Genomic DNA, 109872 nt, shown 5'->3' with positions numbered 1-109872 from the left:
CTGTAATGTGCTGAGCTCTGACCCCATTTCAGGGTGACAGTGGTCAGCCATGAGACCAAGGAAGGCATGGAGGGAAGGGGCTGGAAGGCTCCGTGGTGAGGGCTGGATGTGTCCTGGCTGGCTGTCCCCGTGCCTGCCATGCTGCCTGCTGTGATGCTGGGAGCAGCTCAGTGGCAGGGACGGGCATCAGCTGGCTTGCTTTGGAGGCACTCGACCACCCCGCAAAGCAGCCTCCCTGCGGCCTGCGCATGCTGATTTCCCTCCAGATGTTCTCCCCAAAGCCTCAGGCACCCACTGCTCTCACCCCCAGCCCCCAAAGCCAGAGCGTTGCCAAGGGAAAGACCAAGAAGGCAGAGCCCTTCCTAACCAGGGAAGGAGGGATGACCTGCAGGGTGGATCCTCAGAGGGGCTCCCCAGAGAGTCCACAGGGCCATCAGGAGGTGGGCGCCACAGCAGGGGCCCGAGGGTGGAGGCCAGCCTGCACCACTGTGGGCAGCTCAGCCTCCCAGCTCCATCAGGGCCATGGAGACTGTCTGGCCAAGGCCCCTCCCACGTCCCCCTCTCGCCCACCCACCACTGAGCTCTTTGGGATGAAGTTGGTGAGATGGGGACTCCCAAGACCAGCACCTGGTGGCTGGAGTTGGGAGCACCAGGAGGAAGAGGAGGGATTTGTGGTACAACAGCAGGGGTGTGAGATTTGAGGGACAAAAGCAGAGGGCAGCCGCTGCTGCTGGGACAGGCACAGGCTTTTTCTCCAGCTCTGGCCTGTGGAGCATCATGCCAGGTCAAGACGCCAGATGGTCATGCTCACCACCATACTGCACGGCTCCACACCACACATGGAGAAACTGAGGCTCAGAGAGGCTGAGAGAAGGGCTGTGTTCATCTATCTAGAAATCAGGGGGCCAGGATGGAGCCCCATTCTGCCGGACTCCAGACCCATATATTCCCACAGCACTGCCTTGGGACAGAGGAGCTGAGCTGTATGGGCACCCCCAGATCTACATCCCCAGGCCCCAAATCTGGACCTCCCCCCCAGTTGTGCACCTGACCTGGAGGAGATGGCGGCAGCTCCACTAGGCCATCCACCCTCAGAGGGCAAGACAGTTCCTGCCCTGTTCATTCCTGCATCCCAGCACCCAGTGCTGAGCCTGCACACAGTAGGTGCTCAATAAATGTGTGAGTCAGTCTGACTTGGCCCCTAGGGTTAAGAGGCTCATGTTCAAATAGATTTAAACAAACAGTTGCAGAGAAACCAGCATTAGAACTTTGATCAACGCATTATATGCTGCCTTTGACCCTCCCGGTCTCCCAGAAGCTGCAACATTTGAGCTGTGCCTTGCAGGGTGTGTAGGAGTTTGTGGGATGGAGACAGATAGGAAGGGCACCTCTGGCAGAGGGACCAGCCTGCTAAAGGCAGTGAGGAGTGAGCATTTGGAAACAGCCAGTCTGGGTATAGCTGGAGTAACAAGCCTGGGGGCGGTTGTGGGGACTCAAACGGTGGCCGCGGGGTGGACGCCATCCTGAGGGTGAAGAGGAGCAGCCAAGGGGCTTGTGCAGGGGAAGGCTGCCCTGGCTGAGGGTGCTCAAGACAAGGGTCGATGCACCGGGGCGGGGAATGGGGAGGGTGCAGAGAGGGAGGCTGGAGGCTAGAGGCCTCCCTCTTCAGCCTAGGGCCTCGTGCCAGGGTCCAAGTGTCCTCAGGGCAGATTGGCTGAGTCGAGCTCTGCCCCTTCTCTAGGGAGCCAGCGGTGCAGGGAAGGAGGCTCTGGGCCAGCGCTCACCACTGAGCTATTCATTATCTCTGCACCCCTGGCCGGTCGCTTGCCTCTGGCTGCCTCAGATTCCCCCTCCGTCCAATCACGATGGCCGGTGGTCTCAGTGTGGGGTTTCCAGAGCAGGGGGAGGCTCTGCTGCCTGCCACCTCTCGTCTGGGTGACTGCCAATCTCGGGCCAGCTGTGTTTGCAAGGGACGCTGCCTCTGGCTCCGCAGAGCGGCAGGCAGACGCTTTCTCACGTGAACATCTTTCATTCATTCAACAAACAGCTGCTGTGACTGGTGCTGGGAGACAGCAGAGAACAAGAGGCACGAAGCCCCTGCCCTTGTGGATGTGCCATTCCAGTGCAGAGAGGCAGGGAATGAGTGACCAAACAGACGAGACTGTGCCCCGCTCCCCTTCCCCAAGTCTGCGGCAGATTGTAACAGGGCCAGGCCCCTCTCCCGTTTCACAGCGGGAGACTAACCCGGCAGCAGGGTTCATCTGCTCCTGCAAAGACCCATAGCTGATGCTCTTTCTGCTTCCCCAAGCCAGCCAGATGAGGAGGGAGGTGGCATCCAGGCCAGGGCAGAAGGGGCCTGGCCTCCTGTGGCTCCCACCGCCCCTGGGTGACACAGCACTGGCCTCATGTCCTCGCTTTGCCACAACCACCTGCTTCTGCTTCCCCACGATTACCCCTGCCATTCTCCTTTCTCTGCTCCCACGCCCTCCTCCTCCTCACCCCCATCCAAATCTGCCATTGTTAGGCAGGCTTTGGGACTGGTGGCTTGGATAGAGTCTGACAGGAGAGCAATGGTTAAGTCCAAGTTTTTATTCTTTGTGCCCAAGAGGAGACTGTGTCTGTGAGGTGAGTCCTTGGGTGGCAGAGCTGCCCCACGGGTGCTCCAGAGACTGTCCTGAGGGGAGGAACTGCTCTGCACGGCTGAAATGAAAGGCTGGCATGTCAGTCTGGCATGACATTTTATTGTCATGTCCTGACGCTGGCCTGTGTCAGTCACCGTGGGTGTTCTCTTTTCATCCTTCTATTAAAATGAACAGCATTCAGCAACCTCTGCAACCCTTGCTAATAGAAGCAGAAAAGTTATGGGAAAATTGCTTCAATATTAGGTTCCCCTAGTCCAGATAGGCAATCTCCGATTTTCATTTCTTATTTTCTAGTGTAATAGACTAAGGGTCACACCCCAGGCATAGGACATGGTCTGGGTGGACTTCGGAGTCAGATGGGTCCTGGCCTCGGGCAGCCTTGGGCAGGTCATTCACTTTCTCTGTCTCGGGTTCTTTACTGTAAATCCGGTAAAATGAATGAATCGTGCCTGTCTCCCAGGGCTGTCAGCACAGTTCAACAGTAATAAGCACAAGACACATGCTAGCTATCAGCCGGGTGGTCCCTGTCCTGCCTCTGCCTGCCTCAGGAGGCCCTGTCCCATCAACCTTTGAAACTCTCACCTCCCTCTGAGCTCATGATGACGAGGACTCTTTCCTCTGTCTCTGCGCCCACAGTATGTGAGGGAATGAATGAACGAATGTAGGCATGGCCTGCATTTATTTGCTCAAGCTGTGAAGAAGTGCTTTGGCTGAGAAAGTAAAACCCAGATTAGGAGTACTCTCTGTTAATGTTTCTCTGGAGTAAAAAATCCCTGCAATGGAGGAAGGCTCTGAAACAATAAATCCTCCATAACTCCTGTCTCACTTCTTCTCACTCTGCAGCAGGATTTGTCAAGATGATCCGTGATTCACAGAGGGAGCCGGGAGAGACCCCTTGACGGGTCCCCGAGCGCCTCTCAGCCCCATCTCCTCCTCATCCATCATCTGCGATGATTCTTAAAGAACGAACACATCAAGCTTGCTGTCACAATGTTTTAAAATGTTGCAGTAATTAAAAACCACCGGTAATTTCTTTTCACACAGATGAGGCTGTCTTTTCAAACCAGGGCAATGGAAACACCCCACACGCTGCACACCTGAGCCCGCGCACGCCTCCCACTCTGTCCGCTGGCACACTCTGCTGCCCGACCCTCTCACCTTCTCTTGCACACTTTGGTACCTCGTCATTCTCCTGGTCCCATCTAAAAGACGTCCAATCTAACAGACCCAGGATGCGAGGCACACTCTGCCTATTCGGCATCACAGAGTAATCACAGTGACTTGCAGTTACCCATCTCTCAATAGTTTCTTTTTAAAAAGTTCATCTCTTCTCTAAATGGGCTTGATCTTGACCTGCACAGATCATCTGGAGTTGAGTGGACACAGGTTCAGTGAAAACGGATCAAAGGGGCTGTTGCTGGGCTCAGTCAATCAACTGCAGAACGTCTTATGGCTGCAGGCTAAGAAGAGGAAACAATTCAACGACCAAACAAAGGTTAATCTAGTAACTGCGGCAAGGCCCAGGTAATTTCCATAAATATGTGGAAACAGCAACCACTTCAATAGTTTGGCCTGGCACCAATATGAGGAGGAGCTTGGAAAACCGGACGTGGACCCCCTTTCAGTGCCCTGAGATCCATCGAGCAGCTGAATGGAGGTCGGTGCTGGGGGCCAGGGGGCACCCACACAGACCAGTGAGCAGCTGCCCCTTCTGGAATCTCACAGACTTCTAACACCGAGGGGTCCCCGGGTGCCAGCTGTGCTGCAAGTGGACAGCCAGCCTCTGCTCAGACATGTCTGGAGATGGCGAGCTCCTCCCTTCCAGAGGGTTCCCAGAAAGGGAATAGGAGAAGCTCTTGGCCATCATTCTCATTACTCTCCACATCCTGGCAGAAACTTTATTCCTCGAGCACTTTGTTCTTTCTGCCTCTGTAGAATGAGACTCAGCCATCAACAGCAGCTGCTCACATCCTTTGTTCCCAAGAACGTCGTTCCCTCCATTCGAGTGTGCAGGGGACTGTGCATGGGGGTGCAGGTGTGATTGGAATGTCAGGGTTTCCCCGCCACCGCTGGTTTTGTTTTTTCCTCTATATCCAGCCAATGAGCACCTCTTGTGCACATATAGATCCTCAGAGAGAAAGAAAGCCTGATGCCTCTTCTTCATGAGGCTGTAAGTCTTTGAGCAATGAGGCTATCCAACTCGACTCCAAGAAACGGATGCGCACAGAGGTCCTGCTTGTATAGTGTCAGGCTGATCTTACGCAAGCCCCATTTGCCCTAAGTGGAAAATGAACCTTTGTAAACTGCCACCCATGAACCAATGTGTTGGGAGGTGTTCAACCAACTTGGCCATCTGTTGAATTTGAGTTATATCCACGAAGCTCTGTTGTGGAATGATGCTGGTGGTGGGGACAGAGTAGCTGCCGTTGGCTGAGGTTGCCACGCGACTAAACAGCTTATTGTAGTGGATGGAGAACCAGTCCGGCGGCAGAATGTCACTCCTCCCACCCCCGGGCCTGTTTTTGGCCAACCTAAAAGAACTGCGTGTAACTAGGATCCTTTTTTTTGCACGCACCAGGAGAACTTGCTATTTAGGGAATCCTGATGATGAATTGTTTTTATAAAGTCAGACCAGAGACTCTTCCTTGTCTTTCTCTCCCCTCACCCATTTTTATTTTCTGAAATTGGTTTTTGCTTAAAATCAGGGCATGCTTTTGCACATAAATAATGAGTTTGGTGGTGACCATCTGGCATTGCGATCCAAATGAAATCTATTCAGTGTAGTCACCTCTTTGCTGGCTGTGTGACCTTGGCCAAGTCACTTCACCCCTTTGTTACCATCTGTAAAGCGAGGGCAATGCAGGCATCTACTGTACATATTGTGGGTAATATTCAGACCTCTTTCAAATAAAATGGGCTCCATTTTAAATAAGGTTTCGTCATCACGGGCATCAGGAACACATCTCTCTCCACAGCATGGGAAAGAAACCAGCATGTCAAGAGGCCAAGAGCTACAGAGTCTGAGCTGGTTCCACAGAGGTTTCCAGCTGCTCAGATCTATAGCTGCAGGATTCTGCAGAGTTTGAGTAAAAAGTCAGCATGGGGAGAAGTGGAAGGGCATTGAGCTGGTTGGTAAAGACAGGGCTTGGCAGTGATGTTGCTTTTAAAATTCTTGGCACACACTTGCAACTCTCAAATAAAAAACAAGTTGCTCAGTTGTCATAATGGAGTTTTTGACTAAAAGTGATGATTTAAAGGATTCCTGTGTCAACTCCTAGGACATCGATTGGCTGGCTGGTTTGTCTCTTCCTCCTGGCTCTCTCTCTTTCTGCCTTTCTCTCTCTCTCCTTATAAGGAATTTCTATCCGTGTTTACCATCCTTCTTTCTAGGTGGGGCTGGTTGGGAAGGATGTAGAAGTTCTAGAAGAAGGGGATTAGGAGCAATGGCTTGGGAATCAGGCCGATCCGCCTCAGGTCTGCTGCTGTTGAGCCTAAAGTTTTCACCTGCAAAGTCAGGGTAATGACAGTATCCATATCTCATCGGATCGCTGAGAAGACTAAATGAGGCAATGCTCGCACTGTGTTTAGCCTTGTGTCTAGCACGCATTAAGCACATAATGAGTGATGTTTATCATGAGACAAGTGCCTGGTGGGAGCAGGTACTACTCGCAGTTAATTAATGAATCAAACACAGCCCCTGGTCCCTTGGGAAATGAAGCAGGTGATGTTTAATTATCCTGCTTGGAAGAGAACAAGATACTCACAGGGGGCAGGGACCAGCTTTTCCCATTAGTTAAGAGGAAGGAGGACTAGCCTGGTTTGCTATAAGAAAACTCTCTATGGTCAAAGTGACCTGATCAGCCTGGAGAAACTCAGCAGGGGCCCTTGCCAGGGGCCCCAGCAGGGGAGGCAGCAGGCTGGACATTTGGAGCATGTCTGTATGGTGTGAACACTCACTCTCTTGTCCATGGGCAAGTTGCTCACCCATCTGTGCTCAGCCCATCTGTAAAAGGGAAATGGACTCCAAGCACTTTACTCTTCTGTTTGTCCTCAGTATTCTCATGTCTAGAATGAAGCAAGGTTATGGTTACTACCAGGATGGAGTTTTTTTATAGAGAACTTAAAGGTTGATCATAATGAAAGCACACATTTAAGGCCAGGCGTGGCAGCTCACACCTGTAATCCCAACACTTTGGGAGGCCGAGGCGGGCAGATCACTTGAGGTCAGGAGTTCGAGACCAGCCTGGCCAACATGACAAAACTCCGTCTCTACTAAAAATACAAAAAGAACAACCTGGGTGTCGTGACGCATGCCTGTAGTCCCAGCTACTCGGGAGGCTGAGGCAGGAGAATCACTTGAACCCAGGAAGTGGAGGTTGCAGTGAGCTGAGATCACGCCACTGCACTCCAGCCCGGGTGACAGAGTGATATGGCTCAAAAAAAAAAAAAAAAAAAAAAAAAAAGCACACATTTATATGGTGCTTTCCCACCAGGCACAGCTCTGAGTGCTGTACATGTTCTAACACAAAAGCCTTCCTAACATTCTTAACACCAGATTTCTCTCCGTTCAGGGTCCCTGCGACCGCAGGCTCAGCTCGAGGACCTGCAGAAACAGGGAAATGCCTCCTGGGGCACTCCTCTCAGGAGTAGGAGCCTTGGGTCAGAAAGGTCTCCCTCGTATCCAGCCCAAATCTGCCTTGCTTTAACGTCTAGCCATTGGTCTTAGCTCTGTGCTTTGGGGTCAGGGAGAAGGGATCTGCTCCCCTTCCCCGTGGATGTGGGAGAGATCCAAAGGCAGCCGCCATGCCCCAAACAGCCACTCACCAGGAGCAGCGTAAGCCTTGCTCCTCCTCTCAGTTGCTCCGGGGTTGCTAACTCAGAGAAGGGAAATAAATAGTAACAAAGGCGAGCATTTATTAAGTACTTATGGTGTGCCGGGCCTCGAAACATCATCGGATTTCATTCTCAGACCAACCCTAAAGGTGCTGGTGTTAACTCCCCATTTTAAAGATAAGAACCAGCCGCTCAACCAGGATAAGGGACTTGCCCTACTGCGGATAAGCAGCAGCTTCGGCCTGACTCCAGATCCCAACGTTGTGGAAGCCGGAACGCCCCGAGAACAGGCGGAGAGCGGAGGGAGCACCGCAGGGCGCCGGCCAGGGTGGGGGCACCCCCAGGCCTCCAGGAGGTCGCGCGTCCCGGGCGAGAGCGGACGAGCCGTCAGCACCAGGGACAGCTCCCCAGGCCGCTCCCGGCATCCCCCGACGACTGCGCGCGCGGGCCGGTGACGCGCGCTCCCCGCCAGGCTCGGGCGCGCGCCCTCCCCGCCAGCGCGCGCCCTGCGCTCGGGACCAGGCTGGAGCCGCGCGTGCAGCTCGCAGGGAGCCAGCCGGGGCGTCCGGAGTCGCGGCCGCAGCGCGGAGCTGGCAGGGGTGCCCGCCTGGGCACGCAGTCGCCTCCCCGGGGGCCTCCCGGGCTTCTCAGCGCCCGCCTCGCCCGCCCAGCCACACCAGGCGCCACCGCCGTGGCCTGGGCATGAGCGGCCGCCGCTAGCTGCGCCCTGCCCGGGTCGGACGCCCGCCCGCCCCGTCACGTGCGCCCAAGTCCTCGCGGCCGGGGCAGCGCGGTTCCCATGCTTCAAGGTAAGGGCCGAGCGGGCCGCGGGTCACGGGGTGTGGGGCAGAAGACGCAGGCTGGAAAGCTCCAGCTAGGTGCCCACTCGTCCAGAGTGCCCACTGCAGCCTGCCCCGGCTGCCTCGCACCAGGTCCCCTGACCCAGCTGGCGTCACCCATCCCCTGGCTTCCACCCTCAAAGCGCATCCCCGAGGAGGAGACTGAGACCCAGGTGGGCACGAGGGCCTAAGGGAGAGGTGGGGGACCCACTTTAGGAAGGGGGGCTTCATTTCCCTCGGAACAGTGGCCTGGGGGCAGGGGGCAGTGGGGAGGGAAAGTTTCCCAGAAGAGCCCTCTGGAAACCTGGCCGCCTTCTCTCCCTGCCAGGAGCTAAGACTTTTTCATTTGCTGAGCTTTGCCTTCTTCCAGAGTCGGTGCTGCATTTTCATCCCATCCCATTCACCCAACACCCACGAGAAAGGGGCATTGGCCCCATTTCACAGATGCAGAAACTGAGTCTCCGAGAGGTTTGGTCTCTTGCCCACGATCACAGAGTGGGGAAGTGGTGGAGATGGCCTCAAACACGCCGGCCTCTGTCACCACCACCTCACACCTTTGTCTGTTAGGAATCTCTGCTTCATTGACAGGTGGGGGGTTGCCTAACTGACACTAGGTTTCCTCAGCCAGAAAAGAAAAGACTCTACACACCAAAAACCCAAGAGATATTCAACATGGGTCCTCAGGGCTCCACTGTCTCACCCCACTCGTGTCCTGTCCTCCCGCAGCCACGGACTGCCTGGGCACAAGTGGTCCTGCCAGTGTGTGTCCCGTAGCAACCCCGATGGCTCTGAGACAAGAAACTCAAGGGTCAAGTTCATGGAACCTTCTGCAGGGTAAGGGGAGTATCCTTGAGGCCTGAGCCCCAGCATTCGTCCTAGCACCTTCCCCAGTAAGCAGGAGCTCAGGAGAGCCAGCGGGCCACCCTGCCAGCCTTCTCCCTTGCATTTCCCTCAGCCCCTGCCAACTCACGCTCTTCAGGGCTTCTGGGGAGAGCAGTAATTACCAACCCCCAAAAAGTTCAGGGTTGCTGGGAAAGCACCTTTGCCCATCTTCCCACCTTCTCCCTCTTATAGAATTGAGAGTGAAGTGGAGGTGACCAGGGCTCTACCCACCTGAGCAGGTGAGAACCAGCACTTCCTGGGCTGGGCAAGGGCTGGTTTTAACTCTTGGTGCACTGACTGCAAGCTTCCTAAACAGCTTAGGTGCTGGCAGCTTGTGAAAAAATCTCACCCTAAGGCTCGGGGGCCCAGGAAATGTGGGGTTTTGTTCATTCGGTCTTGCACTTGCTGGCAGTTTGTTGAGCATCTGCACGATGCTATGAAAAGACCCACAGGGCAGTCTTTGTATCCTGGATCCAGCTGGGTTTTGGTTTCCCTATCAGCTGAGTTTCCAATGGGGCCGGCTTGTCTAGACTCAGCCGGAAAGCTTGGAAATGGCTCCCGAAGGATCTGGGGGTCTGGGAAGGATGCACAGGCTCTCCCAGCCTCAGTGCCCCACTTGCATGGGGAGGGAGTGGGAGCTCCAGGGTGCATTGCTGGACTCTCAGGACGTGCTGACACCACTCAGAATCCTGGCACACAGAGGTGTTGCAGCTTCTCCACCCTCGCCTCTCCAGCAGGTAGGGCAAGGAGCCCCACAGAGCTCCTCCTACCCTTGAGGCTGGAGTCCCCAACACACGTCTGTCATGCCAGTACCATCAGCAAACATGAGCAAGGGCACCTGGGGAAAGGTGGGCACAGATGGAGAAGTCGGGACTCGAGTTCTGTCCACCTTTTTGGGTGACCTTGGGCAAGTCACTTTCCTCTCTAGACCTCAGTCTCCCATGTACAAAATTGTGGGGTGGATCATTTCATGTCCCCCCTCTGAGCCATTACAGCTCTGTTCATCTAAGCCCCGGATGGAGTAGGAAAGCTGGGAGGAGTGCAGTTCCTCCCTTTTTGCCATGGTATTGAGGGAGTGCAGAGCAGTTTTGAAATCTTCGGACTGACCTGAGTCCAAGCCCCCAGTCCGTGCCAACCCTACTCCCTACTCACATGATCACCCCCGTTTTGTATATTTAGGGGCTGGCTCTATATTCCTGACTTTTCTGGTGCTGGTTCTGGGTGAGGCTTCACAGCATGGAGACCCACTCCTGCAGTGAGACCTCTGGCTCCTGCCACGTGGGCCTGCCTCTGCAGCCTCATGGCAGCGGGCTCCAGCGAGGAATAATTACAGCACTCGGGAGGGGAGAGATGTATTACATCTCAGTCAATTACCTCTGACTCTAAACTCTCGGGGCAGGAGGGGAGGCAGAGCAGCAGCCGAGCCCTTGTTCTGTCCTCCACTCCGCTCCTGGCCCTACCGCCACTTCCCTCTTCAGAGTAGCAAGTCCTGATCTGTGTGTTGGTAAAATGGCAATTTGTGTGGCAGAGAGAGTGGTTTCCAGGCCAGACCACGGGTGCATCATTCCGCATCCCCATCTGCAAAAATGAGGGTGCTCCTGCCTTCCCTGCTGGCACATGGGACACCGGGGCAACCGTGAGCCTGGCCAAAAGGCTTTTGGATGCCAAGAGCATGTGGTCCTGGGGACCACCCTACAGAGGCCAGGGTGGGGCTGGGGGGCTTCTCTGCCAGCTGCTGCCACACTTGGCACTGGTACTTCTTGCAGTGTCTCAGTCTTTCTGGATCTGCTCCAGAGGGGATTTGATGAGTTCCGAGGCCTCAGTGTTTGCCAGCTCCCTCCCTCCGTTGCTGAATCCTCCCGCAGGCCTTGGCCCAATCCCCGCTTGCTGGGGGTTGCTGGAGAGGGGAAGGAATCCTGTTGCCCCTGGGGTGAAGTGGGCTGGTGGAGGTAGAGTTGAAAGCCCAGCTTTGCTGCTTTCTGGCTGTGGAACCCTGGGCCTGAAGGTCTTGGGCTGGAAAATGGAGACTGTGCCTCCTCCTTCCCTCGGGCCTCATCAGTGAAGGAGGAGGCTGGAGAGTCAGGTGGGGTCCGGTTCCGCCAGGCTTGTAAGCCCTGCTCAGTGGTTGGGCTTTCCGCCGCAGTCCACAGGAACCAGGCTCTGGGAGCCCGGAGGGACATGGTTCGCTCTGCCCTTTAGGGACCCTCTCTGGCTGCACCATGGGGAATGACTTGGAGAGGGGGCCCTGCAGGCAGGAAGCTGGGGAGGAAGGGAAATGATGGAGGCCTGGACCAGGGTGGTAAGAAGAGGGCAAGTGACAAGCATGTTGAGGGCTGGATGTTTGTGTTGGGGTGATGGGAGACGGCCTGAGACTGCCCAAATGTCACTCCTATACCACTCCCTTAAGTCAGGCTCAGGCAGCGCCGGACGCTCGGGATGGGCCGCACGTAGGCAGTGAGGTTGCGGCCCCGGGGCCCTGGGGGAGGACTGTTGTTTCAGCAGCAGCTCAGTGTCAGAGCCATCATCCCACTGGGCTGGATGTTACCGCCTGTGCTCTGGGCGCTCTCAGCCCTCGGGGAGCCGTCCGTGCCTGTGGGAGTGGGTCCCTGCCGGACCGAGCTAGTCACCTCTGCCCTTGAGCTCAGTTTTCCCAGGTGGCAGAGGTGGAAGAAGGCTGCACCAGCTAGGGAGCTCCGGTGGAGGCTGGGCAGGGACTGGGACAGAGACCCCAAAACAAACCAGGCTCCCAGGGCTGCCACCTCGTCCACCACATTCCCTGGCTACTGAGGGTGGCAGTGTGGCTGAGTGGACAAGAGCACAGCTTCTGTAGCTCAGCAGAGCCGTGTTTCCATCCAAGCTATGCGTCCCTCGTGAGGTTACTCAGCCTCTCTGGGCCCCAGGTTCTTCATTCATAAAATGGCAATCATTACATCCGCCTCTGATGTGCCAGCTTACCTCCCAGCCAGCAGACTGGGAGAAGAGCCCTAGCGAAAACCTCTTCCAGGCCAGCTCCACCCCACGCAGCCCCGACCCGTGCTCACTTCCTGGCTCTGCCGTAAGGTGGCCTCGGGGCCCACAGGCCTCGGTCTGCACCTGGCAAGCAGGCAAACCCCACATCGTGGGGCAGCCTTGGCTCCTGACCTCAGTGTTCACACACAGGCAGGATCATCGCCACCTCCATCTCCGTTCCTCACGAGGAGGTCCACAGTTTCTGTGTGCAACAGGCTGGCCCTGTCTGGGAGCTGGGCCTGCTGGCAGGTCCCGGGTCTCTGGAGAACCGTCCTCTCTCTTTTGAAATCATCCTAATTTGCATTTGCTGTATCTGGCTGCACTACCTTATAGACATCAATCTGAAATCGTGCTACTCCAGATGGGGTTCGGGGACCAGCAGCAGCAGCAGCAGCATCCCTAGGAACCCGTGAGAAATGCAGGTTCCCAGGCCCCCAGACCTGTTGTAACCGGCCCCCAGGTGATTCCTGTGTTCCGTGGAGTTTGAGACTCACCGCCCACCACGGCAGAAAAGAGGTTCTATTTGCATAAAGCAAGGGTGACTGTCTCCTTCATGCTCCTTATATATTTAACTTCATATATTAAAGGGTGTTTGAATAAAAGAAATACATGCTTGCAGTAAGAGAAAAACCAAGCTATTCAGCTTTTGTTGGTTGGTTGGTTGGCTGGTTTTTTACAAAGTAAAAGCCCCCGGTTTCCTGGGTGTGGCCTGCCCCCCAGTGCTCGGCTGTGTCAGTGACGTGTGTGTCAGCCACACTGGGCACCACCGAGAGACCAGTCTGTGTGTGTTGTTCCCTGTCCTTTTGACTTAACAGGTCTTGGTTGTGTCTGCATGTCGACACCCTAGTCTGTCATTGATTTACCTGGACCCATATCAGTAAACAGTCATGTAGGCCATCCACAGGTTTTATTTTTTGTGTGTGTTCATTTTATATACTTGTTCACTCAAGTAATCACTCCAGGGAAGGATTTCATAGTTGGATGAGGGATGTGCAGTGTGAATAGAAATAAATAGGCCAGGCGCAGTGGCCCATGCCTATAATCCCAGCACTTTGGGAGGCTAAGGCAGGCGGATTACTTGAGGTCAGGAGTTTGAGACCAGCCTGGCCAACATGGTGAAACCCCATCTCTAATAAAAATACAAAAAAGAGAGCCGGGCGTGGTGGCATGCGCCTGTAATCCCAGCTACTCGGGAGGCTGAGGCATGAGAATTGCTTGAACCTGGAAGGCGGAGGTTACAGTGAGCCAAGATCACACCACTGCACTACAGCCTGGGTGACAGAGTGAGACTCTGCCCCCTCCCCCAAAAAAAGAAAAGAAAAGAAATAGCAATGCAAAAGCAGCTGTCCATGGATTAGAAGATGGGTGCAAGGTAGCAGGTGCCCCAGATTCAAAGGAATGTACACCCTGGGCTGGAGCAGGCAGGGAAGGCTTCCTGGAGGTGGTGCTTGAGCTAAGCCCTGAAGGATTAGCATGGAGCAGGAAGGAGCTGGTGTGGCACAGACATGCGGGCTCCTATCATCACCAGGAGGCAGGAGGACTAGTCTGTCAACTTTGGCTAATGAGCAGTGGCCCCGCTAAAGATGCCCCTGAATTTCCTCTTCTCCCTTTGCGGGTGGGAGAGAACAGGCTGGGCCACTTCCCTGTCATCTCATTGGCTTTTAGCTTTCCAAGCTGGATTGTGGCTGGGGTTGCTTTTCCCACGTGCTGTAGGCCACCTCTCACCCCCTGGTCTCCACTTGGTTCACCAGCCGTGCAGACCCTCTGCGGTTCCTACCAACACATCCCCCTAGCGTTAGCTCTGATTATTTTGCCAAGAGCGATCTGAGGCCCTGGAGGAAAAGGCCGGCTGCGGTGGGATGCGCTGGGTATGCATTGGACCCACAGCAGTAGGGGAGGAGGCGCCTGGGTGCATCAGTGGTTTCTCTGTAGCATTTGTCAAGGGCCTCACCTTTGTGTTTGAAATGTCATGTTTACATCCTGTTTTCAAGTCCTCCAGTTGGCGTTGGCAATTGCAGTCTCACTTGATTCATTAGGGAACTTTCCTAAGGCAACATAAAGATGTTCATTTTCCCAATCCGAAGGCGAGCACCTGCCCACCCCAGGTGCCCTTTCTCCCTGGGCCAACCTCTTGGGCTGGCCCCCCCTCCGCCCTGGAGTCCAGCAGACTCAGCTGAAAGGAGGGCCCACATTTAGGGCCAGAATCCTATCTCAGGTCTCCCTTCTCAACGGTTCAAAACTAGCCACTGCTTTAAGAGGGCTGATTCTGGGATATAATGATTCGATTCTGGTTCAAAGGAAGGCAGAAAAAAGCGTCCAATATTTTACTAGAAAAATATCAGCTTCTCTGCAACATTGTCGACTGTGAGCTTCTGGTATTTACTTGTGTTTAGAGTTTGTTTGGTTAAAGACTCATTATGCAGAAGCCTCCTGCCTTGGTGTGAACCCATTTACAAAATTAAAAATGTAGTCAACTTTAATTTTACCTTCATGGAACTTCCCACATGAGAGTTCCCTCTAATTACTGAACAGATCTCTATTTAAAAAAAAAAACTGTTTTCCAACACAGAGTCTTGAACAATCACTCGTGTGGTCTTTTCTGTCACCCCTGGGCTGAGCCGTCCTGTTCGCTGCTGGCCCTTCTCTTCCTGGGAGCGCTCATCATTGCCCAGCTGCCAGAAGAGGAGGGGTTAGCATTGGTGGAGGGAAGCAGGGGGAGGGAGGAGCAGGGAGGGACGTCCACAGAACCAGCCAGATGCTCTGAACAGTCGCAAGCGTGGGACCCCACAGCTCAATCCCACCCGGATTCGAACTCTTCCAGCTGGTAAGCGTAGGCACATTACTAAACCTCTCTGTGCCCTAGTTTCCTGGTCTATGAACATGGGCCTGGCTCTTTCCCACTTGCAGGGTGATGAGAACTCATCCGTCGTCATCCACCGGAGATCCCAGACCCAGGTAGAAGTGTGGCAGATGGAACTTGTTGTTATATGGCGGGTCTTGGGCATGGCTGGAGGCAGGGCCTGCCAAGTGGCCCCTGCGGCAATGCTAAAGCTCTGTGTGTGTGTGTTTGGGGGGGCGGGGGGCAGGGTTCAAACCCTGCTTAAAACCATTCCCAGCTGAGGATAGAACCCAGCCCCGGTGCGGCCCGTGGAGCCCCACCCAGGACAGACCCTGCCAGCCCCCAGCTTCCCTGCTGGTCCTCCCTGCAGCACTCCTGTGTGCTGGCTACTGCCTGTTTCTCGAACCCTCAGAGTCCCTTCCTCCCTGAGGCTCCTCCCACCTACCCCCCTCGCTGCCTGAAGGACCTCCTGGCCAGTGCCAGGTCCCAGCTTTAGTCAAGCCTTCTGAGACGCGCCCTGACGCCATGGTGGTCAGATGGCTGGTGGTTTTGTGTGGCTGTGGCTCCCCCAGACCAAGACACCCCATGATTAGGGACAGAGATGGCGTCTGGTTTCCCATCAGGGTCTTCACTCAAAACATTCAAAACCAGCAAAACATCCTCAGGGAAGAAGGGACTTGCAGTGTTCCAGAAATGGGAAGCAAGCCAGCGTGTAGGAGCAGTCCGGGGGGTAGCTGCGTCTGACCCATGTGGCACCCGAAATTCTCCAGTTATGGGGGTTTCAGTAATCGGAAGGGAACTCCAGAGAGAGTGGGTCTCGCCTGGCCAGGCCCCTGTGGTTAATGCTGCTATTTGTATTGACAGCATGACCAGTTTCTAAAAAATCCTCTCACCTGCAAGACAGACCCTTTCAACAGCACACCTCCACTCGTTTAAAAATGGCTGAGCCCAATCTATTTAAAAAGGAGAATTAATGTTAAAAAATTGCTCCAGGCAGGGTCTTTGCTGAAGCCTTGGTCAAAGACTGCTCAGGGCAGCAGAGTTACCTGCACAAGTTATAATAGAATCACTGAGTCGGCTCCAAAGGCGCGCCCTGCCCAGAGAGCTCAGAGGCTCAGGAAGGGGGCCCAGTGGATCTTTGTAACCCCTGTGCCTAGTATGGGGCAGTGGGTGTTCAGGGCTCCAGGAGGAGTGAGTAGAGTGAGGGATGGAAGAAGGGTTGTCAGCTCACAGGCTCTGCTGCCCTCTGAGGCCCTGCTCCCAGAGAGCTTGCAGGCGGGTAGGGCCCTCCCAGGGGTCCTCATGGCTGGTACTTGGGAGAGAACTTGGGCTGATGTCAGGGAAGAGCAAAATGTCTGGAGTTCAGCCAGGAACTCGAGGCAATGAAGCTCCCCCCCTACCCCCTACCAAGGGAGAGTTGAGTTAATGGCCTTGGATGAATTGTTATTTGCGAGGGGAAAGGGGGTTAGGGAGCGTCTGTGATTGTTCACTGAGCTTGCGATTACACTAGTTATCTTCCAAAGTCCCTTCCGAATCGAAGAGGAAAGGAGTCTCAGATTCTGAGCAGCCACTGGTTGCATGTTCTGATTTTTAAGACTCTAAAATGTGGCTTTAAGATTCTGGGAGCCTGCGACTCCAGGAGCTTAGACCAACCTCTCCTCAAGCCCCACGAGTCTTGGGCTTCCACCCATCCTTTTACCCTCTGGTTTTACCCCTGCTCCCACCCCATCCCACTGCAGACCCCATCGAAAGCTCCAGGGAACAAGCTGGGCCCAGCTTTAAATGAACTGCAGGAATCTAGAGGCCCAGCTGCAGGGGCCATCTGGGGCTTCCCTCGTAAGTGCCAGGTGACCTGGGCTCCACTAAACTGAGAGTGGGTGGCACCACAGGGAAACAGGGGTACTGTGGCACACGCCCCTGCCCCGGCTGCCGTGTGGGCCAGCCAGTCTCTTTGGGATGGGCCAGGCTGCTGGACTCTACCTTTGCACCTGCATGCTGCTCTTCATCCACTCTCAGCACTACACACACACACACACACACACACACACACACACACAGACCACACTCACACACATGCACACAGACCACATTCCCCCCCACACACACACACTCACACAGACCACATTCCCACATACACATGCACACAGACTCACACTCATGCACACATACATTCACACACGCACACAGACACACATACACATAGACCACACACATTCAGAGGCACACATGCACACAGACACACACACATGCACACACAAACTCACACACATCCACACAGACCACACATACATGCACACAAATGCACACAGGCCACACACACACATTCGCATATGCACACAGACACACACACATGCACACACGCACACACATATGCACATAGACCACACTCACACACATGCACACAGACCACACCCACACTTGCACATGCATATGCATGCACACAGACACACTAGCACACACATGCACACACACTCGTACACAGACACACATTCATGCACATATACACACATGCACACAGATCACATGCACACACACGCACAGACAAAAACACACTTGTACATGCATACAGACCACACACATGCACACAGACACACATGCACATGCTCACACATGCACAGATACACATGCACACTGACACATATGCACACATATACACAGACACAACTAACACATGCACACTTACACATACATGCATGCAGATACATGCACACACACATTCACACATGCACACGGACACATACATGCATACACAGAAACACATGCACACACTCAACACATGCACACAGACACATACATATGCATGCACACATACACACACCCCTTACACATTGACACACATAGACACAGATACCCACAGACACAGATACACAGACACACACAGATGCAAACACACAGACACAGGCTTCAGCTGCTGTCGGGCTTGCAGTGGGGTCCCGGGACCCAGGTTCCCTTTGTGGCACAATGCAGCACCATGTGCTGGGAAGGGGAGCCCAGAGGAGGCCTGGGCGAGCAGCAAAGCTTCCCTGAAGTCACGTCTGAGCTGAGAGCTGAGCAGCAGCCTGACCTGACCATGCAAGGAGTGGATGGCAGTTCCGAGTCGATGGAGCAGTGTGTGCAAAGGCCAGGAGGCAGAGGCGAACTCTGTGCAGGTGAGGCATTTAAAGGCGAGAATGGCTGGAGCCCAGAGGCAGGACAGGAGGAGGGTGGGAGACAAAGCTGAAAGTGTGGCGCTCAGGCCAGGTGGAAGGTGCCCCCAGGGCAGGGGTGCAAGGGCCACTCACAGGGAAGGGGGGAGGGCCCCTGGGGGAGGGGGTGCTGCCTGCATCCAGCAGGGGCAGGCTGGCATCCTTCCCCTCCATCTGCCCTGGGCTCTCCCTGATGAGGGCAGGGATCTCAGGCCACCTTTGTTCTGAGCAGCCTGAGAGGGGCCACTGAAAGGAGCCCTGGGGGACAGGCACATGAACCAGCAGCTCAGGTGTTCATTTGCCACCTGTTTGCTGGTGCCTCAGGTCCCTGTCCCCAGTGCTCCACCTGTGAAATAAGATGAGGACTCCTGTCTCTAACTCTCAGGCTGCTCTCTCTGGGGAGATATAGACCCAAAAACTCAGCCAAAACTACAGTGTGCCAAGGAGCATGAGTGCGTTATTCTAATTCACCACTGACATCACAGTCCTGGGAAAGCGGTCCCTCTCTCCCTCCCTCCCTCCCTCCCTCTCTCCCACCAGCAGCGGGTGCCTGGCTCCTGGGCCGAAATTATCTAAGTGCCCCAACTGTTGGGTTAAGAAGAGCCCCACCTCCTCACCCCAGCACACGCAGCACACAGCTGTAGCCATGGAAACTGCCTGTAACCTTGTGAACAGCTAAAATAGACATTATATATTTTTTGGTTTGTTGTTTTTTTTTTTTCAAATGCACTTCTCTTTTGTTTCACACTCCTGTGTTGATGGGTAAGGATGCATACGGTTCAGGGTTGGTGTGCAGAACATGCCTCACACCCCACCCTGTGCCTTGTTCCACCCCATGCTCGCTCAGAAGGGCCTGGGCCCAAGGGACTGGGGTCCCCAGGGGGAGAGCCCCTGAGGAGCTGCTGTCTCCTCAACCCTGCCTCTAACAAGACAAGCCCGACTCCACCCAGTCCCCCAGGAGCAAAATACCTCCCGCCGCCTGGCTCCCAGGGAGGCCTCGAAGCTGGGTTTTGTGAGATTGAAGGCTGAGCAGGGAGCCCCAGACTGGCCACTTAGATGTTGTCACCATGGCTCAGGTTGGGACCCAAACCCAGTGAGAAAATCAGAATCCACAGTGGTAGGTCCAGACCTGTGTGTCTGAGAAGGAGCTGAGCTTTGAGCCCTGTCCCCTGGACAAGTCTAGAAGAGGAGACAGTGTAAATGCTGCTCTTCATCTCCCCTTCATTTTGGAAGGGTTTTTTTTCTTTTTCTGGATTGCACGTTCCAGGTTGACGGCCTTCTTTTTTTTTAGCACTCGAAAGGCACCACTCCATTGTCTCCTGGCTCTCATTGTCTCCAGCAAGGAGTCTGCTGTCATTCTTACCTTCGAGCCCTTGTAGGTCATGCAGCCCTTGGCTCTGTGTTTAGATTTTTCCCTTCGTTGCTGGTTTTAAGCAATTTGATTATAATGTTCCCTGGTGTTGTTTTCTTCTTGTTTCTTGTGTTTGTGGTTTGTTGAGCTTTTTGGATCTGTGGGTTTATAATATCATCCAATTTGGAAATTTTTCAGCCAATATTTATTTATTCTAATTGTTTTTTGCACCAGCTCCAACTTCTTTGGAGATTCCAGTTATACGTATATTAGACCCCTTGAACTTCTCCACACCTCACTGAGTTCTGTTTGTTTTTTTCGTTTATTGATGTTTTTCTCTCTATTTCACTTTGGATCCCTTCTATTGCTCTCTGCAAGTTCACTAATGTTTTCTTCTGTAATATCTAGTCTGAGGTTAATTCCATCCACTGCATTTTTCATCTTAGGCATTGTCATGTTTTCATCTCTAGAAGTTCGGTTGGTTCTTTTTCCTATCTTCTATGTCTCTACTTCATATGCTCAAGTTTTCCTCTGGTGTTTTGAACATATAAGCTACAGTTAATAACTATTTTAATACCCTTGTCTCCTAATTCTATCATCTGTGCCACTTCGGGGTTAGTTCCAATGAATTGATTTTCTGTTCACTGTGGTTTGTATTTTTCTGCTTCTTTCCATGCCAGGTAATTTGTTACTGGATGCCAGATATTTTGAATTCCACTTCATTGTTATATTGCAATACATATTTGTGATGTCTGTTCTGGGATGCAGCTCAGTTATTGGGAAATAGTTTGATCCTTTCAGGCCTTGCTTTTAAGCTTTGTTAGGCAAGTCTAGAGCAGCTCTACCCAGTGCTTCATGAATTAGAACCTTCCCTGATTGGTGGGAAGAGGAACTATTTCTGGACCTGTGAGAGCTTCAAATATTGTTCCCTGGAATCCTATCAGCTAGTTCTTTCTCTGGCCTCAGGTAGTTTTGCTCACATTTGAGTCACTGTTCAGCCAGCTACTCATGGGGGACCCTCTGCAGAGCCCTGTGGCTCCACGGTCCCCCACGGAGCAGCAGGCTCCTCCCCAGTTCTGTGTCCTGTGACCTCCGGCTACTTTGGCCTCCTTGGGCTATCATCTCTCTCTGCAACTCAGGGAGAGCAGCGGGCTGCACCTGAGCTCCCTGCACCATAGCCTGGGATTCCAGCTGGAGGGAGCTGGGGCCACCACAGGGCCCTCCTTGTCTCTCCCCCATGGCTTGAGGAGTGCTTTCCTTCATCACTGGTGTCACCTTCAAGCAGGAGGGCAAGCCTGGGCCCCATTACCCCATCTTGGCTGAAACTCTGGCTAATGCTGCTTTGCACGACAAGGGTGAGCCACCCCCGCCCCCGCCCACCAGTTATGGGGAGACTTCTACTGTCATCTCCATTTTATCAAACTGAAACATGGAGGAACGAAGAAACTTAGCCAAGGTGATGCACAGCCCAGATTCAAGTGGCAGCCACCGTGCTGCTCCCAGACAGGAGCATGGCAAACTCGGGGGCTCCCCGCACAGCCGCCCGGGCCAGAAGCCTCTGGTTTCCCAGGACTCCTCCCTGCTCCCCATCAAACCACCAACAAGCCCTATTGGTGCTCCCTCCCACTCATCCCCCCATCCCCTTCTCTCCAGCCCACCACCTCCTCCCTCTTGATGACCATGACAGCCTCTGAACGGCTTCCTCCCACTCTGCCTCCACACCCACCCCACCATGCCTGCCTTGCACCCGCAGCCACAGAGCCACTACCAAAAGCAGAACCAGTCCAGTTACTCTCCTGGCCAGCCCCCTTCTGACCCTTGCCCTGAACACATTCACTTCTCATTCGGCTGAGAGTCACCAGGTGCCCACCATGGGCCCAGGACACCATTCCAGGCACCAGAATAAAGAGACCGAGCCCCTGTCCTCAGCAACTCAAATTCCAGAGGGAAGAAACAGACAGTAAATGAACATATAATATGCCAAGTATGGGGTAAAGGTACAAACCAGGCAGGTTAAGGGGGTGGAGAGCAACCATGGAGCAGGGGATATTTTTGATATGTGGCCTGGAAGCTGTAAAGTGGGGGAAGCCACTGTGGGAAGGGTGGAATGGGAACGGGTGGACATGGGGAAGGAAGGGGAACCTGAGGCCTGACCCTGGGCCCCTTCACACTTAGAGGTCAGGAGAGTAGGAGAAGCCAGCCAAGGAGGGAGGGGGAGATCGGGGAGAGCACAATGCCCCAGAAGCCAAGGGCTACAGCCCCTTGTCCTCAAAGTGTGGTCCGAGGATGCCGCACCAGCAGCACCAGATGCTTGTTAAAAATGCACAGTCCTGGCCGGGTGCAGTGGCTCACGCCTGTAATCCCAGCACTTTGGGAGGCCGAGGCAGGAGGATCATCACTTGAGGTCAAGAGTTGGAGGACAGCCTGGCCAACATGGCAAAACCTCGTCTCTACTAAAACCACAAAAATTAGCCGGGTGTGCTGGCATGCACCTGTAGTCCCAGCTACTTGGCAGGTTGAGGCAGGAGAATCACTTGAACCTGGGAGGCAGAGGTTGCAATGAGCTGAGATCGTGCCATTGCACTCCAGCCTGGGTGACAGAGGGAGACTCCGTCTCAAAAACATAACAAACAAAAACAAATGCACAGTCCTGCAGCCCCGCTCCCCAGGCTACTCGATGCACGTTAAAATGTGAGGAAGACTGACCTGGAAAGTGTTTTGGAGAGGAAGGAGCAGCACCAAGCTGTGACAGGGAAGGCAGGGACAGGGCTCCAGGAAGGCTGGCTCAGGCACCAACGCCCTGCTGCCTGCGGGGTCTCTGCTGACCTCGCCCCTCTTGTCTTGTCCCCCTCCTGCTCTTATACTCCAAGCAAGATGGGCTTCTCCAGGTCCTGCCTTGCCCTGCCTGCCTCTGGGCCTTTGCAAGTGCCATTTCCTGCCCAGGGTGCTCTTTCCCATCTTCTCGCTACTCATCCTCAGGTTTCAGCATCTGGGCCCCTCACTCAGGGTCACTTCTCCTGGCTGCCACCCCTGTTAACACTCCCCATTCTTCCTCTCTGCACTCCCGAAATCACCAGTGCACATTCATGTCCCCCCACAGGACTGAAAACTCCACAAAAGCAGGGACCCAAAGCTGGGCCCAGGATGCAGTAAGAGCTGAAAGAATATTTGCTGCTGAATTATTAATAAACTATAAATGCCAAACATGTGGTGCAGACAGAGGGTGCTACTAGAGCCCAGAAGAGGGAGCCATCTTCAGGGGTGGGAATCAGGAAAGGCTTGCTCCAGGAGCATGGAGACAGATGGCCAGGAATCTCAGTACGCAGAGCTGGAGGGGAGTTCGAGGTCCTGGGAATGACACTAGCAAAGGCCCAGAAGCAAGAAAATGCAAAGTTGGTGGCTGGGAGGCCAGAGGAACAACCTCTTACCCAGACAAGTCTAAAGGGCATTGGGGCAGTGCAGGTGAGGCCAGAAATGTAAATCAGGAGCAACCTTGGAGGACCCAGGACATCAGATGTTCGGGACCTAGATCAGGAGCTGTGTTCCAGAGAGATTCCTTGGATGGACTGATGGGGATGCCTTACGGGAAACAAATGCGCTGTAAAGGAAACCTTGGCACTATTCCGAGAGCACAGCTCTGGACGTGGCCACTGGGATAGGAAACCAAACCTCAGTGTGGTCTACACAAGCTGATCTTGTCTCGTTAAAACATAATTGAAGTCCTACCAGTTGGCACAGTCACAGAAATGTCCCCGCAGCCCCAGAACCTGCTCCACACGGTCCACCCCTGTCATCTCCTCTCACTGAGAGCCAGCCCCATGGATCTGGGGGTGGCAGAGGGGGAGTGGATGTGGCTGAGACGGGCCTGCCCTGGAGCTCCCAGCCCAGACTTAGGAAGGGAAATTCCAAGGAGAGGCCAGTGAGGCGCCATCAAAGCCACTGGCCCTGCCAGCCCCTGGGCAGTGTCTGAGGTTCGGGGCCGGGGTGCGAATCTAGCCTGCCGACAGCCTGTCTCCCTGGGCCAGGATGAGGCAGGGACCCTGGCCCCAGCACCGGGCTGTGCTTGGCACACAGCTGACTCTCAGCAGATGCCATGGAAAGGAGGGAGGAAAGCTGGAGATTGTCATAATTCTCCTGTTTCAGAGACAAGACTGAGGCCATGGTCGCCCTGATGCTAATGGGGAGAGTCTGGATTCCTGCCTAAGCCTTTCTGACTCCCAGGCAGATATGGACACAGCATCAGAGGTGTCCGGGGCTGGGAGGGAGAGGTGATAGCAACAGGTATAAGCACACTGGAGCAGGGGCATGGAGGTGAGGGCCTGGGAGCAGGTGTATGACCTCGGCTGGCAGAGGGGCCAGTGGAGGTGGCCTGGGCTGGGGGTGGCAGAGGGTATGGATGGCAGTGGTGGACAGATGCTGGACTCTGGAGCTACTCAGGGAACTAAATGGGCAGGATTTTCTGGAGATGAGATACAGGAGGAAACAGCCAACTCCAGGCATCACTTTGCTTGGTTGGCTGAGCAAGAAGAGATGCTGACATGGGAGAGTCTGCCTCCTGCTGGCTGCATTGCCTTGGCAAATCAGTTCCCTGATGTTTGCTCATCTGCAGAATGGGCACAGCGATACAGGGGGGGAAACCTTCATCAGGTCCCAGCATGACCCAGGTCCCTGTAAAGACTGATGAGAGGGCGGCTCTGCTTCCTGCTGACCCGCACCGCACAGGCGCACACGGCACTCACACGCGTTCCGTGTTCCTAACTCAGAGGGCCTCGGCCTGGGCTGCACATTGGCACCACCAGCAAAGCTGTGCAAGTATTGGTTCGTGAGCCCACCCCTAGAGCTTGTCCTGTCAGTGGCCTGGGATGCTGCCAGGTCTGGGGCAGGTGTAACTGCCCCAGGTGATTCGAGTGTGCAGCCCGGGGTCAGCCTGTTGCTCTCCAGCAGCATCGGTCAGAATCCTCTCGGGGGCTTGCTGGACCTCACCCCCAGAGTTTCTGACCCCCCCGCCGGCCTGGGTGGGACTTGGAACTCTGCATTTTAACAAGCTCCCAGTTGATGCTGATGGTGCTTTAAGTAAAGAAGTCACTGGCCTGGGGGAGACACAGACTGGTAGTTATCTGCAAGGCTGCAGGACCAGGGTGGTGGCTGAAAGGCAAGGAGAGTGGCTGCGAGTTGGCAGAGGGCAGGCCCTTGGCCGGAGAGGGCAATGTTCACTGGCGCAGCCTCCCCACCCCTTCGCCCTTCTTGTGTGAGCCCCTCAGCACAGCCAGCGTGGGCACCTTCCTGGAAGAGGGAAGGCACTCTTCTATGGCTCCAGGCTGCCAGTCCACCTGACCAGTGGGGTGGACATTAGTGGCTGCTGGACACACCCTCGGCCTCCCTCTCAGGCCGCCCAGGGGCAAGCTCAATTCTGAGCTCAGGTTGACTTTCCCAAAACTTCCCCGATGGCAGAGGGGGATGCATCTCTGCTCCCTGGAGTTGCAGTCGTGATTCCTGTAGACAAGAAATCCCACAGGGGCACGGCACCACCTCAGCCCTCCCAGGGTGCTTGGTTCCCAGGGGCTCCGCCTCAGCCAGTGACTCGGCCCACAGGCATTTATGGAGCACCCACTGTTTACCAGGCCTGTGCATCAAGGTGAGGCTGAGGGCCCACCCTCGTGGAGCTGGACACGAGGTCACAGTGTCCTGGGGAGGCTGGCCAAGGGAGCAGCTCCAGAAAAACAAGGAAAATGAAAACAAGCAGGGTGGGCCAGGCCGCGAGCACTAGGGAGGTCACGCAGGCTTCCTGGAGAAGGCGAGGCCCGGCACCATCTTAAAGGGCCAGAAGGAGCCAGTCACCTGGAAAGGAGAGGACAGCGGGGGTGCCAGGGGTCTCCCAGGCCAAGGGACAACCCCTGAGGCCAGCAGGTGCATCCCCAGAGCGGTCCCCGTCCTGAGGCAGAGGCCACACGGACAGGCCTAGGGTGAGGGTCAGGTTGGTCCCAAGGAGTGAGGACTCACTCAGAGGAGCCCCTGCTGGGCCAGACCTGCTTTGGGGGCCATCCTTCGGGACAGTGGTTCTCCCAGTGTGCTCCCCCAGTGTGCTCCCCGCGCCCGCTGCATCAGCATCCCCTGGGCACTTGGGAGAAAGGCATGTTCTCCGCCCCCCTGAGTCCGAAGCTGCAGGGTAGCGCCCGCAGCCAGGTTTCAGTGCATTCGGGGGATGCTGGTGTAAGCCCAATGTGAGGGACGGGTGCTATGGGGGCACCAGGGAGGACTGGACCAGGGAGGGCTCACATTGGCTGTGGAGAAGGCCAGGCAGGGTCCCCTGCAGGGACACAAGCCAGGAGGAGGGGCAGGATGAGCTTGTGTGTGCACGGCCCCAACAGGAAAATGTGGGTGTCATCTCCGCCACAGTTACCACCCCCACAGGACACCCAGGTGGCCAGTGCCCTGAGGCTGGGCCTGGGTGTCTCCCCCATCCGGAACAGCACCTGGTTCCTGGCCTAAGTAAATACAAAGCCTGCTGTGATGGACCCAGGATGGAGAGGGCTGGGAGACAGGGGCCCAGTGCCAGGGCATAGCAGGTGCCTGCCACTGCGGAAGAGGCTGCCCTGGCCCCAGGAGGCCAGCTGCTTGGCAGAGGGTGGTCATGGCAGTGCAAGGTAGACCCAGAAGGGAGGCAGCTGCTCATGAGTGGGGTGGTCCGGGCTTGGGCCTTGGAAGACAGACCAGGATGCCCCAGTAGCTGGGCCCTGCCCTATCCAGAGCCTGCCTGCCTGCTGAGGGACCCAAGGAGAGAGGCTTTCTGCCAACGCAGGGGGCAGGGCCAGGAGCTTCAGAGCTGGTACCTCTCTCAGGATCCCCAGAAGCTTCCTTCACAAAGGGCAATGGTAGTATCCAGGGTTCTTTCTCAACCTGGCCCCATGTGTCCCATGTCCTGACCGAGAATGCTGTTCTGTCGGCCCCTTGACACCCAGCGGCCCCTCAGGCAGAGGAGACCTTGGTAAGGGCTGGAATTCCTGGCTGGGGGCAGAGTTTCCGGGCCACGCTGCTGGCTGGGGTCTGGGGTGCCTTCCATGTGTCTACTGGCTCTCGGGGCTCTCCTGGGACTCCAGGCGTGTCCCCACTGAGCAGAGAGTCCACCTGCTCCTGTCCGTAAGGCTGAGTCAGCGAGGGCTTTACTGAGCATCCAGGAGTTTTCTCGAACATTATCTCAAGGTGCTGGGCCATTTTGGTGGGTAAAGGCCTGGAAGTGCATCAAGCCTGTGCTTCCTCCCTCTTTGTGCCTCCGTTTCCTCATCTTTGCATGAGGATGCTCAAAGTGCCTGCGCCGGCTGTGCCTATAGGGTTCACTGAAGCACCGGGGAGCCCCCAGCCCAGCACGGGACTAAGTTATTTGTTTACTAAACGAGAGCTCTGGTCGTTCCAGCAAGTCCTGGCCTGGCCCTCCCTCCCGTCCGCCTTCCAGGCCCTGAACTGGGACCAGGAGCTGGGCTCAGTTCGAGGAAGAGAACGAAAAGAAAAGAAAAAAGGAAGGAAGGAGAGAGAGAAGGAAGGAAGGAGAGAGAAGGAAGGAAGGAGAGAGGGAAGGAAAGGAAAGGAAAGAAGGAAAGGAAAGGAAAGAAGGGGAGGGGAAGGGGAGGGGAAGGGGAGGGGAAGGGGAGGGGAAGGGGAGGGGAAGGGGAGGGGAAGGGAAGGGGAAGGGGAAGGGAAGGGGAAGGGGAAGGGAAGGGGAAGGGAAGGGAAGGGAAGGGAAGGGAACTTAAGTCCAGCAGCAGAGAGGGTTTTACGAACCCAACTTCTGCACATTGGTATTTTTAAGGGAGACAAAAAGCCAGCCCCGTCGGCAGCTGAGCTGGGACTTGCCCGGGGTTTTCAGGCCCTACCCTCCCACCCCCCATTTCCTGACCCACGGCTGGGAGATCGGGAAACTGCAGCCCAGAATGTTCTTGGTGCATCTCATCTGCCTTTTCCTGGCGGCCTGAAGCCCTGGCCTGGCCTACAGCTCTGTGCTGCTGTTCCCGCCCCCTGGGAAACACTGGGGATCAGCTAGGTGAGGGTGGGGGTCACGAGGGCAAGACCCCAGCTCACTCAGGGCCTGCGGTGCAAGTGTGGGCCGCGGCCCCCACTGCATTGAAATCAGCACCAATGCCGCCCTACTGTGTGTGTGCGCGCTGTGTCGCCCCCTGGTGGCCGGAGGACTGCAGTGGGAAACCAGGTTCTTGCCTTCATGGGGCTTAGGTCTGATGCAGGGAAGGCGGTGAGTTTACCCCGTCCCTACAGGCAAGCTGAGGGTGGGGGATGGAAGGAAAAGGAGATACATCAGATTTGATGTGGCACACCATGTTCACCCCTGGAGCCCTCACCCCTCACCATGTGACCTTGTGCTTTTCTCTCCCCATGCTAGACTCCTTGGCTCTCTTGTTTCCTTGTCTGTAAAATGGGCATAATAATAATCTTTGCCTTGGCTGTCCCGGCAATTGAAGGAGACATTGGTGAAGGGTGCCATGCCCTCCTGGCACAGAGATAGTGGTGCTTGGCACAGGATCCTGTGCTTATTATTATTAAGAGGTATAGGGAGCCATGCAGGGTGTTTGAGTGAGGCAGGAACCTGTTCAGACTTACGGTTCAGGAACCCCAGTGGGGCAACACAGGATGGCACGGGCAGGAGCCCCAGCTCACGGGATTTCCCAGGGGGTATTTTCCGGGGGTATTGCTGAGCATTCTACTTGTTGAAAAGCAGGTTTCTCTGCTGTATTGAAATCATCAATGTCAACAGTTGTAGGGCCTGACAGAGAGACGGGGCCTGAACCACGAGCTTCTTCAGGGATGTGCATAAATATTTCAGACCACGAGGTGGTCAGAACAGGAGAGCAGGGGTTTCTGGGAGAGGCTGCTGAGCTCAGCATCCAGAAACCCAGTCCTTTTCCCTTCTCCCATCTCCTCTACCAACAACTTGGCGCCCACGACCATTCAGGGTGACTGGCCTGTGTCTCACTCTGCAGCAGATGTGCCCGGTGACCCTGGGCAAGGTCCCCTCTCTGGGGAGCACAGCCACCCAACTGCACAATGAGTGGGTCAGCAGCATGCTAGATCCCTCAGCATGCTAGATCTCTCAGTATGCTAGATCCCTCAGCATGCTAGATCCTTCAACCTGCTAGATCCCTCAACATGCTAGATCCTTCAGCATCCTAGATCCCTCAACATGCTAGATCCCTCAGCATGCTAATCCCTCAACATGCTAGATCCTTCTGTACCATTGAGCCCACCCCCACCCCAGAGTTGGGATCCAACCTCCTTGGGCCATGCAGCCCAGGTGTGCCCTCTTCTGGGCAAGCAGGACCTGGAGCCAAAGGTGGCAACTTCAGGCCTGACAGCAGCGGCCACAACTCAAGCTTTATTTTTGCAAGTTCTTCCCCAAATCTTTCTGTTCAAGGTCCTTAAGTAGCGTGGTAGCCTTCCTGACAGAAGGGCCCCACAGGCCAGGCCTCCCACCAGCATGATCTATCTGAGACCCCCATGGCACTGCCTGCTGCTCTGCCCCAGACAGGGCCAGTGGTTCCCCCATCTCCCACGATCCCCGACTCGGTCTCAGCAGAAAGGGGCTGGGACTGGTCAGTGATTTTTGAACAGGGTCTGCAATTCCCTAGTGCCAAAGCAGGGAGTGCTACTGGCTTCCCCACTGCCCAGCCTCACAGCTCAGGGTGCGGGGACTTCTCACCTTTGCCTCTGTGGCTGCTCCTGGCTTCCTGGGCAGATAGCAGCAGTGAGGTCCTGGTGAGCACTGGGCTCCCACCCTCCCCTCCCCTCCCCTCCCAGGCTCGCCCCCCGTTCGCGCCCCCGTTCGCCCATCACCTTTTTCTCTTTTCTCTGTCCCTTCCCTATCTGCTCCAGGGGCTCCCAGGGAGATCCCAGGAAAGAGCTTCAGGGACCCCAGCCTGAGAAAGTGGGGTCAGTTAGACTGGGCAGAAGGTGAGGTTTGAGGCAGGCCTGACTCTTGGGGTGATGGTCTGAGTGCCCCGCCTCCCTCAGACCACCCAAAGCTCCAGCCTGAGAGTCCCAGCCACACCCGTCGGGGACGCAAGCCACTCATCTCCAGGAGGCCCAGGGAGCAACCAGGCAGCCCTCAGCCGGGGTCCCCTCTCCTCCCACACCCTGCCTGGTGGGGGCTATCTCAGCTCCGCCTGACCCAGCCTCTGACTGCACTGAAGGCTAGACCCTGCCCACTGGGTCAGAGGAAGCAGTGACCCCTGAGGACCAGGGAGCCCCCAGGAGGCTTTGGCACAGCCCCATGATGGAGGCCAGGAGGCCTGATCCTGACACTCCCTGTCCTGCCCTACGGTTCCTGAGGTTGGCAGACAGTGACTTCCTGGTGGGGACCAGGCCAGGGGGGGACAATCACCTAGTCCTTTCAGCTTCGTGCTTCCTGCTTATGGCTCCAGGGCTTCCCAGCCATCCACAGCCTTGGCGTTGGCTCCAGCTCCTCTCCTCCTGGTCCACAACACCCCTCGACTCCCCTTCCCAGCTCTGCACCATGCCAGTAGTGGGCCAGGCAGGGCTCCAGCCCTGGGTCGCCCTGGTCGCCGGTCAGCTGAAACTGGTCTTGAGAGTGGCCTCTGTGGCTTGGACTCCAGACAGGGATGGGCTTTGAGTTTCAGCAAGACTCCTTGAGGAGCAAGGATAGGCATCTGTCCGGTCGGCTTTTCCATTGCTCAGTGGATCATCTCACTCTTCTGGCCTCAGTTTACTCCCTAGAAAATATGGGTCAGTCATCTCCTTGCAGAGATGTGTCAGACCCCCTGCTTCCCCGATGGCCTAGGGAGTGGGCTCTGGACAGTGGCCGAACCACTCTTACCTCAGTTCACGCCACCACCTGGGAAAGCCGCCTACGCTGGGGGGTCCCAGGGTGAGACGAGATGAATGCACAGAGTCCCGCAAAGCCTGGCTGAGGCCATGCTGGTTCTTACAACCCCTGACATGGTTGGGTGGCAGTCCTGAGAAAGGCAGGGACCCACTGCTCCCCATCACACCCCACCCCTGCCTTACTCCTACCCAACTGCCCAGCAGCTCCGGCTGGCCCAACGTGGAAACAGCTTCCATTCTTTAAGAGCACAGAGACCCCTGGGCACCACAATCTGCACTTTTGTGCCAAACACACACTGTGTGCCCTGCTTCTGCTGGGCAGTGAACCACAGACCCTAAGAGCCCCTCCATGGTACTGACCCCAGGGGGCTCTCCAGCTGGGGTCTGGGGGGAGCTTCTAGAAATCTGTGAAACCCCAGAAGTGGCCAGCAAAATGCCATGGTCCCTGTGCTCTTTCTGGGGGCCCCTCAAGGAATCCAGGCAACCACGGGGGCAAACCCTGGGCACGAACGAGTTTTCCAGACACCAGCTCCCCACTCTGTGCCAAGCCCGGCAGCACCAGTCCCCCTGCTGTGGGCATTTTCTGCCTCCTAGACAGACCGCAAGCCCCTCAGAACCCGTGGTGGGCAGGGGCCTGATTCACTGCCCCCTCTTCCCCCCGCAGCTGAGCTGGGGATAGAGCTGGGAAGGCAGACATTCCAGGTGCTGTTGGGAACTGCCCTCCAGGCCCCGCAGACTCCCTTCTGCCAGCCCACCCCCAGCCGGGCTCTGGATAACATCTCGGAGACCAACCGCGGCAGCACAGGGCAGCCGAGCACTTCCTCGTCTGTTTATTACTGAACGCAGGCATCTGGGAGCCCGCGGAGCATGAAATTAGGAACAAATGTGCAGGAGGTCTAGACAGGAACTCTGCGGGCTGCTCTCCTCCGATCGAGGACGCCGGGGCCCTTGGGCTTCCAGGTAATGGGAGCGCCTTTGTAACCAGACAGATGTGTTTGTGGAGAAAAGGCGCTCTGAGTCTCCATAAGCCCTCGACGAGACGCCGGCATGGGGAGGAGTCTGACCGTGAGGCAACAAGCCTGGGTTCCAGGTCCAGCTCTGCCCTGGGCCCCCAGGGTTGGCCCTCTCTGCCCTGGCCTTGGTTTCCCCATCTGGAAGTGGAGGGCGCCCGCCTCACCTGGTTAGAGGGGCCGCTTGTGAAGCCATCAGATTGCAGGGCCCGTGCAGCTGCACTGCCGTCGGGACGTCTGTGTGTTTACCAGGCTCCCCGTCCTGGGGCCCGGTTGGTTTGGAAGGCGCGGGGCTGGATGAGCCAGAGGGCACGGCCAGTGCCGAGGATGTAGGCCTTGGCTTCTCCCTGGCTCCTACCACGAGCGCTGGGCATCTCAGGTGAACGAGGCAGACAGAAGCCTTCATTAAGCGTCGCCTGGGCCCTGTACCATGCAAGGCAGTGGCGGGGGCTGGGGCTGGGGCACAAAATAAATAAGCTCTGGAGGGGTCCGTTCCCGTGGGCTTTACGGCAAGTGAGGGGGATGTGGCAAGAGGGACAGAAAACTAGCAGAGTCTGAAATTCAGCACGGGACGTGTGGCCCAGATGGTGGTTAGCAGGGGGTCTCCTGCCAGGGAAAGGTGGGTGTGGGGAGGGGGCTCCCGGGGGAGGCAGGTGGAGGCCCGTGTCTGGCTCTGCTGCCAGGTGTTTCCTGCCCCACCCCCAGCTCCACGCCATTCATTCCTCGGTGCCGGTGCCGCAGGAGACAACTGAAGCTTGTAAACGCAGCTGGCTCTCCCTGCCGGCTACAGAGACGAGATGGGGCCCTCAGAAGGGGACTGTTGCCCGCCCAGGCCCCCTTGCCACAGACTCTGTGGACTGGGGTGGGGGACGCACAGGGGAGCCCCATCTCACAACCTGTCCCTGTAAAAACCCGGGGTGGGAACAGGGAAGCAAAGCCATTTATAAAGCTTTAAAACCATTTATGGTCCCAGGGGGCAGATAAACAATTCAGCGCTATTCTCGCCAAATTGCCTTGGCTGGCAGTGCGGAGGCTTCAGGGAGCTGGAAGAGGGGTGGGGCTCGAGTCACAAGCAGGCGGCAGAGTAGCCTCTGCCAGGCTGTTGCTGGGCCTGACCCGCATGGCTCTGCCTCCGAGGCTTGGCCTGTGCTGTTCCCAGCACCAACAGGCCCTCTCCTTCTTCTCCCAGCCCATCCTTCACAGCCCGGCTCAGAAGCTTCCTCCTCCAGGAAGTTTCCCTCGGTTCCTCCCCCATCCGTTACCACCCTGAGCAGCCAAGTCCTCCCCTGTTCTCTCAGGCACTCAGCTTTCTCAGAGCACAAGTATCCTTGGGAGCCAAAGTGTCTGTAGCCCTTCCCGTTCTCTGCCTACCCTTGGAGGGTGTCATCTGGCTTTTTCGCCTTATCACTTGATGTTTGTTTACATTTTCATAATCCTGACTTTGTTGGGTGTCTAAATCATCTGGATTCCTGGCAGGACCAATTAAAAATCCAAGTCCCCCAGAGTTGGGAGGAATCAGCGTCTAAACCCTGCCACACCCATTGTACAGATAAGAAAACTGAACCCAGGGAGAGGCCTCTGACCCAAGGTCACCCGCAAGAGTAGAGCAGGACAGAGGCCCCGCAGACTCGTATCACCTGGGCCACAGCTGAGTAGAGTCCTGGGGTCCCCAGGGAGGAGGCTGAAGGTAAGCACTCAGGGAGGGCAGCAGGTGGTCCATATTCTTCCCCCATTAAATGAAGGGGTGGGACCTGGTCCCTCTCAGCTCTGGCGTTTGAAGTTTTGAAGTTCTGTGGTGTGTATTAAAGTTCAGGAAGGCTTCCTGGGAGAGGAGGGCACGTGCTGGGCTTTGATGGCGTGGTAGGTCCGGGGGGGGGATGGGCATCCCAGAGGGTGGGGCACAGCTAGAGCAGAGGGGAGGCAGGAGGGTGGAGGCCCAGGGAGGCCGTGTTTTTGGGAGCTGCTCGGAGTGAACTGTGGTCTGATGTCAGGCTGGGCGCTGGTGGAGCTGCCAGCGGAGTGTGTGTCTGTCGGCCATGCCTGGCCCTGGGACCTGGCGCCGTCTCGGGCGTTGCTGCTCCTCGGCAGGCGTGTATCTGCAGAGCGAGGCTGAGAGGCTCCAGCTGGACCAGCCTGGGTGTTGGAGGGTGGCTGCTGACAGCCCTGGGCACCTGGCCTGAGCCGGCACCCTTCCCGTCACGCCGCCAGGCTGCTCTCCGCTGGAGGAGACCTGGGCCCAGAGGAGCTGCAGCCAGGCGGAGCCAGGGACCGGCTGCATCTCAGACCTGAGAGAGAGCTTTGCGGCGAGCGGGGCCAGCTCCCTCAGGGACCCGATGAAGGACTCAGACCCAGGGAGGGACACGGTCCTAACATCAGCACAGCACTGAGCATGGTGCAGCTGCTGTCCCACAGAACCCCTGGGGTTCTCCCATTTTATAGAGGAGGGAACTGAGGCAGAGGAATGGAGGCACTGAAGGCCCATTCTTGCAGCTAACCAGAGGCAAAGCCAGGCTGGCACTTGGGGGTTTAGCCTGGGTGTCCTGTATGGCTCCCCAGTACCTGTCCCTGAGGGAGCACCTCAGCCCAGCCATGGCCACCTACAGTCTCCATCCTCCCTGCAGTCTCAGCCTGACAGCAGTGGGAGCCCCTCCACCCAGGCCCATGCTTCCCTATGGGAAAGCAGTGGCCCCCATTGCTATCAGTAAGCCCTAGCAGTGGGCCCTCAGCCATGGCCCGTAGTGGAGGGTGGTGCTGAATTTTAATCCCTGCATGACCACAGACAACACTCGGGCACGAGCCTCCACCTCCCTCAACCCCTCCCAAGCTGTGTGAGTGCCCTCATTGATGAAGTGGGGCCATAATTACCTGGGTGCAAATAGCAAAAATGCCCTCCAGGTGACATACACACAGTAGGTGACATACACACAGCAGGAGTCACTCTGCAGGTGTCGGGGAGGGATCGGCACCTGAGTCAGGACCACAACAGCAATCTCTCCGGCAGCTGTGGCCTTCCTCGCTCCCTCCGGGGACCAGCGCCTTCTGACTCTCCAACATGTGGCTGAAAACCCCACCCGTGGCTACAGCCTGGCCACAGCCTGAGCACTCATGTCTCTACCCAAGGTCAAGCGACCAGCAGGGACCGGCCAGTGTCTCAGGCCTTAATTCCATTTCCCAGGAGAGAGGCCGGCTGGCCCAGCCTGGGGTGCACGTCCATCCCAAACCCAATAAACTGTGGCCGAAAGGACAGCAGCAGAGGGCTCAGAAGTGGCCACCAGCCTCTTGGCTCAGGGCACAAAGAAGAGGGCCATGGCTGGGCCAGCACCCCCAAACCTGCTATCAGCACAGTGTGTGCTTCCCCAAAGGAGCTGTGGCATTCAAGGCATTCACGTGGAGGAGACATGGGGTTCAGCAGTCGGGGTAGGGTGGCAGGGGCCCCAAGGTGGATGGTAGCAGCGGATCCAGCCCTGACCTGACCCAGATCCCTCATCTTACTGGTGCTGGGGCCTGGGCGGGTCATTTCTCTCCAGGCCTCGGTTTGCTCCCTAGTGGGATCATTTGAACATCAAAAAGAATCATGACTGCAGTGGACTGAAACGCATCAAATATATTTTCAAAAATCAGTGAGATTGCACTGGGCAAGTTTCCACGTAGAAAGGCAAGCTGGGGCAGACAACAGGCTGGGACCAGTAGGCACGCGGGGCCTGCAAAGGGGGCAGGGTCACTTTTGGTTCACTGAGAGGTGTGGATCTGGGCTGGCCTGTTCTCCGTCCTCTCGGCACACACACAGCCACAAACCTCAGGGCACCAGCTCATTCTGATCCCTGATAAAGGGAGGAATGGAACCTCTGAGCCTTCCCTCTGCAGGCCGCATGCTAGGGTAACCACACAGATGATAAAGGCATGTGCTTTAGAGCTTTTTCAAGAAGAACTGGAGCTCATAAACGTGGAAAGAAGGATAACATTTGGAAAGTCACTACTTTGTAACTCCTAGTGAAGTAACAGATCCAGGTCACGCACAGGATGCTGCAGCAATGGGCTGGGAGACCCCCCGGAATCTGGCAATGGAAGAACTGGCCGAGAGCAGCTGCAGTCATTAGCTGATTGTGACGTCAAGATGAGGGGGACAGCAGACACCAGGCCCCTGGGAGTGATGCAACAGGAAGCCAGTTTAGAGGAGAAACACTGATAAAGGAGCATGTTCAATGCCATGCGAGGAATCCCGGCCAGCTCCAGTGCCTGGAAAATTCTGTCAGATAAACAACCCAGTTTCTCCAATAAACAACATGGGGGTGCGGGGCGTGAATGGGTTTTGAGCTGTTCTAGAGCAAAAGGAGCCAAAAGCAAGTACATCCTGATTTGAACTAACCAACCGTAAAAAAGGCATTTCAGAGACGACAGGAGAAAGCTAAACGTAGGCTGGGTAATTTTTTTAAAATCCTCCTCCGTCAGATGCTGCACTGGAGTATTTATGGGTAAAGTGATATGCTCTGTGATTTCCTTTAAAATACTCCAATCTCTTCCTCCACCCCATACCCCAGCAAGAAAAAAAAATAAAAATGAGGCTTGGGAAATTGAGGAAGGGAAGTGGCGCCAGCTCCCACTGCTCTGTGAGAGGTGATTGTGAAGAATTTAGGAATTTTGTAAGCCGCTTGTCAAACCTTGCTTGAACTGAAACTGGCCATGGTAAGAAAATCTACACCACAAAAATCAGCAAATGCTCCCAGCCGGGTGCTTTGAGAGCTGGTTTATCAGCACAGCCCAGGACAGGGATGAGCTGAATGCAGCAGCCACTGACAGCATCACTCCAGCCTCCCTGCGTTGTGTTTGATGGACATTTTCCACAAGAAGGAGTTTGCAAAGGGCATGTCCCTAGGCCTGGAAATCCCACTTCTAAGAATGTATCCTGAAAGCCACTGAAGCAGGTTCAGGTGGTTCCCATTACTTAGCTACAAAGACGCTTATTAAAACATTGCTAAAAATATTTCTTTAATGTAAGAAGCCCAAACGTCAGGCAGGAATTGGTTTTCAGTTTTGCAAGATGAAAAATTCTGGAGATTAGTTGCCCAACAGTGTGAAATATAATTCATGCTACTAAGCCGCACACGTACAAATGGTGAAGATGGTACATTTTATGTGTGCTTTACCACAATTAAGCATTTTAAAGAAAAGGAGTCAGTTACATGAAACAATGGAATCGGGTTAGAGACTATGTTGCAGAAGAAAATTTAAGGATATGGCAGAATAATGGTGACTGTGTGAGATGAAAATGCAGGGAAGCAGGTTACAAAACCATATGTTCGGCCTGACTGCATTTGGGTAAATTTAAAAACGTGCAAGCTTGTAGAGCCAGGCTGGAAGGGCGCCATTCATTGACAGCATGCTACACTAAGCATGGAGAGACACGCTTGTAAAAGTGTCACAAAACCCTGTGCTATTAGCATCCACCTTCTACGGATGTGGAAGCTGAGGCTGGGAGAGGGGCAGGGACAGAGGCCAGCTGAGGCAGAGCAGGACCTGGGCTCCTGCTGCACCCCGTCCCCGGCAGAGCCCCTGCCTCTCACAGGCACATCCTGGGGTGCTTTTTTCCCCTCAGCTTGTCTTCTCAGTTCTCTAGAATAGCACGAGTGACTTTTGTGGTGAGGAAGCGTGATGCTCTAAAGCTGGCGGCGTGTGTTGCAGGCTGTTGATGGAGAAGGGGGCGGATGACAGCCGGGACCGTGGTCATCACCGGGGGCATCTTGGCGACTGTGATTTTGCTCTGCATCATCGCTGTTCTGTGCTACTGCCGGCTCCAGGTATTCCCGGGCGGCGGGGAAGGGGACAGGGCAGGGAGGCCCAGAGGGTGCCCCTACCTCGGGAGGGAGCCCCGCCTGAAGGTCACAAGGGTCACGGCCCGGGAAGTGGGGAAGAGCCCTGTGGCAGAGAAGACACACAGCAGAAGGCAGCAGGACCCTACCATGGGGCTCAGTAAGATGCGCCTGACTCCCCTCACCCAGAGCTTATAAAGAGGCTCAGAGACGGGAAGGGACTTAGCCAAGGGCACCAGCTGCCCAAAAGGAGTGTCACAGTGAGCAATCCTTCCCACCTGCACTCCAGGGCCATCCAGAGTCTCCATGTCTCCCTGAGAGATGAGGGGGAGCCATCGGGGCAGGGCGAGGCAACACAGCTGCCAGTGCCTGTGACCCCCGGCTCTGCTGATGTGGGGCTGCGAACCCCTCCACGCCTCAGTCTCCCCACCTGCAAAATGGAGATAACAGTCACACCTGCACGTTGCTGGGCGGAAGAGATGAGTGGATCGTTGTGAAGTGCTCAGCACTGCGCCTGGCCTGAGTGAGACCCATAGCACTGGTTAAACAGCTGAGGTGTCAGGCCTGGGCTTGGGCCACCCCACTCCCACCGTGCCTATCTCCCCTCCCCAGTCAGGGGTAGCCTTTCCCACATGTCGGTTCTGGGGTGGGAGCGGGCGGCCGCATGGTCACCGTCCCTCTGCCCGCAGTACTACTGCTGCAAGAAGGACGAGTCGGAGGAGGACGAGGAGGAACCAGACTTCGCCGTTCACTCGCACCTGCCCCCGCTGCACTCCAACCGCAACCTGGTGCTGACCAACGGGCCGGCGCTCTACCCCACCGCCTCCACCTCCTTCAGCCAGAAGTCCCCGCAGGCCCGCGCCCTCTGCCGCAGCTGCTCCCACTGCGAGCCCCCCACCTTCTTCCTGCAGGAGCCGCCGGAGGAGGAAGAGGACGTGCTGAACGGCGGGGAGCGCGTGCTCTACAAGAGCGTGAGCCAGGAGGACGTGGAGCTGCCCCCGGGGGGCTTCGGGGGCCTGCAGGCGCTCAACCCCAACCGCCTCTCAGCCATGCGGGAGGCCTTCGCCAGGAGCCGCAGCATCAGCACCGACGTGTGACCTGGGCCCGCCCCCGGGATCCTGGCCTTGAAGGTCCTGAGACAATGGGGGGATTCCTTTGGCACACCCACCTGGCCCCAGGCCCCAAGTGGGGCTTGGCTGAGCCCTCCTGGAATCCCTGTCCTCAGGGGAGGCCCAGGCTTGGGGAGCCCCCAGGCTCGTGGCAGGGATAAGGCTCATTGAACACAAATGTGTCCTGGGGGGAGGCACAGCTGGGGCCTGGGGCTAGAAGGACCAGGTGACCATACAGCCGGCTGGGCATGCACCAGGGCTCTCAGGCACAGAGGCCACCGTTACTCCTGATGATTCTGTCTCAGACCCAACAACCTGGCCTTCCCAGGAGGTCTCCATGTGTCACCCCCTCCCTGGGTCTCACCCTTCTCACCTGCTCAAGGAAGGGATGACCTCAGTGAGGCCCAGGGCCCTGCAGCAAGGCCCTCCCTGGCAATTGCAGACCAAGGATTCTGCTCCTCCACCTTGAACTCCAGCCTCTTTCTCTCCATTTTTCCCTCTCTCTCCCCTACCCGTCTCTCCCTCTCTCTCACACACACACTCTTCCGGGTTCAAGGGCCAAGTGTCTGCCTAGGCTGAGACACGTGCTGAGCTCCCTGAAGATGGACCAGCTGCCCCCTAGAAGGGAGACTTTCAGGGGCATCAGGGCCCTTGGGATGCTCCGCCCTGACCAGCTTTTTGGTGGCAGAGGGAGGCACGGGGAGAGGGAGAGGCCATGTCGCAGTCCCCCTGCCGTGGGAGAGGCAACGTGGAAATGTATAGACCCAGTGCTCAGCCAGAAACAGGGCCAGCAAGCGGCAGTGAACGGAGGCAGCCCGGGGCTCGTCAGGGGCAGAGCCATGGCCCAGGGGTTGAAAACCCCCGAGTTCCCCGTGAGACTTGGCTGGCCCTTCCCACCCCTGGGCCTCAGTCTCCCCATCTTGTGTGATGAGGAGAGACCCTGAGGACAGAGGTCTTCAGGCTGTGGGTCTCAACAGGAACTGAGATCCCCAAGGGAGACAGAGTTGCAGGTCACCTCCCCTACCTGCTTCTCAGCAGGACCTAGGAGGCCTGGCCCAGCTCCTGGTGGACCCCAAGCAGCCAGAGCCTACTGCTGCCATCTGAAGACCTCATCTGAGCCCACTTTCCACCAAGCGCCCACCCAGGCTGAGGTCTCCTGGGAATTCTCACCCGCTCTCCTGCTGCTAAGGAAATGACGTCAATGGCTACCCCAGAGAAATGCCCCACATCCCAGGACACCAGCCATCAGGAAGGCAGCTCTTCCTCACCCAGAAAGAGGCAATTATTTCCTCTCAGCAGCCTGGCCCCAGGAGCCCCCTTCCCTCTCTGGGGCTCTGCCTCTCCTTTTGTGCCCTGCCATGGAGCCCCAGGGCCGGGGCAGCCCCTCTCTGCCCAGGGAAGGCACCGCCCTCAAAGACAAGGCTTGGCCGGGCAGTGACCTTCCCTGAGCGGAGGGGTGGCTTGAGCAGGACACTTCTTGCCCTTACTCAAAAACGAAATGGCCAGTTTCCAGAGGCGTCGGGGGAACGGCTGACGAAGTCACAATCGTTATGTTCTCAATTGTTTTCCTCCTCTTACTTTCTCTCCTGCCTCGTTTGGACAGGCCAGTGGCATTCGCCCTTGAGGTCCCTCGCAGCCCCGGCCCCCCGGGCCCGCCCACACCTCTGGCTTCCTCTGTGCATCCTGTGAAGTCTGTTTCTGATGCGTTGGCGTGGGGGGTGGGCTGGGTGGGGTGGGGATGAGGGCCCAGCCCTCATGATTCCATTTCCCAATTCCTTTCTGGTCTCCATCCTCTCTGTAGATATGTAGATCTCTTTGAAACGAAGTAAGCACCCATCCCTCCCAGCTCACTCGGCTCCACCGTGGGGACCTGCTGGGGGAGCCGCTGGCTCCCTGAGGAAAGTGAAAGCCAATAAAACATCTCCCACACTCTCGTGCAGCGTCTTCCGTCCTCCCGGGTGTCCAGGCCGTCCACACCCACGCTCTTCAACCTTCTGGGAGGGGCTTCCTCCCACCCCGCAGGAGGCAGAGTCAGCTTCTCCTTCCGGATGCAGCCAGTCAGGCCAGGGCTCTGCCCGGCGGGGCCGAGAGCTCCTCTCTGGCTTGGGGGCACAGCAGTGGGCCACGTTTGATTTTGAGTTTCCCGGTGGCTATCCATCTTCCAGCATTGAGAACTACCAGAGTGGACTCTGAACCCCTGGACAGAGGGTTGTGGGGGGGACAGGCTGGGTCCCCTGGGACAAGTGACAGAGCATCTCTGGGCCTCAGTTTTAGCCTCCACACAATGGGGTAATCGCGATGCCTATATCGTGGGGACCTTTGGAAGATAAATCCAGGCAGCACCGAGGAGGTGCTGGGCACAGAACCTGGCATACAGTAAGTGTATAATAAATGTTGGCAGAAAGGAGAAGCCGGGAGGAAACAGTAAGACAGGAAGATGTGGGTTGGGGGACACAGGAGGAGAGAAGAACAGCGAGGTGAGGGCGGGCAAAGGGTGAGGTGGGCAGAGAGGCCTCAGACCCCGGGGTCTCAGGACTCGGTTCTGTCCGGCCCAAGCTGGTGACCTTGAGCAAGTCCATCCCAGGGGCCTCTTAATTCCTGGACTTTAGGGATTGAAAGGACCATCCTGATTGCAGCGCCTCAGTGCACACGCGTGCAGGCACACTCAGAGGCAAGAACACACTGGGGGGGGGGGTGCTGCCTTAGTTTCCCCAGAGCCCCAAGTCCTTCAGAAGCCCCCCTAAAGCTGTGATGGACGCTGCTGTGGCTCCCAGTCTGAGAACAAGCTGGCCTCACATCGAGGAAGCAGCCCGGCAGCCACTCACCTCCCGACTGCCTGCGTGCTCAGAGACACCTCCTGGGGCCTCTCCGGGCGGTACAGCCCCGTCCTTCCTCCCATGCAGCGTCCTCCAGCTGTGTCACTTTTCCTCTCCTGAGTGCTCTTTGCTGCCCTCTTGTCTGGGAAAAGCCACTCCTGCTGCTGGGTCAACCAAGCAGCCCCTCCCCAGAAGCCCCTGCGTTCCTGCACCCACAAGTCCGGGTCAGGAAGCCCTCCATGAGCTCCAGGAGCGGCAGTGACGGTGCTGTTTCCTGAGGCTCAAGGTGGGCCCAGCCCCGCGCCCCCAACACCTGCCTCATCTCCTCTGTTCTTGCCCACGCACTTGGAGGTGGGTGCCCTACACCTTAGCCAAGGTCCCTGCCCCCTGCCCCCACAGGTCCTGTACCAGTTGCTGATGGGCTCGAGATGTCCACTCCTACTCCAGCGCCTGAGTCCCAGTGTCCCCAGACGCCCTCCCTGCACACTCCCCACGCCTCTCGTTGCCTTTTATCTGCGTCTGTCTTTCTCCTCAGAGCAGGTGCTGTGGTCCCCCACGGCCCACCCCTGCCCCTGAGGCCTCAGTGAGCTGGAGGGACCCCACACAGCCAGGCCTGGGCCCTCCAATCCCCAGGCCACCCACTTCTCCAGCCAGAGGCAACTGAGACCCCATGATGCCGCCATAAATAGGACCACTTTATTAACGTAGATGAGCACTGACGCTGACTGCAGGGGCGGGGGCCGAGGTCCATCCCCAAACGTCCCGTGGGCAAGCGCCTCTGCCCGGGGTAGAAAGTGCGGCGGGAAGAGAGCTCCATGGGAGGGGCTCCATAAGAGGGAGCACGCCTGGGCCTCCTTGGCTGCCTGAGCCCCTCTCACCCCATGGCCTCTGAGGGAGGAAGGCCCCCCACCACGTTGGGCTCGCCTGCAAGTTTCCTTCAGAAGGCCCTGCCACCCAGAGAGGGCGTGGGCTACGGGCCCGGAGCAAGACACCTCCACCGCTGGCTGTGGGCCCTGGGCCCCTCGGCTGGGGGCTGCTGGGGGGCTGGGGAGTGGGAGCCACAAACACAGGATCCACGCAGGAACACGGACAGGTTCCCACGGCAGGGGTGGCTCTGTCTGGGGGAGGCCACTGGGTGCCGGAGGCTCTGCCCCAGGAGCACAAAGGTCCACGGGCCGTGGGAAGTCCCCTCTCGACAGCCGAGGCTCAGTGCCACGTCTCTTAGGCCAGCGTGCCCCGCAGGAGGGGGGTCTGTGGAGGCCCCAGAAGCTGCAGCAGCCCCAGGAGGGGCGCTTGGTCTTCATCTGGAAGGGGCTGCAGCTGCCGGGCCTAGGAGTGGGGGGGCCTGCAGGAGCGGCAGCACGCCTTGCTGTAGTACCAGTGCCCGCAGAGGTTCACTTTGATGGCCAGGGCACAGTTGGTGCCTGGCTGGTCCTGGCAGCTGTCATCTGGAGAAGGAACACAGAGCGAAGCAGGGCAGTTTCAGGAGGTGGCCAAGGGGCGAAAACCCCAGGGACCCCCACGTGCCGTTTTCCAGGGGCAGTGGGCCTCCCACCCCGTGGTGGGTCTCCATCTCTAGCTCTCTGCCCCCTCCTTCCTGGCCCATCTCTGTCCCCAAGATGTCGCTGTCCCAGATCATGCCAGGTGATTTGATCTGTGTCCCAAGAGGAGTGATGCCTAAAGGAGCTACAGATGTCACACCCAGAGGCCTAAGCATCCCCAAGGGTTCCACAGGGGCCCCCCGTCCACCACTCAATGTATCCAAAGCATAACTCATCACGTGCCCTGCACCTGGCACCCTGTCCCTCCTCCAGGTGCCCAGGCCCTGCTTCAGCTGCTCCCCTCCCTGCCCCCTGTGTGCCAGCCCCTGGCCGCTCCAGCTGAGTCATCCTGGATTCAGGTCTTGGCCCCACAGTGGCCCTGCCATCTGAAGCTGACCCTTTTCCCAAAGTACAGGTCTCAGCATGGCTCCCTGGGGCCATGGAGCCCCAGTCAGGCCTCCCCCATTCCCCTTCCCTCTCTCCCCTCCCAGTGGGGCTCGGCCATGCCGGGAGGGAGCCCCCACTCCCTGCACAGCTTGGTCTCTCAAGCTGGTTCCCAGGCTCGCCATCAAGGTGAGCAATGTCTGCTCACCCCTCAGGCCCTGACTCTGTCCTCGCCTCCCCTGGGAATTCCCAGAGCCACCCTCGGCCTCCCCGCGCCTCACCTGGGGGCTCCGTGGGGCAGGGCTGCAGATCACAGGCCTGTCTGCCAACGGGCTTCACCAACGGATCGCAACCACGGACGATGTCGGTCCCCTGGTAGCACTTGACGTCTCGCATCCTCACGCCCACCCCGCAGGTCTTGGTGCACTGGTGTGGGAGAGACAGAAGGCATGGGGAAAGCCTCCTGATGGGGCAGGGGCCTGGGCAGGGGGCGGGGAACCTGCACACTCCCCCTTCCCCACCCCACCCTTCCCAGGCGGCCATGAGTCCCAACTGACACAGGACCCGTGGAAGCCCATTTGAAACTAGACCTGCGGCTCCAAGGCTGAGTTGAGATGCCGACAAAAGGGCACTGGCTGGCATTCGGGAGGCTCTGATTGTCTCCCACCCAGGGCTGCCTCAGTCTCCCCAGATCCACAGTGAGGGGTGGTCCCTCCTCTCTCATTTCCCAGGGGGTCCAGGCACTAGCTGGCCGTCAGGAGGATCTGATTCTCTCCCCACGCAGGGCTGCCTCAGTCTCCCCAGATGCACAGTGAGGGGTGGTCCCTCCTCTCCCATCTCCCTGAGGGTCCTCTGGCCCCAGCTTTCCTGGGTCTGTGGTGCAGACTGTTTGTTGTGGGCCGATCAAATGCATCTCGCGAAGTCACCACCCCCTCCAGTGGCTCCCCGTCCAGATGTTCCCCTTGGAAAACCCCGCTGAGCTCCCCAGAACACCAGAGACATCTGCTGGCCCCAGTCACCCTGCTGTCCTCCTGCCAAGATCCCACAGGCGGTGGCTCCCTCACACTCCCCCCAATGTGGGTGACCCCACATCATCCAGGCACGTCTGGGACCTGAGCCCTCTGTCCTCTGAGATGGGTGGGGTGGGAGGCCCTGGCCCTGGGACCCACTCTCCACTTCTGTTTGCAAAGGAGCAAGGAAGACCGATTAAGACTTGGCAGAAAGACTGCTGCCTGCCTGCCTGCTCCGAGCCAGGGGGTGGGGGCTGGCACCGTCTGCAGGCGAGGAGAGGCTGGCTTGGCGCTGACGGCGTGAGGACAATCAGCCTTTGGCAGGGCCCTGAGGAGCCTCTGGACGTGCCTCTGGAGAGCAGCACATTCCCGGCCAGCCCTGGTGCCAGCTCCTCTGCCCCTGGGGAGTGGATGGGACTGGGCAGCTGGGGCAACAAACACTGACTGAGCCGCCGCTATGCACCGGCATCGGGGGGCAGCCACCAGGAAGAAGGAGTCCACGCGCCCACCAGCCGTCTGTGCCAGCTGCACCTCGTCTGGCCCTGCCACCTCCTCATCAGGGCTAGGGGGATGCTCCTCCCCAGCACCCCAGGCTGTCCTTCTGGGGTCCCCGCTTCATCGCTTCATGGCTCCCCCCGTGCCATGGCTCATCACCCAGCAAGGTACCTGCACCTAGTGGGTCCGTGTTTCCTGGCCCCACAGTGGCCCCCCCATCTGAAGCTAGTGCTCTTCCCAAACTACAGACCTGGGCTGGCTCCCTGGGGCCCTGGAACCCCAGTCAGCCTCCCTGCCCCTTCCCACTCTCCCTCCCACCGGGCTTAGCCTTTCCAGAAGGAGGCTTCAGGGCCCGGCACGCCGTGGTCTCTCCAGCTGACTCCCGGCAAAAGCCGGCTCACCCTTCAGGCCCTGGCTCTGCCCAGGCCTCCCCTGGGAAGCCCCAGGCCCACCCTCAGCCTTTCCCCTCCTCACTCGGGGGTCCTTTGGTGGGCAACAGGGAATGAGTGAGTGTGTGTTCTCCCTCCTGAACAAGCATGTGTGCTACAGGGCAGGCAGAGGCCCTGGGGCGGGGTGGGGGGTGGGGGGTGGCGGGGCAGGGTGGAGGCCAGACACCACCAAGCGTGCACGAGGAGCCTGGGACCTGGCAAGGGCCCGGGGCCTGGACCCCAATCTCTGAGCAGGGCCGCACTGGGGTCCCCAGCTCGCTCCTCACAGACTCTTGGACTCTCTGCCTTGAACTCATAAGGTTTAGGATCTTGCATCCACCCGCCACAGCAACCAAGACTTGGAGCCCTCGGGCGCCAGGGCCTGATACACACCTGGGCACTTCACCATGAACGTTCCAGGCTCTGAGTTCCGTCTGACACCCCCATTTTGTCGCCTGGGTATTCAGAGTTGGCCCATCAGGAAACTGAGGGCAGAGGTAGCTGGAGACCCCAGGTAAACAGCCTGGCTATGGAAGCACCTGCCCAGTGATTCCCAGATACCCTCTGGACACCCCCAGGTCCCCCTCTCAGAAGCTCATGGCATTGCCAGGTGTGAGGCGGCTGGGTCTGGGGCCAGGGCTGGCGCTGCTGTGAAAGGGGCACGGATGGCTGATGTGTCACAGCTGATGTGAGTTACTCAAGCTGGAGTCTAGACAGGGCTGCCTCCGTGGGGCCCAGAAGGCAGAGGGGCACCCACTGGCACATGGCGAGGCTCTGGAGTCACCCGGAGGCCCCACAGGAAGTGCAGCAGAAGGGGAAAACAGCAGGAGAGGTGAAAGCAACCTGTTTGCTCTGCAAGACAACTGGGGGCGAGGGGGCACCCAGTTTGCCACCCCCTCTGTGAAACCAGGGCTGCCCACCCACCTCGGGGCTCCCTGCCCAGGGCCCCTTGGGATGAGCTGGTTCAGGCCCCCCTTCCCTTGCAGATGCCACACCCCACCTGGGTTTCACTCTAGTGCCATGGACAGGCCTGGCCTCCAATGTCTGCTACAGCCCCCAGTAACTGTGGGACCCCGAGTGGGCCAGAGAGCTCCCTGAACCTCTGAGGAATGGGGAAAAGAACCTCTCCTCATGGCACTATTGGGAGAGAGGAGACCCTTCAGGCAAAGAACTGGGTGAGGGTTGCCACACGTGCCTCAGGGCCTCAGGGTGGGAGGGCTCTCCTCCCCTCTACAAAGAGAACCGCGATCTCAGCATAGTCCTGCCTCACATCCTGACGCTGGGGCATTCTGGGGGCCCAAGAGTCAAAGAATCTCGGAGGGGCCAGACCCGTGCAGGAGACGTACTGCCCTTCCCTCTGGCCCCGCCGGTGTCCTGACATGGGGGTGCATGTCTATTACTGTCTCCCTAAATTCCAAGCGGCTGCCTTGGCTGTGGCTCCCAGAGGGCCAAGCCTGTGTCTGCCTCAGCCCAATCTGCTCCCCCCGCCCACCTGGGGTCTGTCTGTCCCGCGGTGTCCGGCACATGGGCTGCCAAACATGCAACTTAGAGGCCACAATTCGAGGCCGGAGTTCCCGGGCCCAAAAAGGCCCAGGACGAGTGCCGTAGGGATCCCAGGGACAAGATCAGAGAAGGCTTCCTGGAGGTGCTGGCTCTCGCACCAGCTGACGTGGTGGAGTTGAGAAGCTTTCCCGGGAAGGAAAGCCCTCACAGAGGCTGTCAGGGAGGGAGGAGCAGGAAGCACTTAAGGAGGCTTGAGGCGGGAGGGGCGGGATCGACATTCAGGTCTGGCCTCAGGCAACCTCAGAGGGGCCGGCTGGGAGCTCACCTCTGACCAGGGGCTGGTGTACCACTTGAAGCAGGGCCTCTCGAAACACGTGCTCTCCTCGGGAGGCTTCTTGGCGAGCCCGCACTCGGGGCCACTGCGCGTCTGCGGCTTCCCGTTGGCCAGCTCCATGCAGAGCACCAGCCGCTTCTTGACCCCGCGCCCGCAGGTGGTGTTGCACTGAGGCCGGGGCAGAGGGAGCGGGTCAGCGCCAGGGCCCAGCAGGACCCTACACACAGGGCCCACGGCGACTCTGGTGACAACGGGCTGGTCAATAGCAATTGGGTGAGAATGCTCCAGTGCATAACAAACTGGCTGGAAACTCTTTGTTCGATAACCATTTGGCCCCAGATGGATTTGATCAAAAGCAATTTAGCACATAACCATCTGTTTTGAAACAAATTGGCTAATGACAATCTGGCCAGTGATGATTTGGCCAAAATCAATTTAGCAGAAAACAATTTGGCTCGAGATTATCCGGTTTAGTGACCTGCCGGGAGCTGCTGGTTGAAAGCAATTTGTGGAGAGCAACTCGTCTGAAATGGCAAGTTGGTGACGATGACAGGTGGGTGCGGAAGACACACTGGTCACGATCAGAGGTCGCAAAGGCCCCTGGGCCAGGAGCAGGCAGCCAAAACAACCCCTGTCCCTAGCTTTCTGCGTCCCAGGGACTTGGGGGCCCAGGCTGGGGGCAATGCCAATTCTGCACGTACCACTGAGCCATGCAAAATTGAGATTTGGGGACTTGTAAGGTGTTTTCCTACCTTTTAAGCCTTTTGTATTCTAAATTAATTTTTAGGGAATTGTCCCTTCATAATTTGCAATGAATTCCTCTTTTTCACCCATCTGTGGTCCCAGCCATCTGGCTCTCCTCTCTGGCCAAATGCTCTCCAGATACCAGGAGGCCCTTCCGCGGGCTCTGGGGCACTCACCCGCTCCCAGTCCTGGGCCAGCCAGTGGGCGGGACAGTTTTTGTCCCCACAGGGGTGGATGGCCAGAGGCTTGGTCTCCATCTGGCACTGGGACTCAGGTACTACCCGTCCGTCGCTGGTCTTGCAGTACACGTGCCTGATGGTGCGGCCTTGCCCGCAGCTTCCACTGCACTGCAGGGGAGAGGACAGGCAGGGGACATCCAGTGAGAGGCAGCCACACCAGGAGGGGCCCTGGATGTCAGTCCCAAGGGAGAGGAGTGGCTCCCAGGCAGTGTCGAAGCGGTTGCCATGGTAACCACTTTTTAAATAACATTTTCTATTCTAATTACAGAAATAATGCATGCTTGATGAAAAGCACACAGAGAAAAGCACACTTAAAAAGATCATCTGTGCACCCACCACCCAGAGGCGACCCCAGCTAGCATCTGAGCATCTCTCTCGATGAGAGAGACAGAGACAGGGAAAGAGACAAAGACAGACACAGAGAGACAGAGATGGGGAGACAGACAGAGAGACTCGGAGACAAACAGAGACGGGGAGACAGAGACAGACCAACAGAGGAACAGAGACACAGACACACACAGGGAGACAAAGGCAGAGAGAGATACAGAGAGATAAACAGGTGATAGAGGGAAGGTGATGCTGGCCACGTGTTTGGAGAGAAGTTTTGATTCCTATAATAACATGGGAGAAGGCTGGTTGGACATTCTTGACCTCACACCCTTGCCTCGGAAAAAAATGGAAACTGAGGCACATCAAGGCAAAGCTCTGGGTCCCCTCACCAGCCGCACGCCCAGCCACCCCTCAGTGCAGGCCTCACCGGTCCCCAGTCGGAGACGGTCCACTGCCGGTCACAGGGCGGGCCCGTGCAGTTCTTCTCCCCTACAGGCCTGGTGTTGGGGTCACACAGCTTCTCATCCTCCGAGCAGCGGATGTCCCTGGTCACCACACTGCGCTCCCCACACTTGGCAGTGCACTGGGGCGGCAGGGGGAGGGGGCAGGGGGGGTGTGACACAGGTGTAGCCACCTCCATCTCCCAAGCCCAGCTCCCCAGCTCTTCCCGACCCCCGGCTTGCTCCCGCAGGCACTCACCTCGGACCACTCCGACATCTCCCACTGGGGCCCGCAGGCGGGGTTCCGGCAGGTCTTGCGTTCCTCGGGCCGCACGGCCTCGGCTGCCTCGCACAGGTCGCTGTACACGGAGCTGTCGAAGCCGGGCGAGAGCATCTTCCAGCAGCGCACGACGCGGAACTGGTAGCCCTCTCCGCAGGTGCGCGAACACTCGCTCCAGCTGCTCGTCTCCCACCTGCCCCGGGAGCGGATGGCCTTCAATGATCCCCCCCATGGCAGCCGGGACCCCATGCAACCCACACCCCCAGAGACAACGCGGCTCCTCCCTTCCTCCCCTATGTGGTCCAAAACCGCACACAACAAGCTAAGCCAGACAGGAGGGTGTCGAGGCTCAAGGGTGCAGGCTGGGCCATGACGGCCCCGGAGGTCTTCAGGGAGCACCTTAGCAAGGTGGTTGGCGGGTGCCCTGAGCGTGGGCTCGGCCTTCCTGCCCCTTCGTGCCCTGCTGTGTCACACAGGTGGCTGTGCGCCCACAGGATTCTGGCAAGGGTGGAAGTGAGCAGAAGGCACATTTCTGGATCTGTGTCCAGAAAGGGGGCATGGCCAGCGTGCTGGGGAAAGACCTCTCCTTCCCCTTAGCTTGAGCTGGGAGGGGTTATGAGTGAGACCCGGAAGTCTTCCAGGCAGATAGACTTGGAATAAGAGGTCCAAAGCTGATGGGCTCTGAGGGGAAGGACAGGGCCTGCTGGACCCCACCCCCGGGCCAGCCTTAGCAGCATTCTGGGGACCTTGGGCATTCTGCCCTTCCCAGAAAGGAGCAAACGTGCAGGAAGTGGGAGGCCCCAGATGGAGGAGTCCAGAAAAGAAGAGGCAGTGTGGCCGTGTGCGGGGAGCAGGAGGGCTCAGCCTCCGAGGAGTGTGTGATCCTTGTCGGGGGAGGCCGGCACCCTCAGGCTCATCTGGGGACCCCACTTGTCACTAGGTGTAGGATGCACTCAGCTCAGACTGACTGCATCCACAAGGCAGGAGACGAGGCCCAAAGGTCAAGAAAATAGGCCTCCACCCACATCCAAGGGACAGCCAATAGGCATGGAATCTTGGGAATAATCCCTTGAGTTTATAAAAATCCTAGATGTGCCAAGTGGGCCTGGTGGGGCAAAGATACCGCTGTAATATAATGTTGAGAATGGTTTCTAAATCTGCGGTGGCAAGCATTAATTGAGCACCTACTGTCTACGAGGCACAGTGACAGATTAAATTGCAACTCCTGGGAAGACCCAGAAGGTCTCTGAGGGGTGAGGTCTGTATGCCCCTCCTCGAAGAGCCCCCACGGCCCTGCACACGAAGAACCTCTACGGGGCAGGGGGTAAGTCTGACTGCTCCTTTGGGCAGAGCCCCTCACGCCCCCTGCCGACCCCCTGCCCAGGGCCCCTGGTGGCAGGTACCTGGGCTGGCACTCCCTCCCAGCGCAGAACTCGTGGACAGGCTCGGGACGGGTCAGGGCGTCACAGTAGCTGTCATCCACCTCGACGCCATCATAGCGGACACACATGGCGTACGCAGACATGACCCCTGGGTTGGGGACAGGGGTGGGTCTGTGAGCCATGCCGGCACCTTGGAGCCCAGCAGACAGGCCTCAGGACTTGGGGCAAGTCACCTGACCTCTCAGCTCAGCTTTCTGGCTTGGGGATCAGTCACAGCTTGTGCAACTGTGGCATGAGGGCAGCACTGTGGGTCTGAGCTGTGCGGGTCTGAGCTCTTCTCTTTGCACCCCCACCCCGCCCCACCCAACCCAGCTGGGCTCCCAGTTCCCATGTCACGGAGTCCGGGCTTTGAGTCTGCTCCAGCTGGCCCCCGTGGAGGTGCAGAGGCAAACACAGTCAGGTGTCCCCCATCGCCAGGCGTTCAGCAACCACCCATCCCTGGGTGGACAGGCAGGCGGGAGTGACATCTGACGGCTCCAGCCCCGTCAGCCTCCTCAGAGGTCATGGTGGGGGTTCGGGCGCGCCCTGCCCTCTGTGGCATGCCCCAGTCCTTAGCAAGCATCCTCTTGAACTTTCTTTTTTTGAGATGGAGCCTCACTCCGTGGCCCAGGCTGTAGTGCAATGGTGCAATCTCAGCTCACTGCAACCTCCCCCTCCTGGGTTCAAGCAATTCTCCTGCCTCAGCCTCCCGAGTAGCTGGGATTACAGGCATGTGCCACCACACCCGGCTAATTTTTGTATTTTTATGGAAATTGGGTTTCACCATGTTGGCCAGGCTGGTCTTGAACTTCTGACCTCAGGTGATCCGCCCGCCTTGGCCTCCCAAAGTGCTGGGATTACATGCGTGAGCCACCGCGCCAGGCCTGAACTTTCTTTAATCATCACTGTGTGCCTGTCTTTGTTGGTGCCCCGTACTCTGTAATCCCACTGGGGGACAGTGGGTGACAGGCAGCCCTCACCTAGCAGTGCCACTTCCTTGACCACATCTCCACCTTCTGCTTCTTTCGTCCTCGCCCCTGCACCCTTGCCTGGTACCGAACTGCCACACAGGCCCAGCTCCCTGCCCAGGAGCAGGATGATTCTGGGAGAGCCGGCAGCAGTGGGAACGGCCTTGGGGTGGGGTTAGGGTTTGCTGCTTCTGCTGTGGCTGTGTGTGTGTGTGTGTGTGTGTGTGTGTGTGTGTGGCCACGGGAGACAGACCCAGCCTTCCGGGATGACGGGCATCATGGAACGGTCTTGGCTGCAGCTGCCAGTTCCCCCAGAAGGAAATCGGTTTCCCCATATCCAGAGAACCCAGCCGCCCGGCGGCGTGTGTCTGCAGGCCAGCGGCTCCTGCCTCTCCAAGCCCCAGCGCTGGATGGAACGAAACAGCCTGGGAAGCAGCCGACAAGGGGATTTTTTCTTTTTTCCGTAAAGGACGAGCCAGGCTGCAATCACGGTTCCTCTCCCGCCAGAGCTGGGCCGTGCAGCCTTTAGCCTTCTCTGAGGGGGAGGCTGGCTTCCCGGCCAGGTCTGCTTGGAATGTTCCAAGCCTCAGAGACACCCGCTCTGGGGCCCAGGGAGGTGCGGGGCTGGGGACTTGCAGACCATCGCCAAGTGCCTGGTTATTCATTCGCTCCTCGTCACGGAGTGGAAACGCGGCAGGCCTTGGTCAAGAGAGACTGGAATCCAAGTCCCAGCTCAGTGCCTCCCTGGGGTGACGTGACCGTGACCAGACTCCAGGCCTCAGCATGCTCCTTCCCGAAATGGGAACCTTCCAGAGAGCCTGTGAGAATCAAATGCCAGGACGTTTTTTCTGGGCACCCTCTTCATGACACCCATCTCGAAAACGGTGCTTTTCAAACCCCCTGAGCCACGGAGCCCCTCCTTGAAACAAAAGAAAGGGGAGGATGAAGCCTGGGGGCCGCAGGATCCACTGTCCTCACCACGGTGCCCTGGAGCGCCGAAGGGCAGCAGAAACTTCCACCTATGACCTGAGCCGAGGCCAAACTCACGCTCCTCTGTTGCTATGGCTCCAAAAGAGTGTCTTCGAAGAAAAATCTAAAAACAAGCTTCCCCACCGCGGCCAAAGCTCAGGGCAGGCTGATCTGCCCCACTGATAGAACTGCCCTGTGCCTGGGTTCTTGCGAGGCACAGGATGGAGGGTGGGCCAATGACCATCCATGGGACATCCGCACGGACACAACCTATGCAAAGGGTGGACCCTGACTCTGTTATTTCTGCCCAGTGCCATTCAGCACCTCCCACAGTGACAGGGAACTCTCCCTCCCTCCTGCCCTCCCTTTCTCTCTCTCTCTCTCACCCTCTCTCTCTCTCCTTCTCTCTCTCTCCCTCTCCCTCTCTCTCTCCCTCTCCCTCTCTCTCTCCCTCTCTCCCTCTCTCCCTCTCTCTCTCTCTCCCTCTCTCTCTCTCTCTCCCTCTCTCTCCCCCTCTCTCTCTCCTTCTCTCTCCCTCTCCCTCTCTCTCTCCCTCTCCCTCTCTCCCTCTCTGTCTCTCTCTCTCTCCCTCTCCCTCTCTCTCTCCCTCTCTGTCTCCCTCTCTCTCTCCCTCTCTCTCTCTCCCTCTCTCCCTCTCTCTCCCTCTCTCTCTCCCTCTCTCTCTCCCTCTCTCTCTCCCTCTCTCTCTCCCTCTCTCTCTCCCTCTCTCTCCCTCTCTCTCCCTCTCTCTCTCCCTCTCTCTTTCTCTCTCTTTCTCTCTCTCCCTCTCTCTTTCTCTCTCTCTCCCTCTCTCTCCCTCTCTCTCTCCCTCTTTCTCTCTCTCTCCCTCTCTCTCTCCCTCTTTCTCTCTCTCTCTCCCTCTCTCTCCCTCTCCCTCTCTCTCTCTCCCTCTCTCTCTCTCTCCCTCTCTCTCTCTCTCCCTTTCTCTCTGTCTCTCTCCCCCTTTCTCTCTCTCTCTCTCTCTCTCCCCCTTTTTCTCTCTCTCTCTCTCTCCCTCTCTCTCTCTCTCCCTTTCTCTCTGTCTCTCTCCCCCTTTCTCTCTCTCTGTCTCTCTCCCCCTTTCTCTCTCTCTCTCTCTCTCCCTTCTCTCTCTCTCTCCCTCTCTCTCTCTCTCTCCCTCTCTCTCTCCCTCTCTCTCTCTCTCTCTCCCTCTCTCTCTCTCTCTCTCCCTCTCTCTCTCTCCCCTTCTCTCTCTCTCTCCCTCTCTCTCTCTCTCTCTCTCCCTCTCTCTCTCTCTCTCTCCCTCTCTCTCTCTCTCTCTCTCTCTCCCCCTTTCTCTCTCTCTCTCTCTGTCTCTCAGGGTGGCTCATTTCCATTTCTGAACAACCTCCTGTAAAGCAGAGTTTCCTTCTTCCAAAGCCAAAACCTGTCTTTCTGATTTCCTGTTGTCCTTTGCCCCACTGCACCTTGGGCCACGCTGCACAGACCCAGTCCAGCCCCCTCCCTGCCATTCTCTGGGTGTTGGGAGACAGTGCTGTGTCCTCCCTGGGGACATCTTCCACGCAGGGCTGCCCATCAGGCCCCTTGCCAGCGAGGCTGCCTCACCCTGCAGACGTCTCGAGCGACGTCCCCTCTCCAGCCAGCGATGTGTCTGGGAGGAATCACAGATGTTTGCAGACACTTAGTGACAACGCCCACAGGCTTGACACTTACTGACAACGCCCACACGCTTGGAGTCCCCTGGCCAGGAAGAGTGGAGGAACTCAGGGCAGGTCCGCAAAGGACTTGGCAAAGCAGACACCCTGCTGACACCCCACCACCATGCTCAGCTCCGCTAGGGGTCTGCCCGGAAGGCAGGTCACATGGCTCACTTCCAAGGCCAGCTGCTCCTGGGTATGGTGGAAGCCGCACCCTGCATCAGGTGGTGGCAGCCACCCTCAGAACGGCAGCATCCATTGACCTCTGACCATGAGAGGCTATTCCTTGTTTCATGTGGATCCCCACAACCCACCTTTGAGATAAGCAGGCGTCCCAGTTCACCTGTGGAAAACAGTGGCTCGGAAGGCTTTGGCAATTTGCCCAGGGCCCATGGTGTGGTCAACCAGGCGGTGCAAGCCTGGCCAAGCCGGTGCCCACCACGCCGCCCACAGCGGTGCGAGCCTGGCCAAGCCAGGTGCCCACCACGCCGCCCACAGCGGTGCGAGCCTGGCCAAGCCGGTGCCCACCACGCCGCCCACAGCGGTGCAAGCCTGGCCAAGCCGGGTGCCCACCACGCCTCCCACAGCGGTGCGAGCCTGGCCAAGCCGGGTGCCCACCACGCCGCCCACAGCGGTGCGAGCCTGGCCAAGCCGGTGCCCACCACGCCGCCCACAGCGGTGCGAGCCTGGCCAAGCCGGTGCCCACCACGCCGCCCACGGCGGTGCGAGCCTGGCCAAGTCGGGTGCCCACCACGCCGCCCACGGCGGTGCGAGCCTGGCCAAGCCGGTGCCCGCCACGCCGCCCACGGCGGTGCGAACCGGGCCCAGCCGGGTGCCCGCCACGCCGCCCACGGCGGTGCGAGCCGGGCCCAGCAGGGTGCCCGCCACGCCGCCCACGGCGGTGCGAGCCGGGCCCAGCCGGGTGCCCGCCACGCCGCCCACGGCGGTGCGAGCCTGGCCGAGCCGGGTGCCCGCCACGCCGCCCACGGCGGTGCGAGCCTGGCCGAGCCGGGTGCCCGCCACGCCGCCCACAGCACTTGCTTTTTCCCTCCAGGATGCCAGGCGCAGGGGCGAACACAGCATGCCCCATGGCTATGCCCTGTTTGGGGGCTCTTGTAACAGGAGGCAGAGCCCTTTCTTCAGTCCCAGAGAGGCAAGGCCAGTGTGAGCAGAGCCTGCAGGGCCGCCCCAGCCCCTCCCTCTCTCGGGCCCATCTCCTGAGATGCCAGCAGGGCTGCAGAGGGTGCGGCCAAGCTCAGACTGCCCAGCTGTGTGGAATCCTCACTGGCCAGAGACTGCAAGGGCATCAAATGCCCTGGCAAATGGGTGGCACTGGGGCGGGACCAGGAGCATCAAACCTTTTGAGGGCCAGCTGGGTATCCTCTACATCCAAACATGAAGCCCCAAGAATAGATAAAATGTGACCTCACAGCCGGCACTGGGGTCTCCCTGCCATATTTTCTCCCATCAACGGCCCTGTATCCTGATCCTGGGTTTGACATCAGACCTCGCGGCATCCCCCAGGGGAGGGTACTAGAGTGGGCAGCAGAGGCAGCTCCAGCTCTAGCGGCTGTGGCCAGCGTCTCAGGGCGATGGTGGCCGTGCAACCAGACAGCTGTGGGTTCAAATCCCAGCTCAACTCTTACTAACCACACACATCTGTCTGTCCAGGCACCACCGAGGAGGGTCTTTTTTCCCCTCCTAACTTCTCCCCTGCTGATGAGGTCCTAGAATTTGCCTACTTCCCTTCGTCACAGATCACAGGGGCCTATGACTCCCTTCCTATGTTTGCTGGAAGCAAAAGTAAAATCTCTGCTACCTAAGATTTCTTACTTTTAACCCAAAGGATGTTTGCCCTAACAAAACATGGTATCACTGGCAACAGACAAGGGCTACCACCAATGGGTGGTAGCCCGGATGACCCCCAGGGGCCTGGACCTGACCATGGTCTAGCACACTGTGAGAATGAGGGTGGCCTCACCAGACACCCAAACTCCTATCACGCCACACTGCCCCCAAGTCAGGAGGCCACGGACAAGCACCCCGAGGGCAGTTTGGGGGCTGCAAGCTAGTGGGTGGGCCCCACAGCCCCAGCCCATGTCCATGGAAATGGGTTCAGGGCAGTTGCTGCCCCTTGGCACCCGTGACCAGTACCTGTGGTGCAGGTGGCACTGCAGGGCTCGTGGGACGAGAGCTTCCACCGGTACATGTCCGCGGGACTCACGCCTTGCTTGCGCGCCTTGGGCCTGGTCCTGAAAGCGAGACCAAGCAGGGAAGGTGATGAGACGCTCCAGGCCCCACCGGCAGGCTCCGGCTTTTCAGGCGAGGGAGTTTTCTTCGGAGGGTATGTTCGCCTGAAGCACACACCTGTCCTGAGCCCCGGGCCGACCCTCCACCTGCTACGGTCAGAGTTCCCACTGTCTGAAGTGGAACGGATGAGGCGCCCGCAGAGGGGCACATTTTAGGATTGATTGGCATTGTTTTCCATCTCAACTGCATGGGAGCTGCCCGAGCTCCTTCCGGAGGGGAGGGGTGGCCTGAGAATTTGGGGCCCCCAGCACTGTAGTTGCTCCCTGCACACACGCAGGCTTCTCAATATTACCTTCTCACATCAGCTAGTGGGTTCCTTCTTCCCACCGGGGAGGGGACCTCAGAAGGTGTCTTATGTGCTAAGAATGTTCCAGAATTCTCTCCCACCCCCTCCTCCAGCTGGGACTCTGATGGAATGGGGGACACTAGGCATCCAGCCTCCAATTATCAAAATTAAAAAGCTCGGCTGCTGGCAGGGGCCGAGCCTACAGTGCAATTCAGGCAGGCCATGGCTGCACGGACCTGCTGGGGTCGGGGGAGGCACGCTGGGTCCCAGCCAGCCACCAGCTATGATTCTTGGCTGGAGCCTATGCAGCCAAAGCCAACTATTGTTAGGACTGTTTGCTTCTTTGAACCAGTAGGTGTGCCTGGGCCCAACCTCCACATCCAATGTGCAGGCTCATTCTGGACTCGGCAGGGGAGGAGGGAAGCAGAGGCGGCAGCAGCTCCACAGCCCGGGCATCTGCTCTGGGACGCCACCATGGAGTCCCGCCGCCCCTGAGCCAGAGAAGGGGCGATGGCAAGCCGGCGCGGTGGACAGCAGGTCCTTCGAGCCTCGACTTCCTTTTTAAACTGGACAGTGCAGCAGGTGGCATTGCCCAACTCCACTTTCCTCTGGGCCCAGAGGGGCTGGCTAGAGATGACCCCAAGCCGCCATACTTCACTGGGCTGAAACGTGGGCCAGGTCACAGGTCCTTCTTCAGGACCTTCAGTCACCTGGGGGTGGTCAGGCTTAGAGCATTATATTCAGAAAGGCTTTCAGATTGACTCCGTGATACAGACATGGGTTTGGATTGAATGGGGAGTTTACAATGTGTTAGGCAAGCGGGTGAGCATTGCTCTTCTGTTTTGCTTGGACTGGAATGGGAGGATCCCACAGCCAGGCAGTATTTGTGGGGATGAACGCTGCCTTGACCACACATCTGAGGCCCCAGGAATGATCTACCCACAGGAGCTTCAGCAGTGAGTTCACTGGTGTGGCTCCCTAAACTCAGGGAGGGAGAAGAGGAGTGAAGGGAGAAGGCATGGGGACCAAGGCCCAGGAAGGGCTGCGGGCTGGGGGCTGGTCCCACTGTTTCTTCAAAGCCTCCTTCACCTGGGAGCTTCAAGCCAGGAGAGTCTGTCCCATCCTGGGGCTCAAGGGGAAGGGAAGAGTGCCTTCTCCTCCCTCTTTCAGAACTTAGAGGAAGCTTTAAAAATGGGGGTGGGGGCCAGGCGCAGTGACTCTTGCCTGTAATCCCAGCACTTTGGGAGGCCGAGGCGGGTGGATCACGAGGTCAGGAGATCGAGACCATCCTGGCTGACATGGTGAAACCCCGTCTCTACTAAAAATACAAAAAAAAAAAAAAATTCACCGGGTGTGGTGGCGGGCGCCTGTAGTCCCAGCTACTCAGGAGGCTGAGGCAAGAGAATGGCATGAACCTGGGAGGCAGAGCTTGCAGTGAGCCGAGATCACACCACTGCACTCCTGAGCAACAGAGTGACTCCGTCTCAAAAAAAAAAAAAAAATGGGGGTGGGTGGGGGGTTTCCCAAGACCCTGTCATCTCAGAACAAAAGTTCCCTGGAAACCTGGAAAACTGCCCCAATGGGGGCCACTCAGAGCACCCAGATCAGGATAAGTAAGTCCTTTCAGGGAACGGAGAACCCGGAAGACCAGTCCTTAATGTTCGATTCAGAAAACACTAAACTGTGCTGACCAGTTCCCCACCTACTTTCAACAGCTTTAAATTCTCCCCAAGAACAAAAAGAGATGAAAAGATCCAACCCATGCCCCTCCACCCCACCCATGGAGACGCTCCGCCATCTTTATCTAATTACATGCTCTGAGCCAGCAGGCAGCATGACTCATGCCTGACTCAAGAGAGAGCGGGCCCGGTTCAAAATAACCCTTTGGATTTTAAGCACCAAAGGTATTTCTGGAGGGGCTGCCCACACACTCTTCGCAGCAGCACGTGTGGGGCATAGCAGATGCAACTCTTGAACATAACCCTGCATATATTTGCACAACAATGCAACGCCTAGCAGGTTCCGTTCTTGGAAGTAGCACAGGGAAGCGGAACACCAAGGAAATCGCTGAAGCACCAAACCGTCGCTCTCCTCCATCTGGAAGGAAGTCACTGCCCCTCTCAGCTGTGAAAGTCAGAGCTGCTAGACTGGGGCTGGTGACGGCTGTGGAGTCACCACCAGACCACCTGTCACTCCTCAGGGTCCTTCGCCCAGATGCCCGGCCAGACACAGGCTCACGGGCTCCCCAGGCAGGAGAAGCTCTGAAGCCACCGTGTTTGTTTATAAACAAGCCAGAAAGTGCTCTGTTCTTCTCTCCCCCCAAGGCTGCGGAGAGGGACTCCGCGTCTCTGTGTCTCAGAAGCTTGTTCCCAAAGTCGGAGTCTGGTGACAGGGGCCCCTCCCTTGATTGTTTGAAGCTTTTCTGGAAAGATGAAAATAGCCTTTCCTTTCTGGGCTGCCCCTTTGATTTTGCCTTCTCTGAGCAGACACGACTTCCTGTGTTTGGACAACTCGGCCGAGACGTGGCTATTTTGGCCTGGTGGTTTCCCCCGCCGCCTCCCTCTGCCCTTTATCTCTCCACACCATCTTTGGTCCCTGTGCGGCAGCATCCTTTGATGGCAGGCCGGCCGGGGGAGCAGCGGCATCTCAGCAGTCAGGGCCTTTCTGAGTGCTGACAGCCTAGTTGATCGACCCTTGAGGCCCCTGACAGGCCCTGGAAATTCAATATATCCTGGGGCGGGGGGCTAAGAGGGGAGGGTAAGAGTCAACCAAGATGGGGCAGGAGAGACTCTTTACAAAGCGGCTTGAGGATCCGTAAGCTTGTGCCATGACCCTGGCCTAAGGATCACTGAATATTTGACCTGGTGGGCCCAAAGGGCAGCCCCTGACAAGCCCCCCAGTGAGAGATGGGGAAACTGAGGCCCAGAGGAAGACAGAGATGCTCAACTCACACAGTGTCCATGCCTTAAGCCAAATTCCACAGCGAGGCCTCGGTGCCACTCTGATAAACCTATTCTATTTGGAGGGCCGTGACTGCCGGAGAGCTGGCCTCCCTGACCCAGGCAGTGGGTCCTGAAAGGCACCCCCCACTGCTGCCACTTGGAGGCTCAGTTTTCTACTAATAGCTTCTACTTACTGGAGGCCTTACCGTGGGCCTCACACACGGAATACCAGGGAATGCCCCGGACTGCCCTGGGAGGTGAAGAGGGCCCACGCTGAAGACACAGACAGACTGGCAGCCTTGAGTAGTGCCGTTCCCACAGGCAGGCACTGTCTGGGTCCGTCCCTCCTGCCCTTTACCCAGGACCCCCTCTCAGACTCAGACACTATACCCAAAGCAAGGCCCGGCCCTCCCCGCCCGAGTCCTGAGAACCAGCCACAGGCCCCACCTACCCAAGGCTTTGAGCATGCCAAGGTAAAGGGTGAGCAGACAGCCCTGTGCCACCCCTGTGGGAAGAGGGGCAGCCAGAGGAGGCTCCGAGGCCCCACTCTGTCCACATCTGCAAAGTAGGATTCCGCCCAGAGCCTGCCAGAAGTGCTCAGGACATCCTCCCTGCACCCCGCAGCCCCAGGCACCTCGGTGGCCTCAGAAAACAGTTTGAGAAAAGCGGCAGGCATCCCCTGGGGCTCCTGGCTCACCAGGGAGGTTGGCTTTGTTGCTCTGGTCCCAGGGCTGGATGGGTGGGAGGGTGGCCCCAAACCACATCACCTCGAGAGTGAACCCTGAATCTCCCATCAAATTCAGTCCCTGAGCCCCAAGGAAGACCCACTCAGCACTCCCAGCCCAGGCCGGGTTCAGTTCATGCTTGCGTCTAAAGTCAAAGGGCTTGGGTTGGACCTCAGAAAACAAAACCAAACACCAGTGAGCCCGTGCCTGCCTCCAACCCCCACTCACTGCCTGTTTAAAGTAGCCCCCAGGCACATGTGAGTTGCTGGGAGAAACTGTGGGGACCTGCAAGGGTGGCCACCCTCTATCTGGGGGCAGGCGGGGCTTGTCACCACGGACTGTGCTCCAGTAGGGACACGACAGGTCTGGGGTCACCCTGCTCACAGCTGGCCCCTGACACAGGGAAGCTCCCAACCTCAGACTTCCCCAGGTCTAGCTGTGACTGCCCAGGCGTCCCCAGCTGTGACTGTCCAGACAACCCTGGCTGTGACTGCCCAGGTGTCCCCAGACATGGCTGCCCCCAGACATGGCTGCCCATGTAGACCCAGCTGTGGCCTTGGCTCTGGAGGCCTGGCCCCAGGTGGACTCTCTCATGGCCCTTGCCAGCTGCAATGCCAGCCTTGTTCTTCATCCCTGATTTCAGGCTCTTGCCCCTCATGGAGGAATCCACTAGATCCTCTCCAGCCCTTGCTGAGGCTTGGGACTGAGCCACTCTGCACTTGGGGAGCTGCCTGGAGCTCCGCCTCCTCCTACAGGCGTGTGTGCCATGACTGTCCAGGCTTAAAACTAAGGGGTCCCAGGTTCTCAGGCTCTGTGACCTCGAATACACCGCTAGCTCTCTCTGAGCCCACAATAGCAAATAGCAACCCCACCACTAAGGGCGGTTGTGACGATGACATGTTTCCATGCATATAAAATGCTGAGCTCTGTCCCTGGCTCACAAGGCATGCTCAGAGCTGTTAGCTTCCTGCCTCCCTTCCCCCCATCAGCTGCACACATAGGGGCTCAGCCCTGGATCCTAATCCATGGACATAACTTTTGGGGAAAACTCACTGCAGCCCAGGCCTCTGACTTTGTGCTCAGATCCACGGGGCAGCGAGTGGAGAACCCCGGGAAGAAGGGGCCCTCTCTCCTCTACCTCTAGGACCTCAGCCCTTCTGGCCAGACCCCCCCAGTGGGGCCTCACTTTCTACCTGGCCTCGGCCCCATCCTGCCCCCTGAGGGCCCTGGACAGGGCTCAGGAAAGTGCCTCCTACCTGGCCTTGTGAGTCCTGTTCCCGGCCGAGGTGAGCAGGCTGGTGCTAACGTTGGGGAATGGGGCCTCGGAGGAGCTGTTGGCAACCCTGTCGCTGCTCAGCTCCAGGTAGGACCCGTTGAGCAGGTAAGGGCCAGCCCCCTCGTTCTCCTCATAATCCACGAAGAAGCTCTCGGCCAGGGAGCTCCTTGGGGCGCCCTGTGCAAAGATGCTGTTCACAGTCTCATTGAGGGTGAAGTCCTTCAAGTCAGAGCCTGCGCCCAGCAGCTGGTCAGAGATGGCGTTAGCCGAGAAGAACTCCTGGGAGGCGAAGTGGGTGTCAACCTCTTCGTCATCCTTGTCCCCGGTGAGAGGAGTCCCCGTGACGTTGCGGTCTGGAGAGGAGACAGGTGGCTCAACCGTGGGCACATCCGAGCCCTGGGGGCAAGGGCTGCCCTGGGGAGGGGACCTGGACGAGGGGGCCAGAAACACCAAGCTGAACCAAGAAGCTCCCAGAAGGAGGGCTTCTGCCTAACTAGAGGACGTAATTCGGGCAAAACGGAGGCATGAGACCTGCCTGGATCATCTCTTGCTGATGGGAATTCAATCGACTTCTGTAGTGGATTGAATAGCATCCCCCCAAAATTCATGGCCCCCCCCGGAACCTCAGAGTGTGATCTTCTTTGGAAATAGGGTCATTGTAGATATAATTAGTTAAGAATCTTGAGATGAAATTATCGTGGACTGAGAAATATCCTTATCAGAAGGGGACCGACAGAGACACCGGCACAGAGGAGGAGGCCTATGAGGACAAAGGCAGAGGCTGGAGTGACACGGTCACAGCCAAGGGGCGCCTGGGGCCCCCGAAGCTTTTGCTCCCTGTGCTGTCCGAGCTGAGGTGAGACCAGGTGCTCGTTGAGTGAGCGATGGGGTGAGCGAGAGATCAGACCATCCTGCATTTGACTCCCAGCTCCTCCACGGTGGACTGCATGACTTGGCCAAGCCACTTCCTCTTTCTAAGCCTCAGTCTCCCCATCCATCAAATGGGGATAACCACATCTACCTCAAAGAATGCATGGACAGAAGGACCTATCCCAAGTCCTCAACCCTGTGCCTGCCCAGAGGACATCTGCAGGTAGCTGGCAGCTCTTAGGAACCTCCTCTGCAGGTCTGCAAAGGGTCTGAGACCCCTTCCCCAAGGCCCCCTTCCCTGGGCTGCCTCCCGGGCCCCACCCTCATGCCTCCCTCCTCCTGGTTACCTCGGAAGCCCTTGCCCCTGGGGGGCCCCTCGCAGGCCCCGCCGCCGGCCTGCTCGCACACCTCGTTGGTCTCCTGGCCCTGGCTGGGGCCCAGCTCCATGTCCAGGCCCGGGTGGCCGAACAGCCGGTTGTCCAGGCCCAGCCGCTCTGAGGAGGCCTGGCCGTAGAGGGAGCCGTTGTGCGGGACGAAGCCCATCAGCCCGGCCCCGTCCAGGCCCTGGCTCTCAGCGCTCTCGGAGAAGCCATAGTAGATGGGCTGGGGGCGGCTCTCGTGTGGCGGCTGCAGCAGCGTGTACTCGAAGGTGATGGAGGGGCTTTTGCCGTTCTGGTTCCACACCTAGGGAAAGAGAAGTGGGTCCCCAGCCCCTCCTTACTCTGTCCAGCCCCTTCCCCACCAATCCCCTTCCCACAGAGCTGCAGGGTGCGTTCCCTGCTGTGACTGGCAGTTGAGCCCCCTCAGGGAATGACACTGACTAGCCCAGCCCAACGCAGTGCTCCTGCCCCAGGGGCATCCAAGTCAAAGAGCCTGGGAACAGGGCGGGGGCTGGGGATGTGTGGTGGGGGGAGTGGCCCACCCTGGGTACAGGCAACAAGGCGTCACAGTCTTCCAGGCACGCCCAGGTGGGCCCTCGTCTCTGCATGCTGTATGCAGAGAATTTAAGTAATGAAGCCAACAAAACCTGGCCTGCATTTTCTTCTCACCATGTGCCAGAAATTCTAAGTAATCACGGTGTCCCTCTCCCACCACCCTCCAACCCAGAGCCCCACTGCCCAGGCCAGGTGGGAGTACAAAGACCCAGGCTCTGCCTCAATTCGAGACAACAGTGAAGGCTCATCCCCGCTCCAGGGCTCCCTGTGGGATGGGCTGAGGCCCCTGTCAAGACCCTGGGGCAGCCCGGCTTCTCCCTCCACAGACCCCTGCTGCCCCTCTCTCCAGGAGTTGCTTTTTCCAGAGATTCCAACCAAAACCAGCTGGTGTCAGGAGCAGGCAGGCCTAGGATTTTAAAATAGGATGTCGGAGAGGGTCACGGGCTGGCAGAGGCAACGAGGGCCCACGTAGAAATGCCTGGAGCACAGAGACCCCCGGAAGACAGTGAAGCGGTTGTGAAAAGGTTCACCACTAGGGAACTGGGAGAGAATGCCAGCGAAAGGAAATGCACTATTGGTGCAATAGCTCAAGTGTTTGAGAGTTGGCTGGGGCAGGGGTAGGGGTTAAAAACTTGCAGAGGTTTGTGGAAGTAAAGGACCCCAAGAACGGAAGGATGGCATGGAAAGGTGAGGGTGAGGGTCTGCGCAGCCGCAGAGAAAGACACCCTCGTGTCCTGCAGCTGGAAGGCGGGAGAGGCAGAGGCACCTCCAAGGAGCAGAGAGCGTGCTCTTCCCAACTCTGCTAGGCCTGCTATGCCCAGGACAGAGACCAACCAGAAGAGGGGGACCTTGAGACTCGGGGTGTGGGGATCTGCGTCAATACACTTGAAAAACTTCACATCTCAAACGTCCCAAGCCTTCAGGGCCTCAAAAATGGGCCTGTCCCATTTGTCCCTGTTAAAGCCAGCGCCACCCCTGCCTGAAGACGACACAGAGACCTCTGCCTTCACGGCCACGCGGGCCTCCCACAGGAGCTGGCCTGCCCTCCTCTCCCAGCCACCAGACCAATAGCTTAGATTAAGTCACATTCTCGCCCAGTCAGGGCAGTCCTGGGAGAAGGGGCTATACACCAATGGAACGGCAGGACCAGCCCTCAGGAACTGCTGGGTGCATCCTCTCATGACAAAGAAGTTAGCGCCTTGGTAAGAACGTGGGGAGAAATGCTACCAGGCTACTAGGATGGCACTTAGAAGCATAGAGCAGGTAGGGGCTGACCTAAAGGATGCAGATGTAGCCAGCCCATCACATCCCGCATTTAACTCGATAGTTCAGCCCCCACAATAACAAGACAGACCCCAGGGATCTGCCATCCGAGTCTGGATGGGTGCTGCACCCTCCACCAAGTGGTGGCCTCCACTGCCAGGATGTGATCACTGTGGTCTCTCTCCTAGAGCAGATCAGCATGGCCTCAGGTTGATCCTAGGTGGCCACTGATCTGGAAAATATGTTCTTTTCTATCCCTGTCAAGAAGGTGGACCAGAAACTATTTCATTCCCCTGGGGTGGACAACCGTATGTGTTTACAGTCTTGACCCAGGGCTACACTTACGCTCCCGCTCCCAATTACAATACACTATAAAGGCATCTGGACCACTCCAAGCACTTGACCTTTGTCCTCTGCACTGATGGCGCCACACTTATCAGATCAGAGGAGCAGACACTGGTGCCAGAGGTCTTGGTAAAGCACCTGTCTTCCAGAGGAGCAGAGATTCAACCCTGTGAAGATTCGGCAGCCCCTTACATTAGTGGAAATGTCAGGGTTCCGCGGGCTAGGGCGTACCAGACATCTCTTTGAGAGGAAAGAGAAATTGACAGCATCTCATACCCTCCACCACGAAGAGTAATTCTGGAGCCAGCATATTCCACATCCAAGAATATCTGTTCAACTCATCTGCTGGGTGACATTAAAAGCTGCTGCTGGCCAGGTGCGGTGGCTCACGCCTGTAATCCCAGCACTTTGGGAGGCCGAGGCGGGCAAATCATGAGGTCAGTAGTTTGAGACCAGCCTGGCCAACATAGTGAAACCCCATCTCTACTAAAAGTACAAAAATTAGCTGGGTGTGGTGGTGGGCGCCTGTAATCCCAGCTACTCTGGAGGCTGAGGCAGGAGAATCGTTTGAACCTAGGAGGCGGAGGTTGCAGGGAGCTGAGACTGTGCCACTGCACTCCAGCCTGGGCAACAGGGTAAGACTCCATCTCAAAAATAACAAAAAAAAAAAAAAAAAAAAAAAAAAGCTGCTGCTTTGGGTGGGATCCTGAGTGGAAGGGGCCCTGCAGCAGGTCCAGGCTGTGAGGCAAGCAGCCCGCCACATGGGCCGTATGACCTGGCAGATCCTATAGGAATAGAGATATCTGTGGTAGGGAAAGATGTCAGATGGAATTTCTGGAAAGCCTGTAGGGAAAGCATAACATAGCACCCTATGGTTCTGGAGCAAGGCCATCTGCAGTAAATAAATACACATCACTTGCAAAAAACTTCTGGCACACTGCGAGGCCCTACTAGAGATGGAACACTTGGGCTACGGGACATCAGGCGACCCACACAGCCAGAGCTGCCTCCAACACGAGTTCTACCAGCTCCGCCAGCAGCAATCCATTGTAAGGTGGAAGTGTTACACCAGGACTAGGCACACCCAGGGCCAGAGGGTACGACAAAGCTGTGTCAGCAAGGGACCCAAACTCCCCCATCCAAGACTCTTGTACCCACACATCCCCTTTCCAGCTCGCAGCTATGGCTGTGTGTGGGGGGGCCCTTATGATGAAGGGAGAGCAGAGAAAAATGGCCAAACTTGATTCAGAGATGGGTCGGCATGCCCTGAGGGTGCAAGCTGAAAGTGGGATCTACTTCACTAAAGCCCCATCCAGGACTGGCCTGGAAAAAGAGCAGTGAAGGAAAATCTTCCCCATGGGCTTCAGGCAGTGCATGTGATGTAAGCATCGGTGTGATGGGAGGCAGGGCAGCCCGAGATGAGAGTATGAACTGAATCATGGGTGGTGGCAAGTGGCTTGGCTGGCTGGTCAGGAGCCTGGGTGGGAAAGATCAGAAGGTTGGGGACCAGGAGGTCTGGAGGAGGTACCTGTGGCTGGATCTAGGGAGTAGGCATAAAGGATGGAGGTCTTCCTTTCATTTGTTCATTTGTACCAGGAAGTGTCACCATGCGAGAGGCACTAAACACCCCAGTAGAAGACAGAATGGCCTTGCCACTGGACACAGGCTAGTCACAGGCATCATCACCCCACTGCAGGCACAACGGGTGAATGAATCAGCGTGGAGGAAGGGATGGAAGCTACATGTGGCCCCAGCACACGGCTTCTCACTCACCACAGCCACCATAGCTCCTTCCGCTCCTGAACGTCCAGTCTCTGGCCTCAACACTAAGCCTCTAAAGTACCACCTCTAAAGGCCACTCAGCTACTGGGTGACAAGCTGATCACATCAGACCCCTTCCATCCTGGAAGGGGAAGTGCTGAATCTGGTCCTAAATAAAAGTTGCCTTTCCTGCCCACAGAAGCTCAGCCACAGCCCCAACGCCCAAAGGCTCACAGAGTATTTGATTGAATGGGACAGGGTACCGAGAACATGGCATTAAACAAAGGGACCCGCTTTATAGCAGAGGACGTGCCACAATGGGCGCATGACTGTGAGATCCACTGGGCCTGCCGTATCCTCCAACACCCAGAAATGCCAGCCTGATGGAGCAATGGAGCGGGGAGCCACAGTGCCAGCTGAAAGGCAGCACGCCCGTGAGGATGGGGCATCTCCCATGAGGCACCACCCACATAAATCAAAGGATTTTCCTTCACTGCCGTTTTTCCAGGCCAGCCCTGGATGGGGCTTTAGTGAAGTAGATCTTACTTCCAGCTTGCACCCTCAGGGCAAGCCGACCCATCTCTAAATCAAGTTTGGCCATTTTTCTCTGCTCTTCAGGGCACCCCCACACAGCCATAGCTGTGAGCTAGAAAGCGGATGTGGGTGCAAGGGTCTTGGATGGGGGAGCTTGGGTCCCTTGCTGACACAGCTGTCTCATACCCTCTGGCCCTGTGCCTAGTCCTGGTGCTGTGTGCCCAGCACATAGAAGACATGGGTCTGGGATGCAGGAGGGGCAGTAGCAGTAGCGATCATTCCCAGCCACCACTTGGGGACTGTGTGTTCCCCATCCCTGCAGCTCTGGGGTCTGTGGTCTGGAGACCTTGGTTTGCACATGGGGAACGTTTCCACCCAAAGACGAAGCAACAGTTTCATTACACTTTAGGCTGCGGCCACACACGGTCTGTTTGGGCATTTTGTGCCAAGAGACCAGCAGCATGGAAACGAGTGGCCGTCCTGGCTGGGTGATTGAACTTGATCATCAAGAGCAGACAGGCCAAGGCAGGTGGCTCACGCCTATAATCCAAGCACTATGAGAGGCTGAGGCAGGAGGGTTACCTGAGGCCTAGAGTTCGAGACCAGCCTGGACAACATAGCAAGACCCTCTCTCTACTTAAAAAAAAAAAAAAAAAAAAAAGAGTAGGAAAGGCGTTGTTTGACCCTGGGGCCAAAGAATCTATGTGGCACCTGCTGATGCCCTGGGCATCTCTTGGTATCCCCCTGCCCCTTGTGATGATAACTGGACAAAAGCAGCAGCCTCAGGTTGAGATGGTCATGGAGACCAGGGTCACCTCACCAGGTAGCCACCTGGCCCCTCTGAGGTGCTAAGCCAGGCTAAGGGGAAATAGAGGGCGTCGCAGAAGAAGGAAACTGTGGGCCGGGCGCGGTGGCTCACGCCTGTAATCCCAGCACTTTGGGAGGCCGAGGCGGGCGGATCACGAGGTCAGGAGATCGAGACCATCCCGGCTAAAACGGTGAAACCCTGTCTCTACTAAAAATACAAAAAAAAATTAGCCGGGCGTAGTGGCGGACGCCTGTAGTCCCAGCTACTTGGGAGGCTGAGGCAGGAGAATGGCGTGAACCCGGGAGGCGGAGCTTGCAGTGAGCCGAGATCCCGCCACTGCACTCCAGCCTGGGCGACAGAGCGAGACTCCGTCTCAAAAAAAAAAAAAAAAAAAAAAAAAAAGAAGGAAACTGTGAGTGTCAGTTGTAGCCCCTACACCAGCTGCAGTTCAGCCCACTAAACTTCCTCCTGTAAGGCTCCCTGAGAAAGAAACCAATGCAATTCTAGAGGGGCTGTTCCCCTGCCAAGGCAGACTCGTGCAAAGCGCATAGGTCCAAGCTGTGCTGGGGGTGGACCACGGACCCCACCCTTCGGTGAACTGCCTGGGGTGGGTGCGCAACAGTTCACAGCTGTGCCCCACCCCAGGAATTTCCCTCAGCCAGGGGGAGCTGTCTCTCCCCAGGTCATGCCCCCCACAAGGGGCAACTACACCTGGCAGTATGTGATGCCCTCCTGCCCCAACTTGAGATAATGCGACCCCCAGGGGGCTGGCCGAAGCCCGTTGAAACTGCATCACAACTCAGCTGCTCCCTCTGTCTAGTCCCGTGCCCTCCTGCCCACATCAGTGTTCCTGAGACCGCTCCTGACACTGCCCCCCAAGCTCTCTTGCACACAAACCCCCACCTCAGAGTCTATTTTCTGGGGACCCTGACCTACAAAACAGCCCCTGCAGCCAGGAGGCAAAGCCAAGTGGTCAGTCCACCTCCAGACACAGCTCCAGGCAGGACCAGGTAAGCACAGACACAGAGATGCGTGGCCCCCATTTGATTCCGGGGTCACCAGGAAAGCTCTTCAGCCAAAAAGCAGTGTGGGGAGATGGACAAGCACCCCCAGTTAGAGACCCCTCCAGCACAGCAGCTAAACAAAGAACAGGCTCTGGCACCAGGCAGGCCTGGGTTCAAAGCCCAGTCGTGCCACTCACAATTCCATGACTGCAAGTCACTCGCTCTGTGCCCACATTTCATGACCTGCAACATGAGGCAATGAAACCCACCACAGGGAGATCTGGAAACCAAAACAGCCCAGGTTGTGGGGTGGCTCCAACCCTGCTGTATTCCCTCGGCCTCCAGGAAAGTCAGCAGGCCTTGACGGGCACCACAACTGCCCTTCTTGATGTCACCTGACTTCAGTGACATGACAAGTCCTTTACATATTTTCGGTGCTGAGGCACCAAGCCACCAGAGCCTCCATTTCCAGACGCTAGCCATAGAAGAACTTGTGGCAAGTCGGGCATAACAGGCCCACGCTCCCTCCTGCCCACTGCTCGGGCCCTGAGCCCCACCCCAGAACCCCTGAGTATCCTGGGGAGGCCATGTCAGGGGAGGGGCAGGGGCCACGGGAACTACCTTGGGCCCTGGCACTAAGGACCGAGCACCATAGTGCCTGGGGAGGGGGTGGAGCCTGAAGCTAGGTAGGGGCATAAACCCCTCCACCGTGGGGTAGGGAGGGGTCCAGCCTCAACCTTAATGCCCCGAGCTCCCTGTGGACTTCCCAAAGGGCAGGAAATGGGCCAGCACGGAACCCCCGCTGGTCCTCCAGGGAAGCTAGCCACAGTGAATGGATGGAGGAATGAATGATTTCAAGAAGTGGGTGAGAGAATAGGTGGTTGAGTGAGAAGTGAACAGGTAAATGAATTAATGAACTGATGAGTGAATGGGAGACTGGAAATGAACCAAAATCCGAGTGAATGAATGAATGGGGGAGGGAGTTAGTGAAAGAACAAGTGAATGAGTAACAGTGATTGAACGTGAAGCCCCAGCCCACGCAGAGTGGTGAGGCTGCCGGGTGCACGCGCACAGTGGCCCTGGGGGCGTCACGGGCTGGAAGACCTCACCTGTGGCTGGATTCTGGGGAAACAGTGCCCAGGGCCCCTGGGGCCCCCAAGGCCTGCGGCACACGTACCATGACATTCAGGCCCTGGTTGGTGGGCCCCTGTGCCACGATGTACTCGATTCCGGTCTCATAGACATCCATGGGCCGCCTGTACTTGACCACCGTGCCTGCGATGTTGAAGTTCTTGGGGCTGTCCACCTTGTAGTTGCCGTTGAAGAAGTAGTAGCCAGCTTCGTCTGCAAGAGCTGGAAGGGCAAAGCCGCCGGTCACAAAAGGCCAAACTGGCTGGGGGAGGAGCCAGTGTCACCAACTCAGGGAACCACCACCAGCCCTGCCCTCCAGAACCCCGGCTCAAATGCTCCCGAGACAGGAAACTCCCATCATGGAGAGTCTGGCCAGTGAATGCGGAGGAGGGGCAAACGCACGTTCCTCTCAGCCTAAAATCAGCAATGAAGGACTGGTCTAGACATTGAACACGGCTGGCTGGGGACCCATTTGGTCCTGTTCTTGTGGCTACCTGTGAAGAAGCTGAGGGGCTGCAAGGTAATGAGGTCGCACCACAACCAAGGGACCCAGTCTGGAGCAGGAGAGTCTGTGGCCTGTGGAAGGCACACACGAGGCAGCAGGGGTCCTGGGTGCCCCTCCCGTCATCCACACAGAGTGACCCTGCAGCCCTGGCCTGGCTGGCATGGGTGTGCTGACCACCAGGCCTTTCCTGGGGATCGCCCTGAGCTGGCCAGCTCCAACCTCTCCACGGGAGCAGAGACTTCCTGCTGCCCTTGCAGGCAGGGCCATGCTGACCCTTCACCCAGTCAACCCGTGCACCCAGGCCTGGCCGAGGTGCTCAATCAGGCCAGGGCGGCCTGGTCCAATCTCAGTCACCCTCTTCCTGGGTGCCCAATCAGGCCAGGGTGGCCTGGTGCAATCTCAGTTGCCCTCTTCCTGGGGCCGGGTGGGTGGGCACTCCCAGGGCCTAACTCCAGCCTGATGGAAGCTCAGGATGGAAACAAATGGCCCATGAAGCCCTGCAGCCCCCACTCCCCACCACCCCTGCAGACTGGAACAACAGCCCAGAGCTGGTGGGGTTTCAAGGGGAACTGATCCTCCCTGGGGCCATGGAGAGTGAGAAGAGGTGGGGGGCCTCCAGGGCTGGGGACGCAGGGAGGAGGCCGATTCGGCGCTCGGGACACTCTGTCTTCCAAAGGGTGTCCTTAAAGCCAGTTCCAGGAACTGGCCAGTGGGAGAAGAGGAGTTCGGCTTCCAAATTCCTGATGCAATATGAACAGAGGAGCCGGGGCAATTAATTTATTATCAGACAGACGCAACAAGCAGGACATGTCTGCTTGAAAAACCCCCTTCACGTAGAAAAGTCAGAAGATAACGCAAATTAGAGTCCAAGTTCTGCGAGGGGGAGTGTGCTGGGGCCTGGTTGTCTCGGCCCTGTTTCCAGGTATATGCACAGGGTTAAATCCGAGGCTCTCGTCCAAAACCTGTTTCCTGACAGTAATGACCTTCCTTCCTGCGGCTTTCCCAGTGCTCCGAGCCCACCCTTGGTATTTCTACGCGTCTGTTTCAAGAGCAAGAGCTTTGCAGCCAGCTCAGAGAATGTGGAGTTTCCTGGCCTCTCCACTCTCCCAGCAAGCAAGCGACAAAGCAACTGGCCTGGCGAGAGGCCCGGCTCCCCGCTCGGGCCAGGGAGTAGCCCCCAGGGCGCTGGGTGGTGGAGCCAGCATCTGCAGCACAGACCTGCTGGGGCAGGGGCACTCAGACCCCAGGGCACATACGGAGGGCTGGCCCTTAGGCTCTGGAGAGGGAACAGGAGAACCCAAGGTGGGTCCCAGCCTGAAGACCTTCAGCAAAGCCTCCTCTTCCAGCACCCCCTTAGGAGATGGGCTTCACCCCACCAGTTCTGGCTCTCAAGAAGAGTGGGAGGCAGTGGGGGGAGTAAACCCAGGTAGTGTCAGGTTTGGGGCTGCACCTGTGTCCAAGAACAGCGTCCCTATACCCAAGCCCGCCCCATAAAGGGAAGGGCCGAGCACAGAGCAGCTCACAGGTGTCAGCACCTGCCCACTGTGGCCCAAGGGGTGCAGACATGGCACGCTGCTCGGCCAATACTCCATCTTCCCAGAGGGCTCTTCCAAAATTTGCCACCAAGGCTCCCTACACTCAAAATCTGCCACCAAGATGGGGCCTCACCACTCTGTCCATCATGGAAACAACTCCAGAATACTCAGGTTAGAGGACTCCCCTCCTACAGCCCAGCCTCCCAGCGGAGTCTGACTAATGGCAAGAACATCAGCATGAGACCCCAGACCTGAGTCGGAATCCTACCTCTGCACCGACTTCCTCTCAGTGCTACCTTGACCTTGTCATCTCCTGAGACTCACTCCTCGAACCCCACAGGGATCTCATCTGCAGCGGCCCCCAGCTTCTGCCTGTGCCAGGCTCTCGAGTGACAGGGAGCTCACCACCCAACATCACCACCCTCCCATTGTCCAGCAGCTCTGAGTTCAAGGTCCTGCCATGCACAGGGGTAAAGCTGGCTCCCCTGTGAGCACCCCAGCCACACCCACACAGCTGGCTCAAGTTCTGGCTCCTGCAGCCATGCCCACAGCACTGGTCCATCCCTGTCCTGGAGGAAGGGGTCCAGGGTCAAGTGCCCCTTCTCTGCCACGCACAACGCTCCACAACCAAAAGCTCAGTGAGGCAGCTGCCAGACACTGCGTACCCACCTAGCACGTCAGCGGACTTCTTCCTCTCTACAATCTGGATGTCTCGGGCACCAGCCGGGATGTGGGTCACCAGAGAGTAACCTGGAGGCAAAAGGATGACAGTGAGCCCCTCTTGATTGGAAAGGCAGCCTTGGGTGGCACTCGCCCACTCCACAGCTATTGGAGGGTGAGCGGTGGCTGTCTAAGGGCTGGCCCAACCCCCACACCCGCTTGTGTAGCTCAGCTCAGCCCCGTCCCATTGCAGAGGCTGACTCACCAAGCTGGGCACCTGCCCAGGCTCACCCCTTCCTACCAAGGCCATAGGAAGGCTCATCCGTGCTTGCCCCAGCCCCTCCCGAGGGACAGCGAGGGCCACAGGGACATGGAGCACACTGGGAGTTCAGTCCGGCTCTGCCATGTGTCACCCAGGAGACCCTGGGCAGCCGATGGAGCCCCAGCTCCCTGCGTGCATTGTCACTGCCATTTTAAAATCCTGTCTTGTGACAACAACACGTTGACTTTCAAGGCTAGCTACACTCAAAGACGTGGGTGAGAAAGGACAAGGAGAGCTGCAGATAGAATCTCCAACTAAGCCTACGCCCTTCCTAAGCACCAGGCCCCAGGCTGAGATCCAGATCGGGCAATATCAGCCAGCTCAGAGCCTGTCTTCAAGGCCCCCAGGCCCGTGCGGAGGCAGCCATGCAGTCCTCCCAGCTAGAAAGAAACCAAGGGTCTGGAGGGGAGGTGCTCAGAGAAGGAGAGGCATTGCTGGCAGGTGGCTGAGAGAGGAGCCTGGGGAGAAGGAGAGATTTTAATACGCCCTGGGACAGGAAAGAAGGGGCTCTCCAGGTCGGACGTTTCCTGAGGCTTGACGCTTGTCTCACCGGATCCCTCTGGGAACGGAGGATTCCGCGTGCATCTCCCTGCTGGGGTGAGTGTCTCCTGCAGGCCAGTACCCGCCTGCCATCCCTCCCCTAACACCATCACACCTACAGGTCCCTGGAGATCCTGACCTGTCCCTCACAGACAGCCGTGCTCTGGAAAATGTTTAACAGTGGGCTCTTTGGAGACACAGGGGAACAGGAGCTGTGACTTGTAGCATTGGCCAATTTCCGTGGTGTAAACACCCCCGCTGTGGCCAATTTCAAGCCACTGTAATGGGGCAGCTTAACTTCAAAATGCATTTTAAAACATTTTTCCCCTTCTTTGGGTTTCAAGATAGAAGCTTGAAGCAAGCGACTGAAGCTATGTTTGTTTGCACTACCAACCTGATATCACTGGGTGTGGCATTGGGAAGAGAGGCTGCAGCACACCCGTATATGGTGTTTTTGCCACACAGATAAAATAGTTATACACTTTGGGAGGCCGAGGCGGGCAGATTACCTGAGGTCAGGAGTTCGAGACCAGCCTGGCCAACATGGTGAAACACTGTCTCTACTAAAAATGCAAAAAAAATTTAGCTGGGCATGGCGGTGGGAGCCTGTAATCCCCGCTACTTGAGAGGCTGAGGCAGGAGAATCGCTGGAACCCAGAAGGCGGAGGTTGCAGAAAGCCGAGATCGCATCATTGCACTCCAGCCTGGGCAACAAGAACAAAACTCCGTCTCAAAAAAAAAAATAGTTATAGACACTAAAGGATTAGAAAATGGTGACTTTGTTTTAAATATAATGTATTTAAATATAGACTGTTATACTTTAATTTTCAAATTAGCAAGCAGCTCACAAGATTCTTGAGCATTTAATACCCCAGCCCATCCCACAGCCCCCAGCGTGGTTACCAAGCACAGTTCGTCCGGGGAAAGAGTGTGGCTCAGCTGGGAGGATCACAGGCCAAGAGTAGGCTGCCTGGGTTCAGGCCCCGTTCTGCCTCTTGTGGCTGTGTGACCTTGGATGAGTTATTTAGCCTCTCTTTGACTGTTTCTGTATATTTCAGCAACAGTAATAGTGCCAGCCTTGTAGAGCTGTTGCCAGGCGTGAATGAGTTACCTTGTGAATATGGAGAAGAATGAGGGGCGCTGTTTGCATGTCAGCCCCTTGGCCCCAGGCTGAGTTCCACGAGGACATGAGCCCTATCTCTCAGGCCTCACTGTGTGCACAGTGCCTGGCACACACTACGTGCCCTACAAGACACGTGCTGCCCCAATGCCCACTCTCCCTCTGCATGCCCTGGGTCCAGCAGGAGGCCGTGTGAGCAGGTTTGTGAGAGGAAGGGAGGAAAATCAGACACCTTAGCGGCTCCTAGAGCGAGGCCTCCAAAGAAAGGGCCTCTGCCCACCTCGCCCTGCTGGACACCCAGCCCGCATTATTCACACCCCTGCCTGTCCCTTGTCAGTCCGGCACGCCCGTCCCTAGGTCCCATGTCCAAGCCCCACCCTCTCCAGTGCCCTCCCACTGGCACCTCCTGGAGCCAACACTCACGCCACAGTTAGCCCTCAGTGGCAGGCTGAGGTCATTCCCTCGACCTTCAAGACACGGTCGGGTCCTCCGTGGCCCTAACAGGCCTGGTTCTAGTCCAGAGTCAACTGGCCTCATTGGGACCTTGACAGATTATTCCCACTCTGGGCCTTGGTTTCCCCATCTGCTAAGTGGGTCTGAAGCTGTCCTGCCTTCCCAGGTCTGGAGGTTGCAATAACCCAGTTCCATTCCTCAAACATTTCTTCAGAACCAAAAGTGTGTTCAATCTAATGCCAAGCATTACAAGTGACATCCCTCCAAAAGTAGAAAGTGCTGTCCCATGCACAGACGCCCACCCCCGATGAGGGCTGGGACAGAGCTGGACACAAACATCGGGCCAAATGCCTGCAGCTTAGGAAGGGGACAGGTGCTGCCCAAGGGAAGGAGGGGTTCTGGGCTGGGTCAGCCTGGAGCCGACAGGGAGCCTCTGAAACTCAGGCCCCAGAATCCAGCGTGCCAGGGTCAAACCTCATATCCGTGGAGAGAATGGGTCTTGGGCCTTAGTTTCTCCCTTTTTAAAGTGTGGTGTTAGCCAGGTATGGTGGCTCATGCCTATAACCCCAACACTTTGGGAGACGGAGGCGGGTGGATCGCTCGAGGTCAGGAGTTCGAAACCAGCCTGGCCAACATAGTGAAACCCCATCTCCACTAAAAATAGAAAAATTAGCCAGGCTTGGTGGCACATGCCTGTAGTCCCAGCTCCTCGGGAGGCTGAGGAATGAGAATCGCTCGAACCTGGGAGGCAGAGGTTGCAGTGAGCCCAGATCAAGCCACTGCACTCCAGCCTGGGCAACAGAGCAAGACTCTGTCTCAAAAAAAAAAAAAAGGTGCATTGTTAACACCTCCCTGCAGGCTGTCTCAAAGGGCAAATGTGACCCCCAAGCCAAGTGTCCACTGGTACCCAGCAGGTCCTCAACAAAGGGTTGCCCATTCTTGCAAGCCAACGGAGGCCTACAATCACCAGGCCAGCTCACCCGGCCTGGGATGCTGAATCAGGTGCCCCTAGAGGGGAAGAACTTGCCCAGTGGTACACAGGAGGCTGCAGACAGGAGCACACTCAGGACCCCCGATTCCCAGACTCTGCTGTGCTTGGACTCCAGGGCGCGCTGTGGCTTACCAAGGTGGGCATTCCCCTTGCGATAGTTGCCCGTCACGTGGGTGCAGCTGCTACCGTCCCCCTGGCAGATGCCACACTTGTCCAGTGTGTGGGTGGAGAAAAGCACCCCGTCACAGCCGATGGGCTGCAGGAAGGGAGAGGGAGAGGGCTGCTGGGAGGGCGCTGTGGCCAGGCCCCGGGGCCGCCACTGCCTCCCACAGGCGGGCGGGCAGTCAGCACAGTGAGACCGGCGGTACTTTTGCTACAACGTTTAACAACCTCACATTTTCCAGACACGCAAACCCCTCGCAGGTCAGTGAGCTTGCAGGATGTGCCGTCGCGGGCGGGGACCATGAGCTGCCGCTGGCCGTCCACGGTGGTACAGTGCAGGTCACACGGTTTGCTGGAGATGTGGACATAGTCATCTGGTGGAGGGAGACAAAGACAGAAGGTTTCAGCGGGGCAGGAAATGCCGGATTCAGAGGACTTCCCTTTTCCTCCCTCTGAGACAGCTCCCATTGCATAGATGGGGCAACTCAGGCCTGGAGAACAGAAGGAACCTGTCCAGGTCTCAGTGGCAGAAACTGATGGGTCTTCTGGCTCAGCCCACACCCCGTGAGTTCCAGCTTCTACCTCCTCGTGAGTGGGGAGCAGCGCCTGAGACCCATACTGGGGTTCCCCCTCTGCAGGAGGTCTGAGCCAACTCGACACCCCTGTGCTGCTGGCCCTGGGCACCCCAGCCCTGGCCCTTGCGGGTGAGCAGGAGAAGGATGAAGCATTTACACTGTTGCCTGAGCTACTTGCTTTCCATGGGACCGTGTGGGCAGTCTCCGTTTGGGATCGTCTAGGCTGGTTCCTGTCTGTGCCCAGGAGCCAGTAAGTAAGTGAGCAAGTCACCACTGCCGTCAGAGGTCAGGTCTGCAGGGAACTCAGTCCCGTAATCTGTCCTGCGTTGATGTCATGGGTCATGGGGGAGGGGACAGACCCCTGGGCCAGGGCTCAGGAGACCCAGGTTCATTCCTGGCTCTTCGTCTGACCACCTCCATTTCCCCACCTGCCCACCCGTCGAGTTTGGTCCCAGGTGCCGGAAGGGCTACCCCCAAAGCTCAGTCAGCTCCCTGCAAGGTGGGTCCCCAGGGCGGCAGGTACCCGGGTACAGAGGCTTCCACTGGTGCGTCCGCCCGTTGTACACGTGGGAGTTGAAGGAGACGCACTGCTCCTCGCGGAAGCTCCTCCCGTCCGGCGGACACTCCTGGGAAGCGAAGGGACAGGGAGGCTCCGGGAGGAACTCGGCCCGACAAAGGCATTTTTGTCCAGGCTAAGCAGGAAGTGGCTGCAGCCGGGACAGCCGGGACAGCCGGGACAGCCGTGCGGGGGCCACGGCCCACGGGGTGGCCTCTAGGGCTCCTGCGCGCTCCCATGCGCTCTCAGGAGGGAGCAAGGACGCAGGAAAGGGCAGCTCCGCCCCCCACGCCAGCCCTCCGCCTACTCTAGACACAACCCTCCCAGTCCCCACCACGCCTTCTCCCAGCCTTGCGGTGGAGGGGACATGACCCTAGGATGGCTGGCAAGGGTGCTCCCCTCGCCCGTGTCCTCAGCAGGCCCTGACTGTGTGTCTACAGTGACGGGACAGGGCCTGGCACACGGTCCGTGGCCATGCACACTGCGTAAATCAGGAAGATCGTGGTCCTGACTCCATAAAGAGGAACCCAGCGTGCAGACAAGAGACTCATCCTCGGAGGGGACCCAGCTTAGTCGTGCCGGGGCCAGAGCTCAAACCTGGGTCCCTCTCATGCTGGAGCTCATAAATGCCCCTCCCCCAACCCTGGCTGCACTGCCCTAGGAGGGCAGCTGACCAGGTGACGCCAACACAGAAGCGGTGGCCACCTGCCTCCCTCCAGCCCCTCACTCCCTGCACGTGCGCACACACCCCCTGAGACACACAGACACAGAGACCCCCAGCTGCTCTGCCTTCCCTGCCCAGGCAAGCCACACGAGCCAGCCTGGGAGGCCCAGATCCCAGCTCGGCGTGCCCCAGCCTCACGCCCTGCAGTCCTTGGAAAGGTGTTCAGGTTCCAACTGCCCAGGGCCCCACTGAGAGCTGCCTGGTCAGAGTCAGAACCTCCTCTTCAGCCTCGGCTACCCAAGGAAGCTGATGGGGGCTGGAGCAGAAGGGCTCCGAGAGCAACCCAGGGAACTGTTTTATGGCGTGGGGGGTACTGTTTCATGGGACGGGGAAGCCTGGCAACTGCTGGGTCTCTGTGAGCACCAGGTGCACGAATGTTGTGAGTAAAGTGGAGCTGCGACCAGAGACCCCAAACCTTGAGGCTGCACTTGAAGTTCCAGGAGCAGAGTGAGTCCGCCCGTCCCAGCATTGCTGAGCACATGTGAGCACAGGGACAGTGGTCTGGACAGTGGATGGCTCCGTACTAGCCCAGGGCCCCCCGCAGCCTTCTCAACCCTGCTCCTGGGCTCTCCTTGAAGAGCAGCCCACAACAGAATGCCCAGAATGCCCAGGAGCCACCTGGAAGACCCCCTGAAAACTGCATGATGACAGGGAGAGCAGGCCATGGTGCCCCTGCCCGGGCCGGGCCTCACCTGCACTCTGCAGAGCTGGTACCGCTTGGACGTGCCCGTGCAGGTCCTGTTCCCGGGGCCCGGGACGGACTTCCTCCTGGCAGAAAGATGCAGGCTCGGAGTGAGGGCTGCAGAGGAGTTTCAGGAATGTCGCCTGGGCTGGCCCCACGGCCACTGGGATCCAGAATCTCCCGATACCCGTGACCCAGAGGGCTCCTTCCTCCCTACTCAACTCCCACCCCGTACACACACCAGAGCCAAGGGGGAATGAGATTTGATTCACTTCTACATCAGCAGCACATAGCACAGGGGCTCAGTACACAGAATTGAAACAACCACATGGGTTGTGTGCCAGGCCTGTGCCCAGGTGCACACACATGTGTGTTCTCAGAAGCATGAGGTGAGACCAGCACGCTCTCCATGCCATGGATGAGAAAACTGATGCTCAGAGAGGTTAAGTGACTTGCCCAAGGTCATACAGTGAGGGAGTAGCACAGGCTAGATAGGAGCCAGGTCCATCTGGCAGCGGAGGCTTTCCTGCCAGTCCTCTGCTTCTCCCGGGGCTCCCTGGCATATTCTAAAGACCCTCACTCAGGTCTTCAGAAGAGAAGTCAGGGTGGTTCTCCGCCTCCAGGACAGACCTCTAGAAATGGCTCCTGCCCTCTCGTGAAAGGGCTTTCCTGGTGCCCTGAAGCATGAAGGACCCCAGAGCACCAGTGCTGGGGCCCATCCATAGCCGCGTCCAGCAGAGGCTGATGGGGGGACTCAGCCTGTGCTGCCCCCAACCCGAGAGCCCTCCCAGGGGGAGAAGCCACCAGGCTGAAGAGCCAACCGCCCTCTCCTGCCCGCTACCCTGCCCTCATGCCATCCCCTCAGGGCCACGTGCCCAACCTCGCACCTCTGCTGCAGGCAGTGCCGCTCCTGGGATGTCACCCCACCCCCGCAACTGCGGGAACACGCCGTCCACTTGGTCCACTCCCCCCACCAGAAGGCCGTGGCGTCGGTGCCCCCCTCCAGGCTATTGGATGTTGGGCTGTTGTCCTGGGTGAGAGGGACCCCCAGATGGTAGAGGGCTCAAGTGCCCAGGAGGACCAGCCTGCCCCCACCCCATGCCCGAGGGTATCACCGTCAGCGGGACCAGAAGACACAGCCCCCTGGCTGGGCCCCCTTGCAGGGTCACTCGGCAGCTTGGGTTCAGATCTCCTGGGTGGCGCTGGGGGGAACTCCCAAGGAACCGTGGGCCACGGGTCCTCCTTGACCTTAAGGTCCAGGATGGCCTGGGGGCTTGGCAAGCTCCTGGGGCCGCATCTAACTGTCCTCACTTTCCCCGGAGCAGCTCAGGGCCCAACTGCGTTCTGCAGGACACAGCCTACCCTGGCCGTGCTGGGGCCTTCACTTGGAAGGGAAGCACTCAGCCCCCTCAGCCCTCGCCTGCCAAGTCGCCAGGGGCTCCACAGTAGCCAGGGCCCCAGTTCAGAGGCTGATCTGACTGGCTCTGGGCAGAAGTTTCTAGGAGCCAAGATGGGTTCTGGGACCTGGGGCACGTGCCCACACGGCTCCCTCCAAGCCAGTCCATCTGAGAGTGATCACAGCACCTGGGTAGGGGACTGGCATGGGCCCTCAGACCACAACACCCCACTCACCGTGGACCCGGTTGACACTGTGTCCCCAGCTACAACTGCCAGAACCAGCAGGAACCAGGCCCAGCAGGAACATTGCCATCTGCCATCCATCCTAGGAAGCAAGGCCACTGTCACCACCAGGCCAGCTCCGATCCTCTTCCAGATGACCAGGGTACGCTTTGGGAAGAGCCCTCGGGGCCCAGCCAGTGCCCAGGCCTCAAGGTTATCTGGGACTAGTTGGTCGTGGTTGTCTGGCAGACCCTGTTGGGAAGGATGAACCCCCCGCCTCAGTCTAGGCTTAGCAAGAAGGAGCTTGGTGAATGATTAGTAATGCCTGCTTCAGGCAAGACACCCAGCGGCGGTGTGCGTGCTAAGCCTGTGCCACCCTTGATCCAAGGGCATGCAGGGAAGCATGCCATGCTTTGCCTCCAAGTCCTCAAGCCCCCTAGAGAAGGGCTGTGGAGACAGCCAGCCTCGGCTGAGGGGGCTGGGGACCCAGGCGGGGGGAAAGGCTCTGGTTCGAAGGGATGGGCCTGGGCTCAGTCCAGCGCCTTGGCAGGAGCACCTTGGGATTTTAACTGGCTCAGCTCTTGCTGGCCTCGCAGGAGAATGGCCTCTGCCACTGGCTGCTAGGGTCAGTGCATGGGGATGGGCTTGGCCAGGTCCCGGGGGAATGTGCAGCCTCGCCCTAGACCAGCAGCTCCACAGTCAGCATCCAGCAACAGCCGGCACTCAGGTGAGGCAGAACCCAGGTACCTATGCCGCCTCCCGATCCCCGGAGAGAAGATGGAATTGGGGGAGGGGCAGGGCAGGAGGAGGTGCAGTTTGTGCCAGCATGTCAGCAGTCCAGGGCCACAAGGCTGACTTCCTCCCAACAGCCAGCACCCTTGGCTCAAAACACCTGCCAGGGGTCAAAGCAAGCCCATTGGAAGGGACTGTCCAGCCTCCAGGCCCTCAGCTCTCCCCACCCCCTCCTCAGCGTCGACCCTGCCCTGTGGAAGGGAAGACCAGAGATCCACCATGACCTCTGTCCAGGCCTTGCTCAGGTGCTGAGGGTCACTTGCCAGCGAGTTAGAGAAGGGATTTCAGAAACCACGCAGCCTGCACTCATAACCTGGAGCCCAGAGAGGGGAGCCAACCTGCTCAAAGCCACACAGCAAGGTAGCACACTAGCAAACTCAGGGACTCGACCCCCACGCCTGGCCAATTCCAGGGGAAGAAGGCATGGAGGTCACCCCTCACCCCTGCCAGGCCAGAGGCCAACTCGGGCTCTGCCCCTCCCTCCTCAGCAGCCTCCATCCAACTTGAAGAGTTTCCTTGCAGGCCCGGCACCTGCAGATTTTCAGGGGCCACTCCAAGGACACCACTGCAGCCCGGACGACGCAGCAGTGCACCCTGGAGTGGGGAGCCTGAGTCTGACCTCCCCTGCCCCCGCCGCCTGCCCCCCACCTCCCTCCCCTGCAGACCTCCATCTGCACTCTCAGCCTCACACCCACAGGAGCCCCCTCCACTGTGCCATTGGCTAACGGGTGCCCCAGCCTCTGCCTGCCGGCTGAAGACAGGTGCCAGCCGGCCTCACACTTGCTTTTTTCATTAAGGCTTCCAGACACCACTGGCTTCTGGCCAGGCCTCGCTCACGGGGATCCATCCCTCCCTGGGGTCCAAAAGCAGCGGCTGGCGGCAGCAGAGAGGTCTGCCGTGCACACAGAGCTCCGGGCGCACAAGGCTAGGTGCTGGGAGGCCACCCTGCCCCGTGCTCTGCGGCCCGACCCCTCCCCACAAGCCTCCCCACGTTATGTAACGGCTCCAGAGGGCGCGGGGTGCTCCTACCCCCAGCCCCACTCTGAGCAGTGGGCTGGCCTGGTGGACGCTGCAACGTGAGGGGGACGGGGACGAGGTGGCCTACCTGGCTTCGGGTCAGCAGGTTGTCCTCCCAGAGAAAGGGGCGAGCGCTGCGGAGGGCAGACGGCGCCAGGTGCGCTGTGCGTGCGGGGGCGGCGTGAGTGCAGAGGCTGCGGCCCGGCCTCCCTCTCCCCTTCCCCTCCTCCCCCGCGCCGCCTCCCTCTCCCACTTCAAAGAGCATCCAAGAGAGGGGGTTCCCGGGAGGGGCGCAGCCCAGTGGCGGCTCTGCGCCGGCGGCCGCCTTTATAGCTGTCAGGCAGACGGGGAGGAACACTCACACTTCCCACCAGGCCGCTCCCCCGCCCGCGCCGGCCGGCCTGGCGCACACTTTAACCCGCTCTGCGCCTCTGGAGCCCGGCCAGGCCGGCCCAGCTGCCTGTTGGCTGCTGCCGGCGGCGGCGGCCCAGGAGCGGCGAGCAGGGAGGCCTTCTTCCCGGGTCCAGAACTGGGGGCCACATGTCGGGTGTCCAGACGGAGCAGCCGCTGGCCTGAGGTTACCGGGGAGGCTGGCGGTGGCAAAGCCCCAGCCCCGCCTGTCCGGCTTCTGCCTCCAGAGCGGGCCCTGTCCCTGGGGCTCCTGAGAATGGGGTCTGGGATGTATGAGGTGTCCCGTCTGATGGCTCCGTTGTACGGAGGGAAAGGCTGAACTTCCGGGACGACCGTGCCCCAGGTCACGAGCCTCAGAAAGCTCCCGAGATGCAGGGGCCTAAGCAGGTGGAGGGACGCAGGGAGACCCAGCGAGAATGAACCAAGGGCTCCAGGGAGGAGACAGATGTGCCCGTGGCCTGCTGACCAGATGGCTAGAGCAGCCAGGGCCAGGGCAGAGAGGCTCAGGGATTCTGCAGATGTCCAGCACCAACTTGGCAGCCCCTGGCAGGCCAGGCCTGGAGCTCAAGCCTCTGTTCCTGCTGAGTCAGGGCACAGAGGGGAGCGAGAGTGGGTGGAGCAGCAGAGCCCCCCTGGGAAACTCCCGGCGGGCCCCAGACTTTGTGAGGCTTTCCTAAAGCAAGGCTGGGCACCTAGCCTCTGCACACCAGCTTCCCCAGAGCCCATCCTCGGCAAACAGAGGCACCTCCAAAAAGGGGAGGAGGAGGAAGCTGGGGCACCATTCCATCAGGTCATCTGTGTCTTTTCATCCATGCCCCTGCCTCCATGCAGCAGATGTCCTGGGCCCACAGCAGTGCCGGGAAGACACTTCTCCTTCCCTCTGTCCTCCCTGCTGGAAGAAACTTGTGAGTTCCTTCAGCTGCCTTCATGAGAAAGTTCTGCCCTGTGTCTGACCACCCACCAGAAAGGCTGGGAAGGAAAGCCACCAGTAATAGTAGTGAAAGCGATAATACCGTCTGCCCTCTGTCCAGCTTGTCCTACGGGCCCAGAGCTGTGAGGCCAGATCCACCTTTATGATCTGCATTTCACAGGTGGAAGAACTGAGGTTCGGGGACCAAGTCACCTCTCCAGTAGGCAAGGCTGGGATGCCAGCGCTCCTGAGTGTCGGGTTCTCTCCTCTGCCGGGTTGTTTAAGTTTCTCTCCCCGGGACCCTCGGGCAGGCAAGTCTTATTCATCTCATTCTCCTGCTGGGGCAACTGGGATGCAAGGTGGCTGCTCCTAGTCACAGGGCCACCTGCGGTGTGGAACCAGGACTAACCCTAACCCTAACCCAGGCCCACACTGCCCCCTGGGGTCGCTGTGCTGAATCACAGACATGGTGGCACCTGTCACCCAGCACACACACACACACACACACACACACACACACAGGCACACACACACCCAGTCCCTCTCACATGACCGGATTACACTCGCTCTGGGTGCCTCTGCCATCCCCTTCCTCTCTCTTCTGGTGACCGCCAGGCCTCGCACCCCTTGGCACAGTCCCCGAGCTCTCCTGGCGTTTGTGGCCTCACATCCAGCCAGCGCCAGGGTGACTAACGGTTTCCCTTGGGAGGGACCCCACAGCCGACCAACACAAACACCCCCAGTGTCTTCTCTTGGCTCAGCAGGACGGCACAGGCTGCAGGCTGGCCACCTGGGAGACGGGTCTGTGGGGCCAGCCATCCCCTGGCTCTGTGACCTCCTGCAGGTGTGTGACCCTCCAGGCCCCAGCTCCCCTGGCCAGCCACACTTCCACACCACCCCCACCCCTTACCCCAGAGCCTGCAGACTTGAGGCCCACAGGGAGCCATGACTGGCACGTAGCAGGTGCTCTGGTAGCTCCTGATGCCAGGGGCTCCTTACCCCTTAGAGAGTGCTGTTGAGGTGAGTCCCCCACTCTCCAGGATCCCTCTTCGGCCTGCAAATTCCCGGCCTCTCAGGGCCTTCCCCATGTAGGATGGTCTCAGCCCACACCTACCGGCACTTGTAGGGGTGTTGCAGCCGTATGGCCCTGGTGCTGGAGACACCACCTGCCTTTAGAAGGGGATTGTTGGCCAGGCGCAGTGGCTCATGCCTATAATCCCAGCAGTTTGAGAGGCTGAAGCAGGGGGATCACACGAGGTCAGGAGTTTGAGACCAGCATGGCCAACATGGTAAAATCCTGTCTCTACTAAAAATACAAAAATTAGCTGGGCGTGGTGGCGGGCACCTGTAATCCCAGCTACTCGGAAGGCTGAGGCAGGAGAATTGCTTGAACCTGGGAGGTGGAGGTTGCAGTGAGCCGAGATCTCGCCGCTGCCCTCCAGTCTGGGTGAAAGAGTGAGATTCCGTCTCAAAAAGAAAAAAAGAGAGAGAAAAAAAAGAAGGGGATTTTCTCCGCCAGTGTTTTCCAGATATCTGAGGAGCTTAGAAATAGGACAGCAGGAATATGTGTGGGGGATGCCCGGGAGGGTGGGGTTCCAGGGAAAACACGGCGGGGATAGAGAAGCAGGCTTGAGGCAGAGGGGCTGGTGGGCCGTGGCTGACCACTTTGGAGGTTCCCTGGGGAGGATGTTAGGCTGCCGCAGTGGGAGCAGGGCCTGTCCTCACAGCAAAGTGGCCACAGCAGGCTCGGGAGTTTAAGGACGTGGCCCGAGCTGTCGAGGTGGGTCCCCTCTCTGTCACCCAGAGGCCTAGCAGGCCTGGCAAATGTATGTGTGTAGTGTGGTTCACCTAGCCGATAGGGCTGGCCGGCCACAGCCTCAAGAGTGGCCCACCAATACCACCTTCCCTGGCATCCTGCGGTTCTTCTCTGTTGCCAGCCCAGGACCCAGAACATCCTAGGAGCCTCCTGGGCAGACCCAGCCAGAGTTCTCACACCTGACTGGGACGGGGCCACCAAGGGACCATGTGGCCAGCTGGGAGGTGGCTGGCAGCCCCGGAAGAGGACCAGGACTCAGAAGGCAGCCCCAGGGAAAGAGCGAGGGGGCCTCAGCAACCCCAAGAGCCGTCCCTGTCCCCGAGCTTCCTTCCTGGCCCAGGATAGAAGCCAGCTGTCCCTGAGACCCCCCTGGGGCTGGATATACGGGAAGAGCCTCCCCCGCCTTCCCTGGCTGGTCCCAGGTCCATGCACGACCACTGGCTGGCCAGGTCACTTCAGGCCACTTGTCCCTGACAGGCCGAGTTTCCTGGTCTGTTGCACAAGGTCAAGGTCCTTTTTTAGCCCCAGACATCTCACAGGCACACTCAAGAGACAACTGAGACAAAAGCAGAGGTGGGGGCTCCTGCTTCCCCTCTTCTCCCCAGCAGCCCTGAGGCCCCTTCTGGGCACCAGGACTCCTGGAAGCATCATCTGAAAGCTGGCGGACCGGAAGAACCCCAGCCCCCAGCAGCCCCTCGGGCTCTGCTCGCACACGGCCATGACCTCCAGAGATGCCCCGTGTCAGGGATATCTGCTGGGGGCAGGAGGACATCACCAAGCCAGTGAGCTCTTTCTTCCATGCCACCCACAGTGACCAGGGGCGGGCAGCCACTGGTGTCACAGCCAGGTGAAGCAGGAAACCCAGGACCTTGGATCCCGACACTCAGAAGGGCCCCGTCTCAGAGGCTTAGCGTGGAGGCTCAGCATAGGAAGCAGCAGCTCTTCCAATAGCACAGCAACAGCAGCCTCACGCGTGAGTGCCTGGAACCGGACTCTTTGGGTTCAAATCCTGACTCCGTCTCTCTCCAGCTGGGTGACTTTGGGCGAGGGCAGAAGCTTCTCTGTGCCTCAGCTTCCTCACCTGTAAAGTGGCGGTGATAAGGCACTCCCCATGCTGGACTCTTGTGAGGCTGAAATGAGTCCATATGGGAGAAGGGCCTGGGATGGTGGTGGAGAAAGGAAGGGCTGCACGTGCTTTGCTCTGAGCCCAAAGGGTAGCCCGGGGCCAGTGTCTACTCTGCTGTCATCCTCCATCCTGACAATGCCACATCAGGTAACACTGCCACGCCCAGACAGAGAAGGAAGCTGAGGCCAAGGCTTGGACCCCGCCTGAGTCCAAGTGGACTTTCTCAGCCTGGCCAACTTTCTCACATTGTCTCTCGAGTGTGCCTGTGAGATGTCTGGGGCTAGGATGGGGTGCCTGTCATTGGTCCAGGATGGGGTGCACCTGGGTCCCAGGAGAGCCCAGAGCAGCAGGACGTGCTCAGCCTCCCCACCAGGACCAGCAGCGGGACCCTCCCCGATGGCCTCCACTGCTGTTCCTGGAGCCCAGGGCCTTGCGAGCCCTGACTCAGCTTCTCCTTTCCCTGCAAGCCCAGGGATGTGGTGCCCAAGAGGGGCAAGTTTCCACGTAGAGAGGCAAGCTGGGGCAGACAAGAGGCTGGGACCAACAGGGACGCAGGGCCTGCAAAGGGGTCAGGAGCAGCCTTTGGTTCACTGAGAGGTGTGGGTCTGGGCTGGCCTGCTCTCCGTCCTCCCAGCACACACACAGGACTCCGATTCCCCTCTGGGAGTGCTCCCTGCCAACATCAACCCTGCTGTGGCTCAGCCCACGGGTGGAGAATGGACATCCCTGGGTGGTACACCTATGCCCCCGATCAGAGCCTGCCCTGAGGAGGGGACTGCAGCCCCCAGGGGTGACCAGCTGGTGCCGGACCACAGAACTTGGTTTCTCCTCCTCCTCTTCCTCCTTCTTTCTCAGCCAGGAGCACTGGCGTTTTCTGTTAGGCCAACGCTGAAAGCTCGAGCTGGGGGAGCTCATGTCTATGGCTAACAGAGACTGCTTAGGCCACTCCTGGTCTGAGACTCTAGGAGAAAGAGGCTCCTCTGTCTCCAGATCTGGAGCAGGGATAGGGACCTGAGCAGCCCTGGTGTGGCTGTGGCCTGAGGTCAGGCAGAGCCCTGCTGTCTGGGAGACAGCTCTGGGAGGAACCACAGCCAAGATGAAAGGCTTCCCAGCAAGCCTGCAAAAGAGTCTCCTGCCCGCAAGAGCTCCCCGACAGTATCCCCGCCAGCTGCAACCCTGCCACAAGTCTCGTCCCCAAGGGCAGGCTGGGTCCCGGGAGCTGAATTCTCAGGTCCCCAGAAGAAACTGTGGGCTGGGGCTGCTGCTGACCCAGGTGTGGCTGTCCCCTCTCAGTCACACTCAGTGAGTGGCACTTGCCAGGCACCATCCCACAGCCCTGCAAAGGGGAGCAGGTAACAGACGTGTAGCTCAGGCAAGCCCAGGTTCGAGCCCCAACCCCTCTCCCAGCTCCTGGGTCTCTGTAAATGGAAGATGGGTCTCCCCACTTCGGAGGGTGAGGAGTCCCTGGTTCACAGAACAGACATTAGAGAGCCCTTGCCAGAGGCCGGGCTGGCAGCTGAGCTATTCACGTCTGTGCACTCTTCAGCCCCTGCAGCAACCCTGGGAGGTAGCCCCGCCCCAAGCTCCATTCTGCAGACGAGGACACTGAGGCTCCCAGGGCCAAGGGCATGCAGAGGTCCCAGAGCTAGGATGGGCCAAGCCCTCCACCTGGCTCACTTGGCAGGTGTTCAGAAGCTGGGGGTGGTGAGCTGCTCATCTTCAGCCTGCAGCTGAGGATAATATCGGATTGCTCATTGCAGCCCTGGCCGCAGAGGCACACGCGGAGCCATGTCACGCTGCGCAGGGGAGGACCCTGGGTGGCAGTCCAGACAGGCATGGGGACCCCGAGGAGCAGGCAGAAAGCAGCAAAGCCCTGCCCTTCCCAACAGTTGTGGGGGAGCCTCCATGGGCCCCATGGAGAGCCCAGGCACAAGGACTGCTGTGCTCTGGGGTGACCCAGTGCTGTAGGTCAGGTGTTCAAAATGTAGAGGACGCAAACGCAGCAGCCGGCCAGCCCTCCTGGGCCGGGCAGACAGACAGCTGTTGGGAGGCGGGAGCTGCCTGGCATTCCAGGCATTTCAGCGCCTCTATAAAGCAGGGGCGCTCCTGCGGCTGTGGGGGTGAGGGAAGGGGAGTGCAGGGCGGCCCTGCTCCCCAGCGTGGCCCAGGACCAGCCCGCTGGAGCCCACTGGGGCCTGCCATCTGCTGGGCAGAGGAGGGCTGCTGCCGCTCCCTGGGCCTCAGTCTCCTCTTCTGTAAAATGGGGAGAACAGAGGCCTCCACCCCACCTCCCGGCTGCTGGAAGGGCCCAACGAGACAGGTATGAAGAGTCCTTGGTACATGGCCAGCGCTGACCAACCGTCCATCCGTGGACATGATTGGTTTTCAAGACACACTCAGTGCCATGGGGATTCTGAGCAGGGAGAGCCCACACCCCTCTGGGGGGTCAGGAGAAGCTGAGGCTACACAGGGAACCAGGGGAGGGTCTCCTGGCAGAAGGTCATGCAGAGGCCCAGAGTCTGGAGGGCATATGGCTGTGGGGATCTGGTTTGGCTAAAGCCCAGAGCAGGTGGAGAGTAGGGTGGATGCCGGGGACTCCTGAATGGTGGGCTGGCAGGCAGGGGCCATGGGAGGCTTCGGGGTGAGAAGGAACAGGGGTGCCAGCTCACGTCTGTGCTGGCTCAGAGCCTGCCCAGGTTGAGCGGCTCCCGGCCTGGCCCAATCCTGTGCCCCCCACCCTGTGTCTCCTGGGGCAGCGACACCCCCAAGAGCAGCCGGTCTGGCTTTTCCACTCTGCCTCCCCCTCTCCCAGCTCCCCAGGCCAATCGCTTCCCCTGCTCCAGGGAGAACCGAGGGTCATTTCAGTCCTGTTCAGAGCTGGACGCCTTCCCCAAAGCCAGCTGGTCTGCGTCCAGGCGGCCAGGGCTCGGACGGGAGCCACACACATCCCGCTCCCCGCCGGCCCACCTCCGTTCTGCACTCCACTGCCTCCCTCAGAGGGCAGCTCACATTCCAGCCCTTCTGCAGGGGCTCCTCAGGCTGCCCCAGGCCCAGCCACCTGTCTCCCCCCTTTGGGACGTCCCTCCCGGCCCCCATTCTCCTTAATCGCTGCAACACATGTGCAGCTCCGCTCCCTTCTCCACCTCCTCCCCCTTCGCTTTTTCCCTTCCCCAAGCTTACAGCCCTGGCCCTGGAGTTTACAGCTGCAAAAAAACACACACACACACTCATGCACAAAACCAACTGTGGAATGTTTTCCTGCTTTCGAGCGGGGTTTATGGCTCCAGAGAGCTCTCTCCTCCACTGCCTCTCATAGCACCTGACATTGAATTGTATTTCCTCACCACTCTTTTTCGCTCTTACTGAAAGCTGGGCTAGGGGCTGGGGACAGGGGCCCAGTCTGAGCGGGAGCCGAGGGGCCGAGAGGTGAGGATCAAGGAGGATCAGGGCCCCTGCCGTGACAGGCTCACAGGGGATCGTGCGCCTCCCACCAGAGCCGCACACACAGCAGGCCTGGTTTTCCCATTTGGAGAGGGAACTGGGCTCCTCAGAGGCCAGACTGAAGTGTGCGGCAGCCCCGCCTCCTTGGACTTTCATTCATTCTTTTAACAAAGTCATTCATTCAGCCAGTGTGTGCTGAACACCACCATGTGCCAGGCTTGGGCATCGGGGGTGGGGCAGGGAGCCAGCCGGCCAGAGCCCTGGGCCCTGGATCCTGCAGTCCAAGGGGGCCACAGCCCAGACAACCCAACATCAACATCTCAGCCAAGGTGGCGGGTCAGGAACGACGTGGCGTGGAGGGCACTGCGCGGAGCCCCTCAGCTTTCCTTGGGGGCCGGCGGGGGGCGGGTGCTGTTCATCACAGAAGCTTTCCCCACAGACAGGCTGTCTAGGCTGCAGGCAGAGGGAGCGAGGCATTCACCAGAACAGGCGGGGCAGGAAGTGCCTCCCTGCAGGGGAGGTGGGAGGCTGGGAGGAGAGGAGGCAGCGTCTGAGAGTGTGCATGGGGGCTGGGGGAACGGGTCTGGGCCATAGATGGCCTGGTGGTCTCTGTGAGCACTTGGACTTCACCCTTTGGGCTGTGGACGCCTCAGAAGAGTCTTAAGCAGCAGAATGAGACATATCAAGTCAGACGTTTCATTGCAAACAGCAGAAATGGGCTCCAGCCAACTTAAGAGAGATTTCTGGAAAGGTCTGTGGGAGCTCCCACATGGAGGGAAAGGTGGAACAGCCGGGCCTCACAAAGCAGGACTGGCCCAGCAGCCTCTCTTGGAGGGGCCAGTGTTGAGACGGTCCTTGGTCTTGCTGTCCCCAGATTCTAATTTCCAGGAGAACAAAGGTGCAGGAATACTACACTGGACACCACCCAGCAGCAACCGAAGGGACTGTCCATGAGTAGGACAGGGACAAATCGCACAGACATGACATTGTGAGCAAAAGAAGCCAGATCCAAAAAAGTCCACGGTCCATTTGTAGGAGTTCTAGGACAGGCAGTCAGGTACGGGGGCAGAAATCATACCAGTGGCTGCCTCTGCAGGGGGCTCACTGGAAAGGGCTCAAGAGAATATCCTGGGTGGTGAGGATGGACACTGTGCTGGTTACAAAGGTGCGTTTTCAGCAGACTATACAGGTGAAATCTGTGCGTTTTGTCCTATGTGAATTACATCACAATGAAAAAAGAGCATGGAAGTAAAAGCTGTTATTTTGCTAACAACAAATCAATCAATCAATCCAGGGAAAGAGAGTCTGCCTGGGTAGCTCAGACCACACACACCCATCATTCCTTGGCCAGGGGATAGGGGGCACCCTGCCAGACAGCTCCCGCAAGACCTCTTACAACGAGGGAAGGTAATTTCCGGAAGGCCAGCCAAAGAACTGTTGTCAATAGACGAGGGAAGAAACACCGAGAGGGCAAGCACCGGCCTGGTGCTTGGAACACTAAAAGAGATGGCCCCAGGTTGTTTACTTACAATGTGAAACAGTGTAACCAAGTAGAAAAGAACGTTAGTTTCATTAGTCTGGCCACCAAGGAAACCTGTGTGGGGCAAGAGCTGGCGAGTGAGAAGTATATGTGGGCTGGTAAGGTGGGAGATTTATCTACAAGGTCCTTTTAAGGATTAGAATTGGTGAAATCTTGGGTTCTCTCACCTCAGGCCACCCATGGACACGTGACTGAAGCAGCAGCATCCACCAGGCTTCCCATTCTGGGGGGAGGATCAGGATGGAAAATGTCTAGAAGGCAGGGATTGTCCTGTTGGGGACTTTTCCCCAAGGTTGTTGCCTCAGAGAAAAGAAATATGGTCTCCCTGAATCCTTGAATTAACTCCTCTGGCCTCAAAAAAAAAAAAAAAAGAGAGAAGGCCGGGCGCTGTGGCTCATGCCTGCAATCCCAACACTTTGGGAGGCCAAGGTGGGCGGATCACCTGAGGTCAGGAGTTTGAGACCAGCCTGGCCAACATGGTGAAACCCTGTCTCTACTAAAAATACAAAAATTAGCTGGGTGTGGTGGCAGGCACCTGTCATCCCACCTATTCCAGAGGCTAAGGCAGGAGAATCTCTTGAACCTGGAAGGTGGAGGTTGCAGTGAGCCGAGATCACACCACTGCACTCCAGCCTGGGTGACAGGGCGAGACTCTGTCTCAGAAAAAGAAAAGAAAAATCAGAGACAAATGCTGGTCACGTGGCATGTCAGCTGTTGGCCCTCTCCGTGTGTTACTCGACACGTGCACGCACATCCCCGCCTCCGTCAAGGGCATTTAAACCCTCTTGTGGGTGCTCCCCGCAGCTGCCATCAGAGCCCTGCCCAAAGGGAGCTGGCCTTCCCACTTCGTGCTCCTGTGCTGGGGACCTGGGACACCAGCACCCTCCCCACCCCAGCCAGTGCTTTCCTCCTGGCCCATGGGGACGCTGGTGGCCAAGCTGCTCCTGCCCACCCTCAGCAGCCTGGCCTTCCTCCCCACTGTCAGCATCGCGGCCAAGAGGCGGTTCCACATGGAGGCCATGGTCTACCTCTTCACCCTGTTCTTCGTGGCGGTGAGTCTGGGGGCTGGGAGGAAGTCCCACACAGGCCCCATCCTGGAGGTAGAGGAGAGGCTCTCTGTCCACAGCGTTCTTGTATTGGGTGATGAGCAGAAGTGATTTGAAAATGAAACAGCAGGCCCAGGTGGGGTCTGGAGACTGAAGAGAGAGGACTAGGGGAGTCCCTTCCCCTATCTGGACCTCAGTTTTCCCATCTGTGCCAGGAAGTTGCTCTGGGATCACTGCCTGTGTGAGACCAAGCCTGGGGTGAAGCAGGGCCATTGAGTTGAGGATAAACCCTTCCAGCGTGCCCCTTTTCTCAGCTGCTAATCAAAGCCCCCACGGCTGCCCATGGGGCCACCTCCCCTCCCCACCTCTCTTCGAGCTCTACCCATAGGCCACGATGGAGCAGAGATGAGTGGGGCAAGCCAGGCCTGGGAAGGGGTCTGCAGGGTTCAGGGAGTGTGAAGGCCTGGGTGAGTGAGTCTGATTCCAGAATCCTGGAGCTGCTCTGGTTCAGGAGGGCCTGCTGGTCTCTCCCTCTTCTGGGGCCTACTTCTCTCTCTGTGGGTCCGTCTTTCTCTTTCTATTTATGTGTCTGGCTGGCTGACTGTCTCCGCTTGCTCTCTCTCTGGCTCTCTCCTGCTCTCTGTTTCCTGGTACCTGTCATTGGGTGATCTTATCCGGCTTTCAGTGGAGCGCCCAGAACCCCATCTGTCCTTGTTTCTGAGGTCGCTGTTTCTGGGACCCCTGTCTCCCCTGTCTTCTCTCTCTCTCTTTCTGGGTCTCTTTCACTCTGTGTTTCTCGTATTGGTTTTCTGTGTCTAGTTTTCTCTGTTTCTCTTTTTTTCCTTTCTCTCTCTGTCTGGTTCTCTTTTGATTTCTGGAACTCGATCCCCATGGAATTCACTCTCTCTAAAGCTCTTGGTCCCACCCTCCCTGGTTTTAGTCCCCTGACTCTCCATGTGTCTCTCTGGCTTTAGCTATCCACCTTCTCCAGCTTGTCTCTCTCTCTCTCTCTCTCTCTCTCTCTCTCTCTCTCCATCTATCTCTCTATCTACGCATCCATCTACCTGTGATCTATTCGTCTATTACCATCTCGCCATTCAGCCATCATTTATATGTCTCGGTACCCCCTGCCTTCTTGCCTCTGGGTCTTTCCGACTTTCTCCACTAACATGCCCTCACTCCTGGACTCCCACAAGTGGTGCCCCACCTCTTGCTCTCCCGAAGCCTTCCTTGCTCACCTTCCATCACACCCCTCCTTCACTGACAGCCCAATCCCCAGCATGACACCTGCTCTGGGGAGGCAAGCGTCCCACTAGCCTCCTTCTTGGGGCAGTGCTGGGCCCAACCTGTGAAAACTCCACCTCCTCTCCCCAGACAGCCTCCTTCTCCAGCAGCAGGGCCTCTATGGGCAAGAATGCCAAGTGCATGTGAGTGCACAGAGGGAGTCCTGAGCGGGTGAGGCCCGTGAGCTCACACGTGTGTTTGCAAGCATATATTCACATGTTATGCTTGTATCCTGAATTGGTCAAGTCCAATTTTGCCCGCAATGGCAGAAGCTGAGTGTGCACGTGTGGGCTGGGAGCGAGGCATTCCCTCCAGTGTGTGCCACTCCCAGGGGTGACAGTGGCCTGGGACAGGCTGGGTCCTTTGTGGAACCAGATGCCCTGGAGCTTCTGAGTCCACCTCGAGCGCCAGTACCCAGGGCAGAGGACTCGGCTAGGCGCTCTGTGCACAGTGTCTGATTCAGCCTTTTCACCTTCCCCACAAGCCTAGGATCTTGATTCCCATTTGGCAGATGAAGAAACCAAATCCCAGAGAGACAGAGTCACTTGTGTCACTGTGACCATCAAGCTCTCCAGAGCTCCTGACTCACCCAAATGCCACTGCATTCGCTCCTCTGGGACTCCAGCCTGGGCTAGGGCTAGGAAGCCTCTTGGGCAGATGAGAGACTGAAGCCCAGAGCAGAGCCAGGATTTCTCTGCAGGTCCCATGGCCTTAGCGCAGGGAGAAAAGCTGAGGTCTTGTTCTCAAGGCTCCTGTTAGACCTAGCCCAGCAAACCACAAGCACCCACCAGGCCACACCTCCCTGCCTGGGCCTAGGCTGGCCCCGCAGCTGCCTCTGCACTGGTCTCAGAGGCCCCACCCTGCCCCACCCAGAGTGGCAGGGGCAGCTGCCTCTTGTGACAAACGTCTTCTGAACTCAAAGCCACACTCAGTCCCTCCCAAAGTTCTGCCACCCGCATGGCGTCCCTTCCCTTCCAATCAGGCCCCTCCCGTGACAATCTCCATCTCTGTGCCGGACACCTTGCTATGGGTGCAAACCCCACGGAGACAGTGTGCTTGTCCCCACACAACAGAGGAGGCCCCCCCCCGACAGCCACTCACCTGAGCCCCCACTGGGAACATCTGCAAAGTCAGACTCCCCGAGCCTGAGCTCTGACCCCCCAGGCCCTCAGCCGCACCCACCCCACCAGTGCCCCGGCTGGGCCAGGTCTGCCCCCTGCACTGCAGGATGGGAGGAAGTGGCCAGGTGCCAAGCACTGCTCTGTTTCACCTCTTTGGGCAGGCAGTGCTGCTCTGAAGTTCACTTTCCCCATCTGTCGAATGGAGCTAAGTTCCCACCATTGGGAGGAGCCAAGGGCCTAGTGGCAGAGGCTCTGGGTCCCCAGGGTGAGCTGGCTGTCCTTTAGAATTCTCAGAGCCTGGCGTCCCCCTCCCTGAACACATGCAGCAAGCACTCTATGCTGGGAGCCGTCCATGCAACTGGGACCAGACAGAGCCATTCCTGCTCCTGGCAGGGCAAGGGCACAGGCCTTATCACAATCTCACAGTGAATGCCTTAATCACACATGACCATCTGTGCTACATTGAGGCACACAGACAGCAGGTGATGGGGCTGGGGTGGGGGATGGGAAGAAGCCAGGAGAACAGGAGAACAGCCTAGGGCCGGAGTCTTCCTCGCTCCTCTTTCCCACAGAGGTGTAAGCACCTTGATCAGGCCCCTCCTGAAGCTTCCCTGTCCCCAAGGTAAACAGTCATGTCCACCGCTGGTCACCCTCCTCTAGCCGCGTCTTTCCCAGTCTCACTTCAAGAAAGGTGCACCACACAGAGCTCGGCATAGTCTTCTGGATGAGCCTGACAAGAACAGAGAGAAGCAGGACCGCCGCCTCCCTCATTTTAGATGCTGGATCCCTATTAATGCCTCCTAGGTGCACCGTCACTTTAGGCCGTGTACAATTGCCATCAGTAGAAGCACTCCACTTTGACCCCGAATTGCCTGCCCCCCAGATCACCCAGGGCCCCCGCTCCCTCTGTGCTGTCCCTGTCGCCTCCAGACACGGGCTGCTTTCCAGCACGCCTGCTCCTCCCGCTGAGCTGGGCTGACCAAGAGTCCACCGTGCTGTTTCCCAAGCTTGTTTGTGCCAGTTGAACCTGTCAAAATAATTATGTCATGTAATTAAATATTACCTAAAATGATGAAATGCGAATGCAAAAGGAGAGAGAGTTGTTTTCCGTAGAAAAGTAGTTGACTGCTTTGAAAACACTCCCTATAAGCCTTTTGCCTTAAAAATTGCCATGAAAGTGGGTGTTGGGGAGGCGACGACGAGAGTATAGGGCAGAGATGGATGAGCCTAGGGGGCTGTGTTCAGCTTCTGCAAGGGGGTCTCAGAGATCTTCGTCCACGTTAAGGCAACAGAAACCAGGAGCTACAGCCCGGCTCTCAGTGTGGGCCCTGCCAGCCTCAGCAGTGCCACAGGGAATGTGTTCAAAATGCACATTTTCTACCCAACCCAGCCCTCCCTAATCAGCAACCCTAGGCAGGGCTCAGTAACCTGTGTCTAAACAAGGCCCCAGGCGTTCTGATGCCCACTCAAGCCTGAGAACGCTGCTGCAGTGTAGACCAGTCATCAGAGGGGTAATTTGTGCAAGAGAAGGCCCCAGGAGCCCCCAAAGAGCAAAGGAGCCCCCAGAGAGGCTCTGACCTCACATCCAAAGATTGGCGAGTGAACACGCAGCTGTGTGCTTCAAGGAAGCACAGATGCTGAAGGTCCGGGGAGAGCCGTGTAGGGTCCCTCCCGGAGACCGCCCCACCTAAGCGGGCTTCACCTGAGTGACCACTCAGTCTCCGCCCAGTCCTGCCAGTGCAGATGAGCGAATTCTGCTGAGGTGACATTGAGTGAACCCTTGGCACACCCCAGCCCCTAAACACCTCGCTGGCATGTGCCACTTAATCCCCACAGGACCCTCTGCGGGAGTGCTCGGCAGTACCCCCATTTTTCAGACGGGGAGACTGAGGCACACAGTCATTAAGTGACTCGCCAAAGTGACTTCTCACAGCCAGCAAGTGACCTGGCACTCTGGGGGCCGTGGCTCGGGGACCAGCTCTGGCCTCTTTGTGCTGTGACCACCTGTGGGTTTTCTGGCAGCTCCACCATGCCTGCAATGGACCCGGCTTGTCTGTGCTGTGCTTCATGCGTCACGACATCCTGGAGTATTTCAGTGTCTACGGGACAGCCCTGAGCATGTGGGTCTCGCTGATGGGTGAGTGGTCAACCCCTGCAGACAAGCCTTGCGGACAAGGACCGGCTCCCCAGTGTCCGCACACCCAGCCTCAAACCAGTCCCGCTGCAGCCCTCTATCCCCACTCACTCCCAGCCCCAGGAATGTCTTCCCTTGTCTGGGTTTCAGGGTTGTGCTTAATCTATGAAAAAGAATATGCACCTCTTAAATGCCCTGATGCCGATTTTTTATATCCTTTTAAAATGACTCATTTAGTAAAAGCTTGTTGTGACACATTTCAACAGCAGAGGCATACAAAGGAAAAAGTGAAAGGGCTCCCTCCCGTCACTCCTTCCCTGGGAGGACCGCTGTTCACTGCTCAGGGGGGTTGGCTTCCCAGACTGTCATACAAACATCCACACACACGGGTGATATCCAGCCTGGAAGACGGGACTGTTCATAAGCCCCCTTTCCCACCATGTTTTTTTCCACGTAACTGTTGTCTGTGGCAAGGTCCCCATGACCTGAGGCTCCTTGCCATCTAACCGGGCCTGTGAGGGGCTTCATTTCTTCTCTTGAATCTTAGTGTCTTTGTCCTGTGATCCTATGGGATAGATTCGATCCTATTCACTTTGCATAGTGATTATTGATTTTTAGCCACAGGGTCTCACTCTGTCACTCAGGCCAGAGTACAGTGGCACAAACACGGCTCACTGCAGCCTCGAACTCACAGCCTCAAGCCATCCTCCCACCTCAGCCTCCCAAGTAGCTGGGATGACAGGCATGCACCACGACACCCACCGAATTTTTTGTGGAGATGGGGGTCCCGCTATGTTGCCCAGGCTAGTCTTGAACTCCTGGTCTCAGACGATCCTCCTGCCTCTGCCTCCCAAAGCACTGGGATTGCAGACCTGAGCCACCACAACCAGCTGTGGTCTGTTTATTAAAATGAGGTGCTGGGAGCACAATCCAAGCTGCTGTGTCCATGGGGAAGCAGCAGGCTGCCTGTCCTCTCAAACTGGCTGGAATTCAGACCCCTCCATGACCAGGCTGGGCCTCAGGGTCTCGCTGGCTGAGGGGACACCGAGAGAGGGCATCTACAGGATGCCTCCTGGGGGCTGGGGGGTGGGGGGGTAGCCAGGAGGAGCAAGAGAGACCACTCACCTCCCCCTGTGTCTCCCTGGCCCCTCCAGCACTGGCCGACTTCGACGAACCCAAGAGGTCAACATTTGTGATGTTCGGCGTCCTGACCATTGCTGTGCGGATCTACCATGACCGATGGGGCTACGGGGTGTACTCGGGCCCCATCGGCACAGCCATCCTCATCATCGCGGCAAAGTGGGTGCGTACTGCGCGAGCCTCGATGAACGGGGACCCAGGAGGCCCGTCACCTCTCCCCTGTCTGACTCCTCCTGCCTCGGATCTTCATTTACCTCCTGCCCTCATAGGCAAATGGGTGGATGCAGGAATTCAGCAAAACCACGTAGAAAATAGCCATGAGGTGCTCCGGCTGTGTAGACTGTGTGTGACGCTTGTCTGTACTCACCAGCTCCAGACTGAGCCCAAGTTACCCAATGTCTCACCTCCACGCCCGTACCTGTAAAGCAGGTGTTGTCATTACAGCCCCCTGCCTGTCTCATGGGGTGGTTCAAAGACTCACTGAGATCAGGCACCTGAAGTCCTGGCATGGAGCCTGGCTTCCAATGTGCTCCGCACATAAGAGCTATTTGTTATCACTCTCATCACCGCTCTTACTACCAGCTGCTTTAGAGATGCAACATCAACTTGGAAAATGGCCTGGGGTAATCTGGGAAGACTTCCTGGAGGGAGTGAGCCTCGAGCTTGGTTCTAGCCAGGAGGGAGAGTGTGGTATGACAGTGAGGCAGCCTGGGCCAGACCTTCTAGCACAGACAGCCCCTTGCAGAGCAGCAAGGCCCTCACGTGGTCTTCAGTGCTCCCTGCTCTCTCCGTCCTACCAAGACCCTCCTGGCTCAGGGACCAAACCCCACTCAAACTCGCCCAAGCTAAAGAGGGATCTTAGGGAAAAATAGACCCGGGGCATCTCCTGGGACCCCAGAGCAGGAGGGAGCTCACCCTTGCAAGGGTCTCCCAGACCTGGGGAGCCAGCAGGCTTCAGCCTGAGCCTGCTCTCCAGGCCTGCAGCAGCCCAGGCACCGCCTGAACATCCCTGTGCTGCATTTCACCTCTTTGGAGTGGACCTGAAGTCTCAGGGTCAGTTTCAAGTGCCAAGAGAGGACCTGGCCTGGTCCAGCCCAGCCACACTGCCAGCCCCGGCCAGAGCCGCAGGACACCCAGCAAGACAGAGGGCAGCTCTCAGTGCAGGAGGGCCCACGGCTGTGGGGAGAGCGCTCGAGTTCTGGTGGGCAGCTTGCAAAGCCCGTCCCAATCCTCCCCACAGCCAAGGAGCATGGGACTGATTTGCCATTTGGCCTATGAAGGAACCAAAGCATGGAGGCCTCAGCAACTTAACAGGACGTCATGGCAGGGCAGTGGCGGGGCCAGAACCTGACTTTTTTTTTTTTTTTTTTGAGACGGAGTTTTGCTCTTGTCACCCAGGCTGGAGTGCAATGGCGCCATCTTGGCTCACTGCAACCTCCGCCTCCCGGGTTGAAGCGATTCTCCTGTCTCAGCCTCCCGAGTAGCTGGGATTATAGGCGCATGCCATCACGCCCAGGTAATTTTTATATTTTTAGTAGCGATGGGGTTTCACCACGTTGGCCCGGCTGGTCCTGAGCTCCTGACTTCAGGTAATCTGCCTGCCTCAGTCTCCCAAAGTGCTGGAATTACAGGCATGAGCCACCACGCCTGGCTGGACTTGACTTTTTGAGCAGGAGACAGAGGACCTGCTTTCTGTCTGCAACCTGAGGAAGCAGCACTAATCCTGGGCTGACCCAGGAGGCCCCTGGGAGTCACCTGGTGGGGAGAGAGGGAGCGCTGGGCATAAGTGGGCTGGACCAAGGTGGGTGGCAGGAAGGAGCGTGCTGGGGCCCTGGGTCCTGGCCACCCGCCTCTCGCCTCCTTCTGCCCCTGAAGGTTGCTCCTCCCGCTGGTCTTGGCCAGGTCTGAACTGGGCTGAACTGTAATTGCCCAGAAGAGAATTCACTGCTGTGTTTCCCACCAAGAGCCACGAGACTGCCAAGGCCCTCAGGCTGCAGATCCAGCCACAGGAGCCGAGGATGGGCTGCCCGCCTCCCCGCATCTGGGGCTCAAATTGTTGTCTTCTAGACCATTTAGTATGGAGTTTATTTAGGATTTTCAAGGGCAATTGTTTCCTGGAATGAGGGTGGATTTTTCTCCCTGAGCCTCGTCCCCTCTTGGGAGGGGTTGGGCAATGGCAGCCCGGGAGGAAGAAGGAGGGAGGGTTGGGTGATGGCGCCCTTTCAATAGTGCCAGGCCCACTGTGTGACCTGGGGCAGGCACCTCTCTTCTCCCTGGTGTTACTACTGCAGGGCTGGCCAGAGGTGGGCTGGCAGCCTTGACCACCGCACCCAGGGTCACACGGTCCAGCTGTCTTCAGGCCACTGCAGGACTGCAGGTGCTCAATTCCTTGTTGGCAATGGAATTCCAGAAAATGGAAAGCCGGGCATCAATTCATAATTCACTGGGTGGCAAAACCTGACCTGACCCAGCATAAGGCTCTTTGTGCTCTTTGCATAGGCCACTCAGCAATGGGTGCAGTTATGGGGTGCTGCCCCCACCCCCAGGGGCTTGTGCCACACGCTGTGTGTCTAACAGTTGATTCCACTGAAATCTATAGCCTCCTGAGTGTACCCCCACGGGTCTGGCCCCACTCCGAGGCCGCCATCACCCAACCCTCCCTCCTTCCTCCCCAACAAGGCTGTCGTTCCCCAGCCCCTCCCAAGAGGGGACCAGGCTCAGGGAGAAAAATCCACCCTCATTCCAGGAAACAACTGCCCTTGAAAATCCCAAATAGACTCCATGTGAAGTGGCCTAGAAAACACAAGGCCGGCTCCAGGGATGTGGCCCCACACTTCCCGCATCTTCCTCGGAATGCAAACCCCTCTGTAAGTGGAAACGCCCACGCGAGCCTTCCTAAGCACTGGGACCTGAGAAGCAGTGCTGGCCAAGTTTGTCTAATGAAGAGTGAGATAGGTCCTTTAACTAGGAAAGCAAACGATGCTTGTCCATGGCTCAGGGATCACCACAAGTGCCATCCCCATGGGCCACACTGGGCTGGCAGGTCCCAAGTACTCCAGTACTTTCCTTGGTAAGCAATCATGGAGTCTAGTCCCCCCAGAGCTCCCCTCCAGGGAGGAGGAGACATGCGAGGGTGGCGTTGTTACATCTCAAAGAGGCGGGAGGGCAGCGGGGTCTTTGTGGGGCACATGGCCCAGTGGCTTCCTTCCCAGCCATCCAGGCTGGGGTCTCTGCTGGGTCGCACCGTGAAGGGCCCTGTCCAGCAGAAGCCATCTGAGGCTGGGTGCGGCAGGAGGCTCCTGAGCCTCCTCTCCTGCCGGGAGAGGGCTGGGGTGAGCCTGTGCAGGGCCAGCTCTCGGGCTGGTTTGGGGAGGGGCGTTCCCCAGTGCTGTGACCTAAAAGCTTTGCTGTGGCCTCCTGTCCTCACAGCTACAGAAGATGAAGGAGAAGAAGGGCCTGTACCCAGACAAGAGCGTCTACACCCAGCAGATAGGCCCCGGCCTCTGCTTCGGGGCGCTGGCCCTGATGCTACGCTTCTTCTTTGAGGTACCAAGCCCAGCGGGGAGGTGTCCTGTGCCCCAGAGCCCACTCGGCATGGCTCTGCTCAGCTGGGATACCAGGGCTGTGCCCACGCTGGGGGGACTCTGACAGCCCCAGGCCAAAGTCTGGTATTAGTCCCTGCTCACTAGCCCCTCCCAGGGCTATGTCGGGGGCAATGCCGTCCCCAGCACCACCAGCACCATGGCCTGTGTGGACCTGGAGGTCACAGAGACCAAAGCTGGCTGCCTACAGACAGCTGGCATCTCAGACGGCAGCACAGCCTGGGAGACGCCTGGGGCAGGTGCCCAACACCTGGAGGAGGGAGGGAGGGAGGGGAGGAGACAGGGAAGGAAGGAGGGAGAAAGTGGAGGAGGGAGGGAGGAACAGGGGAAGAGGGATAAGGAGAGAAAAGAGGGGGAGATGGAGGGAGGGAGGGTAGGAGGGAGAGAAGGATGGAGGAAGAGAAGGACAGCAGAGAGAGGGGATGGGGAAGAAGGAAGGAGTGCAGCCTGGAGGATGGCACAGGCCCTCACTGCTCTGGGTTTAGGTGGAGAGAAAAACCACTGTGAGCGCGACCGTGGGGGAGGCTTCCTGCAGGTGTCCCAGTGCCCTGGCAGAGGCGGGGGCCTGAAGGGGCTCTGCTGGGTCTTGGAGAGGGAGGAGCCTCGGGGAGGGGGCTGAGGCCCCAGACTGACCGCTTGCCCCCCGCAGGACTGGGACTACACTTATGTCCACAGCTTCTACCACTGTGCCCTGGCTATGTCCTTTGTTCTGCTGCTGCCCAAGGTCAACAAGAAGGCTGGATCCCCGGGGACCCCGGCCAAGCTGGACTGCTCCACCCTGTGCTGTGCTTGTGTCTGATGCTGCGCCCAGCCCGGCTCTGAGCCCCTGCCCTCCCCAGCTCACACTTGGCCAGAGTCCCAGACAGTTTCTCCTCCTGCAGCTCCTGCTGTCCTTCCCTGCCCTGGAGCATCCAGGAGAAACATCTCTTCCACACCCTGAGAGGTTCCCGGGGGTCTGTGAAGGGCCCACCATGCTGCACTAAATGCTTCTTAAGAAACTGCTTGCCGGGCGCGGTGGCTCACGCCTGTAATCCCAGCACTTTGGGAGGCCGAGGCGGGCGGATCACGAGGTCAGGAGATCGAGACCATCCTGGCTAACACGGTGAAACCCCGTCTCTACTAAAAATACAAAAAATTAGCCGGGCGTGGTAGCGGGCGCCTGTAGTCCCAGCTACTCGGGAGGCTGAGGCAGGAGAATGGCGTGAACCCGGGAGGCGGAGCTTGCAGTGAGCCGAGATCGCGCCACTGCACTCCAGCCTGGGCGACAGAGCGAGACTCCGTCTCAAAAAAAAAAAAAAAAAAAAAAAAAAAAAAAAAAAAAAAAAAAAAAAAAAAAGAAACTGCTTATTCCCTTGTGACGGGGTGCGCAGGACCAAGCTGGAAAGATAAGAATGTTCTCCTCCCAGGCCTTGTCACAACCCACTGGCATGTCTGGTGGAGCCCTAGGTCTGGCGTCTGCCCACCCCACTGCTGGCCAGGAGCCCAGGAGTCCCAGCCGGGTGCCAGCCATGACAGGGGGGGCTTCCATGTCTTCAGTTTTCTCCTGGAAACTGCTATCACCATCTCTGTCCTGTGTCCTCAGGCTCCGAGCGACCCCATTTAGGAAGCTGGGGCCAGCGGGGCCAGCTGGATCCCTGGCCCAGCCCACTCTGGCCCCACCCCTCCCGCTGGGTCCCTGAATCAAGCAGTTTTCATTATAACCAATAAGAAGTGCCTCAATGTATCAACCTCACTGCACCCCAGACACTTTATATACGTCCTAACCCTTAAAACAAGACTCAGCCAAGCGTCATCCCTCCCACCCCAGCCGCTTGTTCAGGGCCCAGAGCGGGGGCTGCCCCTCTAGAGTGGTTGGTGTGGGAGGTGTGAGCTCCGCTTCTGGCCCTCAGCACCCGCATGCTGGCTTTTAGCCCTGCACGCCGTCCCCAGCGTGGAAAGGTGATGGGTTTGGGTGCAGTGCCCGTGAGCAGAGGCTGCAGGGCCCAAATGCCGGGCTCCCTCGGCTGGGCCTCCCTGCTGCGTGATGGGCGGTGCTGTCTGTGAAGGACTGCGGGGGTGGTGGCAGCAGGTCCCAGACATCACCTCACAACCTGCGTCCCCCGGCACCCAGCGATTCCAGGCCCATCTGTCAGGCAGGAAGTTACCTACACCTGTCTGGGGCCTGTTTGTGTTTCCAGACGGTGCCACCGGCTTGGGAGTGGTTGCCCAGGTCCACTGCCCATGGAAAGAGGGCGGTTATTTGTCCTAGAGTCACCCCCTGTTGCCTCCAGGGCTGGGAGATAGCTGGCTCCGCTCCTGGGCTGGGGACAGGGTGGCCCTCTAGGCCCCTCCCCCATACGGTCGCTCTGACACCCTGGCCTGGTGGCCCCATCTGCTGCCCTCCCTGATGGCCTGGCATCCCCCAAGTCTCAGGGGCCCTGGCCTGCCCCTTCCTCACCTGGCGTCCCTCCTGGCCTTGAAGGGCAGGCATAGAGGACAGCCAAGCTCAGCCCTTTCCTGGCCCCGGAGTCTTTGAATGCAGAGCAGCCCAAGGCTGGCGCCCTCTCCCCAGCTCTCAGGGTATGAGCAAGCCAAGGCTCCAGCATCCAGGGCTCCAAGCCCATCCACCCAGCAGGGGAACTGGAACATGTCCTACGTGTCCCCATCATAGGGCTGAAGACACCCAACTTCTAAGCCCTGACCTGGGGTTGAGGGACAGGCATGGCACTGCCTCTGTACGCTTCCAGTCCACCTGAGGAGGTGCACACATGCCTGCACACACACCACACATACACACATGCACGTGCACACATGTACACACTCCATACACCACACACCACACATACACACATGTGCACACATGTACGCACTCCATACACCACACATACACGCATGTGCACACATGCACGCACTCCACACACCACACGTACACACATGTGCACACTGCATACACCACACACACTACACATACACGCAAGTGCACCCATGTATGCACTCCATACATACACACACCACACATGCACGTGCACACATGTACGCACTCCATACACCACACACACCTACACACACGTGCACACATGTACACACTGCATACACCACACACCACACATACACACATGTGCACACATGTATGCACTCCATACACCATAAACACACCACACATACATGCACGTGCACACATGTATACATTCCATACACCACACACACCACACATACGTACACATGCATGCACACACATACACACTCCATAAACCACACATACACACATGCACGTGCACACATATAAACACTCCATACACCACACATACACACATGCACGTGCACACATATACACACTCCATACACCACACATACATGCACATGCATGCATGTACACACTCCATACATCACATACACACACGTGCACATATATACACACTCCATACACCACACACCACACATACACACATGCACATGCACACACGTACACGCTCCATAGACCACACATACACATGTGCACACATATACACACTCCATACACCACACACACCACACACACGTGCACAAATGTACACACTCCATACACCACACATACACACACATATGTGCACACATATGCACACTCCATACACCACACACACACCACACATACACGTGCACACATGTACACATGCCATACACCACACATACACACGTGCACATATATACACACTCCATACACCACACATACACACACGCATGTGCACACACATACACCCTCCATAAACTACACATACACACCACACATACACACACGCACGTGCACACATGTACACACTTCATACACCACACACCCACACACGCTACATGCACTGTGAAAAGACGGGGTGTCCTTGAATCAGCGTCTTCCCCTCTGGCCCCGTGTGGAGACCACATAAGCCTCACACCAGGCTTTGTAGGGGACAGGCTCTGGGGACCCCGTAGCTGGAGAGCCCTGGACATCCCTGCAGAAGCAGGCACCTGCACGGTGGCCGCCCCACCTCCCTCCCCACCACAGCAAGCAGCCAGCACCCCCCTTTCCCGCTTCGCAGCAGCAGCACATGGAAAGTTGGAGGCGGCAGGCCACTCCGAGCAGGGCGGCGACGAGGGCCCTGCCAAGCGCGAAGGGCCACACTGGCAGGCTCCTCACTGCAGCGATTTACGAAGGCCGCCCAGAGCCTGGCCAAGTCTGTAAGTCACGGACAATTAGGAGGCGCGCTCCAGCCCTCAGTCCCTGCCCACCACTGCAGGATCCCGGGCTCCAGGCCCAGCCTCGACCCTCCCGACAGGGGCAGGCCCCTCCCCTTCACAGGCGACCCCTCGGGGGCCCCAGGACACAGTCCTGAGCCCACTTTGCCAATAAGGACTCCGAGGGCCAGGGACGTCAGACAGCTCGGGACAGTGGCTGCTGGGTGGGAGACGGTGCCAGGGTCTTGCCAGTCCCCCCAGCTGTGTCTCCCTCCCATGGCCTCAGGCACCACGGCCCACTTTGACATCTTGGGGGCTCTGACCAGGGAGCCAGGTAGGGAGCACCCGGGAGGGGCCACCCTGCTCCCTTGACACCCAGAATGGTCACCCCAACGCTGCAAGTTAACAAGAAAGAAACATTATGGCCTGCAGATGCAAACACCTCTGAATCCCTATGTCTGCCAGCCCCGAGGGCGTCGTGTCCCTGGAATCTGAGAAAGGGCCTCCAAGGCCGCCCCAGCCAGAACTCCCTCTCCCCAGCCCTGATCGGGAGACCTGGGGACTGTGAGTTCAGTTCTTGGAAAAGTAGTTCTAGATGTCACTAGGAGTCCCCAGCTAGCACTGGCCAAGAGGACTTGCTTTAGCAGTGGGGATGCTCTGGGCTGCCCAACACGCCTGGTGCCTGGGCATCTGCAACGTAGCTGGTACAACCCCAAACCTGGATCTTTAAATGTTATCCTCATTTTAAATAATTTAAGTTCGAATAGTCACATGGGTCCGGCCAGGTGCGGAGGTTCACGCCTGTAATCCAAGCACTTTGGGAGGCCGAGGTGCGCGGATCACGAGGTCAGGAGATCAAGACCATCCTGGCTAACACGGTGAAACCCCGTCTCTACTAAAAATACCAAAAAAAAAGTCACATGGGTGGCGTTGCCGATGAAATACAGGACGCCCAGTTGCGTTTCAATTTCAGATCTATAGCAGACGATCATGCAGCATAAGCGTGCCCCGGGAGCTATTGGAGAGACACTTGCGTGAGACACGCCTATACCAAAAAATGATTCATCGTGTATCTGAAATCGAGTTTATCCCAGAGTGTTCTGTTTGATCAGGCAGCCCTGTCCATGTGGCTGGTGGTTACTGCATAGGACGGTGCATCTGCTGGAAACAAAAGGGATGGGACAGCTCTGAGGACTCTTGGTGACTGAATGACCATGTGCTCCCACAGCTGGATCATTTCCCACTCTGGGGGGATGGGTGGGCACACACCCAGCAACAGCCTCCCCGAGCCTGGGAGCAGAAGCAGCCTGGGCCCCACCCATCCCAGTGCCAGGGTCAGCCACGCCCCAGCCCCACACTCCGGCCCCGACCTGCCCACGCCTGTGCCCCGTGCTGGGGCACACACCACACCCCCTCCTGGCACACATAGCAGGAGCCCAGCTCAGGGGAGAGTGCTGCACACCTCAGGCAGCACCAACGCGGAGACGTATTCTAAACACTCAACAGCAATGTAAACAAAACAGGCTATTGTAGCAGCCACCTCCAGCTCCCGGCAGCTCGTGTGAGGCTGGCATGGCACGGGGCAGTGCCCCCTGCCAGGCCGTCCTCTGTTTGCACAAGCGGAGGCGTTTTTGTCTAAGGGCAGTCTGTGTGCTGTGGCCTTTGTCGTGTCTGCTACTGAAATTTCCTGTCTCTGTTATTCTCTTCTCCAGTAAGACGATCTGAAACCCAAAACTTTTATTGCCCCTTTTAAAAAGGCTTTACAGCTCCCCATCTACTTCATAGACTGTCCCGCTCTCGGGGCTGGGATTGTAGTTAGGGCAAGCACGCTGGACGCCGGGAAAGGAATTCACCCTGGTCTCAGCCGCAGGGGCTTGGCTAGGAGGATGTGGAGGAGGGGTGGGCAAGGGATGTTTCTGCAGAGTCGGCAGGAAGCCCCGGGGTGTAAATCTCTTTGCCGGTTAGCTTGTTACCAAAGCAAGCTGCCTAAGGTGGTTAGAGGCAGCAGAGAGTGCTTGCAGCCCTGGGGCCCCCTGCCAGGCCACCTCTCCATGGCCAGGTGACCTTGGGGCCATTTCTGCCCATCTCTGCATCCAGATTCCCCACCTGTGAATGGGAACAGCAGCCTCACCCCGCCGACCACGCGGGCCCCTTTGAGTAAATTAAGTCAGAGGCTGGCTGGCTGGAAAGGTGTCAGGGAGTTTAAAAGGCAGAAGAGGCAGGAAGCAGATGGGGCAGGTGGGGGTCAGGACCCCAGCTCTCCCTCTATGAGCTCAGGCAAGTTCCCTGCATTCTCTTGGCCTTGGTTTCCCCTTTTATAATAGTGCCTGCCTCATATGGATGTTGTTAAGATTAAATGACACATTTATTATAAAGCATCCAGCACAGTATTTTTTAAAATACTTCTTTTAATGGCAATCATTATTATTTTCATTATTATTGGTCAAGGGCAAAACAATGAATCTCTAGAATTTTTTTTTTTTTTTTTTTGAGACTGAGTCTCACTCTGTTGCCCAGGCTGGAGTGCAGTGGCGCAGTCTCGGCTCCACCACAACCTCTGCCTCCCAGGTTCAAGTGATTCTCCTGCCTCAGCCTCTCAAGTAGGTGGGACTACAGGTGTGCGCCACCATGCCCGGCTAATTTTTGTATTTTTAGTAAAGACGGGGTTTCACTATGTTGGCTGGTCTCGAACTCCTGATCTCATGATCCACCAGCCTCAGCCTCCCAAAGTGCTGGGATTACAGGTGTGAGCCACCGTGCCCAACCAAATCTCTAGAATTTAAGAGGGGTCTCTATCCTTACCATCAGGGAGTATTCACTGCAGTTAAGGAACCAAATACCCACATTTGCCAAGGAAACAAATTGCTTCATACCAAGTGCCCAAGAATTATGGATGAAGAAAGTAAGGAAGGAAGGCTGCCTGGAAGAGGCAGGTTGGAGACTGAAGCTAGAAAAGCAAAGTGGACTGAACCGTGCGAGCCTGCAGATGCCCGACCCTCGGGCCGTGTCTATGATGGCTTTGTCATTCCATGGTTCTGAGTCTGGCCATGCCCCTGTGCCCTGCACCTCCCCAGACCTGCTGCACCCTTCCCACTGGGGCAGCAAGAAAGCCACCACTGCCCACGTGGAGAGAACGGTGCCAGCAGGAGACTGTGTGTCCATTGCCGGCTTCTGTCCCAGGACAGGGAGACAGACTGAGTCTGGGGTGTGTCTGTCCTGTGTTCATGGTCACCTGTGGCCAAAGGTGGAGGAAAAATGTGGCTTTGCTGGGCTTTTCTCCTGCCCTCCCTCAAGGGGGAGGATTTGTGGCCGACTGAGCCCATGAGCAGGACTTGGGAGGCAGACACAGGCTGGCCTCGTGGCGTGGCCTTGCGTGTGAAAGTACTGACGGGTGACCCTTCCCCTCCAACCATCTCGGGTGAATCGTGCCCTGTGTCATATCACCAGCTCTGCCCTGGTCTTGCTGTGCCGCCCCAACGCTTGACCTGAAACAGCAGGAAACAGGGGGCTCGGTCCCAGGGCCCAGTTTAAACGTCGCCCCTTCCTGAGTGTCTCCATGTGCCGCACAGCTTTCCCAACCCCAAGGAGTCACACAAGTCCAGCAGACCTGGGCTCTGCCTTCCGATGGTGCACAGACTGATGGGGGAGGCAGACCCAGAACTGAGCCATCGCGGGGGATTGGGGGAGTGAGGCGCTGGGTCAGAAAGGCTGCCCAGTGCGGGCGCTGCTGGGAGACCCGAAGGAGAAGGGGCCAGTGGCCCAGGGAGAGGGAGAAAGATCTA

The 109872-nt window shown here is 57.9% G+C and overlaps 3 protein-coding genes and 1 long non-coding RNA gene across 19 annotated transcripts, besides 22 other annotated features; 2 read left to right on the top strand and 2 right to left on the bottom strand.

Annotated features, from left to right (window-relative positions):
- Positions 1257–1856: an enhancer, noted in NCBI's record as "H3K4me1 hESC enhancer chr9:136480627-136481226 (GRCh37/hg19 assembly coordinates)". NCBI's record gives its function as "activates a minimal SCP1, AML or CMV promoter by ChIP-STARR-seq in naive H9 embryonic stem cells {active_cell/tissue: H9 hESC(naive)}" and the evidence as "EXISTENCE:reporter gene assay evidence [ECO:0000049][PMID:30033119]".
- Positions 7972–40280, top strand: FAM163B (family with sequence similarity 163 member B). 11 transcript variants are annotated; one of them, XM_047423714.1, is made up of 5 exons: positions 7972–8284; positions 9041–9148; positions 9389–9435; positions 37115–37230; positions 37932–40280. In XM_047423714.1, exons 4-5 carry the CDS (start codon positions 37138–37140, stop codon positions 38337–38339), a joined length of 501 nt encoding a protein of 166 aa, XP_047279670.1. In that variant the 5' UTR covers positions 7972–8284; positions 9041–9148; positions 9389–9435; positions 37115–37137; the 3' UTR covers positions 38340–40280. The 11 variants fall into 11 exon arrangements, with proteins under 11 accessions (XP_047279670.1, XP_047279671.1, XP_047279672.1 ...); XM_005272204.5 differs by lacking the exons at positions 7972–8284; positions 9041–9148; positions 9389–9435 and adding exons at positions 14949–15029; positions 15113–15160; positions 18012–18193; XM_047423715.1 differs by lacking the exon at positions 9389–9435.
- Positions 24453–24952: an enhancer, noted in NCBI's record as "H3K27ac hESC enhancer chr9:136457531-136458030 (GRCh37/hg19 assembly coordinates)". NCBI's record gives its function as "activates a minimal SCP1, AML or CMV promoter by ChIP-STARR-seq in naive H9 embryonic stem cells {active_cell/tissue: H9 hESC(naive)}" and the evidence as "EXISTENCE:reporter gene assay evidence [ECO:0000049][PMID:30033119]".
- LOC124902296 (uncharacterized) lies at positions 35022–37923 on the bottom strand. The gene is made up of 2 exons (XR_007061833.1): positions 37521–37923; positions 35022–35576 (listed from the first exon to the last, which is right to left on the bottom strand). It is a non-coding gene; the product is annotated as an uncharacterized LOC124902296 (long non-coding RNA).
- Positions 39136–39751: an enhancer, noted in NCBI's record as "H3K4me1 hESC enhancer chr9:136442732-136443347 (GRCh37/hg19 assembly coordinates)". NCBI's record gives its function as "activates a minimal SCP1, AML or CMV promoter by ChIP-STARR-seq in naive H9 embryonic stem cells {active_cell/tissue: H9 hESC(naive)}" and the evidence as "EXISTENCE:reporter gene assay evidence [ECO:0000049][PMID:30033119]".
- ADAMTSL2 (ADAMTS like 2) lies at positions 41842–85197 on the bottom strand. 6 transcript variants are annotated; one of them, NM_001145320.2, is made up of 19 exons: positions 84791–85197; positions 80559–80798; positions 79814–79956; positions 78937–79012; positions 77488–77590; positions 76618–76763; positions 76360–76483; positions 72811–72891; positions 70148–70323; positions 62668–63004; positions 61431–61803; positions 56066–56163; positions 50299–50425; positions 48875–49088; positions 48603–48758; positions 47783–47953; positions 46854–47030; positions 43374–43518; positions 41842–42615 (listed from the first exon to the last, which is right to left on the bottom strand). In NM_001145320.2, the coding sequence occupies exons 2-19, from the start codon at positions 80646–80648 to the stop codon at positions 42497–42499; spliced, it is 2856 nt and encodes a 951-aa protein (NP_001138792.1). In that variant the 5' UTR covers positions 80649–80798; positions 84791–85197; the 3' UTR covers positions 41842–42496. The 6 variants fall into 6 exon arrangements, with proteins under 6 accessions (NP_001138792.1, NP_055509.2, XP_005272296.1 ...); NM_014694.4 differs by lacking the exon at positions 84791–85197 and adding an exon at positions 82444–82657; XM_005272239.3 differs by lacking the exon at positions 84791–85197 and adding an exon at positions 82444–82657 and having other exon boundaries at positions 80559–80649.
- Positions 45405–46045: an enhancer, noted in NCBI's record as "H3K4me1 hESC enhancer chr9:136436438-136437078 (GRCh37/hg19 assembly coordinates)". NCBI's record gives its function as "activates a minimal SCP1, AML or CMV promoter by ChIP-STARR-seq in primed H9 embryonic stem cells {active_cell/tissue: H9 hESC(primed)}" and the evidence as "EXISTENCE:reporter gene assay evidence [ECO:0000049][PMID:30033119]".
- Positions 60015–60516: an enhancer, noted in NCBI's record as "H3K4me1 hESC enhancer chr9:136421967-136422468 (GRCh37/hg19 assembly coordinates)". NCBI's record gives its function as "activates a minimal SCP1, AML or CMV promoter by ChIP-STARR-seq in naive H9 embryonic stem cells {active_cell/tissue: H9 hESC(naive)}" and the evidence as "EXISTENCE:reporter gene assay evidence [ECO:0000049][PMID:30033119]".
- Positions 61019–61520: an enhancer, noted in NCBI's record as "H3K4me1 hESC enhancer chr9:136420963-136421464 (GRCh37/hg19 assembly coordinates)". NCBI's record gives its function as "activates a minimal SCP1, AML or CMV promoter by ChIP-STARR-seq in naive H9 embryonic stem cells {active_cell/tissue: H9 hESC(naive)}" and the evidence as "EXISTENCE:reporter gene assay evidence [ECO:0000049][PMID:30033119]".
- Positions 61521–62023: an enhancer, noted in NCBI's record as "H3K4me1 hESC enhancer chr9:136420460-136420962 (GRCh37/hg19 assembly coordinates)". NCBI's record gives its function as "activates a minimal SCP1, AML or CMV promoter by ChIP-STARR-seq in naive H9 embryonic stem cells {active_cell/tissue: H9 hESC(naive)}" and the evidence as "EXISTENCE:reporter gene assay evidence [ECO:0000049][PMID:30033119]".
- Positions 71417–72072: an enhancer, noted in NCBI's record as "H3K4me1 hESC enhancer chr9:136410411-136411066 (GRCh37/hg19 assembly coordinates)". NCBI's record gives its function as "activates a minimal SCP1, AML or CMV promoter by ChIP-STARR-seq in primed H9 embryonic stem cells {active_cell/tissue: H9 hESC(primed)}" and the evidence as "EXISTENCE:reporter gene assay evidence [ECO:0000049][PMID:30033119]".
- Positions 74538–75038: an enhancer, noted in NCBI's record as "H3K4me1 hESC enhancer chr9:136407445-136407945 (GRCh37/hg19 assembly coordinates)". NCBI's record gives its function as "activates a minimal SCP1, AML or CMV promoter by ChIP-STARR-seq in naive H9 embryonic stem cells {active_cell/tissue: H9 hESC(naive)}" and the evidence as "EXISTENCE:reporter gene assay evidence [ECO:0000049][PMID:30033119]".
- Positions 76010–76741: an enhancer, noted in NCBI's record as "H3K4me1 hESC enhancer chr9:136405742-136406473 (GRCh37/hg19 assembly coordinates)". NCBI's record gives its function as "activates a minimal SCP1, AML or CMV promoter by ChIP-STARR-seq in primed H9 embryonic stem cells {active_cell/tissue: H9 hESC(primed)}" and the evidence as "EXISTENCE:reporter gene assay evidence [ECO:0000049][PMID:30033119]".
- Positions 76277–76536: an enhancer, noted in NCBI's record as "active region_29247". NCBI's record gives its function as "activates an Ori minimal core promoter by ATAC-STARR-seq in GM12878 lymphoblastoid cells {active_cell/tissue: GM12878}" and the evidence as "EXISTENCE:reporter gene assay evidence [ECO:0000049][PMID:35858748]".
- Positions 77475–78206: an enhancer, noted in NCBI's record as "H3K4me1 hESC enhancer chr9:136404277-136405008 (GRCh37/hg19 assembly coordinates)". NCBI's record gives its function as "activates a minimal SCP1, AML or CMV promoter by ChIP-STARR-seq in naive and primed H9 embryonic stem cells {active_cell/tissue: H9 hESC(naive and primed)}" and the evidence as "EXISTENCE:reporter gene assay evidence [ECO:0000049][PMID:30033119]".
- Positions 80007–80546: an enhancer, noted in NCBI's record as "H3K4me1 hESC enhancer chr9:136401937-136402476 (GRCh37/hg19 assembly coordinates)". NCBI's record gives its function as "activates a minimal SCP1, AML or CMV promoter by ChIP-STARR-seq in naive H9 embryonic stem cells {active_cell/tissue: H9 hESC(naive)}" and the evidence as "EXISTENCE:reporter gene assay evidence [ECO:0000049][PMID:30033119]".
- Positions 81087–81628: an enhancer, noted in NCBI's record as "H3K4me1 hESC enhancer chr9:136400855-136401396 (GRCh37/hg19 assembly coordinates)". NCBI's record gives its function as "activates a minimal SCP1, AML or CMV promoter by ChIP-STARR-seq in naive H9 embryonic stem cells {active_cell/tissue: H9 hESC(naive)}" and the evidence as "EXISTENCE:reporter gene assay evidence [ECO:0000049][PMID:30033119]".
- Positions 82169–82710: an enhancer, noted in NCBI's record as "H3K27ac-H3K4me1 hESC enhancer chr9:136399773-136400314 (GRCh37/hg19 assembly coordinates)". NCBI's record gives its function as "activates a minimal SCP1, AML or CMV promoter by ChIP-STARR-seq in naive H9 embryonic stem cells {active_cell/tissue: H9 hESC(naive)}" and the evidence as "EXISTENCE:reporter gene assay evidence [ECO:0000049][PMID:30033119]".
- Positions 82711–83250: an enhancer, noted in NCBI's record as "H3K27ac-H3K4me1 hESC enhancer chr9:136399233-136399772 (GRCh37/hg19 assembly coordinates)". NCBI's record gives its function as "activates a minimal SCP1, AML or CMV promoter by ChIP-STARR-seq in naive H9 embryonic stem cells {active_cell/tissue: H9 hESC(naive)}" and the evidence as "EXISTENCE:reporter gene assay evidence [ECO:0000049][PMID:30033119]".
- Positions 83251–83792: an enhancer, noted in NCBI's record as "H3K4me1 hESC enhancer chr9:136398691-136399232 (GRCh37/hg19 assembly coordinates)". NCBI's record gives its function as "activates a minimal SCP1, AML or CMV promoter by ChIP-STARR-seq in naive H9 embryonic stem cells {active_cell/tissue: H9 hESC(naive)}" and the evidence as "EXISTENCE:reporter gene assay evidence [ECO:0000049][PMID:30033119]".
- Positions 84051–84140: a silencer, noted in NCBI's record as "silent region_20464". NCBI's record gives its function as "represses an Ori minimal core promoter by ATAC-STARR-seq in GM12878 lymphoblastoid cells {active_cell/tissue: GM12878}" and the evidence as "EXISTENCE:reporter gene assay evidence [ECO:0000049][PMID:35858748]".
- Positions 86887–87392: an enhancer, noted in NCBI's record as "H3K4me1 hESC enhancer chr9:136395091-136395596 (GRCh37/hg19 assembly coordinates)". NCBI's record gives its function as "activates a minimal SCP1, AML or CMV promoter by ChIP-STARR-seq in naive H9 embryonic stem cells {active_cell/tissue: H9 hESC(naive)}" and the evidence as "EXISTENCE:reporter gene assay evidence [ECO:0000049][PMID:30033119]".
- On the top strand, positions 92402–102775 carry MYMK (myomaker, myoblast fusion factor). The gene is made up of 5 exons (NM_001080483.3): positions 92402–92651; positions 97073–97187; positions 98339–98487; positions 101754–101870; positions 102576–102775. Exons 1-5 carry the CDS (start codon positions 92517–92519, stop codon positions 102723–102725), a joined length of 666 nt encoding a protein of 221 aa, NP_001073952.1. The 5' UTR covers positions 92402–92516; the 3' UTR covers positions 102726–102775.
- Positions 96949–97449: an enhancer, noted in NCBI's record as "H3K4me1 hESC enhancer chr9:136385034-136385534 (GRCh37/hg19 assembly coordinates)". NCBI's record gives its function as "activates a minimal SCP1, AML or CMV promoter by ChIP-STARR-seq in naive H9 embryonic stem cells {active_cell/tissue: H9 hESC(naive)}" and the evidence as "EXISTENCE:reporter gene assay evidence [ECO:0000049][PMID:30033119]".
- Positions 104037–104723: an enhancer, noted in NCBI's record as "H3K4me1 hESC enhancer chr9:136377760-136378446 (GRCh37/hg19 assembly coordinates)". NCBI's record gives its function as "activates a minimal SCP1, AML or CMV promoter by ChIP-STARR-seq in naive H9 embryonic stem cells {active_cell/tissue: H9 hESC(naive)}" and the evidence as "EXISTENCE:reporter gene assay evidence [ECO:0000049][PMID:30033119]".
- Positions 107660–108379: an enhancer, noted in NCBI's record as "H3K27ac-H3K4me1 hESC enhancer chr9:136374104-136374823 (GRCh37/hg19 assembly coordinates)". NCBI's record gives its function as "activates a minimal SCP1, AML or CMV promoter by ChIP-STARR-seq in primed H9 embryonic stem cells {active_cell/tissue: H9 hESC(primed)}" and the evidence as "EXISTENCE:reporter gene assay evidence [ECO:0000049][PMID:30033119]".

Source organism: Homo sapiens, chromosome 9 (genome assembly GCF_000001405.40).
Source record: "Homo sapiens chromosome 9, GRCh38.p14 Primary Assembly".
In the NCBI taxonomy this organism is placed as follows: domain Eukaryota; kingdom Metazoa; phylum Chordata; class Mammalia; order Primates; family Hominidae; genus Homo; species Homo sapiens.
Note: the sequence above shows the minus strand (reverse complement) of the source record. Positions and strands in the feature narration are given on the sequence as shown.

Coding starts and splice junctions, on each gene's coding strand:
- FAM163B (NM_001080515.3), top strand. CDS start 37,138: ATGACAGCCGGGACCGTGGTCATCACCGGGGGCATCTTGGCGACTGTG. Junction 37,231..37,931: donor TGTGCTACTGCCGGCTCCAG/GTATTCCCGGGC, acceptor CTCTGCCCGCAG/TACTACTGCTGCAAGAAGGA.
- ADAMTSL2 (XM_011519241.3), bottom strand. CDS start 82,620: ATGCTCTTTGAAGTGGGAGAGGGAGGCGGCGCGGGGGAGGAGGGGAAG. Junction 76,764..77,487: donor GTGGAAGCCTCTGTACCCGG/GTACCTGCCGCC, acceptor TCCCTCCACCAG/ATGACTATGTCCACATCTCC. Junction 70,324..72,810: donor GAAGTCCGCTGACGTGCTAG/GTGGGTACGCAG, acceptor TTGCCCTTCCAG/CTCTTGCAGACGAAGCTGGC.
- MYMK (NM_001080483.3), top strand. CDS start 92,517: ATGGGGACGCTGGTGGCCAAGCTGCTCCTGCCCACCCTCAGCAGCCTG. Junction 97,188..98,338: donor CATGTGGGTCTCGCTGATGG/GTGAGTGGTCAA, acceptor TGGCCCCTCCAG/CACTGGCCGACTTCGACGAA. Junction 101,871..102,575: donor TGCTACGCTTCTTCTTTGAG/GTACCAAGCCCA, acceptor TGCCCCCCGCAG/GACTGGGACTACACTTATGT.